The following is a 144,179-nucleotide window of genomic DNA, read 5'->3' on the forward strand; positions in this document are numbered from 1 at the left end:
AAATATTGATACCACTCATGCCTGTACATATTAAGCTACAGGCAACAGACAGTTAGCATAGCTTAGCATAAAGACAGGACACATGGGGAAACTGCTACTTAAAGGTCCCATGATAATTCCATTGTTGAGGTCTACTAGAATAGATTTACATTGGTTTCTCATACAGCATCTCTGTATAGTATGTGTATTCACTCTGTCCTAAACGGCTTGTTGGAGCTCCTGCCCCCCCCTCCCTATGAGCCCACTGTGCTCTGATTGGTCAGCTCGCCCACTCTGTTCTGATGAGTCCACCACCGTTACAGCATAACATCAGTGATTATGTGTTACAATGGCGTTTGTTAGCAACCAGAAAATGACACCAGTAATGACAAACAGATGAGAATGCTGCGTGGGGTCTGGGTGCCGTGTTGGCGGGACGTTGCGGGGCTCGCTGCTCCGCCCTTTGAGGATCGAGGAGCCGACAGTGTGAGCTGTATTACTGGTGTCGTTTCCTGGTTACTGCGTGGGGTCTGTGAGACAGCGAGACACCGCGGAACTCAGCCTGAGCACACACACACACTCACAGCCAGGTTGTTCGCCACACACTCACAGCCTGAGAAAAGATAAGGCTGAGTGAGTGTGTGTGTGTGAGGAGCTCCACAGATTGGTCCATTTGGTCGTCGTTACGTCACTGTGACCAGGAAGAAAAAAATTGAAAAAGAAAAATCTCCAACGAGGCGTTCTGGGTCAGCATAGACAGGTCTTTTCTGTGTTAGAGTTTTACTCGCTACAGGGTGTACTTTGAGGGTTTGTGACTTTGCAAACCGTTTACATGCATACAAAGCTACATAACACACAAGGGGACGGGTAATAACCGGAAAAGCATGTCATGGGACCTTTAAGCATTGCACCAGCTACACAATCTGCAGCTAACCAAATAGCTTGTTAGGGTCATGTGCTTGTTATGGGCACACAATTAGAAGCATTTCCAAGACAAATACTGCTAAGATATGAAAGGCTAGTAGATTTGAATCACTCATCAGCCAGAAAAAGCCATTATGTATTGAGTAGCAGCTAAAAATGTAACTTTCACTAGCAATTCTTTACTCTTGTATTAGAAGCTTTATCTGTATGTTGCAATGGTATAGTTTAGCTAATAGCTAACAGCTGCTAAATGACAGTAGCTTCATACCCAAGAACAACAATGCTAGCATACATCTTATCCAACTCCAGGCAAGACGACAAATAACCATCTCCAAAATGTTTAACCATTCTCTTAATGAAAAACTGTCTAATGTCCTAATATCCCGAAAGGAAAAAGAACCCATACGAAAGTATATTCGCCAAAATGTATTTTAATGTTGAGCTTAACATTTAGCGTCCTGCCTCTGGTGGAGGATGTAATGCTAAATTGTTTAATTATCATCGAGATGCAGGTTGCGAGATAACCTATTCAACATTCAACAGATCCCCAACATGGCAATGAGAGGATTTAATTAGATATCATGCATGAGTTCTCTTGCTAGCACATGTTAGCATCGAGTGCACCAGCAGCATCAAAGGTTCACTAAGTTTACTCTTTTCTTTTCTTTTCAATTTACACACGGCATCTATTGCACGTCTGTCCGTCCTTGGAGAGGGATCCCTCCTCTGTTACTCTCCCTGAGGTTTCTCCCATTTTTCCCCTTTAAACTGTGGGGTTTTTCCTTTTTTGGAAGTTTTTCCTTGTACGATGTGAGGGTCTAAGGACAGAGGGTGTCGTATTGTCATACTGATATTCTGTACAAACTGTGAAGTCCACTGAGACAAATGTAACATTTGTGATATTGGGCTATATAAATAAACATTGATAATAAACTCTGTTTTATCATCTGTGTGTTCTCAATCTGACTTAGTTGAGTTCACCTCAAGAAGTCAAAAGTCGTACTAACATTTTCTGTCGGACTTCTAAACAATCAACCGCAGCTTTTTGATCCATGCATGCTTCAGGATTCACAAAAATGCTGTGGGCATTCTTATGGTAATTCTCCAGGGTGACACCTCTTTTAAAAGTATGACTCTCAATTGTGGTTAGGGCCTAAACTTTTAAAGACCAAGCAAGATCATTAGGAATGAAAATGTTGTCTAGAAAGTCTTTTAAATTAATATTCCAGAAAAGACCAGCTGGAAATCAAAATCATACATAAGGTTTCACTGTATAAAACGAAAATAGTCCTGCGAACGCATAAATAAAAATCTCTTAAGCCCCTGTATGCTGTATATCCACCATCACTATTATCCATCTACATTGCGGTATCTAGGTTTATCCATTTTTCCCATTATGTTTTCCGAGGCTATACTCTTTCCCGAGGATTAAATAACATTGAGATTAAAAGTTCAAAGGTCGGGGTAATGCAAATCCATAGGCTTAGGCAATCCCAATACTCCAGTTAGATACTCTTAATTCCCGTAGGTCATGATGTCTATCCTGCTCTCATTGACCCACAGGAAGGTGGGGGGTCCTGGTTATGTGTTTACAATAGAACACTATGTCAAAATTGGGACACAATTAGCAGAGGATGCATCGACTTTGCGCGTTTAACTACATTCCGCTGTGGAGTGAACGATAAGGGGCTTGGTCGGTCTATTGTGGTCCTTCAGTGACTCCTATGTTGACTACAGATGAGTGCAGCGTGGAGGGAAGCCAGACACATGTTGACCACATTGCTGCTGCAGAATAACAGATAAATAACCGCAGATGTGTAGACAGAGGAGAAAGCAGAGAGAGAAAGCAGAGGAGAGATGAAGAAAGCGGAACATAAAAGAGAGGGGAGTTTTCAAAACGCTGTGGCTAAAAAGATGTTATCTAAAATATTGAATGAAGAAAGGGTTTCCGGGCGGATGCATTTAAAAAACGGACGAATACACTTGACAGTTTATGGAGGGCATGTGTGTCATGTAACAGAGGAAAGGCTACACCGTGGTTATACAGAAGTTTAGGCTTGCCTTTGTATCCCAATTTAGCATTAATTGTTTCCCATTCAAAATGTAAAATGATTGGATTCTCAAATTCTGAATGCAAGCTTTTCACCATGGGACTTACATTTTGGCTATTGAATGTATTCAATGTGATTCATTCCTTTAGTCATAGCGCTGGTGGCCCAGGCCTGGTGCCAGCACTCCGTGGTTACAGATCTGTTTACTTTTGTAAGCTGGCAGGAACATGAGATTTCCTCTGGGTGTACTGCGGCTGGTCGACCTGCAAACAGCATGGCCCTTCATGTCCCTCGATCGCTGCTCCCGTTACAAGCTGCCTCCCTCCTCAGATCATTTGTGCTGAGGGTAACCCCACACTCACAAACATGCACTGAGTCTTACAAGGGTTCAGTGAAGTCTTTAAAACCAGCCATCATGAACACAAACATATTGCAAACAAACCCTTGCACAAGCTTTAGCCACTCAACACGACTTAAAAAATGCCAGTGGATATTAGGATCCTTTGGATTATCTGGAGTTTGATTTATCCCATTCCTTGACCAGCCTGACACAGAGGAAGGCCTTGTTTGGAGATGATCAACAAGGCTAATCCCAAAATGGAGCCTCCCCTTATGAGAAGACAGAAAATCAAAAGCTGTAGAACACAAATACCACTTCAAAAATGTTTAATAAGGGAAATACAGGTGGTTTATTTGTAAGACTTACATTCATGCTAACGCTAGCACGCGCAGAAAGGCAATGGACCCTTTTATAATGCACATTTTCATTTCCGCATAGCCTAAACTAATCTTAGTGAAAACGGTGACATTCATTTACTGGCATTTTCTTTTGCCCAAATGTTGTTAAAATGTGCAATATGTGTATGGAAAACTAGCTAATGTCAACATGCTAGCAGGTATGTTTTACCGCGTTTAACATATATGTGTGTTAGAATGCTAACATGCTAGTTAGCCCTAAAACAAACTACAGCTGCGGTTAACAGCCTGTTTTATAAGTATCATATCATAAGACAAGTTACTCAATATATTAAACATTTTGAGTTGATGATGGCGATATTTTGACATGAATGTCTGTACCAAACTTAAAGGCAACATCATTTTAGACTGGAGCAAAGTAGATGACCAACACTGTCATCATTAGGTAACTAGCATGGCCTACAAATGTAAACTGTGTACGTTACTGTGTTACATTCTTGTGCAGGTACTGTTAATTCTAAAGGGACAATGCCTTCATTTTTGTGTGATGTCTAATCTTTTATTCCACAATACTTTTTATGCTCCTCACGTTTGCAGAGCGAGTACAGGCAAATTGTTTTATCAGGCAAGAACAATATTCAGCCCGATAATCCCAACACTGGACATCAATATCCTCAGAGAAGTCTGAATAACTGACATTCTTATGATGAGCCACACTCTGCGAACTTTTGCTTGTTTACTCATGTCCAGTGGGAGTCTTAATTTTCTCCCCGTCTCTCTCTCTGTTGATAATATAATGAAAAGAGTAGCCAACACAATACCTTTGGACATGAGAGGGGCCTGCAGATCCAGTAGTACTGGTGCGGCAGACAGCCAGCCATAACAACATCAAACACCCCCTAGCCTCCAGCGTTTACACAGAGCCAAGACCCGGACCAAAAATATGATTGTTCGTTCTTTTTAAGATAAGAATGCAGACAAGCTTGGAGGTTATTGCGAACAATATGCACAGGTATGAAGAGGTGGAAGAAGTGGATGGATAGTAGAAAACAAGGTGCCTTAGATCACAGTGTGTCTTGCATGAATGATGGATGCAAAAAATTGACAGCTTTGTCATTTAAATGCTTAATACAGGAGCATGTTTTAACACCAGAAAACATAATTATTTGACAGATTTTCCTTCTGTCTGCAGTTCATGTTTTTAAAAAAGCAGGGATGGGAGACTACTGGAAATTCGTGAAACTGACACAGAGCCCCCCCTGCTGGTTAACACAACTTACTACATAAACCTTAACACTAACACCAAAGCCACTGTTATTCTGCCCATACAGCTTCAATGTCAGAATAACATTCCTCTTTGTTTCAGATAATTTATTTTGTTACATTTTAAAAAGTTGCCTGCTTTTGTTCACAGTTGCATTTAAAGTTAAGCTCATAAATAGGCCATCAAATGTGTTATTAGGCTACAATTTACACTGCAAACAAGGAATTTTAAGAAAGTAAAAAAAACTTGTTTCTGGGAAACAATTCTTATTTTTTCGTCTAAAAAGTCAAATTATCTTGTTAAGAATGTTTTGCTTAAGAAAGTATTCTTACTTTGAGAAAATATATCTTACTTTTTCTTATTAAAAAATGCTACCTTATATTGAGCTAGAATTAACCTGTAACAAGTTACGGCATTGGTTTGCATAAATTCCCGGCATGGAACAGATTTATTTTTTCTTATTTTAAGAAATAAACCTTCAAACAACTTCTCAATTTAAGAATCTAATTCATTTATTCATTGTCGAGAGCTTTCTATTCACTTTTCACATTGCCATTGAGACAACTGTGGTGTGGTATACACAACACACACACACACACACCAAAAAAAAGACAAATGCAATTGTATAGAGGCGTGTGGCGCAGTGGTCTAGTGCGTTGATGTTCGGATCAGGGGAGCACAGGTTCAAACCCCACTGCAGTCAGCATGTCGTTGTGGCAAGACACTTCACCCCAAATAGCTCCTGTTGGGATTGCCCACAGTATTGAGTGTGTAAATCGCTTTGGATAAAAGCTTCTAACAAGTAATGTAATATATTATGCCAATTAAAGAATTTTATTCTTATTTTAAGCTTTATTTGCTGATTTTTAAACTTAATTTAAGATTTACATTCTAAGTTTAAGACAAAGTCACTAATATATTGTGTCAATTAAAGCCAATGATTCTTATTGTAAGCTTTCTTTGCTAATTATAAATCTTAATTTAAGAAATATATTCTTAGTCAACTCAACCAACACACACATTTTAAGTTATTCTTTCTTAAATAATTCAGGCTTGTAATAAGCAAAATGTGCTTACATTTTTCATTTTTGTCTAGTTTCAAGGCCCATTACGGTCTTTCAGTAGCTAGATTTTAATTCTAGTTTTAAGAATTCTAGCCAAGCAAATTTGGCTCACCCCATTGGCAGATGGAAAATCTGACTTGATTCAAGAATATTTGTGCTTGTTTTTGGAAGGGCTGTTTTTGCAGTGTAGTTCTTATATCTTTAGCATTTAATCTGATAATTTTTTTACAGTAAATTGATGAATCCAATCAAACGGATACAAAGTTTGTGACCAGAAGGGAGCTGACAGCCTCCTTGTGTAAATGTGTATAACTTGTGTAAATGTTTAAAGGTTGTTCCTGCAAAAGTGAGTCATCCTTTTAGTAAAACTTCCAAGAATAACAGGTACAAAAACATAAAATATTTAGTTCAATACAAAATTAAATGGTCATATATCACATTTTCCCACAGGCCTTTTTTAAATGTTTTGTCTGGCCTAAAGTCCAAAGCTCTAAAAATATTGAATTCACCATCATAGATGAAAAAGTCTATTAAATACTATCAAAAAGACACATTTTTAAAGCTGGAACCAGTGGGGATTTTTTTCCACTCAAAAACAACATTTATGGATTATCAAATGTATTGCCAATTACACTTTTTGCACCAATTCATCATCAGTTGATCTGTAGGGTTGAATAAGATGTCATCACCAATACATCTACATCAGGGGTGTAAAACTCAAATACACAGTGGGCCAAAATTAGAAAATCGGAACTAGTCGAGGGCCGGACTGGTTCAATGTTTATTGCAAAACTTATTGAAATGAACTTATTGCACATATTAAACCTGGAACTAACAAACCTTAAATTATTGCCTATAAAAACAACATTAAACATTAAATAATCAGTTGCATTCATTTCTTATGACTCTATCTGCAGCTTTTCCGGAGTCATTTCTTATGATTACATTTTTCCACAGGCCAACAACAGCTTCAAAAAAACAATTTCCCTTAAAGAAAAAAACAAACATGCCCTGTTGTCGCAAGAAAAAAAGTGCAGAAGGAAACATCCATTGAAACTCAGTTTGCTGCTCTGTGATGCTAGTTCAAGCCAGATACTTGGCATCTCATCTTGGGTGCAAGTTCATCAATGTTTGGGCTCAGGCTCTGAGCTGAGGAAATCCTCAGGATTGAGTGAAGGTGAGCACGCAATATACCGGCGGGCCAGATCTAATAGTAATGACAAATTATCCTGCGGGCCGAAATTAAATCCACCAAGGGCCTGATTTGGCCCCCGGGCCTTGAGTTTGACACATGTGATCTACATGAACACAAACTCTGGTCTCTTCCCAGAATCCATGTTTTACTTTTAGCTTCTCCATCTTTGCCTCAAAACCTTTATATATACAGTCTATGCTCAAAACCCTTTAACCTTCTGTTCAACCATATTGTACAGCACACTTTGAGTCACTATATCTCATTGAAAATGTGTTTGACTTAATTCCACCTGTGTCAGCAAGCTCCACCACTTGGTTGACGTACTGTATGTTATGCTAAAAAAAGTCCACTATATGTCACTGTGATTTTCAATAGCGCAGATAGCAAGTTAGCCTGTTCACAGGAAGTTAGCAACAACAAAATCACTCCTGACATGAGGCCTCTGTTTGGTGGGATTTTCAAAGGTAAACCATTTTTCGATATAATATAGTGTTTAAGGACTTGCTTATCATAATTGTGTAACTCGATACAAAAAAATTAAGATTAAAAAGGGTCTAATAATGATGAAATTAAACATTCTCTACCAAGCGGGCGATTTGTATATTATGTAATTATAATACTTCTGATTAGCTACATGCTTTACCGAACATTTAAAATCTAATTTAGTGCTAAAATTAGTGATGCTTAGATGATACATTTACAATTTTTATGAAATGAAAACACATTCACTGTTGATTTAATGTAATTCAATGATATACGTGATGAAATATATCAGTATGATATTTCACTATTTTGTATAAATACTGTATGGATGCTAAATAATGTTATGGTAGGAAGCAAGTCTGATTTTTTTTGAAGAAGCAAGTTTGATTTATAATTGCAATAGTCTGCACTTTAATTTTGTTTTTTTTCACATTTGTAAATGTATTTTGATGCATTGGCTATTGTAATTTTTCAATATTGACCGTATTTTTTAATTTTCAGGTTGTATACATATAGTCATGTTCATAAACTGAACACTGTCCTCCCCAGTCATGTATGCATAGACATATATTTTCTTTCAGTTTAATGCATACAAATCTATGCAGATTCTTAAATATTCCCCTTTTCTCTCATCTCAACCATTTCTTAGAGGCCTATAAAAAAACTGTGGGGTCCTTTGTAAAAAAAAAACATTGATTGGTATTATTGGCCCAAGGAAATACAAAATGTATAGAAAGATTTTTTTCATTGCTTTTTTCTTGGTGAGAACTTTAAAGGGTTAAATTAAGTGGACTTAAAAATGTTTTAACACAGAAGCGTAATGTTCTGCGTAAATGTGCGACTCTGAAAAGTTACTAACAAGTCAAAATAATCCTATAGTATGTGTATCACCATGGCTTTTTTAGTTATATGAATTATTTCCCTGTTACAAATAGTTTTATGTACAGACTAATGCATCAATGCATCTTTTGTGCTTACTTTGTCACCACCGTTTAGCCACCTTTTAGCGCTCTAGAATGTGTTCAATGATGCCAATACAGTTAGACGAGCAAACATAAGTGCCCAACGATGTCCATCTGCATCACTTGGCCTGCCACTTCTATATCAATCTCTTTGTTAAGCCTATGTGAAATGCTGTGTTGACTCAAACAATTAGTTCTTCCGGTGCGCCTTGAGATGAGTGTGTAATTGTATGAACCAAAGGAGGGTTTTCGCTTCACCAGATGAGGTGAAAGCATTGGGGATGTGGTGTGTGAAGTGCATCTATCTACGTAGTCCTATGCTCCGTTTGGCAACGTTTGTCCTATTTTCTGTCTTGGAGGAATTTCCCGTCTGAAACTGATGATGATCTTTGAGGTCGGAGGCAGTACAGTTTAGTTAAACGTTTCACATTTGTGAAAACTTTTATCTGTGTGTGAACTGAAGTTTACAAGGCCAACTTTAGCTTTATTAATTAGTTAGCATATTAGTTTAGATTTTAAGGGACCTGACAAACTACAGAGACAATTCTATCAGAAGATCTAAAATAGATCACCACCAAGCCACATCACAAGACATTATCTCAAGGCTCTAAACTGGTCACAGGTAAAACCCGGTGACCTAAAACAGCCGAAAGACATGGTTTACTCATTCCTTTTTCTAGAACTAATTTGTGTTTGTTGTTTTTCCTAAAAGTTGTGAAAAGAATATCTATTATCATCTACTGTCTATAACTCATTCAAATGTTACTTAGTGGACATGTTAAGGCTGACCGTAGGAAACATGGTTACATTACAGTTAGTGTGAATCTGATTTGTCAATCATCATCATCTATATGCATATAAACAGCATAGTTTTGCAGGTTTCTATGCTTCCAGGAGGCATTACGACATCGTGAACATCGCAAATGTAAAATTAAACGAACCACCATGCTATAGAGTGGCGAAGTCACGCCCATCTACTTCCGGTCCATGGGACCTTATTTCGGAAAAATTATGTATTGAAGTCAATGGAGAGAGAAAACGTATCTTTCAATCCCGTTTGAATTGTGCCATGAATTACACATATGATGTTTGTCAATCTTAAAAAATCATTTCCATGTCAAAAAAGTCACAGTTTGTCGTAAAAATGTTGAAATATAAGTCTATGAAAAATACGCAACTAGAAAGACTACAAATCCCAGATGTAAGTGATGTCACTCATAACTGATATCACAATTAGCTAAGAAAAGATAACTTTAACAAGATGCCTGTGTGCTTAGTACCAGGTTGTTATCATACCAGCAATGGGTCTTGCTCGTTCTTTCGCTTCCCGTCTGATGAAAGGACCAGGAGTGGCTGGATCAAGTTAGCTACCTAGCTAGTAGCAAGCACGTTAGTTAGCATTACAGCCGGCTTAGCCTTGTCATTTTTATTAGCCTTAACATGAAGTAACATTAAAGGTAGGGTAGGTAAGTTCGAGAAACCGGCTCGAGATACACTTTTTGTTATATTCCATGGAATGCTCTTAACATCCCGATAGCAATGAATATCTTAAGTGCTTTGACAACAAATCCATACAAAAATGTCATCTGTGGAAGCCGTAGTACTGTAAAAAGTACGACCAATCATTTTAGCCGGCACGGCTAAAATAACTGGATGGCCTACCTGCCTGTCAGCCTTCCATCTGTGCACAAACTTATCTCGTGCCCTCATTGGTCATGTGCGCGTTCGTGTGTGTTGGAGGAGGGGCTCTATAAGGAAGTGGCAGATTTTCTCCAGTTGTGTATTTTCAAATTCTAGTGATCTCGAGCCGGTTTCTCAAACTTACCTACCCTACCTTTAAGTAACCCAAAATGTTAAACAGTAAGAGTAGTAGTCATATTTCGTGAACCCTTTGAACAGTACTGTCACACCGGTGTGATCATTCTATAATACACCATTTAAGCCCGGGGGAGAAATGCTAATGCTAACGCTACATTAGCATCGGCGATCTTTTCTACTTCATGCTATCTGCACAAATGGTTGACTTAAACATTAAAAAGATCAGGCAGTTCAGAGAGAATCAAAGGAAGGCAGGCAGGCAGGCAGCTTTGCATGACATTCTTCTGGACGTGTTTCATTGTGGTGATAGTGAGGGTAGTCAATCCCTTTTTTGACAAGACAGTATAGTGACGGCCATCTTGGTGACGTGTGTTGTTGTGCAAGAGATGTAGTTCATTGAACGTTTCACACAAAAAAATGTGTTACTTCACAGTTTTACGACACTTTTTTTTTTCTTTACTTGCAAAATTATCTTTTAAATTGACAAACATCATATGTGTAATTCGTGGCACAATTCAAACGGGATCAAAAGATAATCTTCCACCGGAAGGGGAGGGACTTCTATAGAGTATAGAATACTCTATAGAGTGGCGAAGTCCCTCCCACTTACTTCCGGGGTATGGGACCTTATTTCGGAAAAATTATGCATTGAAGTCAATGGGGAGAGAAAACTTATCTTTCGATCCCGTTTGAATTGTGCCATGAATTACACATATGATGTTTGTCAAACTTAAAAAATCATTTCCATGTCAAAAAAGTCACAGTTTGTCGTAAAACTGTTGAAATATAAGACTATGAAAAATACGTAACTAGAAAGGCTACAAATCCCAGAGTCGCGTAAGTGATGTCACAATTGTTTACCTCCACCATTCAGATACCTAAGATCAGCGCAATATAGATATAATCTATCTATATGGCGCTGGCTAAGATAAGATAACTTTAACAAGATGCCTGTGTGCTTAGTACCAGGTTGTTATTATACCAGCAATGGGTCTTGCTCGTTCTTTTGCTTCCCGTCTGATGAAACGACCAGGAGTGGCTTGATCAAGTTAGCTACCTAGCTAGTAGCTAGCACGTTAGTTAGCATTACAGCCTTGTCATTTTTATTAGCCTTAACATGAAGTAACATTAAGTAACCCAAAATGTTAAACAGTAAGAGTAGTAGTCATATTTCGTGAACCCTTTGAATAGTACTGTCACCGGTGTGATCATTCTATAATACACCATTTAATTCCGGGGGAGAAATGCTAACGCTAACGTTAGCATCGGCGATCTTTTCTACTTCATGCTATCTGCACAAATGGTTGACATTAAACATTAAAACGACCAGGCAGTTCAGAGAGAATCAAAGGAAGGCAGGCAGGCAGCTTTGCATGACATTCTTCAGGACGTGTTTCATTGTGGTGATAGTCAATCGTTTGTTGACAAGACAGTAGTGACGGCCATCTTGGTGACGTGTGTGGTTGACCAGAGATGTAGTTCATTTAGCGTTTCACACAAACAAATGTGTTACTTCACAGTTTTACGGCACATTTTTTTTTTTTTTTACTTGCAAAATTATCTTTTAAATTGACAAACATCATATGTGTAATTCGTGGCACAATTCAAACGGGATCGAAAGATAATCTTTCTCTCTCCATTGACTTCAATGCATAACTTTTCCGAAATAAGGTCCCATGGGGCTCAACCGGAAGGGGAGGGACTTCGCCACTCTATAGAGTGGCGAAGTCAAAAAAAATAAATGTGTCGTAAAACTGTGAAGTAACACATTTGTTTGTGTGAAACGCTCAATGAACTACATCTCTGGTCAACAACACACGTCACCAAGATGGCACTACTGTCTTGTCACTACTGTCTTGTCAACAAAACGATTGACTATCCTCACTATCACCACAATGAAACACGTCCTGAAGAATGTCATGCAAAGCTGCCTGCCTGCCTTCCTTTGATTCTCTCTGAACTGCCTGGTCGTTTTAATGTTTAATGTCAACCATTTGTGCAGATAGCATGAAGTAGAGAAGATCGCTAGCGTTAGCGTTAGCATTTCTCCCCCGGGCTTAAATGGTGTATGATAGAATGATCACACCGGTGACAGTACTATTCAAAGGGTTCACGAAATATGACTACTACTCTTACTGTTTAACATTTTGGGTTACTTAATGTTACTTCATGTTAAGGCTAATAAAAATGACAAGGCTGTAATGCTAACTAACGTGCTAGCTACTAGCTAGGTAGCTAACTTGATCAAGCCACTCCTGGTCCTTTCATCAGACGGGAAGCAAAAGAACGAGCAAGACCCATTGCTGGTATAATAACAACCTGGTACTAAGCACACAGGCATCTTGTTAAAGTTATCTTATCTTAGCCAGCGCCATATAGATAGATTATATCTATATTGCGCTGATCTTAGGTATCTGAATGGTGGAGGAAAACAATTGTGACATCACTTACATGACTCTGGGATTTGTAGTCTTTCTAGTTACGTATTTTTCATAGTCTTATATTTCAACAGTTTTACGACAAACTGTGACTTTTTTGACATGGAAATGATTTTTTAAGATTGACAAACATCATATGTGTAATTCATGGCACAATTCAAACGGGATCGAAAGATAAGTTTTCTCTCCCCATTGACTTCAATGCATAATTTTTCCGAAATAAGGTCCCATTACCCGGAAGTAGGTGGGCGTGACTTCGCCACTCTATAAAGGTACATACAGGTAACTTTAAAGTCTCTACATAAAGTGAAAAACATCATCTTTCCATGCCCCAGCGAGGATCGAACTCGCGACCCATGGTTTATAAGACTAGTGCTCTAACCACTGAGCTATGGAGCCAAATCCACTGCATATGTGACTACACGTTGTTTTGAATCGCGTGTATGTTCCGTGTGAAAGACAATACGGAAGTTCCGCCACCAGTTAATCGGTAACGGCGACGAAGTTGCAAGACTCGAGGACACTTACGATTGTGTTTAGACAGTCAGCATAAGGTTACCAGAATGGCAGTTTTCTATGTGATTTTGAGCTGGACTGTTTTGTTTTTGCTGTTTCTGCTTTTCATAGCGTTCCTTGGTTTCTGCTTGTACATGCAATACATTCATATGGCATATGACTACATACCTGGGCCACCGAGAGACAAGTAAGTCAATTAGGTCGTTGTTTAAAGTTAGCTTATTTAACGTGTGTTCATTCCAACGCTAAATTAGGCTTTCACATGCCACTTTTTGCTTTCACATCACCCAGTTTTCTCCTCGGACATATTCCAACGTTTTTGAGGGCATTGGAAAATGGTGACGTTATACACGACACATTTCTGGAATGGTAAGCATAAGAGATTTTTCAGCCTAGAAAGTGTGTAATTGTGCAAACATTGTCAATTTATGTCGAAGGCACCACCAGTAGCCTACGTAAATAACGTTACGTGTAGGCTACACGTTGACCATTAGGCTGCAATGGGCTAGTGTGTTACTTCCTACTAAGTTAATGTTTGTTAACTACATTTTAGTGTGATTGCCATTAGTCTTTGTCTATACAGGTTCCACAAGTTTAAGTTGTCATTACTTCTGTTACTCCAGATTGATATCGTGACCGCCTTTGGGTGTAACCAGATGTATTGTTTGCAATCCAAACCCATAATTAAAATGTAATTTACAGGTCTGAGAATTACGGGCCTGTTTGCAGGATAAATTTCCTGCATCAGGTCATAGTCCTTGTAACCAGCCCAGAGGGAACCAAGGTAAACAACCAACAGATTTCAATGGTAATTGTGTCAGTTGCATAAGCATTGCACAAACACTGTGCAAAAGTTTAGCATCTATTGTCCTTATTGCCATTAACGGAGATGCATTATCCCTGGTAGTATAACACCTTGTCGTTCAATATACCCTCTTTTGATGGCTCTATTTCAGGAGATCCTGATGTCCCCAAAGTATCCGAAAGATTCTTTCTACAAGAAAATCGGCAATCTGTTTGGTATGAGGTAATATATTACACAGTCAGATTAGCGCTCCTGTTCATACATATCTTAGTGATATAAATACTGCAACAAGAACTTTGAAGTAATAATGATTACAAGTGTTATTTGTGATGTGTATTTCTGAACTTTTTGAAAGTCTTTCTTTTTAATGTTCTCTTTTCAAGGTTCCTAGGTAATGGCCTGGTAACAGCACAAGATCATGAACAGTGGTATAAACAGCGCCGGATCATGGACCCAGCGTTCAGCAGCTTGTAAGTTATTTAATAATCACAAACCGACACAATAAAAGTATTTGCTGCCTGAACCTTTATTTTACGTGCAGTGTTTGCAGTCATTTTAGATTCTGCCCAAAACTACCTTTATTTCCAGGTATCTGAGAGGTCTAATGGACACCTTCGATGAGAGGGCAGAGAAACTGATGACAAAACTGACAGATGTCGCTGATAACCAAGCGGAGGCCAGCATGCTCCAATTTATGAACTCTCTTACCCTTGATGTTATCGCTAAGGTATTATATCACGGTTTTACAGCCTAGACTTCTGATCCAACAAGTTGTTTTTGCATGTGACACAATTCACCAGGTTGTGAATCTGAAAGACTTCCTTGTTTTCTTTTTGACACTCAGATTGCCTTTGGTGTGGATCTAGACCAAATGAAGGATAATTCAGTGTTTACTAAAGCCATCGAGTTAACTCTGAAGGGGATGATCTACAGCATCAGAGACATCTTTTTTGAAGTATGACTTCACAGCAAGTTTGTATGGAGTTTATGTGGTTATGACAAAAACTGTGTGAGACTCACATTTGTTGCATTTTTAGTACTATCCCAAGAACCAACCGTTCATTAAAGAAGTGAAGGAAGCCTGCCGCCTGCTGCGCGCAACTGGAACTCAGTGGATAAATGAAAGAAAGACTGCCATGCTAAATGGCGAGGACGTCCCGAAGGACATCCTCACACAGATCATCAAAACAGCTGGCAAAGGTAATGTTCAATCATTTCAGATACACCACTCGCCCCAAAATCAATAATTCATATTAGAGTACTATTTGTTAGTTTTGATTGTTTTTGTGTGATTTACTAAGTGTGGGATATTTTCCATAGAGATGTCTGCCTTCTCTCAAATTATGATTAACATTTCTTTATAATTCTCAACAGCAAGGTCTTTTTCAAGAAATCATGACCCGCTTTCTAAAGATGATCCACAGACCTTGTTGTGAGCAGTAGCATGTACGAACTATTTTCTACCGAACTACACCTGCCATCTCTGCTCATTACATTACATTAACATTAGCTAGCACCTTGATGCTAACTGAGTTAGTGGTATCGGTTAATTATGAACCATCAACAAGAGACAACCCGTCCTTGGGTAGAATCACACTTGCTCCTGCAGGGTTTTAGGTGTAGCGTGGTAGAAAGAGAACAGTTCCTACATACAACTGCTCATATCAAGGTCTGTTGGATTTATCTTGATTAACAGGGTCATGGCTTCTTTATCAGTTATAGTTGATGGCTTCCACATTGGTTTACTTCTTCACATCTAATTTCTTATTTCCCAGAGGACAGCATGACTTCAGAAGATGAGGAGCTGATGTTGGACAATTTCGTGACATTTTTCATCGCTGGTGAGTCTGTGTTGTTTCTGCTTTGTCTAAAAAGCTCCAAAATAAGAAGAACACTTCACCCAACATTTTAATGTTACCTATTAGAGATTTGAGGTTCAATATTTTTATATTTTTGGTATAATGACATCGCTAAGGTCTCATGTATATGTATTATTATTATCACAACTAAGTTTGGCTACTAAATGTTACAATTTATTTTGGCGAAATGTTCTTTTAAGAGATAAGGATCACTTAATTGTGTGTCGTTTATCCAAAATTAGCAACATTTTAAAGGTAATGTTTTGACCTTTTAGGGCAAGAAACAACTGCCAATCAGCTGGCTTTTTGCATCCAGGAACTTACAAGACATCCTGACATACTGGAGAAGTAAGAACAAAACATAATAATAATAATAATAATAATACATGTTATTTATATAGTGCTTAAACATGCAGTGCAAAACAGTTTCATACTGCAGCTTGGAAATGATGGTTTCTTCAGTTGTGTTATTTTTTTCAGATTAAAGAACGAGGTTGATGACGTAATTGGGATGAAACAGATCATCATTTATGACGATCTGGGAAAACTGATCTACCTCTCACAGGTACACAAGTTAGGAAGTAATGTTAAAGCATGAAGCATGTTGAAAAAACATTTTGAAACTTACTCCTATTTTCATTTATTAATGAATTCAATCATTCTCTGACTCAAGTCATCTAAAACATACACCTTGAATCTACAGTAGACCAGTAACCAAATTATTAAGCAATTTCAGAATTCCTCAGCCATCAATTTAGCCCCTGAAAGCAACTACAAATATTTTGGGGAAGTTTATACCAGATCCAATATCCCAGCTAAGATTCCCTTTTTTGTGTTCAGGACGTTAGAGTCAGTTAGATGCGAGATGGAGTTAATAGACAATGTAAATAACTAATCTATAATCAAATATCCTTATTTAAATGCAGATAAATCTAATGAAATGAAACCAAGAAAAAGCTTAATACAAATTACAGATTGGTTCCAAGATCACATTTCGACCAATGCATTCTGCCTCTTGTGCTCTCCAACCGGAATGTTAACCTGAATGCAACCAAAGCCCCAAACCAAACATGATTGGTCAATACTATCAGGACTACAAATTGGCTACAGACAGCAAGTACATTAATGCTTCCGAATCGTTTCCCGTCGCCAATAATGCTGCATTAGTTTGCAATACTATACTTGAATAGATGAATCAATAACTTGCCTCTTCTCTGAAATTTGGCTTGAATCATTTATTCTTTATTGTTTTTAAGTAATTGACTCAGGATGTACACTTCACACTGTAACCTTCCCACCAGGTGCTAAAAGAGACTCTGAGGCTATACCCGACAGCTCCAGTCACTACTCGTGCAATACCGGAAGACACTGTCATCGACGGTATCAAGTTACCTAAAGGGGCCGTGTGTTGTGTGAGTACCTCTAAAGCAGGAAGTGTGTGTCAGAACAATGGCAACCATAACTTTAAAAAACAAACAGTACAAAATATCTTTGGAATACTTACAAACCATTATGACATGACATGCTATAAAAATCTTCAATCAATTATTCTGAAATTCAGTTCAACACGTATACGACCGGGAGAATGGAAAAATTCTTCAAGGACCCGCTGACATTTGATCCGGACAGATTTCACCCAGATGCTCCCAAGTAAGTATCATACAACTTTCATATAATGCTTTTTTCTACAAGAAAAAGGTGTGTACCTAATGTGTCTTGTCTATCTTGTTTACAAGGCCCTATTACTGCTACTTCCCCTTTGCCCTCGGCCCACGTGCATGCCTGGGACAGAACTTTGCTCAGGTGGGTTGTGACACAGTCATCGATATTTATAACAAATAAAACATAGGAACACCTTGAAATAACTCAATGCGTTGTTGGTGGTGGGGCGATTGCAGATGGAAGCGAAATTGGTAATGGCCAAGCTGATCCAGAGGTTTGACTTTACGCTTTCGCCGGGACAGAGCTTTGACATCTTGGACAATGGCACCCTCAGGCCAAAGAGTGGAGTGGTGTGCTCTATCAGACACAGGAAGCACAATAAATAGCTGGTCTTAATGTACTGTCACATAAGATGGTTATAATGTGGTGAAATTAGGATGCTAAGGCTAGTTTACTGCTTGCAGATTTGGACCCTTGCCTTAACCAAAGGACCCTTATGCTGCATAATTGTATTATTATTACTAATTATTTTAATGGGGCTGGTTTTAATGATATCATTTAATCATAGCAGTATATCTACAATAACAATCTATCTAAAAACAGTTATGGTAGTTACTGATATATTACAAACACTAATGAGGATATGGGAATGCACTTGAACTGCTTTTTTAGTCTTGTTGGAATCTATTGTTTATTTCTAACTCACTGCTCTTCCATACACACTGAGCTTGTTTTGTGCCTTGAACGCTAAAATGCAGAGTTGACCAACTTTACACAAATTAAAATAATTATTAAGAAATTATTTTTACTGATGCAAAAAAGGTTCAATCTTATTTTTGTGTTTGTTTTGCACTAATAAACCAATGGTTATTTGAATGTCTGGTAATATGATTTTATTTAATTCCCAGTTTTGTATGTAGTCAACCTGCTGTGGCATTACTGACAATGTACACAGGAGGGCGCTGTGACCTTGCAAATAAATGTCAAAAGCACCTGTTAAACTTAAATTCCCAGACAATTTACTATCAAAAGTTAACACAAGCTTTGCTTATCCCAACTTTACCAATCACTATAGCGGCGTTGGTATTCTTTTCACTTTATGAGTATTGCAGTGTGTGCACTTCTTCTTTCAAAATGTGCTCCTGGAGACACCTACCGTAATGGGAACTAGCAAAGACAATGTTTTGAGTCATTTACATTGTTTATATTTCTATATCTGTCTATTGACAGATTCTGTCACTGAAATAAGGTTGCGACTGGCAAGATGCAACCACAAAACTTTACAGATGTGTAACTGAGATCAAAATGAATGTCCAGTATGAAAATGGGCTTAGATATTGCAAAGGTGGCCAAGGGGCCCTTTGCCCCATCACTTTTTGCCCCTGGTACGATATGGTGTCACTTACCTTTTAAGGTGTTCAAAGATGGGTGTGGTCTGAGCAAGGGCGCTGGAAGCAGTGGGGCAGGAAATGGAGAAGGTGGCCATTGGTCCCCCCACTTTACGGCCCTGGCCCATGGATGCCCTGGCCCTATTTGATGTCGAGGTTAGTGTGATAGCATGGCAAGATGGTGTCTTTTTTTAGAGTACACATTTATTTTTGTATTACTAATAAATACACAAAATGCTTAAACATGTGTTTATTGACGTTTTTATAAATTAGTAATTTAATTTATGTCAGGGTAATATATACATATTATTACAATTAGTTCGAAGCCATGTTCTAGGGCTTTGTTGATGTATTTTTAATTAATTATTTAAAAAAAGAATGATGTGTTTTTGTCAGTCCAACTGGTGTCTGTTCCTTTAAGAGGGCTGAGCCTGAGCCCCGCGAGCCTCTCCGCACTGTTCATCTACCTGCTGCTGCATACTGCTCTGCTACGTCTTGATTGGCCGTCTTGGCCGAAATCCTCTTGAATGATTTCAAACCGAACCCGAGTGTTTGGACAAGAAGGAGGAGGTGGGGGTGGGCTGCTAATTCTGAGCAGGCTGAGTGGAAAGGCTTGAATCCTCCGTCCGCAAACGCACCACCTCAGCAAAGAAGCTTATCCGAGGAGCGTTGTTGACGGTGAACGCGTACAGGAGAGCACCAAGTGGACTTTACAATTGGCTCGTGTTTACGCGACATTTTTTACCTCAAATCTGCTTATTTGAATTGTTTCGCTTTCTGTTTACCATCGTTTGAATGGAGCGATGTCCAGAGGAGAGGGCGCACATTGCTATGGGAATGTTGATGGGAACCAGGACCTGATTGAAAGTACATGGTAATTAATCGATTTAAATCATGTGTTTCCGTTATTGACGGAATGTGAGTACGAGCATTTGTTTTGGAAATAGGCTGAAGAAAGGGTTTTCCTTTACGAGATTAGCGAGGGCATTCAGTTCATCTACGGGTTGCCATAGCATCACATTAATATTTCCTTTTATTTATCGGCCTGTTGAAGAGGAGGGCATAACGATGCTTTCATATTTTGGACAATGTATTTTAACACAATCCCGCAACTGAGGCTCTGTTGATTTAGTTTTGACAGCACATTTCCGTTTTTACACGATCTGAGACTCAGCCAGAGACAGCCATGGCTAAAAATCCGTCCGAGGGAGCGAAGGATGAGGTGAGCCAGATGACTGACGAGGAGGTGCTTCGGTTCAGCAAAGAGGAGCTGGTCCGGAGATTAAGGAAGGTTGACGGCGAGAAAATGAACCTGATGATCGATCATGGCAACATGATGAAAGACATCAACCGGAGGCTGCAGGTGCACCTGCACGAGATCCGGAGCCTGAAGGAGATCAACCAGAAGCTGCAGGACGACAACCATGAGCTCCGGGAGCTCTGCTGCTTCCTGGACGACGACCGACAGAAGGGCAAGAAACTGTCCCGGGAGTGGCAGCGATTCGGCCGCTTCACTGCCAGTAACATGTGGAAGGAGGTGGGCAACTACATGATGAAGCTGAAGGAGCTGGAAGCCAACCAGGACACCGTGTTGAGGGAGAACTCTGAGCTGAAGGAGATCATCCTCATGCTGGATGAGGAGAGGAACGGAGCGGGGTCCAGGAGCTCAATAGACAGTCAGTCCAGTTTGACCAACCTGAACGGGGGCACCGGCACCGTCAGGGATGTTGGAGATGGGAGTAGCACATCCAGCACAGGAAGTGCTGGGAGCCCAGATCACCACAATCACAACCACATACACAAGCCCGCCACAGAGAGCAGTAAGCTAGGCACCACCATAAGGAGGTCCATGGATGACCTGTCAGCACCGCACCACCACAGGAGCATCCCAAATGGACTTAATGGTGAGTACACACACTCCATCCACCTGTGGAAACACACCTGGCTGTCCTGGCAGACCTAACACAGTGATGCCCCAGAGTCCAATCAATCAGGCCTTACATTAAAACAACATATCACCAACAAAATGACCAAAAGTATATCAATTACTCACCCAATGTTACCTTGGGGAAAAGGGAAACATTAAGAAAACAAGTTTCAAAGACTTGTTTTCTAAAAACTGGAGAAAACACTTGAGGAATTTAGGTCAATGAGTGCTGCGTTAAACAACTGAAAACTATATCAACACATCCATTTAAAAACTCTTACACAACTTGTGCAGTATGATCCAAGTGTCATGTAACTATATGCTCTCTACTCTTCAAACAAGCATGCATTTTCACAAAAAACGTACCTTTTTTAAACACCCCCATAAACCGTCTGACACTTGTGTGAGTCTGAAGTAAAATAATTAGTGAAGTTTAATTGAAAATGCATATGTTTGTGAAGTAGTGAGCATATGACTGCATAAATGACACTTGGATTGTACTGCACAAGTTATGTAAGAGTTGTAAACAGATGTTTTGATATAGTTTTGCTGTTGTAAAACCATCATCCTTTTACCCCCAGTAATTAAAAAAGAAAAAAAGAATTAAACTTATTCTCTATAGAGATGTGCGAGTAAATCCAGTTTTTTCTTCCAGAATTCAAAGAAACACAGGGAGAGTAATTGATAAAGAAATGGTCATTTGTGGTTAAAGTATTCCTTTAAACATTGGTCAAATGTTAATTGTTTTTTCATCTATGTGGCCAAAACTGTTGGATGGATGACCAAAAGTTACCCCTGACATAAAACATAAAACTTTTGAAATTATACTTTATTTACTTTATTTACTTTACACTTCTATGTGGTTCTACTTTTAAAACACCACTGGCCCATCACATCTGTATTCATCTCCTCAGTTTCATTCCTCATATATAATACAGTCAGTGGTGATTGCACCATATGCTGATCAAAATTGCTGTGAGGGATTAGCATGTGGGGTCTTGGCTTAACCTCACAGTAAGGTCTTGATTGGGGTGATTATGACACACACACTATGCACACGCAGGATCCTTAAGTGGCCTTTTCAGTCCCATGCTACCCCATCATTTGAATCTGCACTGATTTGGGTCACTGCACTTGTGGTCCTTAAGGAACGGGACTTATCTTAATGGCTTTTAGAGAAGGGGACACAGGCATATTGATTTTTTTGCGGTCATTCGCTGATTATCATTGTTGCCTTTTTGCTTGTGGAAGAGCACTCATGTCTGCTTAGGGACGTTTGAAATGCATGGCACGGGACCAGAAAATCAATGTCCCTGTGTTAAGACCTAAATACACGGCTGAAAGCTTGAAGCTGGGATGAAAATGCCCTGATGGAACAGGAGGACACTAAGCTTCGTTTAGCTAGCACATGGGCTGATAACTCGCCACGATCTGTTTGGCAAGGGGAGTAAATTCTGTTTCATGGGAGGAAAAAAAATCCCCCAACCATTTGAAACTTTATTATTTATTCCCCTGATTTACAAGGACGGGGCAGCTCAAAGCAAGCAGCTTCAAATCAGATCGCATAGGTCACGTTGTCCATCGAACATTCTGGGACATTGTGGACTTTAAAAACCGTGAAGGTAACAAATACAAAATAATGGAAACAAGCACGAAAGAAAAAAACAGCCCTTTTTAATCCGTAAACACTCGCATGCCAACACACACATTTTTGGTGCGGTGTTTGGCTGTCATTATGTAACAGCAATATTGTGTCTGCAGAGGCCTAGCACCTCTCTAAGCCGCTGTTTCGCCCGATGTGTGTGACATTGTGTGCCCCTGAGGCTCTTTGTGCTCATCACTGACGATACAAATACCCACACACACAATGACACGCCGGCATGGGAAAAACCCGCCTCACTTGAGAGGAGGTTTATTATATTTCATTGTTTAAACCAACACATTGGTGATGACGTTGATGCTATCTTGTCTTTAACAGAGCTGAACATCACAAATCTTTCTTACATAATTGCAAACAAGTCCATGTGGGAAAATACAGGACTGCTGTTGACAGTGCCAAAGATATTAATCAATAAAAAACAACAACAGACCAATACTACATTGATTCTATTCTACTGTTAGATAACAGGGCCACCGTGGGTAATTTTACGATGTCTGTAATTCAATTTAGGTCCAACAAAATAGTGTAAAGTTGTCCTGAATACGATTTTTAAAATGATCGCTCTTCTGTAATGTTATCTGCAAATATTAAGAGGGTCATCAAAATGTTTTTTGTTTGGCTGAAGAAGCGAAGAATGGTTTTCCACTCAGTCATCCATTGAGTGCGTCATTATCTTTATGGGGACTGTCACCATGGCATCTTAAATTAAGATTTAGATCACTGTTTTATATGACTTTTGTATTGTTGAAATAAGTCAATAAAATCATGAACTGGAAATATTTCTAGGTCTGTTTTCGTTCGTAGGCTACTATTGCTCCTTTAACTTCTAGTGTGGCCTCAACATACAAATGGGTATTACATTTCATTCTATGTTGTCCCAAAAGTTCCAAATTAAACTTGTTGAAACCTGCAGAAACACTTCATAAGTTGACTATCCAGACTGTACCCTTTAAAAACCTGTTTGGATAGAAATGTAATTGCTCGCAGACGCAGTTTGACACTAGCTACTCCAGGCCTGTCTAGTAAGAGCATTCTTCACTGGCACAGATTGACTGGCTGCTTGAAATCTGAGCAGAGTGACCATGTTGTGAGGTCAGACGTGGCTGCGGTGTGAGGTCCGCAGAGTGGCTTTTATTTAATGCTGTCCAAATGCCAGCTCCCCCTGGGTATTTAGGAGACTAGCTCAAGGATTGCCACTCGAGTGCTAAATGAACAGCATCTGCCCGGTTGCAGACGTGCACAGACGGACAGGAAGAAGAAGAGGAGTAGGATGAATGTGTTTTCTGTCCCAGGAGTAAAAGAGACCAGTTGGTTGAGGCTTCTGTTTCATACATTTTTAGACACATTTTAAATGTTTCTGGCAAATGTAAATCTGAAAGTCTCTCTCTTTAGAGGCAAGAGGGGCAGTGGGAGAGGAGTGAATAAAAGGGGGCCCTCAATGGGTCTCGCTGGTGTTGGGGGAGTGTCTGAACAGCGGTTAGGGGTTGGCTAGGGAGATGCAAGGTGGAGTAGTGGGGGACTGTTGGAGGGCATATTGTGCTCAAAAGAAGTTTGGTTTTTCTGAGACATCCTGCTGTCTGCTTAATTGAATTTCTTGTGCGTTGACACGGCTGAACCCCCCCCCCCCTCCCCCCACTCCTCTTCCTTTGGGGATACAGGCTCTAAGTGTGCATGTTTACTCGGACATGGTGTGTGCTGTAATGCGTGAGAAGGCTTCTGTTCTGTAGAAATAAAACAATAAAGAACAGCAGGGGCTTCATTGAGCAGCACTGTGTTCATTACCTTTTTAAAAAGTGACTTCTATACAGTGGTGAAGGAATGAGTCCTTTAACACTGAAATGAGTTTGCATTTTTTCCCAATTCTTGAATTTCCCTGTCTGGAAGTCAAGGTTTTTTTTGAACATGTTTTTGGTTAGAGACCTGAAATGAGCTGTCGTTAATACAAGCTTAAGAGATTTTAATGTTTTGTTCTACGACATAAAATACATCACTAAATACCCAACTCATAATTGTTCGGAGCTTCTATGTGTCTTGAAAAGAAGCTGTTGATAACAAGTGATTAAATGAGACTACTAAATGTCTTCATGCGACCGTCATGTAGTCAATTGGATTTTACTTCTGGCAATTGCATTTCAGTTCAAAATTCATAAACACAGTGTTAATATGGCGATTATCCTGCTGAATAAAACATACAAAAAGTATCATAAACATGCGTTTGCCACAAATCCAATGGTAAAATCTCATTGCTTTTTGTTGCGTGACTGTTCCGACGCTAACTTCCTGGTCGGCTTACAAAATGTGTAAGCTGCACCACTTTATTTTCCTGAATTTGTAACGTCCACATTCATTTTGGTGGTCCCAGAACTCTGTCCCAGTCAAAGACCGCCTGAAATATGATGCTGTCACAGAGAACTTGCATTAGGCTCCCCTATAGTACCACACAGACTGAGTAAAGCTGTGTGAAATGAAGACAGAGTGGCCAAGCGAGACAGCTAAGGTCTCCTTTGACATTGTCCAGATGAACTGATAAAGAGCCTCTCTGCAATAACGCTTGTTGACCTTTAACAGACCCTCACACCATCTTCTGGCATCTGAGCCGCTAAATGGTTTTGAAGGAACAATGTTTGTAACTCATCAGATAAAGTGTCTCTAAACAAGCCAGAGAGCGAGGTTAGACGTGGACAGGGAAGGAGAAAGGATCAGGCTGATGTCAACAAATGTAGCTTGTTTTTACCACATTTGAAAGGACAGTGTAGCAGCTCATGTTGCACAGAGGGTAATACTTTTCATCAAGTGAGTTAGAAATGTTTCCGTGCCCATGATGTCATCAATATAATGAAAGACTTGGAATTTTAACCCATGACAGGTGACCTATTTGAGTCAGAAGTAGTGGAAACAAATGCCATCTGGCTCTAGTGACCGAATGTAAGTTACCATACACATGCACATTAATGCAATATAATAAAATGTGCAGTAAATAAAACATACATTTATTAACATGTTTTAGTAAGGCAACAATGGCTACAGGCTACTTCTGGCACATTTATGCAGCCGCTGTCGCTATTTCCTTCACTTTCTCACATACTGGTATGTGTGTTTGTTTATCCTCGTGTATGTGCCAGAGGCCAGCGAGATGTTAAATCACGCCTGACTTCTATGGACTGCTGGAGGCGGCACCCTAAATTAGTGGACCTTCATTACTAAAAAGTGTACAGTAGCCTCTCCTTCCCTATACCTAAACACATGGTCATACCAGTGTTTAAATGGCCACATTTTACGGTGAAATACATTTAATTCCAATAAAAGCACCAAAATCGGGACAAAAGGTTGAAGATAATCTGTATTTTAAGTTGAGCTCAACTTTGGTAAACTTTGACCCACAAAATCACACTTTAAAGTGGCTTGACAGTGCTACAACTGTAGGGAATGAGGCGTTGCAAAGTCCTATGTAGAAGAAGCGGTTGGCTTATTAGCATTGTTGCACCATCCACTTTTAATTAACCCTCCGCTGTTTGAGTATAAATTATTGAACAAAGTGGTGCACAGTGATAAAACGCCAAGGGGTGAGTAAACGGCACAGTACAGAGGAAAAGAAAAAAAGAAACTCAGGCAGCTATTGTGATTGGCTAATGCTAGTATGTCCCCGCTAGGATGTTAGCAATTAGCTTAGCAGCTACAGTAATTAGCCAGCTAGCCCAACAAATCTTCTAGTTCCAATATGTTGCGGAGTTACATTAATTTGATCTGTCCCAATTTCTTAGTAGTTTTCAGACTATACTATGAGCCTTTTAGTCCTTTTGGCTGCGGGTGGCTTACAGAAACCAGTTCGATAGGTTAGTGATTCACTGAGGATTAAGACTCATCGGAGCTTCAGCACAATGGATTGATTATATGTTGTACTCGCATCCCCAGAGACAGTTGCACTGACCTCCTACATGTGCTTTCATGTGTATTTCGCTGTTCCTAAGAAGCCATGTTTAGTCACTCTGTTGAGTCATCATGTAAACCAAATTAGGTTCAAATTTAGTTCTAATCAACTCACTGAGAAAGTAAAAAAAATGTGTGTATTGAACTGGGTTTTTTAGCAACTGGCATTTGTGTTGTTTTGTCTTAATATACGAGTGTGAACTTTTCCCCTTTCTGATTGAGAGGCTTTTCTCTCTCTGTCTCGCTCTCTCTTTTCAGTTTCCTTTCTTTTACCCTTGGGGAGTGACATGACCTAAAAGCTAACAAATAAACTGTATAAACCAGCCCTCCCTGTCAGCCACCATTGTGTCTGTGCGTTTTATCACAGTAACGCAAATTAGGCAGTGCCTTGATATTTACATTCATGTGTGACCGAAGCCTTTGGTCATTTTCCCTCTGAAGTGAACTATCAAAAAGTTTAAAAAGTAAACTATACCGTTTTGAATTAAAACATCAATTGGGATCACTTTTTAAGAGAAAGGATCAAAGCTAAAATCTTCATAGCTAGTTTTTTTCTTCAAAGCATCAGTCGGGCCTTCGGTATCTCTTGTGTTTTCCTTAAATAAACAATCACCAGCGAGTCAAAGAGAGCCCTGGCCTCTCTCTGTGTGAGCTCCTTTTTGGTTTCAAATGAAACCAGAGGCTCAACAACACAATGGTGTTTTTCTCTCAGCTGTGGTTTCAAGTCATTGTGTGGTGTGTCTGCGGGGCTATAAAAAGGGCGCCTAACAGGAATAGGAAGTTTCTGTCGCTGTTATCCTGTTGTCCACACTCGGATTCATGTTTCTGCGCTGCAAGAAGTTCTTTGTAACCTCACCCAAATGGTCACATTTGTACTTTTCTCATGTAGGGCAACAACTACAAGGTGCCCAATCAAGCTACTCTTGGTGACTAAACTCAAATTACAGGTCTAACATTATTATAATTATTAAAAGTGAAAGGATTGCATGTTGAAACATGCTTAGAAAGATAGTTTTTTAAGTGACTCAAAAGGACATGCTGACATCATGTGCTTTAGTGTATAATTTTGGAGTTTTCAATATACTACAGAGTGGTAACTATTTTTTTTTTTCACTAACTACGCTAAGTTTTGTAGATATTCAATTGAAGAATTCCTTCACAGTGACTGAGTTGTGTCAAGCATTTAGTGTGACAGTTTCCCCCAGAGCGCAGCACCCTGTCTGTCTGTGGGAGGCCTGGTGGTCTGATAACACAGATAATGGAGTAGAAACACACACGCATAGATACACACAGGAGAGGTCGAGAGAAAGAGCCACAGGGGGAACTCTCAGCTGTGCACTGTCAATGAAAAGCCAGCCTGTCAGGACGTCCCACATTCCTGGATAAACAAAAGAGGAAGTGGGTCTCTCTCCTCTTTGTGACACAGCGGGAATGGGACCGCACGGAAAGAGGAACAGGAAGATGGGAAAGCGTGTGTCTCTGGGTCGCTTTTGAACTCCCTGTGTTTTCTTACCAGACAGGCTTCCCTTTTCCTGCCTTTCCCTCCATCTGCATCCATCTATGTTCTATGAACCTGCTGTCTGATAGGCTGTCTGATTATTCCCATCACCGCTGTGCTCTGCAGACAGAATGAGGTTATAGAACTAGCACTAAAATAACTAATGCTGGTGCCTTTTTTCAACATTTGTTTGTTTGGTTGTTTACTCTTGTGTCGTATTTGTTATCTCACAAACCATTTTTAGCCACTTTCTCACCCCCCTGCCTTTTGCGTCTACACCGATCTAAATGATGTAGGTCCTTCTTTTCTGATCGTTTGGGCTTCGGGATGCTGGAGGGGCTGGGTTGCTCAGTCGCCTAGGCAACAGCAATGATCAGTGGGGCGAGTGGACAGCGCCTACGCCTCACAGTCACTGAAGCGGAGGGGAGGAAGGGGTAGGGGGATGGGGGATAGGTTTGGGCATAGTCGGCCTTCATGCTGGATGACCCGTGTTGAAATATGCCGTCAAGAGCTAGGTCATCTCTGTGTGAGTGTGTGTCGGTTTATCTCCCAGGAATTTACTCAACAGGGTGTGGTGCGAGTAACACTCAATTTCACTGACTAGTAAACTGGCTTTACTAACTTATTTGAACAATTCACTTGAGCATCAGTTATCATTAGAAGCAGATAATTGTACTTCTCTGCCTGAAACACTTTCTTTTTCGGGTGTAGTAATGTGACATTTCACATGATTTCCTTATGAGCTTCGCATTTGTTTGGCTTGTAGAGGGCATTTTATCAAAGGTACCCTTGATTGACCTTTTTAGCATATCCTTAACTGGCTTCATTTGATTTTAATGAGCGGTACTGCACCCCTGGCAGGACCCTTATTGATCTGTGTCATATGTCACATCTAAACAACTTATTAAGATGCAAACAATAGACACAGGAGAGTTACTTGGCTCAGGTGGCACAGTGACAAATACCCATCTGAGGTTGCACCATAAACTCACCATCAGCATTTCGATTCTGTTTATGCCACACACCCAGTGACCTTCGACAGTGGAACAGTCCCAGGTTGCCAAAAGTCAGCAACTCCGAGAGCGAACACCTCTTCATCAGCTTCTTTTCGAGGCCTGGGAGGAACAAGGTGTTCATCTGGATTTTCTGCCTGTCAGCTCTCTGCTTTAGGTTGCTGTGACATTGAGACTGGAGTCAGCAGATGGTTTCACCTTGCTTGTATTTAGATTGTGCTGTCTCTTCACTACGGCGTGTAGTTTAACAGTTATAGATTGTTTTCTGTGGTGCTTAAAATGTGGGCACAGGGCCACTTTTTAAGTGCTCCCACATGGAATGGCTCATAACTCTTTTTTTGGAATTCGTGCAAATGTTTTAGCCGACTGAAAATCTTTTGCGATAATGAAATATTGAAGCACTTGATTGGTTGCTTAGATGATAACTTCACAGCCAGGATTGGGACATAGTTGGAGCGCCTGCGAAAAATGTGAAAGTTGTAGCACACCCTCCAGATGGATTAGATAATGTGGAGTTTTGACGGTCGGCTGAAGCATCTGGAATGAATTGTACAGTCTCAACATTGTAGCTCCATCCCCAGGAAGGTTTTTGGGATGGTTTCAGGTAACCATTCTCTGCTATTCTGGAGGCTTATTTCCTCGTGCAGCAGGCCAGTTTTAAGTGCCAAGACTGGACTGTGTTACTTGAGAAAACATGTTTCTGTTTTGGTTTGGGATAGGCCTTGAGACAGACATTACTCTCGACTTGTTCTTGTTACTTAAAGCCTGGATGATGGTTCTGAAACATTAGGATGACAAGTGATCAATCAAAGGGGATTCAAATATATGGATTGTATGTGTGTGACTTAACTGATTTAGAAACACAAGTGTATGTATGTTATGTATGTTGAGTTTAAAGAATGTGAGGTGTTGCTACAGTATATAACGCCCAGCCTATTCCTTTCCAATAAAGGAATATCTTATCTTAATGCCCCATGTCTGTCAATGTGGCCTGTTGTTACATCACATTTCATTTCAATTTTATTCCAAAGCGACTAACGATAAGTGCAATGAACCATGACAAACTGGCAAGTACATTAGCTTCAAATAAGCCAAGCCTTTTTAAGTGCTACATTCAGAATTGCAAAGGTTTGTTTTTTTCATTTTATTGTCCAAGGTGTGGTTTTAACAGGTTTTCCGTCTACGGCAGATAATGTGTGGACTTTCTGCTGTCCTGGTACCAATCAATTTTTTTTAGCCATGCTAGCAAACAGTTTGAATTAAATGAATTTGTTATCCATATATTGTTACAAAGACTGGGAAAGTGGTTTCCTCTCTGTCTTTCTGAACTTTGAGAAGACTTGATAGGGGTGTACAAGGAATTATCTTTTAAGGGTGTGTTTCTATAGGCCTTGTGTCTTGTACAACCTAACGGTTGTATACTCTAATCTCTCCTACTATCTTCACAGGAAAGGAGATACAACAGAATCACAAGTATCCTCAAACAAGGAAGCGTCTGGACCTTCAGTACCAAACGAAAAAATTATAGTGCTTTTATTAATTATTAATGATTACAATCGGTCACATTAGGAAGGTCAGAGAACACATAATCAATATTCCCCCACATATTCATTATTGATTCAGGAGTCTGTTTTTTTAGCGTCCCAGTTGTGTTGCTCTTATAACAATGTCATGGGACGACATGATTGTTGTTGAATTCTATTGTAAACGTATTAAGACCACCACCACTTGCCTGGGCTTGGCCTCAGATTATAAGGGTAAGTCATTATTTATCTGCCAAGTGTAGGGCGTTCGATTCCGCCGATGCGACTGACACAATCATAAAGCGCTTAGGTGAAAGCTGATAATCGTAGGAAAACGCAAGCTCACAGAAAGGGAGTTTGTCTGACTAAATCAATGACTGCCAACCTTGATGGATGAAAGGGTGAGGTGCAAGTACAAATGCATTTTATCCTTTCATTATGTGCTAGATGTCATGGTATTTGAGGTATTAATGTTCATGGATGTGCCATCATGGATGCCACATGATTATCTAAAACATAAGATGTTCGTGGTTCTCCTTTCAATCCTCTTAAACTCCATCAGCGGTTTGATGTAGGGATTGATAGATGGAGAATGGAAGCAGTAATAGGGAGGCTTTGGTTTTAGATTGATCCGATGGACGATAGAAAGGAAAAGATGGTACCCACAGTTGGATTTTTATACTAGTTTTCTGTCAGGACGGCCATTATGGCTTTGTTGAGACTTGGAAGGTGTCAGTTGAAGCAAATGAAGCCAGTTATTGCTCTTTAGGGGCATCACGCAGCATATTTCAAACAATCTTCACTCACGCTGAGAGGAGATGGCACTTCTGACAGTCAATTATAGTCTGCCCGTTTCTCCACTCCAGCACTGTGGCCTCTTTACTTCTGATCTCCCACTGCTTTGCTCCACTGCTGCTGTTTTTTGGGAGAGCTCAGCATCAGCACATTTTGAATAAGGAGGCAGTGCAACAACATTTGGTAACTCTTTCTTTAAGTTGTCTCTTGAAGTCACTGTAGTACATCTTAGTCATAGTATGGCTGCTTTAAAACTGCCCATTGTTTTGACAGTCTGTTATTTAGATTTTTGACTAGTCAAAAAAAAATAACAATGGGCATTTATTTTATGTGACACATGGGCTATCGCACCAATGAGACATTATTTGAACTTACCAAAAACGTTGGTAAAAATGACCCCTTGGAACTATGGCATGACTCCCAAAAGAAAAGCTAAATATTAGCATATTCCATAATGAAATGTATATACAAACATGACAGCTTTTGTGTTGAGTCAATGAGGAAATAGTTAAATAAAATAAATAATGATTTTTGTAGGTCTATTACAGAGTGCAAATGTATCAATTATCCATTGTCCACCATCAAAATGGTGGTTTTATCTTGTAGTTTCAAATAAAATGGCACCACACACCTCTGCACTGAAGAGTTATATATGCGTCTGACACTTGCAATCGACAGAATTGCCGATGAGGATGTGACATTTTCAACGATGTTGGGTTGAGGTTAGGCCGATCAGTGAACTCATTGAACCCACTCATGCATAGCCTGACACACACACAAATTGTTCTCTGAAATCACAGCCATTTCTTTGATGACTCCACTGTGGATCTCTCCGTAGGTACATCTCTATTTTTGATCTCAATCTGGAAAATATTGATTGACTAACATGGCCTGCCAAGATGGCTTTCAGGAGATTTTTGTACAGTGTATTATCCCCCATATATCCTCTCTGTCTTGCTCGCCCTCCTCTCAGTCAACAAAAGATGTAAGGCGATTAAACCATTGATGTTGTATCGCTGCCGAGGCTTTCTGAAACGTGGCACAGGGTTTGGAGGGGAGGGCTTCGCCGTTAAAAGGATCTGAAGAGCGGGACCAGCGCTGTATCTCTGCCCACTACTCTTTTAAATACATGGCACGTAGCCCTGCGCCTGATATGTACTGTATTAACCGAGGCACTCTTCTAAACCCTTTAGAAGACATAACAGTGTTTGATGACATGAACACTTAATGAAAGTGCTCTTAATAGGATGCATCAGTTTGTCCTAACAGGAAGTAGAAGGATAAAGGATGGGAAGTTTCTCCTAGAGGTTTTTTTGGAGAACTTCTAAAATAAAGATGCAAGGTTGAAGATTCAGGAGCAACAGAGGACACTGCAGAGCAAGCAGCTTCTCCTTGTGCTTGTTGCTAGGATACTTTCCTTTTTTATTCAGTATTATGGGGTGTAGTGCACTCTACACAGTGGCTCCTCTTTTAGCTCTGCTGCTTTCTACTGTACTTCTCTCACCCTTGATGTATTTCCCCTGTCAAGTTCTTCTACACACGTTGAATCTTGTTGCATAGGAATGCATCTAGAGCCAGGAATTTCCTCGGTGGCTTTAAATATCTGTTCCCTCAGGAAGAACCGTGGACCTGTAGGGTCTTCTTGTAGTCGGCACATGAACAAAAACAATAGGCATTAAATGAAAAGTGGATGAAGCGGGAATCTGTCGTCATGTGCTTAATATTTCTCCAAACCCATGCTATGGTGCAGTATGTATGCATGGGACAAGATGAAAGTGAGTGGTTTCCATGCAGAAGTTAATAATTGACTGCTGAATGAGAGTAAAGTATCATAAAAGCCTGCCAAATATTACGAAAGCAGAAGCATGGAACTGATTCTTATTGTGTTGATGTTGTATTCACCACAGTGGTGGCAGCGCGGTTCACCAAACGGGTGGAAAGGCTGACGGAGGATGTTTTTGAGAAGCCCACATCAGTGGCAGGCTGCAGACGAGAACTAAGGAGAAGGGGAATATGAGAAATGACGAAAGTTAAGAAAAATGTGCAAGATGGAGTGATGGGATTAGGAGGACTGGATGGCGGTCGGGGGTTAGGGGAGGAAATGGAAGGATAAAGGAAACAAGAGAACATGGAGAAAAAGCAGAGATGGAGGAGAAAGAGAAGAATGAGGATCAGGGAGCAAGAGACTGGAGTAAATTAAAGTTGATTTGAAGAGGGAAATTGTCCATCACTGAAACCTCAGCTGTTGCCGTCGATAGGTTAGGGAGAAAAAGGAAAAACAACATAGAAACAGAATGAAAGGTCAGAGATAACACTGCACCTGCAGAGTGCTAAGAAATCCACACTTCAGAGCACTGTATGAGGTCTTACCACCGACTTTCTTTACAGAGAAATCTGTTTTATCTCTCCTCACACGGTTGCCATCGCTGTGCTTTACATTTTCTTTTTACTCGGGAAGAACAAAACAATTCTCACAAGGCTTTTGGCTAAACAAATAATTCATAGAAGAATTTATAAAAAATTAAGTTTTTTACACGAACAAATAATACATTTTTCATCGAATGCCACCAAACTGGAAGTTTACAAGGAATTTATATTGTTTTACATTTCTTTTGTGACATAGGATTGTACCTTAGATTGTTATACAAGTACATACACAAAGGCAAACATGCCTTACATTCCCTCTCCACATTCCAGTCTGCAAACCTAATCCAACAAGCGTAACACTTTACTAATCTCTGATGTAGCTCTGCTTTTATACACATGTATATTACCAACAATGGGTTTCATAATGATCCAAATTGGAGTGTTTCCAGTTGCTATCATCATGTTCCTCACTGGTGGTCCAAAGTTGACTTATTTACAGTTGTGCTATGACATACGGCTTTCAGTTCGAGATAACGTACAATTGTGAAATCTCCAAGGCTTAGGAGGGTAATAGCTCATGGGTGGGACCTTGCCTTGCCTTACATTTCTGCGGAATGTCAATAAGAAGAGTGCGCTGACAGGAACTTGGATGAAAGGTAAAGCGAGCGCAGCGAAGTGTCATTATGTTGTAATAAAAAGTTGGTTAAGTAGTTCATGCTAGCGTGCCCTGTTGCTGAACTGCCTCATGGGAGTCTACATGTGGAAAGAAAAATGTGAGAGAAGGCTCCAATTATAGTAAATACTCCACAGGTCAAGGAGGGAGAAGTTGGACACGGTTGTTGTTTTAGTGGAATGGAGCTGTATTGGAAAAAGTACAGTTTTTGTTAAATATTAAGCAAATACATATCAGTGAATAGCCTCGCACATTTTATTTTTACCCAGCAACTGTTTAATTAAAAAGTCAGGCATACATTTTTCTTTTGGTCACTGTGCTGACTTCACGCACCATGCAACAAAATCAATAATCCATCCATCGCTTCCTATACCCGCTTTTATCATGCACAGAGTGGCAGGAAGCTGGAACCTTTCCCAGAACATTGGGTGAAACGGCGGATGAATGTAGACCGTGCTTCACATGCCAAATCACGGAGACATTCACACCTATAGTTCACAGCCAACAGTTACCTTAATGCATTTGCAGTATTGGAGTTCAACACAATGAATCACGTAGAACTTTAAACCAAGAGATTTTTGTTGAGGACAAAGAACTACTGTAGCATATGTTCCCATTTGCTAATCTGGAGCTTTTAAGGTAAGATGATTAAAGGTTTGATAACCCTCCATTTGCAAAAAGGCATAAAATGGCTTAAGACTTGTCTAGTTAGCACTGACGTAGCCTGTATAAAACCTTCCTCGGCTGCAAATTCTGAATCACTTTTACAAAGCTATAAATATTAAACATTAAGTCTTGTTTAAAATCTCCTGAGGCAGAATATGAACAGCCTCGTCCTCCATTCTCACTTCGTCTCTCCATCCATGGCTCTTTCTGCCAACAGTTAGTGATTTACTGTCGACCTCCCTCCCTTTCACCATGGCTCTGTTAGAGAGATCCATTGAGTCAGAGGGACCACCTGATCACCACTGGCTCGCTCTGATCTGTGTCACTCAAAGCTAATGTGAGCTGACACAGCAGTTCCCAAAGGACAGCTGGCTCCGCAACAGACAATGGAGGCCAAGCACTGTCTGACCCGGCTAAAGTTAGGTCTGTTGTTGACTCATCTCTGGTGCCTTTTCACTGTGGCTGCAAAGGTTTCTAATGTAATGGAGGTGCTTTGACTTTCAGTAGACAAACAGCCTCAGAGCAAAACACTGGGTGTTAACTTGGCAAAACGTTTGTAAGATCACACATCATAAAATGTCTATGGCCCTGTTAAGACTTGACATCATGCTTAAAATACCCAAGCTGTGAGTAAATGCAGCTGGGCAAAGTTCCAGTTCTTACCTGGCGTACAAATATGTATTCAAAATGAGGTAAAAAAAAACCTGTCTGACAGTAATTTGTGAATTATGTCATGGTTTGCGTTAGTATCCAAAATATATGGTCTATTAAAGGAGATATTAAATGTTAAATGGTAGGATTGATACCCCTTTGATGTGTTGTAGCTAGTTAGCTTAGCTTAGATTTTTTTTTTATCTCTCCAGTTTTAAACAATATTTTTGGTTTACTGTCCTATAGTATACATTGAAATGATTTCAAACCTGTTTATCCCAATAATTATAAAGGAGTGCCTTGGAAATATGTGTTTGCATAAATTGTGATCAAAACGTTTGAGACCCACTGAGATAACTTAGACTAAAGTGAACTATCTAAACACTGAGAGAGTCCTTTACCTCACTGAGCCTCTCAGTCTGACAGGAGAGCTGTCCTCCGTCCTTGTTGTAGAAACATCTTCTTCTTATATCCGTTAGCGCAGCTAGCACCAGATGCTAATAATAACAGCGCCGGTACCGGTGCGCCCTCTCTCTCTCCCTCGCTCGCTCCCACGCTCACTCGCACAACATCCCCCACTTTCATACCTTACAGCGCCCATCGTACAGGGCAAATGGAAAGTGTAATCGGGGTGAAAAGGGTGTTACATTTACTTAATTATGAATGTTGTTACATCTAGGCCGAAAATTAGGATGAGCACCAACGGTCAAAAATGTTTTTTCCCCTCCCAGAGCTGCCAGCACAGAGCCCCCCCAGATCTGGCGCCCTAGGCGACCGCCTATGTCGCCTATGCCAAAAACCGGCCCTGGTTTGCTGTATTAGACTGAATGTTTTTAGACCTTTTGAAATGGTCCTTTCATGAAGATTCAGGAGCAGTTTTGAGGGGAGCTTTTATACTATTTACCCAGAAGCCTGACTATTTTATTCAACCATTTCCTTATGTTTTTTAACCATCTCCTTATTTTATTCAACCATCTTCAACATTTCAGTGGCTTTGGATTCCAGTGGCAGCATATCAGCATCAGCCACACCTATAATTTTCCTGTCACAAACATTTATATTTTATAGTTTGGGAACACATTTAGCAATTTTTGCATTTTATTTATGGGACCCACACTCCCAAAACATCTTCAAAGACTGCTGTTAGATTGATGAGGCTTGGCAGATTATGTATCAAACCAAACTGCCACTGTAACCAGCCTGCTGTGTAAATGATAGCCATGCATCATAAAATGAGTATGCATGACATGACGACGAGGCGATGGGGTGTCAGGGAGGTCTTGTATAATCCAATTACCGGTTGATGAGTTTCCATTAGGCTTTATGAGGTGTGTGTGTGTGTGTGTGTGTGTGTGTGTGTGTGTGTGTGTGTGTGTGTGTGTGTGTGTGTGTGTGTGTGTGTGTGTGTGTGTGTGTGTGTGTGTGTGTGTGTGTGTGTGTGTGTGGTGTGTGTGTGTGTGTGTGGTGTGTGTGTGTGTGTGTGTGTGCTGTGTGTGTGTGTGTGTGGTGTGTGTGTGTGTGTGTGTGTGTGTGTGTGGTGTGTGTGGTGTGTGTGTGTGTGTGTGTGTGTGTGTGTGTGTGTGTGTGTGTGTGTGTGTGTGTGTGAAATGGAGTCCTGCTGTACTATAGTCTTAATTTGATTGATTAAGGGTAGGTTAACCATCTGGCTATAAACCAGTAGTCTCTTAATAGAATTTGCCCCACCCACATGTATGTGTCTGCACGTGCATGCGTGCCCCCTGTACAAGCTACTGTACACTAATAAACCTAATGGCTATAAAGTCAGGGGTGGGCTTAGGCCTATTAAAAGGATGTAGTGCTTCAGTGCTGCAGTTATGGAATAGGGACCCTTAAAACATACAACAGCAGAGTGTATGATGACATTTAAAACCTCCCTTATGCAATGGGCTACTGGATATATATAATAACATAATCCATTCCATCAACGGATAAAATGTAATGCCCTAAATTGTAAACTGGTTTGAGCAGCAGCAGCAGCAGTTGTAAATGCCATTATTGCCCTAAGGATGGCAAAAGGGTTTATATTTGTAAGAACGCTGCTTTATGATCCCATTCATTAGCTGCAATTAAATATTTACTTGTCTGATAAATCACTATCACACAACAGGAGCTGAGTAAGGCTGGGTTGCTTTATTGATTATACACTTTGTAGAGCTCATTCTGCCAGCACACAGTGTGTTTGGGTTTTTTGGCATTTTCACATTTTCCTTTACCATTCAAACTTTCTTTATTCACCGCAACTCTGTCCAAAGCTGCCTTTCCCATTACTCAATACTTTTTCACATTTTAATAGTATCTCCACTATTGTCAGTAGTAGACATTGCTTTGTCTTAGTTACAACACAAAATGGTATAAATCTTGAATTATATCGTGAAATGTACCAACCGCCCAAAAACTGTCAATTGCCAATATAATTGCACAGGTTTGTGCGACCCTATACTCAGCCAATTGCCAAATCCAAATGTTCTCCCGTCGTCCAACCCTAATAAGTCTTTGGAGTAGTTTATTTGGTATTTAATAAAAATGCCCATTGCATCATCCCAGAGACCAAGGCATCTTCCTCAAATTACTTATTTTCTTTTAAAACCTTAAAAGAAGTCACATTGGAGATGTTTGATCGTACAACAGTTTGCTTTTTTAAGATGCAAATAACTTACAAAAACTAAATAAACTAATCCTTTAAGCACCAAGTCCAAGGTATGAACATGGAGCTGTAACAGTCAAACCATTTTTAAAGGGGCGCTGTGCTCCAGGTCAGTCAAAACTGGAAACAATCAGACAAGATCAAACACCTTGAGAAAAGCTTGGCAGCTCCGATCAAACCGAAGACGTGTTAAGGAAACATGCCTTAACACGTCTTCGTGCTCTGGGTGCAGCACGTTTCTCAACCCTGCATAGCGAAAAAATAAACAGAAGGGTAACCTAATGTCTGCTTGTCAAGGCTCATGAAGTTTTACCTCTTAAAAGGTCGCTGGCATTTACGCCCACTTGACTCTTCCTCTCTGTGATGTTTCACACCTCTGACTCCATCTTTCACATGTAATAACATACACCGATGTACGTTTTATTCTCCCTCTCTCTATGTCAAGCTGCAAGCTGCCATCAGCAGGGGAAAGGGAATCTGTGTATTCGCAGATGCTTAAAAAATGTAAATGTACAAGGACATTTTATGCTTTGGATGTGTGGGTTAGCAACATGTGCCCGTTTGGATATGTCTTAGATGGTTCTACTGCAAAAGAGGATAAGGAGGTTTGCAACTCAAAGACAAATACTTTGGTAACTGTTTGAGTAGATAAAACTCACGAGATACATTTGTTGACATGGATAATGAGTCCAGGCTATTCTTGTTTTCTTCTATAGTGGAAGCCCAGATGAAGCCCAAACTAACTATTCATAATGGGCTGTAATAGAATTCCCTTGATTTTGATGCCACTTTGTGTCCTGTCGTCCCAGTATCGACTGTATGTACGACTCGCTCTGATTCTCCTGTTTCCTTTCTAAAGGCCTCTTTGCCGACGACTGCTGAGTATAAGCAATGTCGCCCTCATTTAGTTTCACCACAAATCAAAATGCTGCTGTCGGGGCGAGTCAAAGGCTATGGAACTCCAGTCCAACATCAAGCCAATTTTAGCCGCAGTTTAGGATGAGAGAACTGTCTATGACTCCAGCTCTTATGTAAGATCTCTTTCTCTTTGTGGCAATCACTGTGCTAATAGCCTTTTTCAGAAATCAGTGCTCTGTTAATAGTCAGTATAGATGACACATGTGAATCTTCATTTCGTTTGAGGGCTTTGTCTTTTTGCTGTTTGAAAGCTCTACAGTGACACCTGCAAAAATGCAACTACTTATTTTGTTTAAATCCCATTTGAGTAGCCTTTTTATAGAGAATTTTAGAATTGCTTGCATGTTTCTACAGGCTTGTTTAGACAATTAGTCAACCAAAACACCAGCGCAAAATGGATTTTGTCAACACTTGGATTAAATAGAGCCACGAGTTGAATCTTGCCTGCCACTCCATTCCCTCTGATTTGCATTAGAATGGTTTCTGGGGCGGTTATTATTCATGTAAACGGTAATGAAACCACTGGATGATGTCACTGGAAAGAGAAGGTTATTTTTACTGGAGTGGAAGAAGCCCCCAGTTCGCAGAATGCATCAGAACCTGCATGGCAGATGGGATTTTCAGAGGCCGATAATAAAGGGGTTTCAGAGTTATACTTATTGAAGGAACATTCTCTGTATTTACCGTATAACTGCTAGCTGGTAGACTCTGCTTATGTAGGCACAACCTTTGCCAGCTCAGCAGTCAGTCAGACAGGCTTTTAAAAGGAAAGGGGAGGTATGCAGATGTATGCAAATGAGGTTGCCATGGGGTTTGTGGTGGTGAAACCGTGGTTACTGGTAGAGGAATGAGGTTAAAGAGGGCCATGGGCTTCGGGAGGACGTTCCCTACCCACAATGCCCTCTGGTGTTTGTTTACACACTGTGGTTGGTTCTGGGTTGTGCGAGGTAAAGCCAGCCATCTCTTAAGCTTTTTCTGCAAAGCTTTCATGGGCAATGTGGGGTATCATGTTGATGACATCCAGACATGTACAGGCAAAACACTGTTAGATGAAATTGCTGTTTTAGTTGACATTTTCCAATTTAGTTTGTAAACGCCATGATTTAACTATAATTTAACCAGCAAATAAATATTCATAATTCCTGCTATCAAGATACATGTAATCACTACAACAAATCATCGCATTTAAATAGCTGTATGATGCTGCCATTTAAACAAAATATGGATTGTGAGGTTTTCTGTACTTAACAAATAAGGGATAAGCCCCATAACAAAGTAATCCCAAAATGTTTTACCACCATGTTCTTCTACGCGTGCAAAACATCTTACCTGGTTGACTGAACAAAAGGAATGTATTGTCCCATCCCTAAATCAGTCACGAGGTATGACCCTTGACCTTCAGTGTCAAGGGCCGGGAGTGTCACTGAGGGTGTTTCTCAATCGCGAGTAAAGCTGCTTCAGAGCCACTATTTCAAGCATACTACGTCATCGAGTGCCGCCGAAGTACTGTTCCAATCTCCAGCATACTTGGAAATCTACCGAGCCCGGCGTACTTCGTAGCGAGACATTTCGAGGCTGCACATGTGTAGACTCCGCGGTCTTAAAATCCCCACAATGCTTTGCGCACGGACCAATTTCCCCAAATCTGTGGCGGAAGATGTAAGGCAGGGCCTCTCATATGACGCACACCTGTACACTTGCTAGCGTGTTCCACTCTTCGTTTTCCGAATGCCAGGAAGTATTCTTGCCTCGCTTCTGAAGCAAGATGCTCGGCAGACATGTGCTACCAAGCAAGCGTACTCGCGAGTGTGAGGTAGAGAAAAAAGCTTTTTAGGTTGTCTGGGAATAAGAAAATACTGATCAGAAGACATTGTTCACCCTAGAAAGTCTTACAAAACATCAGTACCAGTTGCCTTTATGGACTACAAGTTAGTATATTGAACGTTTTTACCCAGAAACTCAGTATTGTATAAAACATGTATGTTACCGTTGACTAATAACAGCCCATGGCCAATCCATCTCCAAATGCCACTAATCTTTTCCGCTTTGTTTCACATTGAATAGCCATCACACGCACACATGGACATAATAATTACGTTTGTGGACAAAATATAAGCTTTGATTTCATGGGATTAAACCTAACTGGCTGCCAGATTGCCTTTCTTCTGACCTAATCAAAAGATTAAGGGCATAGGGCACTAGCTTTACAAGTAGCCTGATTATAGAAACAAATAAACTGTGGCACAGATGTTGGATTGTTATGTTATGTTATGTTCAAGAAATGGTCCAATTCCAAGGGTAGTGGCATGGAAAATGTGTTGGTACGGACCGTCTTCCATGACGAACAAAACAAGGTGATGCACATGGTCAGTAAGGGCAGCTGGTTAAGTCAGCACTAATGTTGACTCACTGATGGAGGGTTTTAAATCCCACTACCACTCCCTGCTAATTGGTTTGGGATGGCTTTAAGACCCTCCACTCGAATGGGCAAACAGAGTGGAAGTGGGAGGGGATAGGGTACAGGGGCCGGATTGGAACTAGGTCAATGATTGTTATTTATGAATCACATCAACACATTAACACGTACAAGCGTAATCATAGCACATACAGTACGAGCATCACACGTACACTGACACATCTTCGGCAAGCCACACGCAGCTTCAGGCGCGTGAAGGCGTCCGCTGACCCTGCGAGGGTGATGGTGACAAGATAAGGAAAGAGGGGGAGGGGTGTATCACAGGATGTGTGACAGCAACGAAACACATGTCTATGTTATTGTCTGCTGGAATACCTATTAATAAACTAGTTCTCTCTCTTTCTTTCCCACTAAGCATCCTGGAACACCAATCAATAGCTAGACATAAGAGATTTACAGCGCTCTTCAATTTCCACTCAATAGACATTAACAACTGTCGGTACATTAAAGAGCCCCAGCTGACCTCTAAACAACTACAAATACACTGGGTATAATTGCTTACACCATCCTGTGGTTTTCTGTGTGTAATCACATTAAGTCAACAATGATTCTTCATCAACTTCCCTTTGTTTTATCTAGCTAGATAGATTTATGTTGGGACATACAAGAGGAAATTAGATTTTGCCCCGAGTCAGGGCGCAGGAACAAGTAAGAACGTGTTCTGTATGTGTTTACATTGAACTCTTCCGGAAAAATTAAGAATGTTTCCAAATTTCAGAATACAGTATAACTGGTGTAGGATCTTCATTATCTCTGGTTTATACCTAATACAAGGTCTTTTGCTGTCTGGTTTGGAAGCTGGGCCATAATTTAAAGTGTAATTCGACTAAACGACATTTCTCAGTGGATCAAGAATCTTTTGGTCTCCATACATCTTGAAACAACCTCAATGGAAATAGGTAAAGGTATGCCACAAATTCTGTTAATCTGATAAAAAATATACCTACCAGATTTATCCCAAATTTTCCGAGGCCACAAGTTGATGTATTCAGATTGCTGGATATTGTTTTTGTCAGACTAACGGTACAAAACCCAAAGCTACTACATTGACTGTTGTACAAATTGAAGAAAACCCCTCAAATCTATGCTATTTTCCCATATTTCTTTTTAACAATATCTGACTTTCCAAATTGTCGACAATGTATTTTCCGATGATTGACAACTAAATCCCTGTTTATTGAATTTAATTAGTTTATCAACGTATTGCTTCAGCTCTCCTTAGGATAAATCAAAGTCATAAAAGTAAAATGTTTTTGGCAAGGAAAAAATTAGTTACAGTTACAGTTGTTTTTTAAGTAAAGAAAGAAACAATGATAGTGAAGAGTAGGGATGGGTATCGAGAATCGGTACTAAGTCAGAACCGGTACCTGATTGGACGGTATTGGTATACCGTTAAGCCGCTGGACAAACGGTGCTGCTATCGGTATATGAATTACGCTTCTTCCTTAGTTTAAACAATTCTGGTTGGTTGGGAACCCTCATCCCGTGTGACGTATCCAGTTTAAGTACCACTCTGATTGGCCACTGTGAATGCCACTTGTCATCTCTCCTAACAGCGCTCTTATTATTGTGAGACTCCCGGGGGCAGACCATAGAGGCAGACGCAACATCTTGCTAGAAACAGCGTCTCAAGGCTTCTTAACATTTAACAACCTATTAATGATGCATACCCACTTAACGGGAAGAAACTCAGCTAACAGACGATATTAACCATTTTACCTACACGGAACAGAAGTCCAACACCAAGAGTCTAAATCAACACTTAGCAAAACGGGCTAACGGGGCTAATGGGGCTAATGGGGCTAACGGCTACTTTAGCACATAACTGGCAAAAGCGATCTTTTCTACGTCATTTTATCTGCACAACATATCACATGAAAGCTGAGATTCCACAGGTTCCATTAGTATAAGTCTCATCACTGTACGACCAAAACTCACTGAACTAGATGCCAGGAAAGAGCAAGAACAACTTCACAAAATAGCAAAGGTAAGACATAATTATCATTATGGCTACGTAAAGTGATCAAAAGTTGTGTTCAAGGGCATAAAAACGGTTAATCCAATGTCTCTGTGTAACTTTAAAATGATTACTGATAATCCATCATTACAATTATAAATAATAAACGCAATAAACGGATTATAATGGTTAGCCGACCGGAGCTTCCGGTTTAGGAGGTGCGCACGCAGTGTCTCGTTTTAACTGAATAATGGTCATGTTTACATGGATTTATGAACTGCCCCTAATTACCGCCCCCCTTCCAGAGACACACTGTCAAACATACTCATAGCTGCTTGGACATTGAAAAAGTTACATTAAATAATAAATAAAGATAAATTACAATAAAATGACTGTTTAATCTTCACATCTTGTAATCATGTCTATAATTTTGAGCACCACATTATTGAAAAGTATCGATAAGAGTATCGAAAAATACCGGTATCGATAAGCAGTATCGGTATCGATAAAATCCTAACAATACCCATCCCTAGTGAAGAGCAAACACTGAAGTATTACTCTTTAACAGTGAACACAAAGCTTGTTTATTCAGTATCCATATGTGGTCAAGGTCCAAGATTCCCTCGCATGCAATCAGCAGTCTTGTTTCCACTGCGAGATCAAACCACAAACAAAAGAATATTCATGGTACACAAAAAGTGTACTGAATATGTAAGTCTCTAAAATCTCCTCAAGGGAAAATCCTTCTAGCAGTTTTGTATTTGACACAGATGAGTCCTCATATGCTCTGTTGGTTCAAATCAGTGGGAAAAAGCATTCAGTGCTGAGTTAAATCCTGACTGAGCTGTCCCCACTTATTAGTAAGCCTTGCTTGGCCTAGCTGATGACTAGCAGCAAATGTTCAAAAATATTATTTCACCTGGTCAATGTTTTAAGAGTTGTTGATTCAAACAAGTTGTCATTTTGAAGCAAAATCCATTCGGTACGTTCATACTATTCACTCAAAATGGACAGTTTTCACACACGGGGACACACATAAACAGACTTAGAAACATTCACACGCACATGGAAAAACATGTATTTCCAGAGCACACACACATAACAGAGACTGTGTGGGGAGGTGAGCCGCTCTCTCTCCCTTAGAGCGGGTGCCATGTCTTGTCAGATGGGGTTAGCTCCACGCTAGCTGATGAGCCAGTCGAGCCTTTGAAGGCCTTCCAGGGGCCCGTGGTTTACGTGCTTGGGTTGCCAGGTTCTGCCATCCCCCTCATTAATGCAGCATGGGTGCCCACTTAACTTGTTCGTCTCTGGTCCTCTGGTCAGATTGCCCTGGCTATGACCGAGAGCTGGGCAGCCAAGCAGGGGAGGGAACACATACACGGACTCACGCTGGCAAAGCACACGCATGCATATACAGTTTGTATAAATACAAAAGGGAATGCAAGCATGTAGGTGCAATAGACCCATGCAGACATGCAATACATAACACATACCTACCTATGTGCACATATTGGCAAACATCAATCATCAGCTCTTGTGTGTTGATATGTGCAACAACAGAATATGACAGTTATACAAAGAGAGGCAAAAAAAACAAAATTAAGTCCCTTTTGATTCTGCGGCTCTTGTTCTTACTGTATATAGAAGGGGTGGGGCCCTTGACATGTCTGTACCCAGGGACCCATTGTCTCATAATGCGTCCATGCCCCAAACTGATATTAACCAACCATACCTTAGCAACTGTAATGCATTTAAGGCTTAAAGAGCCTTGGATTTTCCACATAGCAAAGTTTCCAGAGTTGGGCCTAGACGCAATTGTTAGCATGCTTCACTTATTAGCTTGACGCCAATAATGTAGCGTTACTTCCAAAGCTAACTAACTAAACTGTTTTGTTGGGTTGCAGGTTGCGTTATACAAAGCCCTGTTCAGGGACGACATGTTATCTGTGTGGGAGCTGGTCATGGATGCCACATTAGTTAAGGCAAATGTTAGCATGCACTCTCCTGCTTTTGTGTGGGAAGGTGACACTCCAGCAGCAAAGCTCTCTTTTTGAAAGGAGTCAGCCGGGAACATTAACAAGTCACATGGAGATTATACCGTTTTCCACCAACTCAAAAAATTAGCATTACTTAGCTATCTAGCTAGCTACAGCTGGTAAAATATATATAATATCATAAATGTCATTTTTGTGTGAAATCAAAGACCTTTTGTTTCTAGAAGTAACTATAAACTCTTGAACTATTCACAGTTGAGATATTCAGTTGAACATTTGAGTAATTTATCAGGAGCATTGTCTATCTTCTATGTACTAAACAATCGACCACCAGTCTGTCTATAGGCAGCGGTGCCAATTCCTCTTTGTTTCATTTTTACGCCACATCCCCTTCTCCCTCCCTTTTTTCTCCTTTCCCTCCTTTTTTTTATTTGTAAAGTAAGCCTTCAGTGAAAATCAAATATTTCAAGAGGTTGTCAAAGTTGCTGGTTAATGGAAATGTTTTCTTATGACTAATTGGACTTTCTGTAGCCGGTGGGGTCAGATTTCATGGAACTTTCTGTACTTTGACCTGGGTGTTGGTGCAGAGAAAGGAGAAAGGGAGAATGTTTGGACTGTTCCTGCTCTTTCTTCAACATCTTGAGGTAATTGACCCAACCTCCTGCCTTGAGCACACATAGCCTACTCACTCACATACACACATATACAGTATAATCACAGATGGGTTTAAAAATCCCCTTTCTCGCGCAAACCTTCTCGTTTGCTCTCCCTTCCTCCCACACACAAACACAGAGTCAGCTTAAGACACCCATGCAACCCACGTCAATTCCCTATCTTACCAATGCTACACATGAGCACTCATTCATTCACCACACATACATATACCGCTAAGAGAATATCCATGTCTCTGTGCTAAAACACTGCGATACAGCTGTGAATAGGAGATGAAAGCCAGAGCTGAGCCAGGAATAATAAAAGCAGACTGATTTCAATGCACTGCAGGCTTCTATGGGCCATGGGATCTGACTTGAGAACAGAAGGGAGGCATGGTCCTTTTTAACCATACAATTTTACCAAAGCTACTTTGATGTAGCAAAGACCTTGGAGTCAACAGTGCGGAGGCTGGTTTTGCTCTAATTATAACATTCCCGACAGAATCAGCCCAATACCCGGTGTACATTTGTACACGTGTGGTCTAATTTTAACACCAGCCATCCTAATTCATGCAGCGCCCATTTACCAGCATGCCTGGCGCAATGCTTTTATGCCTGCACTTCCCAATTTGCTTGTAAAAGAGTGGCCTGCATTGACCTCCAATAAACTTAGTCCCACCCGCTGCCCCGTACTGGGAGTTGAAACATATGGGTGTGACAGAGAGAAGTAACAAATGGGAAAATGGAAGGGCAAACTAGAAATCTAAGAAGAAAGCTTCATTTGAAAATACCCTAAAATGTTAAGTATATTATCCAAAATTGCACACTTAAAGGACAATACCACTTAACGGTTAATCCTGTTTTAGCATAACACATAAACCCTTTTTGCTGTATTCAAGAAATGTTTTTTCTTCTACCATTCCATGCAACCAATGGTTTCCATACATTTTTTATGATCTGGACTTTCCAAAATTATTTATAGCTTGAAGTATTTAGCCCATTTGTTCCTACTGAAGACCTAAATCGGGAAAAAAAACAAAACATGTCCTTAAACAGCGGGGCAGTGTAGTTTTCAGCCAAAGTTTCTCAAACAGAGGTTAGTGCGATGTCAAAAATGTAAAAGTGCATTTGTTGGGGACTATTTTTAGCTGCAGATTGGATGCACTGGGGCGAGTTAACAGCAGAAGCACAGTGTATGTAGGATCTACTTAACATAAACTACAGTGCCCATGTTCAATGTCACGAAGAAGCATGTTACTCAGTGGAGCAGTGGAGCTCATTTATGTATTTTTTTATAGATTTTGAAAAAGGTCTATAGCACAGAGGAATATGAAGCTTTGGCTACACAGTTCATTGTTTGTTTTGGTGTTATTATAAGATCTGTAAGATATTATAAGTTGAACATTTAAAAAAAATAAAATACAAGATTGATCTTTTAAGTCTATTGGCAGACTCTTGGTGGAGTCGTGTAATCCATCAGAACATGAAGTCCTTATGGATTATTTCATTGCAAAGTTCAACCACATTACTAAGAAACAACAATGTGACAGAAATGAATGCATACTTGATGTTCACTGTTTTGATAATACAGCTTAAGCAACTTTCAAGAGCCCATTGCAGTTAAACTAAATTGGAAATTAAGAAAAATCAATTGTTGCCTGGATTTGTGGAAAAGAAAGAAATCCCCCAAAATCTAGAACTGTACAGCATGCATGTAGTTAAGGAGCTTATACTTGAAAACATACTGCTTTGGTGCTTAAATGATGTAGATTTTGGAAAACTATCACAACTCAAGGACCAACCACTGGCTTTTCTGGTCTTTCAACCAAAGCAGATCACAGATTACATTTCCTATACATGACAACTGCTGATGAATATACAGTAAAATGCTCTGGAAAAAGCTAGTCGACCCCACAGAATTGGGTCTACTACTACTTTTTTTTCTGAGGTCAAGAATATACTTTAATGCTAACGATGCAAATCTTTAAAGAAACTACGTTTGCAAAGACTTCTTAGACATTCTTTGTTAAAGCAGTACTCTTTTTGCATTTTGGATTAAGAACTGTGCTCTATTCCAAGCACAGTTTGCCTAACATGCACATCGTGTAATGCCGAGTAACCGTGGCATGATGCAGAGTCAAAATGAGTTGTAATGGACAGATGGGGATGAGATGTTTGTGGCACAGTGGGACACAAAGAGGAACCAGTTGGGGTCATGACCTTTAGAGGACTGCACCAAGTTTTTGGTAAACTTAGCTAATCCGGTAAAAGTAATGAGAACCAGCCCCCCTTTAGAAATAAAAGCTAGGTTAACAAAACATCTGTAGACTTCCATAGAGCAGTTCATAAATACAATGGGCAGGGAAGGTAACAAAAAATGTAATAAAACAGAACGAGAGGGAAAATAGGGAGTGGAGCAGAGTTGATGAAGGAGTGGCTGCTGGAAGTGGGTCACAGCGCCACTGACGTGATACAAAGTGACGTGCTGAGCGGGGGGGACGCACTCGCGCCAATGTCTGCGTCACCTTTTGTCCTGCACACACGCATAACGCTACATCGGCTCAATTCATTTGGTAAACAACACTTGTGCGGAGGTCAAAAATAAAAATGCTTAGTAGTGCTCTGTAAGGACACGTTTCCCCTTCTCTCTCTGCATTGTTTACTGCTTGCACTTTTACTTTCCTGCTTCCCCGTGCCTCGCACTCACTTTATCAGCCTTAAAGATCGCATTCAGGTTATGCATAAATAATAGCGGCCTCTCCCCGGGTGCTTGTTGTGTACAAAACAGTGGCTGCAGAGCTCAGTTTTGCTGGGTCATTATTTTGCTATGCGATCCTTGTATGATCTGTAGCTTTTTTTCCTCCAGCCTCACGGAGGAGCAGTGTGGAGAAGCTGTAGGGATGGAAGGGATAAAAAGGGTGGAGGAGTTGCAAGGGGGGAGCTGAGGGAACAGTTTAATTGCCTGACCCCTCTCCTGCCAGGATAGCTGTCTGGAGCCGGGTGTTAAAGAGACGGTGACGTCTGGATTCTCCCTCCCGGCTCTGTGCATGCAAACAGTGTGTGTGTGTGTGTGTGTGTGTGTGTGTGTGTGTGTGGTGGCCTGGCATTGTGTGTGTGTTGTCCCGCGGATGTTCCCACGGCAGATCTTTAGGCATGACCTCTTAATCATGTCATGTGTGATGTTGAAGGGATGCGCTCTGAGATTTAACGTTACCACCCTATAATGTATCAAAGCCTTATAGAAGAAGGGAGAGATGGTGTATCGGTATGTGAGGACTCTTCTCCTCACAGTGGGATTTCTCTCTCGCCTCAGCTATACGTCAATATTTATTTTTGATCCCTTATCTTGATTTTTTTTTGTTTAATTCATCCTAAAAAGATCAAATATAAGCCAGACAGACTCGGGCGACTTTTGAGTTTATTGGATTACCAACGACGAGATCTCAATCTCTGAATAATCTAAATATACACACCACGGAGAAACAAAGAGATGAAAATGTATTTTCTATTCCTCCCCCCTCTCTCTCTGAGGCTTCTTCCTTTGTTGTTTGAGTGTGCTGGTGGTGAGTGAAGGCCGAGGAACCTTCATCCTAATCGGCTTGAGATCTGGCTGCAGGTCAGGCCAGCAGATGAATCCAGATTAGGGGGGGTCACAAGGCAGGAAGAGAGGATTAACACTACCAGCTCTGGCCGCTGCAGCCTGCTCCATTAGCTGACAGCACTGTCTGCCCTGCCTATAGAATCAAAGGGGCTGGACTTAGATAGGCTTGCTGGGGCTGCTCTCATTCAATCCAGTTTACAACCAGGTTTTAGGGAACCGATCCATTTTGTTCATGTGAAAATATGTTGTGCCCTTACAACTGCAAAGGTTAGTCGACTGAACAAGTTGCCAACAATTTTGATAGATGATTAAATGTTATTAAGTCAAGTATGTTCTTTTTGAATGCCAACATGGCAGAAAATTCCCTTTTCTGGCTCTCCTGGAGATTTCATGCTTTTTCTTTTTTTTATTATTAGAGTTTAGTAAATATCTTAAGGTCTCGACTAACAAAACAAGAAATCTAAAGACATCACATCAATGTTTTCAAAATGTTTTATGACATTTGTTAATATTTGAAGTCATCGTTAGTAACAGCCTGCCTTAGCCATCAAATTGCTTAATATCTGTAACCTACTCTAAAAGAGATACTGGTTTTCCATTAGTGCATCCCATGCGTTTAAAACTCGTTTAAAAATACATAATAGCAATTACAAGAAAACCAATTGAGCATATACTGTATATGGTTAATTCATCATCTTTATTTTTGTGCAAAAGCCTAACTATACTGTATATAGTTTCTCTAATCAATTACTCCTATTGTGGAAACTGGGTATCTAGCTTCACATCATTTAGGAATTCAGGGTCTTGCAGGAAGCTGACAATAACCTGCTATACTTAGTGTGGTTCAACATACCCCAAGTTCACCTATGTGTGAAACAAGGGTAAAGCTAATATCTGTGACTGTAAATCTTCAGAATCTAGACTGCACTGTCTGTATTTAACTATGTGTCTGCAGATTAGCGCCCCCTGGTTGCAAAGTGCAGATAAACCAGGTTACATTAATTACACAGACTAATCAGGGTGAGTTATATACAAACAAACTAAAGACAGAGTTGGTCACCAGTGCAACAAGCTGTGATTTAATGCATGTGTGTGCAGTATCCTAAAATGATGGCTTCTTATCTGGGACTTAACTCAACACAGCATATTCATCATCAACCTCCCCATTGTCTTTTTTCTATCTCCGCTGCCTGTCTCTCTGTACTTCCACTTAGCAAACTAAATAATGTGCGCAGTCCCGACGAGTTGCCTAGGTGCTCTACCTCGGCTTTGATCCTACTGTAAATTAAACATGCCTTTTTAGATAACAGGCTCTGTGCCACCTGCTGAGTCAAACTGCACCTCCGCACTTCATATACTTCCTGTCCCTGGTTTGAACTCGGCGCCGTTGATTCATGTTAACGCAGAGATAACAGCTGAGGGAATCTCTGCAGAGCAATTAGGGCCGCAGTTGCATTGGTTTTCAGGTCTATACAGTGCAGAGACAGTTTTGGAACAAATCTCAAATGTGGCATCGATGTGTGTTTCGCAATGAATGAGTGGAACAAGAGAATGTGTGCCAAGCTGGGAAATGGCCCCACTCCAGTAGGGGTCAAAAGCTAGGTCAAGCACTGCTAATCTGGGTGGGAACACTCAGTGCTTGACCCCTGACACCAATTTACGACCAGTTTTTATAGCACATGAGGGCCTTGTACAAGCTGCTATTATGATTGACAGATTAAAACTAGTTGAAGTTACCACTTTTTTAAAAGCGAAACCGTTCAAACGTATGGCTTAATGATTATTGTGCAGCATTTCTGTGTTTGGTACATTGTGTTGTTGACGTTGGTTGCTCAAAACATGCAACAACAACGATGTAAGACTTTTCTCTGGGAAAACATTTATCGGCATTTCTGACATTTAAGGCCAAAATAATGAATTATAGGAAATGACCAATTGAGTGATAATGAAAGTAGTTGGCTTCCCACCAGGATTATTATTCTGATAAGTGTTACCTTTATTTGCCATACTATGTTAGCTTATGACGTGCAAAAAACGATTGACTTTCATCATTAGCTAAAGCTGCGCTGCTAAACGTCAGAATGCTAGCACATGTTGCATGCTAATGCTAGCATTTTATCTCAAGGCACTGAATACCATCAGTGTACCAGACTAAATACAATTTGTCTGGTTATTTGTTTTGTCGTCACGTTTTTAAGTTAAAATGGTCTACTCTAATAGTCCCCCCTATTCACCTCTTATGATACTTAGACTAGACACGTTGTCAAGTATTCTAATTCATAACCAACAGTTTGCACAACAAACTGCATAATAAGACATGCGTGTTGTTTTTTTCGGTTGCAAAATCATTATTTCAGTTACTGAAGTTTCAAATAAAAAGATCACTGTTGAATAACAAGACAAGATATTGCACATATTTCAATGTAATACTTTAAACCCTCATGTTTTATTGGGTCTCTCAAAGTGCACAGCAGCTCTATGTGGTCCTTTTGCTCCAGTGGTCGTGTCGGCCAGTTTTTCTTTTGAGGTCTTTGAAATGCTAATCGCTTATCCTCCCCTCTTTTTTTTCTTCTCCTTCTGTGCTTTAGATTCCTCCACCAACTACATCAGGCAGCTGGAGTCTAAAGTGCGGATCCTGGAGGACGATAACACTAAGCTTCTCTCACAGGTAAAGAACAAATATAAAATGCTATGGCATATCAGCCCACACCATTACTTGTTGATCTTCTAACCCTCACTGAACACCACTTGTTCAACTCTCCGACTCAACCCAAAACATGTGATAGGCAGCTGTGATAAGATAGAGTGGTTGCATGATACCTCCTTGAAGTCTCCTCCTCACAACAGCCTGCCTGTTAGTCGTAGAATATGTTTACCATGTTTAATTCATGGGGAGTCGGTCGCTAGCAGTGATGTTAGCCCCGGAGGCGAACTGTGGGAGCGCAGCAGAGATGAGAGGAGGGGGAAAAGGAGTGGAAAGAAGCATTGAGTGACAGCGACAGAGTAAAGCATCTCTCCCAAAGTTGACCTTGCTCTGACTTCTCCCAAATGTGAAACATGGAGGGCTGAGTGAGTGGAGGTGGGAGTGTTCACAGACGGTGAAAGGTATAACTGAGTCATATTAAATGGTCATATTTGGGGGGGTACATTTGTCAAACATGGCTCATTAATTGGTAAAACATCTATTAATAAAAATGTTCATTGGTTATCTTTCTGTTCATTTGATTGCAAGCTGGAATTTCAAAGTTTGAATCAAAGCCTTTATTTAAAAAAGAAAAGAAGAAGTGATTTCTCTCACCCCAATTATCTCCCAGTAGATTTTGATGTAGGCAGAGAGTGTAGGCTGGAGTCACGGATACCAAATGATCCCTTATAATTAGCCCTTAAGTGCTACAATTTGTGCTACACATTGTCCCACAGCATTATACAGTATAATTTGACCCTGCTTCTTAAAGTCGACTAATGGTCCTTGTTCAAAGTTGAACTGATGAACGGTTTATTTTGTGTCTAGAACTTAATATAGATTAGAATGTAATAGAATCTAATTTTAATCAAATTCAGTTGTTACAAGTACATTATGAGAATGTGGAGTCACCATGACACGACTGAACTTTACCATTAGTCAGAATACTCCATACTTCCATAAAGTCTTGTAAGTTCTTTTTTTTACAGTATTCTTGGAGCTTCAGAATAATATTCTTACCTTCAATAACAGCTCCCGAAATACAGTTATCAAATAATGAACATATTATACACTGTTATGTTTTTTTCTCCCTATAGGCCTATAGCCGGTATAGTTTATCACAGATACAGACAAAAAAGGTAACATTTTGAAATGTTTTTTGGCTCCTTTGCTGGTTGAGCCTTTTCAGTCTTTTATCTGTTTGGTGGAGGGACTTTCACAGCTTTGAGCTTGCTGCTTTGTCATTTACAGAGGGTGGACCCAAAAAAAAGTAACACCTGTACAATGTAATGCATTAAGCAGCCAAAACATTGAGTTTCTGTTGACACTGTCACACGAATGATGAATCAACTCTATGGTATAATTTGGAGGAGGGTATTGATACCATTCTTATGTCTGTACTGAGTGTGAGTACGTTGCTAAAGCCAGTCAGCTTAGCTTAGTTTAGCTTAGCTTAAAGACTGGAAACGGGGAAAACAGCTAGATTTGTTATGCCCAAAAGTGACAAAAATCGCTTACCAACACCTCTAAAGATCAGCAATCAACACTTTATATATTGTTTTTATATATATATATATAACAATATATTGTAAGGACAAAAACCAAAGTGTAAAACTAATGTTTTTTTTCTTACCGGTTATCACTGTATACTAGCTAACGTGTATCCTGCACACAAGTAAAACAAGTTTTAGCAATTTTGTGTAAGATTTAAGAAAAGAGAAATAACATTAGTTAATCAGTTTATGAGATTTAGAATTGCCAATAGACTGAGTGTTGTACCATCGTCTTTATGCTATTCTACCTATGCTAAGCTACATGGCTGCTGCGGTACCTACATATTTATTTTTGAAATTAGAGGGGTGGAATTTTTTTTCTCATCCAATTTCAATCAAGTGACTTGGTGTTAGACATAAGATTACATCATATTTTGTCCGATAAAATATAATCCAATACAACAAAGTGAAGCCCTAAACAAACCATGGAACTGATTTGCCCTTGTGATACAAAGTCAGCGTTTAAGGCCTAGAAAAACCTTTTTGCATTACCTTGTCCAGGTGTTACTTCTGTGTCCAATCCCTGCTATGCTAACGAATGAGCACAGGAGGCCCTGCTTGAATGTGTTCTATCTTTCAGGGTGCGTACGGGTGCTGGAAATCCTTGAAAATGCTTGAAATTGTACGAGGTGTTTTCAAGGTTTGAAAAGTGCTTGAATTTTGGGAATGATGCTTGAATTTGGGATAAAGTGCTTGAAATTGTAAATGCTTTACTTCGCTTTTTAGATTAAAAGAAAATAAAGAAGTCGGAGCGCGCTTAATTGCTTCGCTTTTACATAAAACAGCTCCGCTCCGGCCTTCCCGCGCAATGCGCGTGACCGGCAAGTGTTTTTGTTACGTGTGTGACCTGGGCATTCTGATGAGTGATAGATGACAGTTTGCCAGGAGGTTGCCGTTTCAACGAGCGTTGGCTAGCAGAAGACAAATACAAGCCATGGCTAAGACGAGGGTCAAGCGAAGCCCAAGAGTAGCCTCCTGCAAAGTGTGCAACAATAACGATGCGAGAGTCTGCGCTGACGAGCCACACACCACACGAAAGGTACGCCAGAGTAGAGCATTTTAGATTAGGCTATCGTTGCATGTAAAATACATGACACTTTTCTCTGTGCGTGGCAAAACAAGCTCGCCAAAATGGCTTCACTAGTCTGGCAGTATTTTAAGTGTCCGAAAATGACAATAAAATAGCGGTATGCAACGTGTGTGTGAAGCAGAAATCCTGCAGCTCCACCCGCTGTGACGGACCGGTGAGCGGAGCAGAACACACATTAAGAGTTAGACCTAACACACTTAGCTATTTTATCTACCTCTGGAACAAGCTAAACTAGTTATAAATATATTTATTCTTCACTGTCGGGTCGCTCATTACTGGATCAGTGAGCTGCAGGAGATACTGACGGGCTGTCAGGAGAGAGAGAGAGGGGGAGAGAGGAAAAGAGAGCGATATCGGTATCGGCCGATACTGATTCCGGCGATCGGCTCCAAAATTGGCGATCGGAGCATCCCTAATAATTGTATATGATATGTTTTATAATGATTGATCATGAAAGTGTTATCAAAGCTGGTAAAGTTGCAGCTAGTTTGAATGACTTTGTATACTACAGAGTAGCTTGTGAATTTACTCCAGGTGGAACTAAAGTCTGATTTAACAATTGATTATATTTCACATCATTCATCCACATCTGTAAAGTAACTAAAGGTATTCAATACATGTAGTGGAGTCAAAGTACACCATTTACCTCTGACTTGTGTTTACTGCCAACCTAAAAGTACCTCAAAAATAGTAATCAATACTATATTGAAAAGTTATTTGGCTGATTGTTTTATATTGGCTCAGCCAGGTTATATGGGATGCCCAGTCTACGTACAGATGGGTCACTCATTTTGAAATATTAAACTTAGTTTTCTTTTCTAACATTTTTAATTTTTCATCCTCATGTAGAATGCTATTATGAAACACACATTTGGTTGTTTATAGCATAAAGAACATCTGATTTAATGTGAGGTAGGGAAATAATCATTTGAGTATAAGTATGTGTATATAAATATGTAATTTACAACAGCTGTAAGATGCTTGAAAAGCTTGAAAATGCACCTTGAAAATGCTTGAAAAGTGCTTGAATTTGACTTTGGAAAAGGTGTAAGAACCCTGATCTTTGCAAGAAAGTGGTTTCCTGTCCTTGGAGCTGTTTTGCACAATGTTAGATACGAGGTACCTGAGGTGAATGGATGCTACAATGTGTCTTGGTGCATAAATGACACACTCTTGTACTCACAGCTTGTCGGGACGTCTGGTGGGCTGAATAATTTAAGACACGGGGGGCCAACTCAGGTAGATCCAGGTATCCATAATGCATGGCTGACAACTGGTGTGTGAGTGCAACTGTATAATGATGAAATGTCTGCAGGTTAACACAATACCTTGATGGGGGCTTGATTAATAAACCGTGGCTTCTAATAAACAGTAACACTGGTAATGAAAACACAAGTGTACTCCAGTGGGTAATGGAGGCAACAGAGCATCCTGAGTAATTTGGCTCTTATGCTTTAATCTACTTAATAATGTGTGTGTGAATGCTAGCAGGTGGAATACAAGGAATTAGTCGCCTCAGTGGATATATTGCCTAACTTCCTGTGTTATGAAACTGGCCGAGTGAAACTTGCTCAGCCTGAAGGAAACAATAGCCTCTTATCGCTGGAATGTTGACCCTCCAAACCAGCTTGACTGAAGGATTTGACTCTAGTAAAAAGAGAGGGGAGGGAGTTAACCTGTTAAGCCCCAAAGCCCCCGTCGGCGGGTCTTTTTTTTTTTCTGAAATAATAATTAATTTTTTTAATTTATTTATTTTTTCTTTGGATGGAATGAATACCTATGGTGATAATTCAATGTAATACATCATTTTTATAGTCTGGTACCTGAAAAAGGTTAAATGGCACTGATGGAACCAGATGTACCCAAATGTGCCGAAAGCTTATTCCGCCTGGAACTTGTTTTTGCTAAACCTCTCTTAAAAAGGTCAAATTTAATTTGTTTTGCCTCAATCTTGATACAGGGTACTTATTATATGTTATAGTTTGGATTCCTAAAGCTTTTAGTCTACCATCCCATCATTCAAGGGTGGTTTTCACTATAAGTAATGGGTTTTCTTTAGGCGGAGGTAAGAATTTACCTTTTTTTACTATGTTCCATCTGAATTTACTCTGACTGAGAAAAATCTATATTGATTCTGACACTACTACATCCAACTCACAGATGTAACCTTGCTTTGATAAAAGAAATTATTCATATAACCCTTTTAGAAGTGAAGTTGTAGTCATTTGTTTTGGGCATGTCATTTTCGAGCCTGAAACCTGAAAAACAGGCTCGGGGCTTAACAGGTCAACATGTCTCACGGTGAAAATTACCAAGTGCTTGCATAGCACAGGTGAAAACAATGTGAGAAAAACAGGTGTGTTCGACGGTCATACTCAAACATGATCAGGCGCATTCAAGTACGCTATTTGTTCTTTTCTCCCCTTCGGATTTCCCATGTCTTTCATCCGTTACTTATCTGCATTAGCTCACTGAAGGGTGAGGCACTCTGTGGCTCTCCCTACATGCTCACTTCCCCCTTATCATTAACATGTAAATGCCCGGTGTGATTCTTACAATTGAATGATTCAGATGACACTGCATCCTTTGAATGAAGGCTGATTGAACTCACTTTGTGAGCGTGTGCTGCAGTCAGGTCCGATTTGAATGAAGACGGAAGGGAAAGTAAGATGGATTGGAACGGGGTATACTTTGCTACAACATTGAGCTTTCCCTTCTCACAAGTCACCCAATGTGGTTCACAATCTTGCACTTTAATTTTTGATACCTCAACTCCACTAAAGATACTTTTATTTTGCCCATTTAAATAAGCATAACATTGGTGATGGCTTGTGCCACCCACCCAACGCGTCTATAACCTTGTGACATTACAGAGACTCTATCTATATTTTATACTCTCCATTATTTATAGTGTTCTTCACTACAGTGTCATGTATGCTTTAGGGCAGGGGTTCCCAACCTTTATTGTGCCAAGGACCGGCAGATACATTAAAAAAAAATCGCGGACCGGTTGTCAATTTTAACTGATTTTAATATTTACTCACCACCAGCAGGTAGCAACAGAGGCTAATTGTATGTAACAGCCTGAACAAATACTAGAACAATATGCATCCAAAACATATTAACAAAGTTTAAAAAAGAACCGGTGTTGTTTTTTGGTTTTTCGGAAAACCAAAAAACCGACGTTATTCAGTTTTTAAACCAAAACGGGAAAACAGATAAATCAACGTTTTGGTTTTGTTTGTATGATTTACGGATAATCCAGTGAATGCTGGGAAAACGAGGAGCAGGCGCATTATGAAGGAGATGTCCGGTCGCCTGTGTGTGTGTGTGTGTGTGTGTGTGTGTGTGTGTGTGTGTGTGTGTGTGTGTGTGTGTGTGTGTGTGTGTGTGTGTGTGTGTGTGTGTGTGTGTTGTGTGTGTGTGTGTGTGTGTGTGTGTGTGTGTGTGTGTGTGTGTGTGTGTGTGTGTGTGTGTGTGTGTGTGTGTGTGTGTGTGTGTGTGTGTGTGTGTGTGTGTGTGTGTGTGTGTGTGTGTGTGTGTGTGTGTGTGTGTGTGTGTGTGTGTGTGTGTGTGTGTGTGTGTGTGTGTGTGTGTGTGTGTGTGTGTGTGTGTGTGTGTGTGTGTGTGTGTGTGTGTGTGTGTGTGTGTGTGTGTGTGTGTGTGTGTGTGTGTGTGTGTGTGTGTGTGTGTGTGTGTGTGTGTGTGTGTGTGTGTGTGTGTGTGTGTGTGTGTGTGTGTGTGTGTGTGTGTGTGTGTCCCTGGCATTTGTTTTCAGAAGATATTATGATAGTGTCGTTCGTTCCGGTGCACTCCCGACAGCATAGCACTACATCGAGATTAAGATTAAACTAATTTATTTTGGGAACAGCCGCATATGCCGGTGTCGGACAGACACAAACACACCGAACACACAGAGCTGAGCTGAGCAGAGCACATACACACACACATCATGCGCCTTGGTGACTGACTGGACATATCCTTCATAAAACTAATAAAAGGGGGAGTAATCGGGCAGTTCGATGTGTGTAGATGTGTGTGTGGTTAACACGTAGCAGCCTGCAGTCACTCTTAAACTGTTCTGATTAAGTTAAACACAGCGAAGGCGGTGCGTAAAAAGGCACAGCTCTTTACCGAGTATACGTCCCGCTGCCTCCTGATGCTTCAGCCATTTCATGAAGTGAAGGAGGGTTTCCTTCTATAAAACAGCTGCGGGCAGCAGATACCGTATTACCGTGAGAGTCCCGGACATTAATTCATAGATCAAGGCAGACTGGTTTACTCTCCTGTTTTGCCAATCCGGTGCTTAAAACAAATAGCTCTACACTCCTGGCCGACATGTCCTTAAAATGAAGTCCGAGTTTGAAATATATCTCAAATAATGTATGCACCACCATTTCCCCACATAAACATAACAGTCTGCAATCAAACGGTTGTCTCCTGTGCGCTCCTCTTCCTACTTGGCGCACCGGTAACATGCTCGTGCGCACAAGAGGCTGAGACCTTAGGCTGAGCCGCCGAATCCCTCGGAACATCATAAAAGCCATTTTCAACGGTTTTCTGGTGAAAGATTAACTAGCTACTGGATGAAATAATATGACTGGTGGCATAGGTGCGAAAATTAAACACTTTTTGAAAAAGATATTATGATAAAATATTTTTATATATTTATAATTCTGCAAATATTACGATAAACTCACAGCTATTTCGCGGCCCGGCAGTAACACCTCCGCGGCCCGGTACCGGTCCGCGGACCGGGGGTTGGGAACCCCTGCTTTAGGGCATGGCTTACCTGTAATTGAAAGGTCTCTTAAAGGCAACCAGGAAAGAGGCAAAGCAAACGCTAACCCTTGCTGACTCCCACCCCTCGTCCAAATATGGTCACTTCTGGATCCAAAAAAACAAGATGGCGACGGATGAAATGACAAGATAGAGGCTTTAAAACATCATGATAGCAAAGTCTTTTATACAATCCATGGGCCACTTGCATTATGTTTCGGTAAAAGCTAAAGCCTTAGCCTCAGGTAAAAGTTAGAACCCTAACCCCACCAATTTAAGACACACATAAACAAAGAAACACATTTCAGTTGCATGCTGTGTAGATCTAGCTAGTCCTAGTAAGATGAAAAAAAATGTAAGGTCAAGATCACAGGCCACTCTGATTAATCGGATTCTGTATTCCGATAAATTATGGAGTGCTGCCATCCTCTCTACCCTTTTGTCAAGGCGGCATCACCCCTGCCCCTCATAACTCAGGGAGGAAACGATGCGTGGCGTCCACAGCTTCTCCCTGTCACTTCCAAGAACATTGTGATGGATGTATAAACTGAGGAGCAAGCCAAGAAGACTGCAGAGGGCCAACGGTCCCCAGCTGTCTGGCAAACAAATAGCTTTGTCGGTCTCAGCGGTCAAGGTCAACTCAGGAAAGGTCGTAAAGACGGAAACTGTAATGTTTTTCAGATGCTGGAAACCGTGTCGGAGGAATATTTCCGACCGTACTAAGACTCCTTACTGCGTTGACATATGTTTTCATTTCATGGATTGTGTGTTTATGTCACGCCTCCAGATGTGACATTTAGGGCCTCAGCTTGCTGATGGACACAAAGCCTGGAGAAATGATAAAAGGATGTTCGTAAAGGTACAGAATTGAGGGCATGAATATGGAAACCCGGAGGATAGATCAAGAATTGCCATGGGAAGGATTGTGAAAGGTTAGAGAAACACTAGCGGGATTCAGCGAGGAGGGGGAATATCAAAGAGAGAGAAGACGAGGGGAATGCTGATTGTATCTTTGTGTGTGTGCAAACCGTGTGTGTGACTCTGTACCTGTGTGTTTGTGATAGAGAAAGAGATAACACAGAGGCAGACAACACTAGTGTGTGGCATGAAAAATGTCATGAGGAACAGTGGTGGTGCCATGTTCCTGCATCTGTAGGCAGGATACCACCTTCAGGAACCAATGGTCTTTGGCTGCTAATGGAAAAAAACAGAGGAACTGTGTCCCTGCATAATGTCTCTCGATGACGGCACAACGTTATGTAGCCCAGCACAAGGAATGGCCATTTTTGGAGCAAGCCTCAACAATTTCAAAATCAGCTTTGCAAAGGAAGTACGTGGATACAGCGTCACATCGACAATGAGTGCCGGTGTCAGTGTAGGAGGGGTAGGAGGTGGAAGAACCTATGGATCCTTAATAAATCATCGCCAAGGCTCTCAATATAGTAGAGCCTGAGCCACATGTATAAATATATATATATATATATATATTGTGATGTTGAGGGTTATCAAAGATACATTGGCTGTATATGTTTTAGGGCTGGATATTGGCACGGATTGCATTGAAAGTACACCAACTGTCCAGATTGATTCGTATCTGTTTAGTAAAAAACAAATGGCAATGTATTGCATCAAGAATTTGTCCTCAGCAATTATTCTCCATCACAAGTGAGCTACAGTGTTTTCTGCCATTGTTGAATTGAAAAAGTAGTGCATTCAAGGACTTTCTGTAGCAAAACCGCAAAAATGTGGCTTATCTATGCATTTTTGGGCTTACGTGAGCAAAACCGGTTGAGCCGGAATAATAACAGACCTGCAACACTTGCAATGGACTGTCAATGCCAGATGCTTGAACTAAGTACAGGGCACCCACATCGCTTAGAGCACACTAATTAATCTGCACTGTATGTGTTGACAGGACATCAGCGTTGATATGTTAAAGACAGCTGGCTAGCTAGCGTTAGCTACCGGGCAGGGACTGACTAAATAAAATAGAATCTGCAATCGGTCCATGGCTTGAAATCTCGTAGATGGAGTCTCTCGTCAACTAACAAAAACCAAGGGCAGTGACAAGGTTATTTTTTAAATGAGATGCTCAATACATAACTCGATCATATCCGTCAATCTGGATCGATATATATATATATATATTGATGCAATGATCGATGATTCCAATAATATCGATGTAAATGGGAAAACATGGGTGCTTACCAGCTGTTTAAAAGTATAACAATCTTTTTTTTAAAGAAGAGTTAGTTCGTTTTTTTGTTAAATGTCTGGAAGAGCCCAATAATATTATTTTCAAATCATGTCATGCTTCTTTGAGAGTTGATATTAATGTAAAGAATTGTGTTAAAAAACGCTTATGATAGTTTGTTTCAAATCAATCACAGGCCCCTGAAACAAATTGAGTCTTAATTACATTTTGGAAGATTGTGATTTCGGGAAATATAGTATATCTTTGTCCAAAGTAGATACTATATGCATTGTATTGCTGATGTTATCCCATTTGGATTTTATTTTCGGTTTTGGATTACATTTTTTGCTGTGAAGCTAAATAATTTTGAGATGACATGGCACTGAACCTTTATATCTCTGTTTTTGTTGTGTGTTTGTTTTTTGCTCAGCAGTGCAACCCAGGTGACCTTCGTGCCCTGAGGAAGGGAATGACCCTCTACCACTCAGAGTCCCAGCTATCCTCACTGCCTCAACGCCAGGATGCCATGCACATGGTCAGTACCCAGAAGGCCAACTCGCACACACACACTCACACACACATACTCGCAAATATACGCGAGTATTCACATTGACTCACATAGAGAGACACCAATTCATAACATTTAAACAGTCATAGCCAAAGCCCAACATTGCTCATACAAAACTTTGTTAAGTACAAAGATGGGGTTTAATGCATACACACACACACACACACACACCTAATTGTAGGGTGCCTCCACAGTGGAATAAAGTAAAGTCAGCTCTAATCCACTTTACTTTTAACTCCAATTATACCTCCGCAGGCGACCTCACGCTCTCTTACACATGACAGGAAGTGAAGCGCACACATACACAGGAAGAAAAAGAGTGGAGTGTAAGGAGGTAGGGAGTGAGGGGGAGGTTACAGAGAAGAAGGAGGGAGACTAAGACAGCGAGATAATAACAGAAAATAAAGAGGAGTCAGCCTTCTCTTGTCTTCCTCTCATATCCTGTCCCCTTCCTCCTCCCCCGGGGTCTGTTTGAACTGAATCCCACTATGAAAGTAATAATCCTCCACAATCCAGTGCCACCCCTGACCCAGCCAGTGTCTGGGGAGGAGAGGCTGGGTAATTGTTTTCTGACTGCTTAGGGGAGGTCAGAGCCAGGCTACGCCACTAACCAGAGGACTAAATCTTTGCGTGTAAAAATCAATATTGTGTTTTAATCACAGGCCCAGTGTGAGGTCACAGGCTGAGTGCGTTGGCACCTTTTTAAGCTTGTGGATCAAAACTGCCTCTTCACGGAGGTTCACTAATGTCCATGAAACCGTGACCCTGCGAGAGGTCTCTCCCTGCAGGGCGATGGATTTAAACTGCACATTATCTTGATGGTTGTCTCCCCGCATTTTCACAGTGTGGAAGACATACAAGGTCATGATATTGACTCGAGGTGTGAATTTTTGGTCCTTGCTGACATGACATTGAATGCCGCTCTGGAACCAGTTTTTCTTGCTGTTGAAACAAGCTGAACTAGCTCGACAGAGCTGACGTCAGCTGCTAACACATGTCCAGTTTAGAATTGGAGGTCAAATATAAATATAGGAAACTTGAAATTCAGTTTAATGGTATAAACTAGCGAGATTTAAAACTATATTTCACAAAATAGATTATATACCTCCAAGTACGGAACATAATGCTATCTTCAAACTAAATGACAAAAGGTCTGTGATTTGGCTATTTTTCCCGCTAACTTTAGGCCGCCTGAGTTTTCTAACTCTTGGAAAAGCATTTGTCTCCGTATTCATAAACAAATTCAAATGTCATATTTACATCGACAAAATCTTAACAGCAAGTATTTTAGATGAGAATATTGATACATATAATAAATAAAGGTAAATATAAACCTTCAGCCAGCGGTTAGCTTAACTTAGCTTAGCTAGCTGCAAATGTGTCAAAATTGATCTGAAAGCTCCTTTATATCTTACTTACTGCTACTACTACATATGTAAGTACAAAGCCAAAGTACACAAGATTACAAATAGGTTTTTTTGGGGGGGGGGGGGGGGGGGGGGGGGGGATAAATGCAGGACTATTTATTAGCGTTGCCACGAGGTTGCTGGCACAGCAAGCACAGAATAAGATACTGTTGTTGCTAATGAGACAACTTACACTTGCGATTCGTGCGGTTCTTGTCCCCTCCTCATGATGTCTTTCTTGTCGTGACATTTCCGCAGAGACACACTAATGTTGAGTTGTATGGTAATCGATAGCCTGCTCTCTAATGCAGCCCCAATTTCATCTTTGTGTGAGAGAAGGCCCTTGTTGGGAGATGGAGATGGAGAGGGAGAGAAATAGGAGATGAGAGTTGTGGGAGACTGAAACGGCAGAACTTCAGTGAGCTGGACTCGTCGTTGTGTGTACCCTTCCTAATCTATCAGCTCATACTTTCGATGTAGTCCTTTGTCTCACTCAGGTCAGTGATTGTGCGTGACGGTGTCAGATAGAAAGAAAAGAAGAGGAGAAAAGATGGATAGAGAAAGGAAGCGGGCAGCATGCGTGATTCTCACAAACACTCAGCAGTCGGCTCTGATTCTCAATTCTCCAACCACAAACCATCGATTCTGACAGCGTTTGTTTTCCCTGCTCATCATGCAAGGCCTAAATCAGGCCTGTTTATGCAACCGAGCCATCCCCGACTGTACATCCATATGAACAGTAAACATGGCCCGGAGCTGGCTGTGTCTCCGCGCTGTCCAAATCTGTTTCCCTGCTGAGCTCCAGCACGAAATAAACAACAAAAAAACCTGGCTCCGATTGCCGCCAGGAAGTGTTTACACATTTCAAATAATAGCCACAGTAGAGAGCATCAAAAGAAGGCGACAGTGATGATTTACATATTTTTTTTGCTTGACTTCAAAGTCCAGTGGAAAATGAGCAGTATGGAAAATTAAGCTGTCACTTTGTTGCTGTGACCTTTAACAAGAAGTAACTCATTTCATTCAGAGGGAGATGTTTGTTTTAAATGTACTCATAAATGTGGACTTAACCTTGATTACACATTGACAGTTTAATTGTGAGGATGGGCACATACTGTATAACTCCATATTTCTCAAGGAACTTGCCAGTGGTTTTTTCATGTTTTATCCTGCAGACCGTTTTTCCATCTAAGATTTTTGGTTAATGTTCACCTGTCAGTCAGCCACTTCTTTTGAAACTCAAGAATACAAAAAACAAGTTAATGTTTACGTTTTTTTCTTCTGCATAATGATGCACTTGCAATTGGGATCAAACCATGAGATATTTATGTAACACCAGTAGTGAAAAACATACTATAATACTTGTATTACAGTACTGTTTATAAAAGCAGTTATACCACACTGTAAAACTATTTTTTTTCAAATGAAAGTCCTGCATTCAAAATCTGACAGCAAATGCACTTTTAACAGTATAAATGATGCAGCAGCCCTACATATCCCCTGTCAATGTTAAATTGGATAAATGAAAATATGTTAAAAATGTCCTATTATTACTGATGGATGTTGTAGCTTGTAAAATATTAACAATTTAATATACAGTAATGCAGTTTAATATATAATTGCATCATATTGAAAAATGTAATATTTATGAAGTGATTTAATCATATCTGAAAACCAGAGCCCAGTCTGCTCTGATTGGCTAGCTTGCCGGCTCTGTTGTGATTGGTCAACCTCTGAGAGATGTCCCGCCCCTTAGCCAATCACTTGCAATGTGTTGGAGTACCAGCCAATAGAAGTGCGAGTGTTGCATAGTGATGTCACTATATTGCTGAAGTAAACAAAGGAGTCCAATGGAGGCGTTTCAGCCAGGGGGGGGGGGGAAGAGTGTGGGAGAGAAACTCCCTCTGTAGGAAAACTTTGGGATTTTAGCCTTTGCAGACCATTTACATGCACACAAATCTATATAACACACTACAGGAAATAGATAATAGGGCCTCTTTAATATATCAAAGAGAAATGTAATTAGACATAGGTTGCACGTATTTTGAAAACTCTTTCTGTGGTGCAGAAGCTTTTGAGCCTGCTGCAGAACGGCAACATTTTTAATACAAAGAACAACAAATTCATATTAACCTTTTTATTTTGTCCATGATTTTGAAATCAAAGCTCATGAATGCAATACCTTATGGCAGGCGACTCTCATCTCCATATTATTAGGGCATGTTTGACTTTTCTTTTTGACCTAAAAACAAAAGAGCAGCACCACAGCTTTTTTCCTCACAGTTCAAGCATATTGATTCCCCAGCTGAAGAAAAAATGTCATCAAACAGTTGCTCTCATAACCTGTGAGAGCAACAAAACAACTTCTCTTTTGTGATTGTTGTGATAGGAATAGACTGTTGGGAAGTTTCCACCAAACATCCCTTTTGGCCTCAGTGGGATTATTATTTTATCTCTGTGCCTTTCGGTTGTGTGGGCTCATTCTGGCACCTAAAAAGGGGACAGCGGGTGCGGAGGGATCTGACAAACGCATCAGCAGCGAGCAGAGAACTGAACCCTGGCTAACAGAGCCACAGAGCTGTGTCTAATGCAGGGCCCCGATGCCAGGTTACAGTGAATAGTGCCATTGTGTGTCCCGGAGATCTCTGTGTCCCTCTAACAGAGAGCCACTGTCTGGAACTAACCGGGGGGTTGGGATGAGTGGAGCGGCCCCCGGGTCCTCTTGCCTGGCTGGCTGCTCCCATCACAGCGGGTTAACATCACACTGTGCAGGTAGCAGACCTGGCTGCGAGTCGATGCGTAGTGAAAGGGAAGATAAACACAAGGGGAGGGCAGGTGATATGAACTGGGATGAAAGGGATGGCATTTCCACTGCTACATTACAAGAAATCCCTCGTGGTAAATCAGAACCAAACACCCACTGAGAAGGAGAGAGGGGTTTATTTTCTGTTTTTGAGCTTCACAAATAAAGTGGTGCTCAATTTTGGGACTATACAGGAGTTGGACCTGTCCACCAGAAGTTCTTGCTTAAAGGTCCCATGTCATGCTTTTCTGGTTATTACCCGTCCCCTTGTGTGTTATGAAGGCTTGTATGCATGTAAACGGTCTGCAAAGTCACAAACCCTCAAAGTACACCCTGTAGCGAGTAAAACTCTTAACACAGAAAAGACCTGTCTATGCTGCCCCAGAACGCCTCGTTGGAGATTTTTCTTTTTCCATTTTTTTCTTCCTGGGTATGGTGAAACTGTGGCGCGCTTACACTGTAGGTGCGCCGCGTTTGGGGGTGCGGGTGCTAGTGGAGCCTCGCAGATGGGGGTGCTGCAGCCCCCTCAGTAACAATATAAATCTATTCTAGTATACCTCAACAATGGAATTATGATCAGTAGAAATGGCCATGACATGGGACCTTTAAATCTTTGTCACCTCTTATTGCTGTGCACTGAAAGAAATGAAAAACAACCCTAATTTTCCTCCTCCCTCTTCTCCCCCCCAGGGTACCGGGCGTCTCCCCACCAGTGAGTCCTCTCCCGCCACAGGTTACCTGTCCTGCGCCCAGAAGCCTGAAGCAGTGGTCCATGCCATGAAGGTACATACATAACATTTTAGGGTGATTGTTGCTAGGATTTTTCACCATCACCATCCCACTAGTCGAAAGCCCTGTTCCATGTTGATTTCAGCCCCACTTATTGCTGTGTACTATCATTTTGTTTATTGGAAAATGAACACTTTTACATCCCATGCTACATTGACTAAAATGTAGCTTTTTTGCTTATCTCCTTAGTGAAAGAAGACATGTTTACTTTCACACAACTCATTCAGTATCAGCTTTGTCTCAATTATCTAAACTGACCTAATTCTATAATTTTAGGTCACACGGGGTTAGTGAGCAATTGACGTACAAGTTATAATTTCAGGGGTTAAGTGTCATAGTATTATTGAAAAAAACGAATGTTACACATAAACAGCATCCAAGGAATACAAGTCCGGGAATCTCGGAATTCTGATGTTTTGATTGTCACATGACTAATCTGTCATTTCTCCCCCAGGTGCTGGAGGTCCACGAGAACTTGGACAAGCAGGTCCCCGAGGACTACGAGGACGACCTCAGTGAGAAAGAGAAGGCCATTGTGCGAGAGATGTGCAACGTAAGTGCAACACTTCACAATGTTCCAGTTCTTTCTGCGCCTCTGTCCCTCAGTCACACAGTTCTCCTAGTGCTGGGTGCAAATCAGGTCAGGTTTTGAGCTGCTTTCACTAATGAGGGAGCCTCGTGTGGACTCATTTGGTTTGGAATGACATGCAGCAGTGTCCCGGGCACTCTTGCTTTTCTTTCCTTCTATCTATCTCTCCATCTCCCCCCCCCCCCCCCCCCCCCCCCCCCCCCCTCTCCATCACCCCTGCTCCGAAGCCAACTCTTAACTGGAAGCCGTGAGTAAAGGCACGTCGTTGAGCTGTCAGAGCAATTAAACTGGAGCGGCGGGGGGAAAAAAGAACTCCCCCCTCCATTCTTCCTCTCTTCCCCCCCTTCATCTCCCTCCATCTTTCTCTATGGGTGCTGAAAGGCCCGACCCGGGATAAAAAAGGTCCGCTGATTAGAGAGAAAAAAGGCTATCTGGACCCTGCAGAGGTATGTGACAGGCCAGGAATCTGGGGAGCATTACAATAGTACCTCTGTAATATCACTAGGGTCCCCCGGGGGGCCCCCACTCACTGGCAGAGAAATCTCACAGAGATAGAGGACAGAGATACTGAAATATGTGTGTGTGTGCAGCTCAAAGTCAAACTGCGAGCATTTGAAGAGTTCACTCTAGAGAAAGACAGTCCTTTCCTAGCCTTACTCTTTCAGTGTGTTTCTCCCACTCTTCCTCTCTCAACGTCTCCCTCCTCTTCGTGTTGCAGGTGGTGTGGAGAAAGCTGGGTGATGCAGCAGGATCAAAGCTGTCCATCAGACAGCACCTCTCTGGGAACCAGTTCAAAGGGCCGCTGTAGCATGGCAACAGAAAGAGAATGAGAGAGAGATTTACAGTACTCACCTGAAAACACCTGCGCCTACACAACCCATCATGCCATGCTCCCCTACTGCCTACAGAACCCAGCATTCCTCCGACAGACGCTCTCTATTGACTGGCTCAGATAGCTACCTGTTAGCTTGTTATCCACATGCACAACTGTCTTTATCTCAGAGCTTATGAAGCGTCTGCAGCTAGTTTCACCGATTCTCTTCGTTGATTTGAAGGCCACACAACGATCTCTCTCTGTAAAAGCCATCAACACAATTTGTTCGTTCTTCAGAGCATAGCTGTGCTACATTAAGCTAACGATAAGACATGGTTTCAAGCACAGACAAAAAAGTGTCTAGCCATGGATGTGAAGGCAACACGATTGCGGTATCTTCAGATACATTTTGATAGTACCTCCTTTAGAGACCCCCTAGCTCCTGTCACATGTATTGCCCCCCCCCCCCTAGTGGTCAATGAGTATAACTAGCATTAGCATTCTAAAGTGTTAACTAATGTGAAACCCACTGTGACCTAGCACCTTGTGCTCATAAGACAAGTCTATGGATAATAACGTCTAGAGATCACTGTTAACTTGTGTATTATATGTATAAAACCATAGCACTACTTTCATTGTTATTGTTGATTTTACTTTTATCTTTTTTTGTATTCTAGCGTGGCCATGTGATCAATAATTTTAGTTGGAAAAGCATACACAACCAGACCTTTTAAACAGGGTTTTCTTTTGGTAAAAAAAAAAAATACTCCTCTTTTAACTCCTTCTTTTAGTTCTTCTCCAGATGTATTGCTGTAATTCCGTCTCTCTGTATTGGAAATGTATCAAGGCCATTCTGAATCAGACCATCCCCTCGGGCTACTTTTCTTACTTTGTAAAAATGAACTAAAACTGTATGCTGTTTGCATGCTCGACAATCATTTTCTCAGGTTGGGAGGGCTACAGCTTTACCTTTGCCCATCTGTGACTGTGTGTGTGTGACTGTGTGTGTGTGACTGTGTGTGTGTGTGTGTGTGTGTGTGTGTGTGTGTGTGTGTGTGTGTGTGTGTGTGTGTGTGTGTGTGTGTGTGTGTGTGTGTGTGTGTGTTTGTGTTGGCGTGCATGTGTGTGTGAAAGGAGACTGAATGCTTCTCTTGCAGCTGTAGCATCTGCCTGTGAATCCTCTTCTTCTCTATTGAACCCTGGTTACAACTCGGTTGAAGACTGCTGAAGGCATTTGCTGAATCCATAGCCTTGTCCCATTATTAAGAAATGTCAAGGCCAAATATTAAACCCTAAGTTTAGTTTGGACGGCATTATTGGAATGCTCCTAATTACTTGTTTATCATTTTATATCTCAGTAGATGAAAGAAAACGTTTTCTTAAGCTCAGTCCTTTTCTGTGGATTCAGCAGGTGTGTTTATGCGGCGCATGTTTCTTAAAATCTTTTTTTATTAGAATATGAGATAAGTCTTCCCTTAGATGTCTCCTGAAAAAAAACTAACATTTAAAAACAAGTATTTCTTGATGTCATAATGAACAAACGCTGTTTATCAAAGTATTTATTGCAAGGTGTCAGATAGAGATGGGAGAGCAATCAATAACTGAACAGTCATATTTTAAATGTATCATATTTACTCAAAGTTATTTGATAGATACGTTTAGTGACTGCCAGGTCGGGCTCTCCCATCTCTAGTGTTATTTGTTCCAAATTAGAACATTTTGAGGCTGTCCGCCATGCTCCTCTCAAGCAACGGGGTCTAAAATAAATCAAAGTATGGTTTTTTAAAAGTGTCCTTTTTTCTAGGAGCTGATTTAAAGCCATGATGCAATTTTGAATACTTTATTAATGGCATTTGACTTGAAATGTGCCACATTTTGTCCTGCATGGTATTTTGATTTGGAACCCAACTGTATTTTTTTAAACATCTATAGTGTTTCTTTTTTCTGCCTATATGCTAAAACCAGAGTACAGAATCCTAGAATCTACAGAGTAAATGTTGATTCCTGTAGTAACTAGCATGGCTGTAACTTCTTTTCATGAATTTCACTGATGAGATGAATATTTGGCAGGTGAAAGGAAGACATGAAATAGGCCACTTTTAATTTTTTTTGGGAGAAAATAAACGAAGTTGGTTAAAGAAACTGAAGTGCTGTCTTTCTTTGATGAAGCGTGTGTTGTTAGACTGCCCTCTGCTGGTTCAGTACTGTAAGTGAAACTGCTGCACCATACGTTACTCGCCTTTTCTGAAATGTTCGACAAACTTGACATGTTTACTCTTGAACTTTTTGACATGTCAATTGTTCTGATAATTTCGACATACTATATAATATGCCTCGTTTTTTATATAGCCTACAATGTCGTTTTTTAAAATCATATTTTGTTTACCATGCTACAGTATGTCGTTATTTGGCATATTTTCGACATACTATACCATGTCTTTTTTTCTGATCTTTTCGACGTATGCTAGGTGTTTTTTTTCTCATATGCATTACATACCATACTTTGTCGTGTTTTCTCATATTTCGACATACTATACTATGTTTTTTCAGATATTTTCAGTAAAAGTTGAGTTAGCTAATACTTAAAACTAGCTAAAATGTAGCTTAAAGTAATAGATATTTGGCTGCATATTCGTTTTATGAAAAATATTCTAAACTATCTACTCTACAATTAGCTTTCATATCTTCAGCTACTTTCAGTTTATAGACTACATATAACAGTGGTGCAGATTAAGGGTATTTGAGCTCAACTGACAATGTAGCAAACTACAATACATGCAGTACATAATAAATCCAGTTACAATTGAATGATCCATACCTTTTGAACTAATACAGATTGAAAACACACTACTCAGGTCTAAGTAGGAAAGCAGGTCTTTATTTTCGTTTGTGTCTAACAAAACAAAGCTGCGTGCAGGATACAGAAAAGAGAAGCCTGACTAAGGCACATATGGATTGCAACTCTAAAAGAAAATGTATATGTACAAATATAACTTTAACTGTCCAGTGTTAGACATGATTAGTTAGATGACTGTTTCAGATTCATAAAAAAATAGACAGGAAATTAGTTGCAGTGGCATAAATTGACATGAAAGTGTTTTCACAGAAATGTAGTATAACAATAGAGCGTTTGAATATTGATGAACGTGTCAGTGTAAGTCCTCTTTTTATTTACCTACTGCATGTACAGCCTTCTCAAGTTTTTTCTCAGCAAAACAGTAGGAATGTTGAGTTAAAAAAAAAAAGCGATTGCTGCAAAATAGACACTTTTATGACTGGAAATTTGGAAAACCAAAATCAGGGTGATACAATATAGATGCAAATATAAGACCTTTGATCTACTCAAAAAGTAAAAACTGTACATTTCATCACTCCACCATTAATGAATGAGCATGTCTGACAAAACTAAACTCAGGGTGCTAATATTTCTTGGTAATATTCCAGTACAATAACATGTGTGAACAGTTTTCGTTACAAGCTCCTGGAACTAGGCCTCACTTTTCCTTTCGAGTGTATTTGTTGTTAAGCCTTCATTAAGAACAACAAAAGTCGTACAGAAAGCGGTCAGGCTCTCCCTCTCTGTGTCCCTGCTGCGTAACACATGTTCCCGTTGTTAAAATCTCCAGCTGTGGCTCTGCACAGATTCAGTTCATGGACCGTTGTTTCACTCTCATCTCATCCACCCACCGTGATGAGGGGGCATGGGCACCTGAGACTGTCCTGGGGGTGGAGGGTAGCCACCAGGAGGGAGACCTATAACCTGAGGGGGAACGTGGCCTGGAGGCATGCGTGGAGGCGGGTAGCTGTTGTAGCCTGGCGGCGGGTAAGCCGGCGCCAAGTTGGGCGGCGGATAGTTGGAGGGAGGAAGGCCTGGAGGTGGTGCGGCAGGATAGACGTGATACGGCGGTATGGGGGGAGCATAGTTGGGAGGCATCTGGGGGTAGGAGGGGCCTTCCGTCTTCATCATGGACTGCAGGCTCTGGTAGCCTTCTCCGGACATGTAGGAGCTGGTGGTGGACATGATGTAGTTGGAGGGCGGAGGTGGAGGAGGGCGGTGGGGTAGTGGAGGGGGCTTGTGCGGAGGTGGAGCGTGCGGGAGAGGAGGAGCGACTTCGTTTATTGGTTCTGCTTCCGTGGGAGGGGCTGGAAGCGGGGCTTTGCGATCTAAGTGAGTGGACAAGGAGAAAACAACTTAAAAGTTTGGCATCTTTTCCGTAAAAAAAACACTGCTACTCATTCCAAAATGTTCCAAAATAACCTTTCCTTTCCCAGACTGCCAGACAGGAGGTCTCATTACTGGGCTCAAGCACTAATCAGATTGGTCTGGGATTGGGCTGAGGAGTATGCGTGTGTTGGGAAACAGAGTGGCTGGTTATGTAAGCAGACTGAGAGGACTCAAATCTTTAAAAAGGGGTTGCTTTCGAAGCTGGGGGCCCAGGCAGGGGGTCCCGGCTGCTCATTAAGGCTCTATGATGGGACACGCAAACAGACAGCGGGGTGTTGGGAAGAGGCCAGCGCGTACACTATGGTGCTGAGCCTATATTTGCAGACTTCTGTGCTTACATTGGCTATTTTGAGGGCATAAGTGCGCCTAAAATGCAAGGTATAGCAAAATGCAGAAAACTGAGGGTGGAACGCTGGACAACCTTATATGATTTCAGACAGCGCTGTGTTCGAAGGGAAGTATCCCAAATGAGACACAGGATAACCAACCCAAAACACTCCAAATTCCTCCCAAACTAGACCTACAATAGGAAGATAAGCAGTACTTTACCTGGAGGAGGCTGCGATGTAGGCAGAGGGGGCATGGGGCTCTCCAGTCGAGGAATCTTTGATCCAACTTGTTCTGTGAATTAAAAGATACCCGTTAAAAATATGTTAAATTTTTGTGATTTCATAGGAAACAGGCTTCACTATTAATAAATCCTTAAAAAAAATACTAATCCTGGCATCTGGAATCAACAGGATGTATCTGTTATGTTGCCATTTGTTTATCTTAATTGAAGTCAGGTGAATTAGCAAACCTAGATTGAAGGATTTTAGTGGATAAACACATGAGAAGGATTCAGCCTGGCTGAGGTTTAACAAGTCTTACCGGGAGGCTTTGGTTCATCTTTTGGAGAGGTCTGAAAAAACAAAAACATTAAAAACATGAATGCAAATACTCAGTAACCACTTGGGAATGTACCATTTGTTTTTTAACATTAAGCTATTAGATATTTTATGATGCCAGCAAGCACATTCTTTTTAACTGTATGCAGTGATTCTTCAAAAGACATTCAGTGATAAAATTAGTATTTTTTCATAACCCGAAACCCTCTTTAAAATGGTCACACATGCTCATGCACAAAGCACACGCAGTGACATGTGTTCTCTGCTTTTTACCCATCCTAGTACCAGGAGCAGTGGGCAGCTATTCTACAGCGCCCGGGGAGCAATGGGGAGTGGTGGGGGGGAGTATCTAAAGTCTGTACGGGGGACTTGAACCAGCAACCCTAGGGCTCCCGTTGAATTAATAAAAAACTGTCTTTCAAAATGGCAATTATTATTTTTCTACGTCTTGATGGAGTGCCAAGTGAATGTCAATAAATGATATGATAATTTATTTTGGAATGACTTGAAGTATTTAACTATAAAATTGTAAGAGATGTAAGAGAATTGCAGCATTGTAATATCCTTACTATTAGGTACAGCCCTAGGTTACATTTTGAGGTAGGTTTTGTTGAATGTAAATGTTTGAATAAAGTTTAACAAGAGCAAATAAACATATACAAAAATCTAAATCAGGGGACTTTCCATTGGCCTTTGTCTTGAGAAATGCAATTGGAGCGTATACTCACATGTGAGCGTTTAAGCTGGCGTGCGGGGCTGCCTCCCGGAGGAGAAGTCTTCTTTGGTGGTGGGGGGGGAGGGACGGGGGCTGGTGGCAGTCCCTGTGGGATTGGGGGGATCTGGGGAGCGGCTGCCCTCTCCTTCTCCTGGATCGGCTGAGGGATGGGCTTGTTTCCCTGGGAGTACAGATCCAGGATCTGGTGGCAAATGTCTGGGAAGACAAGGACGTTTTTTGGTTGAGACAATTCTGCAAAAGGATGAAGCTGAATATCGCAGGAGATGCAGGAAGTGTCATGATGAATACCTTCAAGCAGCTCCACAGGGACGTCCTGCACAAACATTTCCCACCATCGCCGTGACGACTGCTTGGCGGTCCACTCCTGGATGTCGAACTTACAGAGGCGGCCCGCCAGGTACATGACAGCCACCGCGATGATCTCTGGTTCCCACTGCAGGGACAGCATGGTGCACAGGCTGCCAGGGACACAAGGGATACTGTTCAGTCTTCTCTCCTCACAATAAAAGACATCACCCTGTTTTCTCATTCTATATTCATTGTGTCTTTAAAACAGATAACAGGGCCTTAAATGACCAATCGTTTAAAAAAGGTCAGATAGGCCGACCCTTGATACTGCTGCTGTATGGTAATTTATAGTAAGTGTAAGACGAGAATCTTCCAGTTATATCAAACTGTATCTAAAGAATAAATAGTAACCCAAATCGAACATGAAATGCAAGTTGCAAAGCTGGTCAGTCTAACAGAGCAGTGATGTCAAGACATTTCTCTAGGAAGAAGACACTATTGGCGCGTTTCCACTACAGCGCGGAGCCCCGTTTAAGACAGCTGTGACGTCAGCGGCCCGTCTTTGGTTGCGTTTCCACTTGGCCTAGTACCGGCTAGCGGGTCCTAATTCACAGTTTTTCTGGCCCCATAAAATCGTGGTTCTAGGACCAGGAACAAACAGGCTGAGTCGGGCTGAGTATGCTAAACTAGAGAGAGAATCGCTGGCAAGGGGGCTACAACTACAACAAGATGGACATATTTGACCGTGATTTAATTGTAATACACGTTTCAAAATGATGCCGAAGTAACAACATACTGATACCGGTTAGTAAAAACCATGAATGAATGCTTTGACAAGTCTGCAGACAGACGGCAGGCGAAAAACCTTTTAAAATGCGTGTTTTCTAAATGGAGATCGGCTAAGCTAACGCAGTATATGCTCCGACCGTCCACACTCACATTAACGGCCTATACAGACATAAATAAAGCAGCGACTGTATTCACCATGACACAGACAGTCTGTGGTTTGTACTTGTTTAACTTTTGTCTAGTTTCTGAACAGATATGAGGAGCTGTGAGCTTGAGTGCTAACAGCTAACGGCTGTGTTGTTTTTCTGGGGTTCTCATTGAAGATGACGTCACGGCTCCGCCTACACTGCGTTACTATAGATACTACCCCAGTTCCTAAACTGTAATGGAAATGCGCCATAAAGTGAGCCAGTCCTAACGAGGCCTAGCCATACCGAGCGAGGCCGTGTAGTGGAAATGCGCCATAAGTGGACACAGGGCCTAATACAAAGAGAGGTTCCATGCCAACGGCTCACCTGTCGTTGACAAAGGTCCATGCCATTTGAAGCACCTTGCACACCTTATTTTTGTCACCTTTAACAAGAAGAAAGATAAATATCAGTTTTCCAAATTTCTAAATATAATAATGTATTACTCTCCGTGGATCATTCTTTTTCTATGTCACCTTTGAGTTGCTTGACGTAGCGCAGCAGGAACATGTAAGGGTGCTCCACCTGCAGGTCAAATTTGATCGTCTGGAGCAGAATTCTCTCCAGCACCATCACCTCTTCCTGTTGAAACAAACACAAAATACTTTAAATATCCTGAATGGCAAAAACACAACAGGCTCAAGCAGGGGGGGCTAATGGCTAACTCACTCAATAGCCTTTCACCTAGACTCATGTTTTTCCAACTCTGACCCACGGGCATGACTGTAGTTTTTTTAGGACAATGTAGTCTACTCCTTTTTTTCAAATCAAATTTGACTTAAGTGTATTAAAACGAAAGCATACTACCAGCTGTTGGCTGCCCTTGAGTGCACATGCATGGACATACATTAAAAAAATATACAAGAAATACTGCAAATATTCGTACTGTAGAACATAATGAAAAATACATTTAGAGAAAAAATGTGTCATTCCAATATGGAAGGTACAATAGGTCCTAATCAAATGAAATCTTATATAAATTCCAAGTTTGTATTGTTTTAACTATGCTTCTATGATTGAGGAATTATTGGGTTGAGAAGGTTCAAAAGGTTCTTTACTTAACATTTAATATTAGTGTAACCTTCTTTAGCTTTCCAAGATGGAGACCTGCCTACATTACAGTGTATCCCTTTGCACTCATTACATTAAAAAGGTCCCATGTAAGCAGTCAGTCAACAGGCAAGTTATATTAAACAACACCTTCGGGTCGTCTCCAAACTGAGCAAACTGCACATCGTTCAGCAAGCTGCGGGCAGTTTTAATGATGTCTTTACACTTCTTGGGGGTTTCCTCCACTTTCCCCGCCAGGAAAAGGCAGCATGCACCGGTGACCTGTTGGGACACAAATCACAACATGAATCCACCGTACTTGGTCCATTTTTAAAGAGGAAAATCTAACAAATACAATTTTTTGAACTTGCATATCTAGGGAACTGCTTGAAGGAGTGAAACATGTAGAAGCGGTGGAAATATATGATGCCAGTTGCCAGTGTGTCATAATGTCTGAAGATGAAAGTCAAGGATATCACGAAAACCACTCATAGTTATTTGTAAGTTAAAATCTTCCACAGCTATGTAAAATCAATTCAGACAAATTATAGATCACTTTGAAAGTGACATTATGATCATTAGATATCATAACCCATTGTTTTGATTACAAAATGTTAATGCAAATCAAGTTGAAGTGGAGAGGAAAAGCAGAAATCACCACATCTTAACAGGATAGTGTCTTTAGTTCTATCATTTCTTCAAGGTTTTTCCACATTCAAATAAATCAAATCAAGGATACAGGCCAAGTCTGGTCCCCACGTCAAAAATGAAGCGGGCTCCTTCCCTCCGATACCGGGCCTCTGTCCCCGGGTCCAGGCCTTCAGACTGGGAGGGGGTGTGGACTAAATCCTTCTTGTCCCAGTACCAGCATGGCTTGATGTGGTCCAGAATTATTTGGCCTGAAAAGTTCTCCTTGAATTCCTTCATGAGCTGAGGAGAGGCAACGGAGGATGGACCCGCTGCACCTGACTGAATGCATAAAACACTGCAGTTATAAAACACCATTTACAGGAAATAGCTCAATCATACTAGCAATGCTGGTGTATTTGGTAAACTGTCAGACAGACTAAAGTAATAACGATAACAATAAACACTACCACTGAAATAGCATGATCATTTCTGTATCTCTATTATATTTTTTTGGCCTTGTACTTCTATCTGAAATACATAGATACGAGTGTTGTGTTAAGAACAAACTGTAAACACCGTGAAACTTAATACAAGCTGAGATTTTAAGATGTATACTCAGTGGTGAAGACCCACATGTTATACTTAAGTAAAAGTATTAATACCAGAGTAGAAATACTCTATTAGAGGTAAAAGTATTAGCATCCACTATTGTAGCAAAAGTAAAATAACTTATGCAGAATTACATTAATAATGTAAAAATGTATGTAATATTGCCCCTATTGTAAAGGTGCATCTAACTTTAAAGAGTTTTATTCTGCCAGTTTTCTTCAATCATTATTGTACAACATAATCTATTGTTAGTTGTTTCATTTTTATTTTTTATTTAAAAGGGGACCTATTATGCAAAATCCACTTTTTCATGTATTTTCTACATCAACATGTGTCCCCTCTGTGAAAGGGATTCTGAAAGTTTCAGGAAAAAAGATTCGCTCACTTTTTGTCCTGATCCATTTATATAAAAACCTGTCTGAAAATTAGCTGATCAGATTTTGGCCACTTTATGATGTCATAACGATTTTTTGGCTTGTGTAACCATTAGCCAATAACCAACCAAGGTAACCCCCCAACCACCTTATCACCTGAATCTCCTCCTAGAGCACCGGTTATTTTTAACCAAATATATGACAGAGAATCAGCACTTTTGAAACAGGGCTGAAACAGAGGGGATTATGGGATGCTGCAATGATCTGTTTGGTATTTGGACCAAACACTTCAGAGACATGTTTTGTATATATCTGAGACCTGTAATATATTGATGAAAAACTGTATAATAGGGGACCTTTAAATGGATTTCTTTTTATGTTTTTGTTTATTTATTTGTTAATGTAATTGTTTATTAATCATATGAACATGCAAAGTAACTAGTAACTTAATATGTCAGATAAATGTAGTGGAGTATAAGTATAGAATACAATAGTAAAGTACAAGTACCTTAAAGTTGTACGTACAGTACTTGAGTAAATGTACTTAGTTACTTTCCACCACTGGGTATACTTTAACTAATTGTAAATAGCTTAAAACATTTCTGCATAGTCAGTCAAAACTACGCAAATAAGGAATGGGTTACATTTGCTGACCTGTATTTTCCTCATGTCCAGTTTCTGTAGATGCTAATTAAATAGCTGCTTACAGTTTAACAATCCTAAAGTTGGAAAAGCAAAAGAACACGTTTAACATTATGGTTGGCATTGCTCCTCTCATTAATTAATTATGTGACATGATTAACACACTCATATGGGTTCAAAATAACGAAGAATAACCTGAATTAGCATAACAAAAATGCTAACAGCTCACTAGCATTTAATCATGTTAACCAAGCTATGGCTAATGGGAACTAAAAGTTGGCTGCGTGGAGCTACCATCACCAAATAACCAATAATGTGTTGTTATCGGTATATTATGTATGGGCTAAACTCTAGGCCAGTAACGTCAGCTAAAGACACGGACAAGGTTAATTATTAAATTGTAAAATAAAGACAGTTGAGAATTAGCATTATGCCAGACAGGTGATACTCTTCGCTAGCATCATCGGCTAGCAAACTTGTTTTACTCGCGGTCTTAACACCGCCGAGGCGAGGAGGACTGTGCTCCATCGAAACTAGCCAGAACGTTTCTTACCTTTAACATGTAGCCTTTGGAATAAATCACCCAAATCAGATAACTGTGTGAATAAATAGTAGTTATTCAAAAGAGTATGGCTAACAAGTGATCCACAACAGCCCCCATTGTAACAAGGGCACCGCCATTATGGAGGACGTCAGAGATACAATGTTGGATGACGTCATGACGCAGGATATCTGACACACGTGTATTGTGGCTGTATTTTGGATTTTACTTTTCTTTCCTGAATCTTATGTTCAACGCTTTGTAAACAATTTTTTTCTGTTAGAAAAAAATAATACAACAATACATAGGCTACTCGGAAGTATACAAGTTTTCTTGTTAACATGATGAAAATATGTTACCCCCAAACTATCCACTAGAGGGAGACAATTGATCACTTTTGGACTTGGGCAGCCAGGACTATAAATTTTTCACATGCAAATAATGATTTGAAAAGCTGACTTAATTGAACAATTATTACAATGTCTTAAAATGCCTGACAAGTACTCAAATCACAAACTCAAACAACATGGATTCAATATGTTTGAAAAGTTAAAGGTAATATATTGGATGTGCACCTTTTTTTTTTAAAGACTATCTGGGTATACATTCATAAATGTGCCACTAAATATTGTTTTAAAAATTGAAAATGCTATAATAATTGTTATAACACCCATATGTACTGTAGTACTGACAAACGGATGGTAAAAGGATGGTAAAATAAGTAACAGGTAGTGGGATTAAAGAAGAATATTTTACAAAAGGAGCAGCACTAAAAATATATCAACATCAAACATAAAATGCCTATTTGTTTTATATAAGGAAAGTATATTACTGCACTATAATTATTTATTTCATTATGTACTATGCCTTTCAATCTTATGTTATGTTATTATGTTAGGCTTTGTAAGGTAGGCTATCTGTTAAAAGTTTCTGGGGCAGCAGTTTGCTATGCTCTTTAAATACATAATTAGTAGCCCCCTTTTTTACAACTTTTTTAAAAATCTTCATGAATGAAATAAATCTGACTTTTTAATCATTTCCGAAGTCCATGGTGCCATGTGCTGGAGTAAATGAGACTTAAGACATACCATAAATGTTTTTTGTATAATATCTTAAAAACACATTTTCATTTTTGTCATTCTAGAAATCTAGAGTTTGACTGAGAGTTTAAAGTTAAAGAAACACAAGAAATATTCCTTAATTACATATGATATGTTACAGCTAATTGTGACGATGAATTAAACTCTTTGTTGAATAAAAGAGCAATAATTACATCCCTTTATCAATATGTCAAGCTAAAACTATTGTAATCCTTTAAATATGGGATATGGCTATAAAATGCATACAACCAATGGTGAGTCATATTCTACAGAGAAACTCGCAGTGCAGTGCAATGATTTTGTAAAAAAAATGATTTAATGATTGCAATTAATGATGTTTTTCACACACTTCACTCTTTTAGACCTGGTACAAGATCTCATGTAACCATCACGGCCTTTGTTTTTTTTCAAATGTTCCAGCGAAAGAGTACAAGTAACATCTTGTGCCCTCTCCATTCCCCTCCCAGTCTCTCTTCTGAGGACAGCCAGCATTGAATCATTTACTCGGTCCAAATTAAAATTTGGAATCTACATGCATTATATATTCAACCGTGCTCGGACAAATCCTCTTAACTGTGGGAGAAATTGTCAGCATGTGTCCTGTAGAAAAGTAAGAGCCTTGTCTGGTTGTATTGCCCGTAGCAAGGGAGCATCTCAATCTGTCACTCAAGGTCCACACACACGCACACCAACCACAGTAAATCAGCCTATGAATAATATATAATTGTACTTTCTTTATTAATATTAAACATTGCATAATGAAGCACCGACTATAAGCAAATCCCAGAGCAATATTCATATTACCATGAGCTGTCCTGGAGTGGACCTTTCATTGTTTATGTGGTGAAACACATCAAAAAGGGCTGCCACTTAACCTCAACATTTAATCCTCTCTTTGTTCTTAAAACTGCATTATGCTGAGTGTAGTTCTTTCCCCTTTCATATATGTTGTCCTATTTTAAGACATTAATGCAATTTAAGTATTCTTTAGAGAGTAAACAGATGGGAGAGGCATGAAAAATGGAAGATAAAAGGATGTGACGAAGGTTGTGACCCAGAAGTTGCATTCACTGTCCACTGATGTGCAAGAGCTCCCCGTCAACTTTGTCCCTGGGCGCATTTTTAACATAAATTATAAGTGGAATCTTAAAACCCGGGTCATTTTGGGGAAAAATACCTAAAACGCTGACACAATGTCCCTTGTTCCTTTGGACAAAACTTCCATCTCAGCCTGGTCTCTCGTGTATGTATTGCCCTGAGGTGTGTTCAGGTATCTCCCAGCACTGGCACTTTACCACACACGAGATGCATGTCTCCTTAGAGGCAACACTTTGGACTTAAAACCTTTCCTGTGTCCACAAGTCGGTGTATTTGTGGTTTACTGGTCATGTGCAACCCAGTTGAAACTGCCTTTGCCCGCAGCCGGCAGATACAAGCTATAATGGATACATTGATGTATTATTGAGAAACCCATGGGGTGAGGATCAAGGAGCTGCTTGAAGCCAGTAGGGATAGCAAAGAGAGTGCGTGAACTCAGGGAAAATGTTTTCTTTCAGCATCCCGATGTGTCCACGGCTCACTGTTGCTCTCTTGGCCCCCAATGCCAAAAACTGAGACATTTCATGTAACATCACATGCGGAATTTATGGGCTCCATTCAAAGCAATATGCTCGACAACATGCTCGGGCCTCTCTGTGAAAGATAGCTGTTTGTGCAGTAGTGTTTCCATGTGGAGTCTGCTGAGGTTATGTCGACTTGAGCCAGAGCTGAGATGACATTTCATTTATATAAATAATTACTGTCCTGAAAGTCCCCTAGGCCTGCCCTGAAGCAATCAAACTTCTAATGCTCTTAAAATTGCCCACCATGTTTTATTAATGGCCGACTATAAAATGCATCGCTATAGCAGCACACTTTCCCCGGCTGATCCACGAGGAAAGAGTGTCAACTTTAAATGGCCGTATTAGGCTTCCATATTTTTATTCAACAATGTATTTCAAGTAAATTATACCACGGAGAAGGTTTGAATTATACGGTAAGGTGGGGAGAAAAAAAGAAACTTGACTGTGTTCTTATAGTCTGTACAAAGCACTTATCTGTGCATACACTGATCTAAATGAATACAGTGAATTATGTGCAGGATGATTGCCCATTAGTGCCATTAATTGCCTCGGAGTGAACCTGATCTGCTCTTCAAGGACTCTCTTATTCTGAATTGTATAAATGGTGAATTAAGGGGGGCGCCATTCTAAAAATAAGAATAAAGTAGAGTAAGGCAGTGTTAAGGTTTCACCCTCACCCCCACCCCCACCCCAACCCCTCCTACATAGGTTTAAATGAGTCCTGACTGTGCCAACAGAGGGTACTGTTGCCTCATAACATGTTTAAATTATCTTCACAACAAAGATGCATTCCTTCTCTGATTCAATGTTAGACAATCAGTGTTTTATATTATATTCATCAGCATTTAGAAGCGTATTAGATAAAGTAGAATACTACAATAAGATAAATTTTTTTAATATCTCAATTAAAGGTGACCTTTAACCCAATATCTTTTAATCTGATAGGTGTGGGTGAACTTGATATTCCAGCGATTTAAAAACAGTTTGCTTCTGGTATGCATGATATGAATGGATAATTTGTTCAAACAATTAGGTTTCTGAATTCTGATTAAAAAACACAAGAAAGAAAATGGAAACATGAAAGGATTTGATGCTCTTTTGGGGGTAAATTATATTAAAGGTCATAAAGAGAAGGTAATATAAGTGATTTGGTGGTCACTTCATTGATTCTAAAGGCAGACATTGTGACACTGCCTTTGAAATAAGTAATAATGACTTTGTTTGGAGCTCATCAGCTCGAAGGAGCCACGGCTAGCTGCCCCAACCAGACAGTGTCCGCGCGTTTTGCTCTCCACTGTTTACATGCAAACGTCACGGACGCACTTGGACTTGTATCCCATCCCACCCCAGTGAAGGCAACCTCAGCCACACACACCCACCCTCACACACACACAAACAAAAGCACAGGGCTTGCATATAGTCTGCGCACACACGGATCCTCCCAAACACAGCCGCCGCTTTCATCGTGTGAGTCAACGCGAAGTAGCCTCACACTGTAAGGAAACTGGGAAACATTGGACCTCTTGCTTGTCGGACGACGACGAGGAGGAGGAGGAGGAGGAGGTGTCTTGTCTGCCCGCGTGCACTCTCTCTTTGCTTCACACTCTCTCTCTCAATCAACGAGGCTCCTGCCAGCAGAGCCAAGAGTTGCCGTTCCGCGCGCCGATGCCAAAACGCACAGGAGGAGTCAGTGCCAAAGGGTCATTTTAGCGCACCACTGCTGAAATGGAAGGACTGTAGGGAATCCTAGAATAAACAGCAGCCATTTGACCCCAGATGATATAATCATATCATTAAAAACTCAAGAAAAAAGCGGAGAAGGGGGAAAGGAGCCAAATAAGAACCCATCACCCAGTGGAGTGCTTCGTACTTCATCTGTCACCACGCTCGCTGCAGAAGTGTCCAGGATTTGTATCTGCAAAAGGTCATTGCAAAAACATACCTGAAACACATTGGCCGCTATAGTAGCCAACTGCTTCCATTACAAACTTCTACTTCTTTGGCTTCCTTAAATCCAGGTGTTGCTTCCTCCCGAAGACGCTGCAGGACATTTTTTTTCTTTTTGGACAAACTCGTCTTCCATCCTTATTGCGCTCCTGTCCTCGCCTCCTCGAGCGCACGTTAAAGTTGCAGCAGAAGAAGAAGAAGAAGAGTGGAGGGATTAGGAGAGGGGGAAAGTTGTTCACCTGCAAGCCAGAGGGAACCGACACCACGGTCCAAGCCGAATCCAAGTGCCGTTCACCGGGCGATGCCAGAGTAAATGCCGGGGCAATGTCCCGCCGCAAGCAGGTGAACCCGCAGCACTTATCGTTGACGCACAGGGAGACAGTACGAGGTGAGTTCAATTCCTGCAAGACATCTCACTTCATACATGATTAAGTGTACAATGTATTGTTTATTACTAGTATTAATTCAGATTTCGAGGTCTAAATGAAAGTTTTTATTTTGCTATTGAAGAGTTGTTTTAATCTTTGAAAATGCGCCGAAGAAGAGAGAAGATTGCCGATAATAACTGAAATTAGTCAAAAATACATTCACCAAGTTAAAACACGTGTACACACATTAATAACACTGTTGTTTTATTTACTTATTAGATAGAAATAAAGTCATTTTATATCTTGATAATAATGGTTTTACAACTTTAAAATGTATTAGGATAATTCTGGTGTATTTCATATGCCGTTTGCAGCTTTATATGACTTTATACGAGAGATGATCTCATGACATCTACATTGGGGCTGTCTGGCTAAGTGTGTGTGAGTGTGTATGTTTGTTTGTTCACGCACGTGTGACCGTGTAAGGCATTTCATCACAAAACAATTTTGATTATGTTTTTCCAACATGTGGCTGAATGTTTATGCCTACTTTCTCTAAATATTCACTCATTTTCAAACAGTTATTTTATCACGTTTCACATTTGTTGTGTGATTCTGCACCACGTTACTTCTTAATTCCTTTAAATTCGACTTGAAATGCGTTTAATTTTAAATTAAATCTCCTCTTTTCGACATTTTATCAGTTTTGTATATGTTTGGCTTGACACAAAGGCCTTTCTGCACTTTAAGGTAACCTTCGAGGAGCATTACAGAACTCAAATCGAGCACGGAAATCAATTAATTTAGCTCTCACATCAGAAAACTAAAATCAACACGCCATAAACGGACAATCTAAACTTGTATTATTACGATATTTCAAAAACAAAGGGGTCATTTAACTTAGTTTGAAGCTTTCCAAAGCTGCGACCAAAAAAAGGAACATGATTTAATTGCGCAGATTTAATCTGAAGAAGGTTTTTTTAATGTCTTTGTGGAGCATATGATAAAAAAGTCCTATAATCCAATTTCAAATCAATTATATCAATCTAACCTTCATCTCCCAGCGCTGTGTTTTGCCTAAATCCAATTTCATAGAGGCCTAATCTGGGTAATTCATTGCAGAAATTCATGATGTAATCTCTGGCCAATCTGTTTTGTGTTGGAAAGACGCATTCCGTCCCTCCCGACACATTTAGCATTTAAACTAATCATTCACCCCACTCACTTTATCTCCCTCATGTCACTGACCTATCTCTCATTTCGTCCCTCAATTGAAATGATTACAGTTATTTTAAAGAGCAATCTGAAATCTAAATGTTTGCTTTAACCAGTGTTGTTGTTTTCTAAATGAGAAAGTGAGGTGCATCCCTCAGCAGATTTCTAACACATATTGCTCCAGCAGTTTATTCTCTGTCACAGTCACTGCCTGTCAGTTAATTAAGGAAATATTACCCCTCAATACATCTTTACAAATGTGTAAAATTCAAACAGTTTCACCTCGGGCATGTGTGTGTCTGTTCAACATTTACCTGCATGAATCATGACCAATAATTGCAACGTTTTTTACACATTAAAATATGCCAAATGGTACATATTTGGACTAACTTAAATATTTGCCTTCCCTCTTTCCAGCCATGGGTCACTTTGTTTGACATCTTCCTTTCATTTCTTTTTTTTCTTCTTTTTTTTTACACATTAGCACCTGCTGTACAGTCAGCAAATTCTTCCCTGGTGCTGAATGCAGATTCTTGCATAATTAGCCTGATAATTAGTTGTCACAGATTCGCTTTAAATTTCCTAATTTCTTTGTCCGAGCCGTTCAGATGTCCCCGGGGTGCATCGGATCTTGCCTGAAGCTTTTAATGACTACTTTTCACAGGACATTTTAATCACCGCTCACCTGTCAGCGGAGCCTTACGAGTGTCAAACAACAACTTCAATTGAGATATTCTGCAAACGCTGACAAATGTTTGATGTTCAGCTTGATCATGTGAGGAGTAGTGTAAATGCTAAAAGTGGTTATTAGAGTGCAGATGCTGGGCCTTGAATCTGGTCCTACCTGTTCTCTGACATGGAACACTCTGTCTCCTGTCGATGGCCTTAATGACCTAAGAGGCTAAACAGTTCAAAATTAAGGAAGAAATCTCAACATGCAGGTATATTTTTGTTCGTTTACTTTCTGATGTTATCAAGGAAAACGGAATTTTTAATATGGCAAAACATATATTTTTCTTTCCATCCAATGTTGTGAGAACAATGCTCGCCTGTGCGGCTGTGTGCACTGATGCTCCTGTATTTGCATGAAACGCCTAAGCCATGTTTACCATTCGCCTTACCATTTCCTACTAATGATGCTGTGATGGACGGAAAGCATATGATGGACCTATCATTCAATGGCCTTGGGCTGTGTGTCGCTGTGGGTTGTTTCCTTAAGCTGGGTGGGGTCTGGAGAGGACCTGGATCACACCTCAGCATGGAGGATCTGAGCAGTGCTGGGAAAAAAACCACACATTTGATTAAGTCAACACCTTATAGAGAGCTTCGGGTACATATGTACAGTTTTATTGTCAGTTTCGTGAATTTAATGCTTAATTTCAAAGGTTTTAGTGTCAGCTGTCAAGACCAGTTACGAGGTATCTCTTTACACAAGTAATAATATGAAGATTCTTCTGGGTGTCAGCGTACATATCAACCACATGTCAGATCAGTTGGTTATCCACTGTAACTAAACACAGCCTTGTGCCCTGCAGACATGTCGCTCATAGGTCATACTCTGCTTGGAAGTGCAGAGAACCTGAATATCAGCATATTTCTGGACAGGCTTTTATTGGAAGACTGCGTTCAGGGGATTTCTACTTGTCAAAAAGGGACACTGAATGCACACAATGTACTCACTGCATATTACGAACTGTGAAACTGCCCTCAAAATGCGTGACCGCTGCATATGTTCACAAACAAACCAATCACATGTATAAGATATTCGGTCCAAGTTAAATTTGACCTTCGGTTTACAGCACATCCTTTGTTTTATTAAGGCTAATGCAGGCTAACACCCCCTCTAGGCTTTTTTTAGGCTCATTGATTCAGCTTGGAGTCACATCCATGACAAAGAAACCTATCATAGGATTATCATTATGAATTACTCACACATTAACGTCTGGTGTTTAGCACCACAGGCCTCTCCTTGTTCTAGAGATTGGTCTTTTTTTTCTAATATCGGAATTATTAGAGGACTGTTTTCTTGACCTAGCCCTGGAAACGTCTTGTGATAACTGTTTACTCTCAGGATTGGCATGCTACTTGTGAAACAGTTAATGTTTTCGCTTTTATTCGCACCATATGGCTGTCAAATTGCTGAGGGGGGAGAAAACCCAGCGTATACGCAATGCAACGCCACACTAAATATTCACACACATTGTGGTAACCGGATGATAATCTCACAGGGGATGATTGGTGAGCGACGTGTGATTTACTGCGAGCAGTTTGTTCTTAGATTCTCTTTCAATCGAACACATTAAATCAATTTTGCAACGCCATAAAGCTCCTTCTTTTTTACTCTTATTATTATATCTCTTAAAGAATTGTTTGGCTAATTTGATTTATACCCCTAAATGCCATGCCCCAAAGCTTGCAAGCGATTTAGTAACAAGTCACAGTCAGCTGCAGAGCCGTATTTTTGCTCACTTTCAGGCTTATAATTTAAGATTTATGATAAGAAATGAGACTGCAGCAGATTAAATGGTGATAAGATAATGAAACACACAGGCCTGGCCTTACACAACACACACTGTTGCAGCTTTTGTTGGCAAACGCAACGAGAAAAAATAAAAAAGGGCTAGGCTAAGCGAGGCCGCTTGTTGTTTGAATTTTTGATTGCAACCATCTGCAACGTTGCTGGTGTCATTTATTTTCAATGACAGCGTGAATCTTATCCCACTTTCCCCTGTGGGGTTTACACGTGTGTGTGTGTGTGTGTGTGTGTGTGTGTGTGTGTGTGTGTGTGTGTGTGTGTGTGTGTGTGTGTGTGTGTGTGTGTGTGTGTGTGTGTGTTTAGCTCAGCAAATGGAAGGGGGAAAACAAAGAAATGGAGACAGGTCTGAACCCATACAGTATGGTCGACTGTCATACGAGTGCCCCTGGCCTTATACTCTGCCTTTTACCAGCAGAACACAGTGTGCAGCTGGTATTAAAAAAAATTCTATAAGTTCAGGAGTCGAGCGGAAAAACAGTTTCACGCTTTCTGTTTTTAACGCCGCTCGGAAGAATCTCATCAAATTCACATCGTTAATTAAAAACAAATGTTTCACATCCAGCAAAATTACAATTCGACAGTTTCCTATTCGACTTTTAAGGCAGAGTGAAACATGTCAAACCATGTTGGACATGTAGATTTCCTATCACCTTCAGCTCAAGCTGCGATCACAACAACAGAAACACATTTACAAGAGCATATAAGGACAAGCACAATAATTATCGATTAGAAGGATTTATATGGGCAATTAATGTCAGAGGAACTTTATATATATGATGCACCTTGGCAAGCTTTACCTACTTAGCTGGTTTAAACCTGGCCAATAGTGTGAAAAACACTCAAGAGGGCGTCACATATTATTTACAGGTTTTCGCACTAAAATTACAACTCCACAGATAAAGAAAAAGCTGCAAATGAAACAATTCCTCGCCTGTGGCAACACCATTTGATCATTAAGTGCTTATTGTGCGTTTTGAATATATTTTTCGACCTTTCGCACAACTGGAAATATTGGTGAAAGAGGCCCATTGTCTTCAGCTGTGTCTCCCATCTGGTACACATTGTGCAGCGGCAGTGTGCAGCAGCAGTGACTGACTGACTCTCTCCTCATCAAACTGATAGGGGGTGCTCTAAGGCTGCCTGACTTAACTCACACTTGATAAGACAGAGTAGCAGGAGGAATACTCCGTGTGTGTGTGTGTGTGCGTGTGTGTGTGTGTGTGTGTGTGTGTGTGTGTGTGTGTGTGTGTGTATGTGTGTGTGTGTGTGGGACAGACAGAGACCAAGAGAGAGAAATAAAGTGTGTGTGCTATCATGTCAGACAGCAGGGTTTCATTGCTATCATCACGCCTTCTCAGCGATGGCATGTTTGACATGTGTGTGCTATGCTCCCTTACCTATCGAGCGTGTTCCTCTCACATAGCAGTTTATACAGAGAGAATTAGACACTGTCTGTCACGATGATAGGCTACATTTAGTTGTATTCTTTCCATTTCAGTGTGTCCACCAAGGTTGATTTATTTTGCAAGCATTCCAGGTTCAGTTCCTTCTTGCACCTGGCTTTTTCTTTTTCTCACACAGGTGAGCCTCGGGATACACGAGTGAGCGGGTTTCGGGGAGAGGTGTGGTTTTAATAAGAAGTCCGATTGATATTCCGATGGCATGGTGACAATGCCAACGCCTATTAATTTACGGCCTTCTGCCCCCAGGCCGTGTTACTCAATCATATGTGAACAAACAGGCCTCACTCTATTTGTCTCTTACATAAAGTCCTAAAGCAGGTGTCTGTCAACTCTTTCCCCCCCCCACATTTCCAACACATCGAGGCTCTTATGCCACCTGTCTTGCTTTCAACGGCAGAAGTGAGAGCGAGCGCCATGTTGTTAGCTCCTGCACAGTGCTACTTATATGCATCGCACATATGCGCACATGCACGCACGCGCTTGTGTGAACACTCTGGAACATTGCTTCATGTGAATCGTGGTCGCAAGCTGTGAACTGTAGGTAAATATGTGTTTGTGTTCCTTCTTTGCCGCCAAAGATTAGGAGATGGAAATTATTTGGCAGGCGTCCAGGAACCCATCTCCATTTAGAGAAAAGATATTTGGCATCGGATCATCACTCCAGGGCAAAGCGAGTGGACTGGAACGCATGTGTGGGTGTGTGTGGGTGCAGAGGGGGGTGGACTTATTTGAAATAATAAAAAGAAAACTGGGTAAAACTGGGTAATATTCAGCTGGAACTCTTCCCTGAGTTTTACGGTTATGACGGGGAATTTAGAGGAGAAACGCCTCCCTGGCAGTTTGAGATGGGTGATAAGAGAGTTTAGGATTTCTGCTCTGATAACTACACACACACCAGCACACACCCTCTTTGTCTAATCTTTGCAATTATTAGGGTGTCATGTTTGGAGAAGAAGAGAGGCGAAAAAGGGGAGGGGGGGGTGCGGGGGATGCGGGGTAATAAAAGTGGAGGAGCTGCAGAGACAGGCAGGCGCTGCTCTGCTCCCTACTCCCAGGCATCAACACCTCTCCCTGGGTACCCGCTCACTCAGACGCCCCTAGAGTATCTGGAGCTTCAGATTTCCTCAGGGTTTTTTTTTTTTTAAAGAAGAGGACACATTTTCTGGTACATCAGGGTAGTATTTAAAAAAGGGAAAAAATGGAGGTTGTCCATGAGGGATTTACGTTAAGCTGAGGGACTGAGTCTCCACCATAGGGGAGGTGGCGGGGAAGAATGTGTAATGGTTATTAATGACCGTGTCAGATCTGTGAAGAATGAGATTTACTCTCTTAACAGGACCTCGGGTTTGGCTGTATAGATTTTCTGTCTGTGGAGAATAGTGTGTTCATACTCACCTGTGATCTCCTCCAACATTTAGACATCTTTTCTCTGTCTCATTCCAAGATAACACACACACACTGAAACACATCCACTCGCCGGTGGTGGCTGTGGCCTCTGCTACGCTACACTTTGTTTTACTGCACAAATCCCACGTGGTGAAAGCAGCCATCTAGCTATGACAGCTTAGTGTAGCGAAGGCCCTTACCGGAAACCCAGCATGCACCGAGATGAATAGCTTCCTGGCCACAAACACACACACATACATAAAGAAGCACACGCACACATTTTGAGAGTATGTGCTGCTGGGTCCCGCCCACGCAGATCTCTCCTGGATAAGCTGTGCAGGTGTTTGTCTCAGCGGAGTAGCTTTACAGAGTGCATGAAAGTGACACAATTGTGAATGCAATGATCTCGTGTAGTGTGGGGGGCTGGCTTTTATCAGGTAAAACTAAACTTGCCTGTGTCTTTTTTGTCTTTCTTTTATACATTTTTTTTTTATACATCTTCTTCTTTCTTTTTTCCCAGCAGTAGAGGCCAATCATGACTCAGGGGCGGGATCTCCTTCTCCGCAGCCGTCCACCCCCAGCCCTCGGAGGGTGGGCCCCGGGGAGCATGACATGCTGACCTGCGGCCAGTGCCAGACCAACTTCCCATTGGGCGATATCCTGGTTTTCATCGAGCACAAGCGCCGCCTGTGCCGAGGGCTCCGAGGGGGACCGGGGTCCTTCTCCAAGCCTGGGGAGACTGGCAGGGACAGGGGCATCTCCATCTCTCCCAGGTCGCTGGAGCTGAGTGGAAGGGCCATTCCGGTGGAAGTGGGCATCCAGGTGACCCCCTGCAGGGATGAAGATCTGGAGAGGAGGCTGACAGCGGCCAGGGGGATCTGCCCCAGCCACAGAAGAGGTACAGAGACGTTAACACAAGTTCAATTACATGTTTAAATAGAACTCTTTTGTCAGTATATATGCACGTCTTAAACACACATGTATAAGAACACCTACACACACATATCTCTCACCTGCTCAAGACAGATAGCTCCCTTTAAAGAATCCTGGCTGCTTGTTATTTTGACAGTGGCCTTCAGGAGGGATTAATGTAGCCTGGGATGATTTCATTAGAGTGAGTGAGAGCCGCACTGTATGTCTATTCTAAGTAAAACATCACACACACACACACACACACACACACACACACACACACACACACACACACACACACACACATGCAAAATCACAGAGCCCAAACAAACACACACCGGCAGGCCTGAAGGACTTCTTCAGCTGAAACCAATTGTGAAAGGCGAGGCAGAAGGTGATAGAGGAGCCGCCCCCAGTGTGTGTGTGTGAGTGTGTGTGTGCGTGCGTGCGTGCGTGCGTGCGTGTGTGTGTGTGCGTGCGTGCATGTCCGGGCGTTTGTAAAGAAATCCTGCAGCATATGAAGGAAAGAAAAGAGGTTAAGAAAGCTGATTAAAATTCATCTGTGTGCGTGGTGAGGAGAAGGGGATTAATAAAGCAGCAAGGCCGTTCTTCTGGCTGTGAGGGGGGGTGGAGGGGGGTTATTGGGGGGGGATGAGGCCTGTGGACTTCCAGCGCTGCAGGGAAACCAGTTCAAAGTTATCAGAGGAGACAGTCGCCACCATCACACCCAAAGCTGGGAAGGCTGTCCAGGATTACACAGACTCCAGGAGACTAAGAGAGGCAGGGTGTTGTAGAAGTTTCCAGGCAGAATTACATGTAGAAAGATTATACAGTTAAACTGGTCACCAATGTGTATTCAATTGGAGACTTAAAGTGTAGTGTATGTGCATTTTATCAAACCATATGGAATGTAGTTATAATAAATATATATCAAATTATTAAATAAAGTGTCAAATTAACAGCAACACAAGAGAGTAGCTATATGCATGGCTTATAATCGTGTGTTTTCTTTCCGAATATAGCAGTCTTGACACTTAAATATCTAATATTTGCTTGGCGACACTACCGGTAAACATTTTTACTGGATATCACTTCAAAACTTTCCCAGTAGGTTACTTACATTAAGACAATAATGTTTTGTATTACATGATTTTTGAAAATATCCTTTTTAATATTCAAATGAAGCATTATCTAATGCTAACTTTTAAAATAGAAGAAATCTACAGATGCAGATTGACAAAGTGTAGTAAAATACACACTTACATTTGTATTTTTCCAGTTTTTTTCCCAACTAGTCTGAAAGAAGACATCTAAAAGATGCAAAATAGCCCGCCTTTTTTGCCTGTAGGGCTTTAAACCAGTCTGTTAAATATTGTAAAAAAAAGTCATATTTGGACACAGAAAATGATAGACTTACACAGTTGGTTAATTTTAGCTCAAAGCATGTTGTAGACATCTTGTGTCATCACTCGAGAAATCAGCACATATGCACAGTTCAACTATGTGGCCAGCAGATGTGTGTGGTCACCAGCTTTTGCAGTGGGAAAAATGTATTGAGAGAGATCACACCGCACAATATTTTGAAAACAAAAAATATGATAATTTTTCAACGTATTCCTTTAAATCAGAAATAAAACGTTGAAATTGAATGAGCGACAAACCGCCTAAAAGCCCCGTATTACAAAAGCTATTGCAATGAAGAGGACTGAATGCATTTTATATGGCAGTTTGTCTGTCAGGTGGTCAGAGGCAAAACATTTAGTCAGCCTGTGAGTCAGCCTGTTGGAGCGCCGTCAGTGACAGACAGACAGTCTTATCACTAAGAGAACAGGACATGAAAGCACTCCAAGCCCCAAATGACAGAGAGGAGGAGAGCTTTGTTCAACACATTATATTGCCACTCAAGGCAGTCTCAAGTTTCAACCAAATTAGATTACATTATTAGGTCTAATTAAGTCCAACGTGTTAGCGGCACACACACTCACACACACACACACACAAGGAAATATCATAACATTTGCTTGCAAGCCTTGCTGCCGGATCACCCACAAATATTTGCAGCACAGGTGATGGAATAACACACACCTGCACACACATACAGTAACTACAGAAATGTTCTCATAATGTACTATTGCGTGCACAACATACTTGAGCTGTATGAAAAACCCTTTAACCCTTTCCTCTCCTGGATTTTTTTTTTCTTCACCTGGTTGTGTTTTATAACATCCTGTCTGGCCTCTTTGTCTGTCAGCCTGCTTGCTTAAACTGCAAACATGCTGCAAGGCTAGCAGATTCAACCCCAAAACGTGCAAACACACACACACAAACACACACATCTACACGGTGTAGATGAAAAATGGCCCTTCCGTGCCCTATTTTTTTTTTTCCTTGAGTTTCTCTTGCTGATGCATGCACTCTGTGTGTATATGTGTGGGCTTTGTCAGAGTATGCTAATATATGTGCATGCGCCTTGTATGAATTTGTGCATGTGTGTGAGCGCAACGTCTGTTGAAGAATGATGCTTGTCACCAGGCAAGCGAGAGGTTGTCGCTAGGGGAGCGTTACCAATGCTAAGGCGACCCTGGCCCTGCTTTGAACCCCCTCCCAGGGTGGCTGCCGGGGCCCCCTCGGAGCACTTTAAGACATCCAGAACATACGGGCAAAGTCACATCATGACAAGCTGTGTCTGTCTCTTTCTTTCAAACATTATGTATAGAGATCATACGGTTAATATTTCATCTGAATGCCTGAACGACATTGACATCTCAAACATCTTTGCTGGCCACTCCTGATGTCCCCGCTGTCCATTTCTTTGGGGGGATGATTCGATACTGATACTGAACCAAACTAATGATCAAAGAATTTAAATAAGTTTCCCGCCGCTTTCAAACGGTCACACTATCACAAACTATTGTTGTTGCAGGTGCGAAAGTGTGTTAAAGTGCATGGGAGCATTGTTATAAACGTTTTTGTTTTAACACCTGGAATGACTCACGGTGGTTTGGTGATGAGAACAAGTAGTGGAAATAGCAATCCTTACCATGCCCAGAGAGGTCAAATCTTTCTCTGTCTCACAAATAACTCATCCCAGCTTTCACACCTCACTACTGGTGTGCTGTCTCTCCCCTCTTCTTTCCCCCCTCCATCTTTTTTTTCTCTCCTCTCTTTTTTGCCCCACCACCCAATGCTCCTTTAATCACCTGGCTTGCTCTCATTTCCATATTAAATAGGCTTTAATCATGAAAAGCAATCAGGCTTTTGCATATTCATACCTTCCCCTGTACGCCGGCTTCCCTGTCTCGCTCCAGTGCCAAGCAGCCAGTAATCAGTAGGCAGGCGGCGTAATGCCATAGCCCCGGCCCATCGCATGAAAACACACACACTGTGTGAGTTCGAAATAACTTCACATGCTACTTACGCATTATCTCTACTCCGAGAGAGAGGGAGGGAGAGATAGAGCAAGAGGGAGAGGGGTAGGAGATAAAAAAAGAAAGATGGCGAGACTGATCCCTGATTTGAGCTGCGAATATTTGTACAGAGGCTCAAGGAAAAGTCGATTTGCATAATGACTTTGTAGTTTTGCATTAATCACATTTGCATATGAAAATGCGTTAATTACTCCTGATGATTTTTTCAAAAAACTTGCTTCATTTGATGTCCAAGCTCTAGGGTTGTGATTAGGGGTTACATGGTGGCAGTTGTGTAAGTGGTGTGTGTGTGTGTGTGTGTGTGTGTGTGTGTGTGTGTGTGTGTGTGTGTGTTTGTCTGTGTGTGTGTGTGCGTGTGTGTGTGTGTGTGTGTGTGTGTGTGTGTTGTGTGTGTGTGTGTGTGTGTGTGTGTGTTTGCATTTTTGGTGCAGTCTCAGTGTGTTTATGTGTTCTTACATGAGTGTTTTGAATGCTTGCCAGATAATTTATCGTGTCTGCTTTTAGGCATGTGTGTCTTTTTTAATTTTCTCATTTGTGTGTGTGTGTGGGTGTGTGTGTGTGTGTGTGTGTGTGTGTGTGTGTGTGTGTGTGTGGAAAATATTTCCTAATTCCTCTGTGGGAAAAAAGGAGTGCACTCTTTCCACGACTTGAATACACACATAACCAAGAACACACTCATTCATGATAGAGTATCTCCTTCATATGTGTCACTTCTTGATGCTGCAATAGTTGAAAAGAAATGTAGAAAATTATGTTAGAGGTAATTAAAAAAGGAATATAATTTATAACTTTATAATACTTTTGCCTAGAAATATAATATATTTTAATGCTTTTTCCTATTGCAATGCAAAACCGAAGCAAGGCTGAATTCTTTTTTATTTTTAAAACATTGTATGCAGTTCTTAAAATGCTTTGCTAAATTATATATATCAGAGATACATCTAAGAACAATCAATCAAAATGTATGCATGTTCATTTTGTGTGATTATGAAGATATTAGCAATTGCTTTAGCAGAATGTTGCATTTCACTGCACGGCCACTTTGGCGAGCTAGTTGAATGAATCTTAAAGATGCACAATTCACTGCATTAAAATTACCTTATTTGTGTCCATTTCATTTCTGCATAGAAATTTGTTTAATAATCATGCAATTAAATATTTCCTTAGATTAACACAATAACTTTTTAATTTTTTTAATTGAAGGTCAAATAATTCTTAAATTAAATTTGCAGTCATTTATTCATTGCTTGGAAGTCTATGAGCTACTATGAGCATTTTGGTTTGCGTACACATCTGTAGGTGTGTGTATGTGTATGTGTGTGTGAGTGTCTGTATGTGTGTGTGTACAATTACAGTATACGTGTCCCTGCCTGTGTATGGGCCCCTAGAGTTGTTGGCCCATAATAATGCGCCTCAGACAGGACCACCCCAGGGGCCGTCTGACTCTGCTTGTGTCTGTCTGTCTGCTGTATCCAGCAGGGTCAACTGGGTCTATAAGAGCTGCTAAAATGGCACAGCTGCACACCTGACACACACACACACACACACACACACACACACACACACACACACACACACACACACACACACACACACACACACACACACACACACACACAATACATATACATTTATGCAGTAAAACGGAAACTCAACGTGCATGCACACAGATAAGAGATGCACGCACACAAAACATGTGTGCATGCCGGAACGCACACAATAGCTCCCATCGCACATTAAGGCCTGCATCTCCCACCAAACACACTCATGCACACACACACACTCACACACTGCTTAAAGGCTCCCACATGAAGGCATCAAACGCTCCACAGCCAGCTTTATGGCACTCATATGGCAGCAGATTTGATATTTTCCTACCACAGCGGGGGAATAAAACTCGCCACTAATTTGGACTGCGAGCGCCACCGCTAACTTTCAGCATGTGCCGACTGACTGTGTCTTCCAGATGTGTGGACTCTTTGCTCCTTAACAGCCTTACTTAAGAGGCATTAGAAACCTCACACCCCGTCCCCGCTACGCATGGAGAGTGATGACGGCGCTTCGGTATTCAACACAAACACGCTGCCTTTTTTGTCGAGCTTTGACTGAAGTGCTGATGTGAACTTCATGGTCTCGCCGCCGTGGACCATAAGTTGCCTTGTGTCAGTGGGAAATCTGTGAATGTGTTTATGTTCTCTGCATAAATAGCTATAATCAAGGCAATTTGGCTGCTGCACTGTAGTTATTCGAGCTCGCATCCCCTCTCTGCTTGTGATATTTGATAACAGGTGTGCTGTCATCAGTGCTGAGTAATGTTGTACATTCTATAAAGAACCCGCTGTAATTGCAGCATGCGTGTGGATGTACACTTTCAAACGCAAGACCCCAAACGAGAAACCTGCTCTGCAACATGTACACCTTTTTCCCGCTCTGGAAACACTCCTTCAGATAAAATCCTCATGGGTCTGTGTGTGTTCAGCTATTATGCAGTCTGCCAGACATTAGTGCATAATACGCCCCTTTCAGGAGGTAAACGGGGGAGATTTTCTGACCGGGGCATTCACTCACATTTTTCTATTGAAAAGTAGTTTGTGTTTGCCTTTGGGAGGGAAAAAGGGCTACCATTAGTGTTTGTGAAAAGGAAAAGAAATGGCGCTTGTTAGCAAGTCAGACATGGGTAATCCTACTTTGCTACACTGTTGTTGTGCCTTTCCTCTTATCTTATTAGCGTCCCACTCTGATTGGGTGGGACTGTGGGAGAAGAAAATGAGGAGACAGCGTTTATGGCCGTATTTTCCTTTTACAGGCTGCTTCACCGCAAGAGATATTGAAAGCCTTTCATGGTACACTTACGACTGCCCTTATTTCATCCACTTATTTGTCTCCAGCAATTACTCCGTGAGGGAAAACTAGACACAGGCAAACACATAATGAACGTAAGATGCCTTCATGTCAGTTTGTCACTTAGATTTAAAGCAGGGGTATGCCAGGAACAATATTTAGTGTGCAAACAATACATTGTATAATGATACAACAATGTTACATGATCATTTTTCTGTCATACACCTTTTTCTTGTAAGCAGTTATGCTTATGAATGAAGAGTAAAAAATGGCAATGTAATATTAAAGGGTCCTTTAAAAAAATAAAGTAAGATTGTGTTCTTATACCTCTGAGATGTCTACCTCTATAGCACCATATTGAAAAAGGCAATTCAAAATGTAAAAGCCACATCTCTTCCCTGAAACAGTGTCACTGTGAATTATTCTCACAGGCACTACTTTTTTTCGGTGGAAAAAGTAGTTCCATTTCCATTGCAAACTGTTAACAGAGGATAATCCGGAGTGAGGGGGACATTTTATTTGGAAAGACATATGATGTTGAATATTTCAAACATATTTTTTCAATGCTGTGAGCACCACAGATATATATGAATGGGGTGGAGGCAGAAATATTTCACAAATACCTCCAAACCTGAGGTAATAAAACCTTAAGTGTTTGGGTGGTTAGATTTTTTAGGTTAAAAGACTCTTTGGCACCTAAAATGTGATTTTTTAAAAACTTTCATTATAGCTCATAAAACCTATACTGTCATCTTTGAGAAAAAAGGAAGAAACATCTGCTCTGGTCCGCTTTTTTTGGATGAAAGAGGGCTTGCACTGTCATGTCCATAGATGGCTTTTCAGACAGGGGAGTTAACTACTCAAGGTTAAGGGGCTACACTCTCTGTATTCTGCCATAATTCATATTTTCCAGAAAGCTCTCATGTCTGTGTCTGTTTCTCCCAGAGCAGAACAGAGCGAGCCAAAATGAAATAAAGCCTAAGATGTTATCAGGGTGATTGGTGCCAGCGGAGCTTGTCTGGGCCTGTGGTCTGGCGGGGCAGCGCTGGCCCGTACGTATACCCGAGCTTGTGTGTGTGTGAGAGAGGGCGTGAGTGTGTTTGTGTGTGTGTGTGTGTCCTAAAGGCACTGGATAGATGAAAGCTTTCTTTAACCATAAGCTATGCAGGAGCCGTGCCAGGAGCAGGAAATGTATCGGCGTGATAACAGCCAGAAAGACAGAGAGAAAACCAGAAGGAAAGAAATGGCAGAAAGAGAGAGAGTGTCAGTCCCACAGACACATGTCACTTCATAAATATGTGTTAGGTGTGTGTGTGTTGAGAGATGAATCTATAGTATGTCTGCATTTGTGTGTGTGTGTGTGTGTGTGTGTGTGTGTGTGTGTGTGTGTGTGTGTGTGTGTGTGTGTGTGTGTGTGTGTGTGTGTGTGTGTGTGTGTAGCATTGAAGGTTAGAGACAAGTCAAGAGACGGTTTGACACACCTAAGTATGTTTCAGGACACATGAGAGAGAACAGAACTCACCTGGGGACATGACCGTTGCAATGCTAATAATGCTGTGCCGCCTGCCTTCACTGGATCACAAAAGGGGCTTACAGATAAGAGGAGGAGAGCAAGGAAAAAAAGGACAGAAGAAAAACCAAAGCAAGTCTTGTGTTGCGCATAAAAGCTAAAATGTATTTTCTTGTAAATAATTTAGCTTATTGTAGAACATGGCTTGTTTTTTGGGAAGACAAAGTTAATTAATTTTAATCTACATTTAAATTTTCAAAAGTGATATATTTTTTATAAATAAAAAATCACTTCTAAACATTTTTGTATATATGGGTTTATGGACTGCCTACCAACCCATAGACTGGGAAATAAGCCTACTATTTATTTTTGCCACTATTTACAAGCCACTCAGATTTGTCATCCCTTCCTATGTCACATGTAGGCTCATTGCAGTATATTATATTATAACACAGTATAGTATTTTGAAAACTGCAGCATGCAAACACGTTCTACTAGTAACCAAAACCACAAGTATGAACTTTTAAAATAATCCTAATATGTCGTCTTTAATAGTCTGAGGGTATCACATATAGCATTGCTAAATTGACACAGAACTTGAGCCATATCTTACTTGCATAGTAAATTATTAAAAGTTTGTCTTTTGGGGAAATAGGCTTATACTGTACATCTACTTACTAAAAGTTAAATGTGAAGATCGACACCATTGTCATGTCTGTACGGTAAATATGAAAGTATATGCAGCAGTTAGCTAGCTTAGCTTAGCCTAGCACAAAGAGTAGAATGGGGGGTAAACAGCTAGCCCGACTGTTACAAGGTGACAAAATCCACCTACAAGCATCTCTAAATCTCAGTAATTAACATGTAGTATCTTGTATATTCAATCCACACAAAAAGTGAATTGCAAAACAACAGAGCAAGGCTCCAGGAAGTCACTGCTGCTCATTTGCAAGAAAAAACCTCCTCTAAAACCACAACATAGTTTTTACACTTCGGCTAACCCAACCAGCTCCCGGGTGTAGCCTCATATTTAACGGACAAATATGATAAAGAAAGGGTTTTTAACAATATGTGAGACATTTGCTCAGAGCGTTCCAAGCACACCCACATCCTGCTTTTGAAAATGGGCTACAAAACCCTTATTTTCAAAGATCGAGTGTAGCAAATAAAGATAGCTAAATATCAGTGTTCCATTTAGATTTTTTACGCTCTCCCCTTTTGTTACTTCGGTTTAGTAACATTAATTAGATAGCTTGCAAATTGGTGTCAAATGACGCAGCACAGTGTGCCCTCTCCTTTGCTTTTTGTTCTTGCACTGTATCCTCTCACAGGCCTTAAGTACCCCTGACTACATATTAAACAGTGGAGTAACAGTGAACTAGATCATGAATGTTTCAGGCTCTCTTTCCCAATCACTGGAATGCACTGTACGCCATGTCTCAAGCATGCGAGGGGCAAGTTTTATAGCGGGCTGATTGGGTTGGAGAGGCCTGTGTGCTTCATTCAGGGCCACGGTGGTATTTTCCTGTGGGCTGCTAGTTAAGTGGGACTGGCTGCTTGGCTCCAGTGGGCAAAAGCCAGCTGGGGACCATTACTACTGCTGAAAGAATAAAGCACCCTGTACCAGAATGGTAGTCTGAGATACACACAGTGAGCATGGGCATATACATGTAAACACATGCATACGGCAAAGATCTGTACTTAATGAGTATTTTCATCATTAAGGAATTCCCAAAACATTTTTCCTGATGCATAGTTTAATCTAAAAGTTCAAAAATATGTCTTTTAGGTCTTACTTTGGTAAAAATCAAAGATTAAAACGATGATACAATTAGAAGAATCAGGAACTATATCCATATTAAAATGACTTTTAATGATTAATGACTTTTAATGAAAAATGACTTTTAATCCTATGTCAAAAATACTGAAGGTATACTTAGTGTGAGTGTGACAAATCATAGTAGAAGAGAGCCATGGAGAATTTTGCATAAGGACACTCACAGGTGGAAATGAACACTGCATCTCCATTGCGTTTGTTTCATTTAATTTAGTTTGGTTCAGTCCATTGACCATTGGAGGCAAAAACATTCAAAAGCCGAACACAATACATTTCACGCCCTGTTTGTATAAAATGATTGATCCGATGAAAAATGTAATAAACCCACAAAGCAGAATTCGCAAGTCACTCACATGTCAAAGTCAATTTCCTATTCACTGCCACTGAGTAGGAAATTGACTTTCTGGACAAAGTCAGAGCTCCCGAGGGTATGACTGGAGCTCATTTGGATGTAAAACCTCAAACAAACATTGTGTGAGTCCACAAAGTCGCTCTCCGTTTCATTGTCGAAGCAGCGTGACTTTTTCCTAGTCTTTTGATGCCATCACCTATCCAAATATTTTGCTGTTTTTGTAGCATCAGTGGGGACCTCCTCTCCTTTATTTATTCTATACATTTTTGGTTGAATTTCCTTTAATTAAGCATGCTTGCACCACTACACTCAGTGATGACGCCATTTTTTCCTTTTTCTGTCTGTTCTCCTTACTGCTGTGTCATGCTAAGAGATAGAATGAGAGATGGTTGTAATTCTATTGAAAATGGAAATGCAGGTGATAAAGAAAAAGAAAGTGCAATCCGTCTTCTGTTTCCATTCCTTTTTCCCTCTTCTCCTTTTTCTCCCTCCGCCCTCCCTTTTTTAACCCTCCTTCATCCTCTCCTCCATCTTGCTCCTCTCTCTTACATCTCCTTCGCAACCACAAGCACGACTGAGTGTCATCCATTTGTCAGCGTCACATGACAGACAGCAGACCCCACAAGTGTGCGCACATACCCCAAAAAAGCACAGACGCTGGGACTAGTTAGGAGCTGAAGCCGATGAGTCAGGCTTACAGAAATGCCACAGGAGGCTTAGCTAATGCACTTTATAGAGCTCCCTTTTTCTTTTCATTCTTTTTTGTCTGTATCGCTCCCTCCCTCTGTCCTAGAAGCCGAGCAAAAAGTCATAGCTCTTCGCTGACAGAGAGGTCTTTCCAGTTATTTTTCACAGCGTGTCCCCTGCGCCCTCGCTGCAACGTGCTCCCTCCGCCGTGCTACATGAGAGCCTCCTCCACTCATGCATTGTGGTGCAGCTGGATACTCGCTGTGTGTGCCTGTGATCAAGTTGTCGGAGATACCTGATCCCTTTTATTGTTCGTTTGACCCGCATCCCAGGAGGCATGAGGGTCAGGGTGGAGTACCCAGATCCCTTTTGTACAGATGCTAGTACGTGAGAGGAAAGGAAGACAAGGAAGGCCAAGAGATTTAGGAAGTGAAAGGGATTTTTACGCACTTTCCAGCAAACGCATTACGGAGCACTGTTTCTTTAAAAAGCTCTTCAGCTGGTCATATTGGCTACACAGAAAGACACACACACAGACAGACAGACAGACAGACAGACAGACACACAGACACACACACAGACAGACAGACAGACAGACAGACAGACAAACACACACAGAAAGACACACAGACAGACACACAGACAGACAGACAGACAGACAGACAGACAGACAGACAAACACACACACACAGAAAGACACACAGACACACAGACAGACAAACACACACAGAAAGACACACAGACAGACAGACAGACAGACAGACAGACAGACAGACAGACAGACAGACACACACACAGACAGACAGACAGACAGACAGACACACACAGAAAGACAGACAGACAGACAGACAGACAGACAGACAGACACACACACACACACACACACACACACACACACACACACACACACACAGACAGACAGACAGACAAACACACACACACACACACACACAGACAGACAGACAGACAGACGCACGCACGCACGCACGCACACACACACACACACACACACACACACACACACACACACACACACACACACACACACACACACCACACACACACACACACACACACACACACACACACACACACACACACACACACACACACAGATGTATATGGTTAGCAGGCCGAAGCTGGTTTGAGTTAGCATGGAGCCAGTCACACTGTGTGAGAGCCTTACCCCCTGCCTGCTACTGCCACCCTCCACAGCCTCTTTCCTTCTCTCTGTCTCTCCGTCTCTCTCTGTTTTGAAACTGCATGTGTGACAGTCGCCGTGGCCGCAGTGCCCCCTGAAACACACACACACATGCAGAGACACGCAAGGTTGATCTGCATGGCCTCGCTTCTCCTGATTAGCCCCTTCCATGACAAATAAGCCATCAGAGCATAGGAAGGAGGAGGAGGAGCAGGAGGGACGGATGGGAGATGTGAGGAGGAGAGGAGCAGAGGTGTAAAGGGCGGGGGGGACGAGGTGAGGGGGCTGGGACCCCTGGGGACCCCTAGATCACAGCCATGCTAATGAGGAGCTGCTTTGCCAGCAGCGGAGGTGTCAGCTAACCCCTGACAGGTGCACACACACGCGTGCTCCCAGGGCTCGGGCTTTGCGCGTGCACTTGTGTACGCTGCGAGGGGTGTGAGGGGAGGGGCTGCAGGTTTGTGTCCCAGTGGCCTAGCCTGCGGGCGGCTTTGTTCTGTATGCAAATGTGTCGCGGTGGTGTTCTGTCGCCCTTGATGGAATGTAGGAGCAGTACGGCGAACCTGAACCCCAGGAATGCTGCAGTGCACACACATGACATACTGTAACACATCCTCACTCACTTCCTTGTTAACGACCTGCACTGTCTTCTGTTTCTGCAGTAAGGCCACATTACTCACACTCCAAACTTTGCCCCCTGGATGTTTTTCACCCCGCCTCCCGCAGAACTGTCCATGCCAAAAGAATGCAGTACAGCAGGGAAGTTGGTGGGCTAGCGTTCAAATGCTACTTATTTTCAATTATGATTCTTTTTTTCACCGAGCTTTCTGAGAGTTAATTTGGCATCAGCGAGCTTTCATTACCAGCCACTCACTGCTCCTAGTTTGCCCATGTTGTCGAAAAGCTGAGCCTTTTGAATTTTTGTTATTCTTCTGCGGTTTTATTATAAGTCCCTCTGGATTATAGCATCTGATAAAGGCCCCAAAATGTAAAGTGCAATGTAAATGGAGGGAGCTTGTGCTTTAGGGAAATATAAATCAAACTCAGGCTGCAGGGAAGGCATATGTGAGTTCTTAAATTAAACACAAATCCACATGTCTGCACCATACGCCTGGTGTCTGCTTCAACCGCGCCAAGCTCACACCGACTTTTCTACACTGGCCATATGCAAACAGTCAATATCGTGGCTCCCCTTCATTCACTGGCATTTTGTTTGTACTTTTGAAGGCAAAATAATGGCTATAAAAGGCAATCTGGAAAGAATAAAATCTGATGTAAAGCTCAGATCTAAGTCCCTGAAGACTGGGTTAATTGGCTCGGTGGTTTAGTAAAAAAAAAAAAAAAAACCAGGAGAGAAGGGGAACATTATTACTGGCCCACCTCAGCTCCACGCATGTGCCAATGTTTTAATAACTTCCTCCAGGCCTCCTGGCCCTTAGCCCTTGTTTTGTTGCACAGGACAAAGAGCTGCCCTCCTTAAACTGGTCTCTATTGTGTTCGTCTGTTTTCATGGGAAAACCGGTCCTGGTGGACACCTGGGCAGAAATATTAAAGATTCAGACTATTTCAAGGGAATGTCATCACGCTGAAACATTTACAAGCACTTGTACTGCCAGCAAAATGACCCACACCGGCAGAAATTCAGTTCCTAATGCAGCACCGTATTACAGAATCCTGCTGTGACTCCATTTCATTTAACCTTTCATCTCAGCCCCATTCACAGAACAGTGCGAGTGTGTGTCAGTGCGTGTGTCTGTGTGCATATGGCGTGCCAGAGTAAATTGGCCGATTAGGTCCAGCATCAGTGACTGCGTGGAGTGGAGAATGTAACTCTTCTAACTGGTAGTTGACCTTGGCGGTCAGCAGTGGAGGGGTCCCTGCCTGCGTGTCAGGCAGACGACTGTAATTACCACAAAGTGAAGCATGACACGGCCCACCGTGATTCTTTAATGAAGGCTTTTATTGGCTTGAGCACTGAGCGGCGACAACATTCACACTCTCACAGCATGTGTGCAAGTGTGTGTGAGGAGAGGAATCGAGTGAGGATGTGTGCCACTTAATGTCTATCGATAAAATATGTATCTATCTCGTGATACATCAGTGTATAAAGTCCTCCATTCAAAATGTAGCTTTACTAAAGGTTTTAAAGTACCAGGCTCAAAATAAACGTAAAAGAAAAAGTACCCGTTGCAATTTTCTAGATAGTTTATATTAAATTGCAATAAATAACTATATGCAATAAGTGTGTGTTTCTTTTTTTACTATATAGAATACTGGGTAGCCTGAGAATTTGACCAAGACATCAATTCATTTCATCTTAACCTGATATTAAATTACGCATTATTTTTATTTTTATTTGGAATTGGTAATCAAAATATGAACCTTCAAATCTAACAGATTATAGTGGAGTAAATGATTTGCCTATGAATTGTAGAAGGTAACACATGGTTAGACTCGTGTTTATAAGTATCTGGAAACTTAAAGGGGACCTATCATGCAAAATGCACTTTTGTACGTCTTTTATACATGAATATGTGTCCCCGGTGTTCCAGGGAACTCACCAAGTGTCAGAAAACACAACCCTCTCTATTTTCCTCCATACCCAAATCTCTAAAAAAGGGGCTGCAACGGATCTGATAAAAACTGATCTAGATTTGAACACTGTCCTGACGTCAGGACAGTGGCGCTACGGCTATTGGGCCAACTCCACCAATCAGGAGGAGACAGCCACGGCCATTGCCGTTCCAAAGCGCTGGAGACGCTGTAGTACATATGCCAGGCCTGTAGGTGGTGCTGTTCTCACAGAATCAGCCCTTGCAAAAACAGGGGTAAAAAAGTGCAAATTGAGCAAAATGAGGCATGGCTAAAATGCATGATCTGTTTGGTATTTTGAAAAAAAAAAAGTATAAATATGCCTTATATAGGTATGGCCCTACACTATATTATTAAAATATAGCATGATAGGTCCACTTTAAGTATTTACATGAGTAAATGTACTTAGTTAATGTACATCTACCTATGTATAGCTTTAATTATTTGATATGCTGTTGAAGAGTCTTTTCTTACACGTTCTCTGTGTTACTCCCCTCCCCCCGCTTGCTTGCTTGTTTGGGAAGTTGATGAAATTTGTCTTTGGCCGTCATTAGACAGCAGCCATCAGCTGCCACTCTATTAGCCGCCACGCTTCCTTTAACAACATATGGCACGGCTGTGTAAGATATGACAAGATGCAAATGTGTTGCTGTAGTGGTGGAGGGGGTGGGGGTGGGGAACAAGGTTGGGAGGGGGGCTGGCATATGATTGGGTAGCTTGTATTGATGAGACCATGTGGGACTGCACACCCAAATACAGCTATAAGAAGAAGAACACATTTGATAAATTGAGAGATCTTCAATCCCTTTCCCAATCTCACGTCTTCATTTCATATTGATCCACGCCTGTTGATGAGATTACACTGTTTCCAAGTCTATGGACCCCTCTTGGTCTCTTGGGGCATGTAAATACCCTCTATGTGTGTGTTAGTGTATGTGTGCCCAAGCACGTCTGGCCCTTAAAGTCCCTCCACCTCTCTTCTTACCCCCTCTCCTCCTCCTCCTCCTCCTCCTCCTCCTCTCCCCTTCCCTCTTTTGCTCTCTTCTCCTCGTCCAAGCTGTTAAACTGTCCAGCTCTCTGCTGCCAAGCGGCCGTGTGAAGCCTCGCCAAACTAAACACGGGCAGGTAGCCCGCCACTCGCCCCACACACACATGCACACACATAAAACATACATCCACATACATGTCCACACAAATACACAAGCTCTCACACACGCGTTTGTAGCAGGAGTCAGGTCATGTGGCATCCCACACAAACAGTGCGAGTGATGGCTACATCAGAGCCTCGCTAATAGCAGAGAAAAACAGACAGAATCAGTAAATGAGCCCCTCATTAACTTTTTCTGACCCCGTATCCCCTGGGGAAAGCCAAACCAATCACACCGCCAAATCAGCTTCCTGTGCTAGACACTGATCCAACATCAGCTTTCGCTCATCTGTTCCTGCACGGTACCACTGCTGCGAGAGAGGTTGGACACAGAGGAGGAAAGTGGGAAGAGAAAATTGCCACGCATGTCTGCATGTGTGTTTTACATTCCATGACAATGGGTGGCTGTGAGGCAGCCATCTTCCTGTAAGGGCTTTTTTCTTGATCACATAAGACTCTGGGCAGAAGTTACTCTCCTTCTTTGTTTTCCCCCCTCCGGGCTCCAGGCTTTGGGACCACCGTACCGACTCGACTCCGCTTGCGGTAGTCGTTGATGATAAAGTAGATGCAGATGCCTTTCAAGCAAACATAGGACTGTGTTCAAGGCTAGCCTGTGTTGAATTAGATGAATCCCAACCGAGGCTCTTTTTATGACTCATAAGCGGGCTGACAGGGCCGTGCCATAGTGACTGATAGATTCATTTGGCATTATTAAGTCATGCCATTTAAGGGGGCAATTTGTCAATGAGCGACATGGAGCTTTGGTGTGTGTGTATGTGTGTGTGTGTGTGTGTGTGTGTGTGTGTGTGTGTGTGTGTGTGTGTGTGTGTGTGTGTGTGTGTGTGTGTTTACAGTCACACCAAATCACTTTACTGTAGCTGATATTACACCAGTGACGCAGAGCTTTACTTCATGTGGATGCTTTGTTCAGACCGGAGGGGTCTTTACTGTTTACACATCGTCTCCATCACCTCTCCTGTCTCTTCTTTTGTGTCTCTCTGCTACATCTCAACCCCCCCACTTTCCAATATTTCCTTTTTTCCCCATTGGTGTGCTTTTTTCCATTGCCTCCCGTCTCTCCATATGGAAATGACAGAGTAGACGAGATGGATCTGTATATTAAAGCCTAGCTGACATTAACATTAGCATAATGTGTTGTGGCCTTAGGGCAATACCTGCCATCTGCATTAGCCTGTAGACACACACACACAAACGCACCCACACACTCAAAATGTCATACACTTACAGACAAAGCCCATGGAAGACCCTCATACAAAGACACAAACAGAGGATTAAAGGGGAAACCTAAACCTTACATTAAGAATATCAACGTGTTACTTCAAGGACCTAGGAAAGTTTAACCAATATTTGAGTTTTCTTTTTTATACCCCTTATTCTATGCTCAGTTGTGTAGCAAAAAATGTACTGATACACGCATATCAGGTATAAAATACATCTTTCACAGTTTATTGTACACAGAGCAATTACCTTATTCTTGATGACAACACACATTTTGAGCACTTTAGTTTTTGGATTTCGGTGAGATTGACATGTATGAATCTTTAAAATAGGCCTAGCACCTCTTAATACAGCAATCTATTGTCCTTTTTGTCCCTCACATGTTCACACAGGTTGATAAGGAACATGCAAGTAATATGTTGGTTTGAATGAACGGATAAAATGGTGTTTTTTTTACAGCATATCTTCTTTTTTTTACAATACTGATGGGGATTGTGTTTCTTTTGATCTACAGATAAAAATGAGCCATCCAGCTACATCTGCACTACCTGTAAGCAGACATTCAACAGCGCCTGGTTCCTGCTCCAGCATGCCCAGCACACTCATGGCATCCGCATCTACCTGGACCACCACCCAGTCAACTGCTCCCTTACTCCGCGCATGGTTCTGCCTCCCCCCTTCACTGAAGCCCTGCCTCGCTCCCCTCTCCCCAATTTCCTTGGCGATGTCAACAACCCATTCCACCTTCTCCGCATGGCCGCGCCCCTACTCAGGGAACACCCCCCTCCCCCGGGATACATGGAGACCCGACTGCCTGCAACACCGCCCTTTGTCAGCCCTAACCCGCCCCCTAGACTCCCTTTAGATCGGCTGGGAGAAGAGATGGGGCTGCTGTCCCAGCACCCCAGTGCCTTTGAGAGGGTGATGCGGATGACCCCCATGGATCCCCCTTCCATGGACTTCTCCCGACGTCTGAGAGAACTGGCGGGCAACACGACCAATAATGGGGGGCCCACTCCTCCTCTATCGCCCAACCGTGTGCCACCCATGCACCGCTTGCTGAGTCCCACGCTTTTCCAGCCTGGTGCCAAGCCCCCGGCGTTTCTCACCTATCCCCCTCCGCCCACTTCTCAGGGGGGACATGGTTCTTCCAGCCCTCCCGAAAGCCAGGGTCAGAACCAGAGCCAGGCGAAATCAAAATCCTGTGAGTTCTGTGGCAAGGTCTTTAAGTTCCAGAGCAACCTGATCGTCCACAGACGCAGTCACACAGGCGAGAGGCCATACAAGTGCCATCTATGTGACCACGCCTGTTCCCAGGCCAGCAAGCTTAAGAGGCACATGAAGACACATATGCACAACAAGTCTGGGTCCATGAGTGGTTCCCCAGAACAGGGAAATAGGGAGGATCGAGGAGAAGGTGAGGAAAAGAGCAGGGAGGGCAATTCAAGAGGGATGGGCATGGACAATGAGGAGGAGGAGGAAGAAGAGGAGGAAGAAGAAGAGGAAGAAGAGGAAGAGGAGGAAGAACTGAGGAATGGCAGTCGGCCAGATTCCAACTTAAGTGACGACTCCCAGGAGTTCGGCCCGAAAAGGCCGAATGGCCCCAGACATTGTCCTGGGGAAAAACAATTGAGTGATGTCAGGGATAGAGTAAGTGACAGTGGTGGGGTGGGCATCATGCACCCGTACAACCATCTGGACAATCACCTTAGACTTAACCTTAGCAAGAGAAGCATGGAGAGACAGCCCAATGGAGTCGCTGGAGAGAGGGGTGAAGAGAGAGAGAATGAGAAGCAGCAGGACAGACAGCGAGACGAGCAGATGGAACAGAGGCCTGTGATGAACGGCAGAATCAGTGTATCCGAAGTAGACTCCTTCCCCGGGTTGTTCCAGCGTCGGCCCACCCCAATCACCAGCCCGAATCCCTCCAACAACAAGAGGATCAAGATAGAGAAAGAACAGCTGGAGCTTCCCCCAACCTTACCCCTCATCTCCCCTGAGAATGTCTACTCTCAGCTTCTGGCTGGCTACGCTGCTTCGCGCCACTTCATCAGAGAACCCTTCATGGGATTCACAGATTCCCGTCAGTCGCCGTTCGGCACCTCCTCCGAGCACTCCTCCTCAGAGACGGGGAGCCTCCGTTACTCCACCCCGCCCGGAGAGCTGATGGAAGCAGGAAGTGCCTCGGGCCGCAGTGGCAGCAGCACTCCTCACCTCCTGCGGGGACCCGGACCCGGCAGGCCCCCCAGCTCTAAGGATAGGAGGAATGACACCTGCGAGTACTGTGGCAAGGTGTTCAAGAACTGCAGCAACCTGACGGTGCACAGACGCAGCCACACGGGGGAACGGCCCTACAAATGCGACCTGTGCAGCTACGCCTGCGCCCAGAGCTCCAAGCTGACACGCCACATGAAGACCCACGGGCAATTTGGAAAGGATGTGTACCGCTGCGACATCTGCCACATGCCCTTCAGCGTCTACAGCACGCTGGAGAAACACATGAAGAAATGGCATGGCGAACATTTGATGGCCAGTGAGGTCAAACTGGAGGAGGCGGACAGAGTTTAAGCCAGCAACCATTAGTTATACAGCCAACAATGTACACAAGCAAACACTCTCACACACAAACACGAAAGCAGACACATGCACACACGAGATCCCTATAACCACTTCTTCAGTTATGGGGCTTGGCTGGATAATCTCTCTCTCTTAAAAAAAAATGAGACTGATTGATGTTCATCTTTTTTTCTTGTCACAGAAACTGCCACCTGAGAATATAAACAAAGGGAAACTTTAATGAGAACTTGTCTGGAATGCACAACTTGGTGTTTCTTGGCAAACTGTCTGAGGATTTGATCAGTTAGCAATCCATGGAGCCTTTCTACTGTGCAATAATTTCTGTATTTATTGGATTTTTGTAATGATATTTGGCATGTGCAGGTACATCTTTGTGGGATTTCATATGGAGTTAGTTTTGAAATGTGCTAAAATGTTTTTTTTTCTAAAATGCAATGGGAAGAAGTCATCCTTAATACAAATGTTCTCTTTTTTTTCTCCTTTAAGGAAGCTTATTATCATGTGCGAGATAAATTGTGCAAAGCAGTTAGCTTTTTAAAGTTAAAATAATTGTTTTCTATATTAACTGCAGCAGCGACTACAATCCACTCCCTCATGCAGGCCTAAAGCACTGAATGTCAGCCTGACAATAAAACATCATGCTGGATTTAAAAAATCCATCATAATCTTAAAGACCTGATTAATTTATTCAGGGAATTTGTCCTTTTAAATATTGGCGTGTGAATAATTCCTTAATGCAGTTACTGTATTGCTGTCCTGCTTTGGACAGGACATAAATAAAGGTTGCACTTAATAGGAGGTACCTTTGAATTGATGCTTATTACATTCCCAATGTAGAATTAAAAATACCATATTTAATATGTTGAATAAGTTAAGACTACTTGTGATTAATGTGAGAAGGAGAACAGTCCTGTTTATGGTTTGTAAATATATTCATTTTTTTTATATGTCAAAGTAGCCCCGACTGTACGTGAAAGATGGCCTAAAAACGAAACAATCAGAAGACCAGCTGCTTGCATCACCCACCGTATATGCTAAGTGTAACTACCATTCATTTTTGCTTTATCAGACCCACTTAATTATCTCACCCACTCCCACCCCCCCCCACCCCATGTGTGCTAACTCAAAGGCAATTTGTTAAGCTAAAGCAACTTCAACAATTGTAACACGTTCTAAATCACTCTGCATCTCCTTCTCGTGTCCGCGGTGGCGTCTCCCTCCGACCCGGGTCGACTCCCCGTGTCCCCTTAGGATCTGCAAAACAGTTCCAAATGAAATTCATATCAATATGTGTTAGCGTGTGTGTTCTTCTCTCCGCAGTGTGCTCTAAGCCTCGCTCTCCGACGGCGTCTTTTCACAGTTCACTAGCTCAGATTCATGCATTAGAGCGGCTTTTAAAAGGAAGCCTGTTCATTCGCCTCACAAAGTGATACGGGTTTAACTCCCAGTAACAGATTCTGAGACAGTGTGCATGTTCGTGACTTTTGGGGATTACGGTTTTTTATTTTCTGCATCGTTCATCCTGAAATGAATCTGGTAAAGAGAGAGGGGAAAAAAATAGGCTATATGAGTTATGATAATTTCGAGCACAGCTGCAATGGGGGCAGGCCAGGCGACCTTGAGTAGGGGCTATTCTTATAGTAAAATGAAAGATTGGAACGGAGAAATGAAGAGAAAGAAATAGAGGGAGAGAGAGCAAGACCTTGGCCAGGGAGAAGAGTCATTCAAATGAAATTGGAAGCATATGAAAAGTGTGTTTTTTTCCGTACCCAAATGCACATCTACTGGCCACATCTTATAACGGACCGTCAGTGTGAGACAGAGCGCGCGTGAGAGGGAGGGAGACGGGAAACCACATGAAAGGAGATTGAGACTACATCTTTCATTTTAGTGCTGCAAATCATCACAATCATCTTCACTTGAAAGTTCGACGTGCTATTGTCAGGTTTTATGTGCGCCATTTTGTTTTGGTAAAAAAAAAGGGTGCAAATTCCTCTTTTTTGCTGATTTTTAGAAAGGAAATGATGCGAAGACCACAGATCTGTTAGTCCAAAATGAGGCATACAACAATGAAATCTATCACATGCACAGATGAATAGTGAAACCCTAACAGAGATCCAAATCACACGTGGACGTTCAGTCTTACAATATGTTTACAGTGTTGAAGTATGCCATTAATTAAATACTCTGTGTAAGTGTTTAAAAATGATGATAAAGTATTGTTTTTTGCCAATGTTCTTTCAAATGTTTTTGAATGCCATAGCAGTTTTGTATGATTATCCTGGTGGAGGGATTTTATCTTCATGAATATGTTTCTGTATGATTACTTGTTCACTGTATGGGAAGACAATTTTTTGGAAATGTATTATTGCAGAATCATGCCAGATTATCTTTTTTTTTTCTAACAAACGTGGTGCCATTATTGACTTTCGGTCTCTTTTTTTATATTTAATTTTGAGTGAATTTCCTGTTGTTGATTTGGTGAAGCTATCCTCCATGGATGTAAAACAAAATGATATTAAAACAAAAAAAGATTTATAAGAATAAGATGATCCTAAAGGAAGACATTTCGGCAGGGGAATGCAATGCATTATGTGGAAATCCTTTTCCAAATCAATTTTGATGAGACATTCATGAACATTATGTTTTGTTTTGTTTTTTTCTCAAGGTTGGTTGAAGGTCATGTGACGGCACTTACAACTGTAATTTTCATATTTCACTTTTCACACCTTTCACTTACACTCTTTGTACAAAAAATAGTTTCCTTGTTCTTTTCTTTTTGAGGGGGGGTGGGGGGGGGGGGGGGGGGAGTGCATCATTGTGAAAAAAAGTGATTTCAGAACAGTACACATCTGCTGTTTTGAACATATATGTATTTTTGTAATGTGTTGAAAAATCAATACAAGAAAGCCAACACTTCAATAAATGTTGCAATTGCTCTATGATTGAAGCACCTTTTTATTCTGATTATTTCATCTTCTTTTTTTCTAACACACACTGGCACAGCTCCATAGTTTTAGTGTACAGCTACACAACTATTTTTTTTACAATACCAGCATTACTGCCTATTCCTCAGGACATGCCTCATCTGTTAACACCAACACAAATGTGTTATCTACTCCTGTCGGAGGGCGAAAACAAAATAACATTGTTGGAAAAATACCACACATGTGAATCATGCATTTTTACGCTATATCAACAAGGTTACATACTAACCATCAGAAATGGCTGCTATTAATTATGACTCCTACTCTGATGTTGTCTTTACGGTGTGGAACCGTGTTTCACTGCCAGCCAAACAGCTGCTAGCCCATACTGGATTAATACTTAGAAAGATGTGCTAATTATTAAAAAAAAAACGATTCTAATATGGTTTCCACAACATTTATTTTGTTCATTGTGGAAACTACAGATTCAGAGATTATGAACAAATATATTTCTTTATCAATGAATAGAGTATATGAAGCAGGAGGGAACCGAATTTGTCTTGTTTAGTCATATTTGACCATATTTGAAATCCTTTATGTTGACTCATTCACAACAATAGAAGACAAGGGTTTATTCTACATCATTGCTTTTTCTGAATGAGTTAAAACAATACCCTACATGATAACTTGACATGATTGCATTCACAACAATGCGTACTTGTTTCTCATGAGTTATTGCTCCACAAAGTCAGAATTCATATATATATTTTAGGGTTAGGAAACCAACCAGTTTTGGAAATACTTGAATAAACTAATTAAACCTTAATGTTGTTTTTATCAGCAGCTACAAAATTCAACCGAATGTCATCGAAATGAAACCAGTGTAATAAAAAACTCTAATAAAATCTGCATTCAGTGTTTTTGGCTAGGCCATCCCTGGAAAATTAAAGCAATACAACAACAGAAAATTGCCACATTTCGTACTAAGGAATTTAAATTTTAGAAACCGCTGACTTTATCTGTAAAAATGCATTAGTCATTAAAGGGAATGCAAACTGTGGTAGAAGTTAGAGTGTGATATATAAAGGTCTCAGAGTTTGAATGGTTGAAATACCTACCATGTTGTCAGTTAGGAATCTTGTCGTTAATGGGCAAGACAAGACACATATAGATTGTAGAGTCTTGATCATTACCTAATTAAAACATATTTTACATTGTGCCACTTACCACTGCATTGATTAAAAAACCATGTTCCAAAATGTTTTTTCAGAAATGACACCCTTGTTCTTAGAAAACAATAGAAATGAGAGTGTGACTCACAGCTTTTTTTTTACTGAAGGTAGCTGTTTACAGCCTCATGCTTCATAAATGAGTCCTGGCATGAGTGTGGGGACCCATCAGGTATTTCTTGATATCAGGCCAACAGCAGTCAAGCCTGTCCTCGCTTGAGCCTTCAGGCCATTGGATAGCATAACAGTGTGTTTGTGAGAGTGTGTGTGTGTGTGTGTGCTAGCTCACAGAGAAAGTAGAAGAAGAGACACAATAGAGTGGAGATAGAGGAGAGATAAAGGAAAGGAGACTTGTGCAGGGCGGGTTTGTGTGAGAAAGTCAAATCGGGAGGAATTCGAGATGTTTGCCAGACCTTGCCACACACAACAGGCCACAAACTGCGTCAGTGTCACAACATTATGTATAGTTCAATGTAAAACTGTAATTTCAACGTCAAAATAGTCCGAAAATAATCAGCTGCAAATTGCCTTACCCTGATGATGTTTGGAAGTTTTGCTGTTTGCAGGAGGGATCTGATTGTGACTTTTCCTAACAGTGTGTGTGTGTGTTTTTGCCTGAAGGCTGACATCTGGGTGCCATGTTGAGGATTTTGGGCTTATGGTCAGCAGAAATGTGCATGTTGAGAACATGTGACATTCCCACAGTTCTTAACCTAGCCATGGCGCAACTATTGACGTAACAATTGCAATAGCGTGACAATCTGAAAACGGTTTGTGGTGGCAGATGTTTTAAATTATTGAAGAAATTGATTAAAGGTCATAAAGTCAAATGATCTTCTCTTTCTTTTTGCATTCATCTATTTAAACGCATAGAGGATGCATTGTGTATGGCATTGCTCATATTTTTCTTATCAAAGTGACATTCAGTTATGTAATGGTATTGCACAATTGTAACTCATATCACAACCTCAAGCATCTTATTATAAAGCTTATTTTGGCCCATACTGAAGTGTCTATTTTTTTAAAGGGCTACTCTCCATATAATCAGGTGGCCACACATTCCGGCCACTTCTCTGCCACCAGCCCATCTTGCGCAGTTCACATGTGACATGAGGTTAAAAAAGCTCTCTTTTGAGCTTGTTTAGGAGAAGGCCCCCCCTTGCTGTGTGCCCAGCGCCGTGGGAGAAAAGTGGCCTTAAGCTCCAGTGGTGAGGAGGTGCCGTATCCTCTTCACCATGAAGCGCTGGGCAGAGGCCCTGTAGTCACAGACAGAGAGTCGCGGAGCGGGCGATGGGAAATCATGGCTTGGAGTAAAACCACGTCCTCGGGGAACAGGGTGTCAGCAGGGATTGCGGTCCACGTCCTCGACCACACGGAACCACAAGTCCACCGCAGAGACCCGACTTTCAACTGGATCACAGGGCTCAGGCCCCACTGGCCCCTCTGTAGATATACACTCACTAATCTACCGGCCCTGACCAGTACCCAGTCAAATAGCGCTGCCCGCACAGCAAGAAGACTGGGCTTCGCCCTGCGACACAGCGACCAGAGTAAATCCAGCCCAGCTGGCTGCTCTCGGGAAAAGAGGGTAAAAAAGGAGGTAATGGATGGCGGGAAAGCAGGGAGAGCAATTTGGAAGGGTGGTCAGATGACAGAGAGCAGTGTGGTCGAGCGTGGTCACTCAACAGCTGTGGCTCGGGAAGATTCTCTCTTCTGGGGGAATCTGACCCAAAGCAACAAAGGCTTTGTGGTAATGTTGAGCGTGTAACTAAAGGACAGGAAATGCAGACTCTTTTAAGAGGGAGGAAAAACACTGAAGCCACTCGGTGGGAGGTTTTGGTCGTTTATGTCGTAACCATGTCGTCAAGCATCAAAACGGGACTCATCTCTAAACAGAAATGACAACTTATGGTTCCTGTAATTACTTCCCCCTATATTCAGAAATTCTCACGGAAAACTAGAATCCATTGTTTGACCTTAAACTTTCCTTAAAAGTATTTTGCATTGCCAATGATGGGACGGATAAGTGAACGGACATGAAAACTGATGTGATCCACTTAAACTGATTTGACTACAACCAACCCTGTTTTTACCACAAAGGAATTGTCCACATGTAGATGGGTATTTTTGTAAAAGTAACTCTTTCTATGGTTTTTGGTCTCTTGCCCACAACCAAACGCCGTTTAAGGTCACTGAAAACGAAGCTTTTGAGAACTGGTGTAGATGGAGAGATTTTTTTACTTGTAACCCAAGAGTTTCGGCCTTTTCAGGTTTGGCGCGTCATGTCGCACAACAGTGGCTTCAATACATCCATGAACATCATAATTGATCAAATAAACTTGCTAACACATAAATGTAAAGTTACTTTGTCACTATAATGAGGGACAGAGGCGTCAGAAAGTGCTACAGAGATTACTGCTTCATTATCCAACATTCCCACAACCCAGACCGCGCCACTACCAACTTTGCCAACCCTTACCCTAACCTGCCCACATGGCATTGAAAGCGATTTAATTGCATTCAATTGAAATCAATGTAGCTTTTGATATGGACATTCTTTTGAGAACAAAGGGAGTATCAAGCCTTGTTTACATAGATTCCTACTTTTGGACTAGGCCTAAAACAACTCATTGGGTAATGATCGTCAAAGCCTTCCTTAACTTTCGGCTGTCACCTTCCCCATGGAGACACAGTCAAGCAAAACGTTTATTTATCTTTGCCTTTCAGCCACACCCTTGCTGTCTGTGCATTTAAGTCTGCTGCTTTCTTTTCATCTCATAACCTCACTTGTGTCTTTTTTCCTTTCTTAGTTCTTTTGTTCTCCGTTTCCTCTCCCGCCGAGCCTACTTCTACTTGATTGATTCATTCCAGATAAACTTTCTCTCTTCATAGCTCCCTCCCCCTTATTTCAAGAGATTGTCTCTCTTTTCCTCACCTCTGTCCCACTGTCAGCGTAATTCCATTGGTGTCAGACCTCCCATATGGGCCCAGACACAGGTAGATAGCTGCCGCGGTGGGGAAGCTTCTCTGCTGTCGGCTTCCTGACGCCCGACCTGCCCCCCCCCGCACACCTTGCCTCAGGGGGGTCAGTGTCATTGTTGGCATTGGGGCACATGCTCGTCGTGGTGCAATATTAAATCTTCTCATTTGATTTGGACTGTAATTATGTCGTAAAAACAAACTGGCTGTGAAACCGTGGCCCGCCAGTGTGATCTACTTTCATCAAGTGCAGACTGGCTTAATTATAGAGTGCGCTATACACCCATCTTTCACTGGGCAGCTTTTCCTGCTGCTTCTTTAAGCCATCACATTCTTTTATTGTGCGTTAATCACAAGGCAATTGGGCCGTGTGCAAAGGCTGGGGGTAGATTTTAACACTGGTTTGTACACATCCTGCACATTGTAGGGGGGAAGACAAAAGACAGGAGTTAAGCAGTTGTACATGGTAATGGAATCTGATGCCTCCTCTATTTCTGCGATGTACTTAATGATATGGTTTTCACCACAAAGGTATTCAAATGTGAGGAATCTCTGCGGAGAATAAAGGATTCACTGTTCTTTGTGCACTTCAAATTGAGTGTGTGAGGTGAGACGGATAAATGAGGAAATTTGACAATAAATGACCAAAGCTCATCAAAGGAAATCACGCTGATGTGAACGTCTGTAAATAAAACGTAGATATTTCCCCCTTGGGATTTTATTTCTGTTTCATTATCTTAAGAGGGAGCCATAAAGCACATGAAGGAATAACACTCAAGTATGAAGATCTATGAATTTTATAAGCAAATTATTTCCTCATATAGACGTTGCTTTTTATCTGCTTTTTACAGCCAGACATCTGAAATACATGTTTGTTTAGGCCTGTATGTGCCACATGGTTAAGTCGAACCAGATTCCACCTTCACATAAACTCGCACAGGAGGACGCCAGATGCCAACATGCGACATATGGCAATATGTATATTCATTTTTATTTTGCCATGCTTCATGCAATATGTGTTGGAGCGCTGCTTCAAATCACTCTAATGATTAAATGATTTGCACTGTGTATTACATGTCTCAAACTGATTTTCCATTTATATGTTTCCAGTTAAACCGTGTATGGTTATAATGATGTCCGTTACCAGGAAGGCCTTATGGTTGATCATTAATATAATAATTCCCTCTAATAATTCTCCAAAAACAGAACTCTAAAAGCCGTTGTTTTCACAGATTAAAAGCCAAGTGATAATTATAACCTTGATGTCAATGCTCATTGGCGACCAACACGAGAACACAGCAAGGTTTTATGTTGGAGATGAGTGTGTGAGGCAGGGATAAAGGAAGGAGCTGTCTGGGGGCTGACCCCTTTATTTCTTAATAGTTGAGCAGAAAAAGAGGGGAGACTATGAAAGCTGAAGGGTCACCGGGGGAGAACTCCCTCGTTTTTGTCCCGCTCCCCCGGCCTTTTATGATGGGTTCATCTGTGTTGTGACAGGTGTGTGAAGTAGGCACCTTAACTAGAGGTAATTGCCATTTCTCTCCTGTGGGTCATTGTTTGTCCCTATGCCTGAAAAGACCATTAAGAAGAGAGGATTTCAGCGCCAGAGTTACAGATGAAGACTTTGTAATTCTCTTGTTCTCCCGGGGATAAATTGAATAATTATAAAATATTCTGAGTGGATCCATTAACGGCGTGTACATAAACACACCCTGCTGATGCTGCTGTTCTTCGGCTGGAACACATGGCTGTGGCTTCACTGCAGAAACCATTATGGTGCCACGGAGGAGAGTCATAAAGGTGATTAACAGTTGCTTCTAATTAAAGATCAATGGAGAGTCTTTCTGAGGTGATTTGTTATGTGAATTAGGATGCCCACTGTCCATTAATGACATCAGGCAATGTCACTGTAACAGATTGGCTATTGATTCACCCTTGTTTGAAACACAGCTTGAACCAAACCATAGATCATGACTGCCCAACACATTGGGATTTGTTTATGAATGCCCCTTGATTCAGTGTGGCAAAAAGTCTGACGACCACCACATGTTCGGAAAGGCATGGCTTTTATTAAACGTATGCATTGCATCAGAAGATGGATGTGTGGCGTATGTCTATTTAATGCTGGATGTGAGGTAGTACGATTTGTAACCTGAAGTGCATACTCCCACATCCTGATTCAGTAATCAGACTTCATTAGAGATCAGCAATGCATCACATGGGGTAAAAGGTGTAGAGCTGATTTCATATGACCATTATTCTAAACACCTACTCGGAGTAATTCTATGCACTTTACACTTCAAGGCTCTGAACTACTTACAGACCGTTCTCACAGTGCATATATTGATTTGTCAATTCAGGAAAAGCACTGCTATACTTGATGATATTAATGTGGTTCCATTGTGTGGCAGAATGTTAAATATCAGAGCTGAGTATTCTATGAAATGCAGGCGTTGGAGTTCCCTGGAGAACATTTCCGTCTGAATAGGCACTAAAATAACCTTGTTTTGGTAACGTTTTATTGCATCATAAGATACACTTGATCAACATTTGCTTAACATTTGAGAACTAAAAAGTCTGTTCTTGAAATGAGGCATGAACAATCCAGTGTGCAACATCGAGGGAGTCTAAAAGCAGAGGCCGGATGACCCTGACGTTTTTCCAAGACAACCATTACATTTGTCTAAAGTTTACCTTTAGTGCATGCAGAAAGGAATTGCCTTTGCTGCTACCAGCAACTAGAGAGTAGTTAAACCAAGTTGGACCAATACACAGTTTGTCTTGTCAAAGTATTGCCTCTGTTGTCCTTTTAGGTGCCTCTTGGCAGGACTTTACATTAAAAACCAGGGCAAAAATGACAAGTAACAGTTCCTTGCTCGCATGCACCTATTGGGCCCTCATTGATGGTCCCAACCTCCTGATTGCTGTGTCAGCATGGTCCTTATGTGGGGAGAGTCTTTACGTCGCAGATTGGTACTGCAGTGCATTAGATTACACCGTTTTGTACAACAAGTCCTCCAACTCATACGACCAAATAGGTCGATTGTTCAGCAGCTTATTACGACCTATAGTCACGTTTTAAAGTGTAGCACCTCTAGTGGTCGTGTAAGAAACAACAATTTGCGGCAATTGCAAACGCTCCGGAGGGTCGTTATTCACAAATAACCCTCTCTGGAAAATCCTAAATTGTAGAATAGTTTGGCCATTCAAATGCTTTTTGATTAGATTTCTAGCGAGAAGTGTATATTGTACTTTTAGAATCCACGTCCAGTGGATGTGTAGGATCTATAGTTTGATAGATATTACGAAGATGATTTGAGGTCTCGCCAGGAGAACGTGTATGTCTTTCCCCCCAAGTAAAGTTAGCGTCAACCCTCTCGGGGTGAAAACAGTATTTCCGGTCTCGAAGTTTTCATAATAAAACCGTATTCCCCTCACTGTCAAATGATTTAATAGTGATATCTGCCGTACTCATCCACTAAAACACATCAGTTTATCCTTGTTAATTACACAACATTAATTAGTTTAAATGATGTACACTGCTTTTGTGTTTTTAACCTTCGATTCGGAGAAACAAATAGTTTTTTGGGAGTTTAGGATGGCGCTGGAGCTGACAAATATTATAAGCACATCTGTGCAAACTTAAAACTCCAGTTCTTTGTCAAAAAATCATCTAAAAGAAGAAAACTTTGACCCAACCCATGACATGAAGAACATATCCTGAAGAAACTGACAAACCGCACCTCTATACGAGACATCTGAATGTGTTTGATGGAGGCACATCCCTTCATTAACATCTTACTCCTCCATACCCAGCTTGAGACTGTGCCAAATGTGCCGTGGTTCTGCATTGTGACAATTTCCGGCACTTCAGATGTGTATTTCCTGGCTTTCTAATCAGAATGCTATTTTGTATCTCAAAAGGGGCTCCATTCAGCCCAACATTAACAGCCCTCGTCTGAGATAATGTGGAGGCTTCGGGCCATAGGCCACCAGCTGCATCCACTTGTCAGTCTTTGGTACAGATGCCCTGTCTGTCTGCTGTGGCGAATGAAACTCGTGGACTAAATTGGCACTTATTGTGCAGAATGTTTTTATGTACGCATTTTAATGTGCCTCATCCAATTCCTTAACATGGCTTAATTATATCTGCTGACAGCCATCTCAAATTTAAAAATGATTTAAATGCAGTGCTCCTGTCCTTCTTTTAATTCATATCTTTGAGTGGCCGGCGGAGACCAAATGGAAAGGCTATGTATCTACTCTCAAGCAATTTATCTCAAATCTGCTGGATTCTCTGTGCATCATAGTACTTTCTCATTCAAATCAAATGAAGAGAACTCAATTATGGCAGATCAATAATTCAGCGTTCTCAATTATGCTTTAATTGTAAGAAGCAATATCATCCAATCTTATTGTGTGGCTAGGTGTTGTTGCCTCGGCAGAGCTTTAGCTGATTGTTTATATGAGATTAGAGCCGTGTATCACGGGAAAGATCAGGCAATGTCACAGAGCCTCGGATAGCCAGCAAGCGCCACACATAAACACACTCGCGCACTCTCCTGAATACACACACACTCTTAATGACACAAACACGTAACATAAAGCCAAATGCTGCCACTAAAATTTGCATGGTGCTCAGTAATGCATTAGTGAACATCACTTGGCAATCTGTTCATACGGGCTTAATTGGATTTTAATACCGCCTCTGATCTTGTTTTCTAATTAACGGCGGTGGCTGGCAACCAAGCAGAACCATGCACCCAGCAACACCTTTGATCCCGGCCATATGGAGTTCCTCCAAGCACGCCGGGGATGTAAAAATCCCTTACCTAGACGTGGGCGAACAACAGGCCCCCGAATCAAAATGGATGGGGTGAGGAAAATGAAGGAGGGTGGAGAATGGAGGAGTGTGGCAAGGGGTGTTGAAGGAGGAAGGGGGGGGGGGGGGGGGGCGGCACAAGGTGGCGGTGGGGGTGGGCAGTGGCATGTGTCACCCACACATCCCAGCGGCATTGTTATTGATTAATTTCTCTCACGATCAGTTGTGATCACAGATACATAAAACATGAGAGAGGGGACCGAATGCCTGTACACCTTATCATCCTCGCTGCCATTCGACACCCCTTCCTTGCAACGTGAAAATGTCAATAGCTTTTCTAATCTGTTTACTTCTCCCCTTGTGGCCACTGCTTTATGCTTTTGATGAAGGGCTGCCAAAAACATGTCCTTTTTTTACCCTTGCTTTTCCTGTTTTGGCAGACAGAGTGTGGGTATTAAACTTTACATCTGCATAGTCACCCTGGCTCTCTTGCTTTCATTGTAGTTGTTTAAAAGGATCACTTAAAGACCCCGCGCAGTTTTAAAATGTTGATTATTTAATAGATATTAAGACAGCTTTGGGGCTCGTTTATTTAACCAGTTTTGGAAAGCTAGATATGTGGCATCAGCATGTTAACCAAAGGGACCCTGCATCCTTAGTGCTACCAGAAACATCTAAATAATGAATGCTCATGGTGCAATCGATGTTAGAAAACGCATTTATTTGTTTTTAAATATAATATACTTTGAAATATATTTTAAGCTGTATCCTCCCTCCTATACTGTACATTAGAAAAAACGTTTATCCTACCAAAGATATTTCCTATACACCTACCTGCTATCTCAATTCCGTTTCAAGGTAAACATATTAGCTCCTGGACCTTTTTTCCCAATTGGAAATGCTGATAGAGTTGTAAACTTAAATAAAATTGAGCAACGGAACTCCTTATGTTGAGGCAACACGCTTGGTAGAACATCATGGTTTTGCATAAACAAATTGTGTTTGTAACGTTATTAAAGGAATTGACGTAAATTAAAAAATATATACACTGCGTTATTTGATTAAAACATTATTTTGTATATTTAATCATAATAAAGCTTTATTTATACAGCACTTTTCATCCAGCACGTGCAGCTCAAAGTGCTTTACAAAATGGCACACATCACAAGTTAAAAATAAACCACAAGAAATTCCCCTCAGATCAGATGTTAAGACCTTTTCAGATACATACAGCATAGCAACACAATATAAAATGTTAACAGGTTAAGAGACACAAGGAGGTAAATAGGTATGATAATAAAAATAATATACAATAAAAAAAACAAGGATTCCTCTCGGAAAAATAAGACACAAGTCTAAGTGAATCGATTGCAACAATATAAAACCACTTAATAAAATAAAGTAAATATATGTACAACAAAAATACAAATATAATGATATAATTTCAAAAATAACATTATCCAGGACAATTTATGTATCCCTTTAAATATGTGTTGTTGTATCGCAACATATTTATTTATAGCTCGAATTAGTCATGCAGGAATGTGTTAAAATGTATACATATTAGTCTTTTCAATACGGCATTATGCCATTGAAGGTATATTCTACGTTTAACAATATGCCATTGTCATGAAACATATGGCCATTATTGGAGGTATGGGATGGAAACATCTGAACATCAGACATACAGCATATGTCAAATGCTTTGGCTTTTGAATAGACTTGTGAAGATGTCTGATCACGCTCACTAAAAACATATTTAATTGGGATATTTCTCATGGCCATCCCTGGGTAACAGTGTTGAAATCCTTACTTTATTTGAACGATTCATCTTTCAATATCCAGAACAGGTTACATTGTGATATTCAGGAGTGTAGCAGTTCATTTATAGAGATGAAATGGTCGGTTGATATATGGCGTAAACAAAAGTTACACACTTATTGTCTCATAAAGAACAACTGCGGTGTAGAACTTTATGTGAAGTATAATTTAAACAAAAGACAAAGACCCCTATGTGGGCAGTTTAGCTCAGGAACACTACCATTAGCTCAAGAGAGCGGCAGGTTTAATGCCACTCCAGAGGAGGACACATTTTGTTTGTTGCATGAGATGAGGCACACTTATGTTTTACTATCCTGTCTATGAGGACATAAGAGATGCACTTTTTAGTAAAATGACCTCCATTTATTTTTTTCGACTTGGTACTGTGAACAAAATTATCTTTTCGAATTGAAATAGTTCTGTAGCTGTTTTTATGTGTTTAGCTGATAATATTTACTTTAGACCAAGCATTAAAGTAACTTGAAGGTGATGACATTTTGAAGTGAATTGGTTTTCTTGATGTCTTGTACACTAAAAACCTAACCTTAATCCTAACCCTAGTTTAGTTTAGATTAGTACAAATACTGCTAGTCTGGTTCTGTCCATAAGCAAGTAAAATCCGGCACCTTTAAAAGTCCCCGATTATCACCTTACATCTTTCTTTTTTAATCCACACAAAAACCAAAGTGTAAAAACAACAGTTTGTGGTTTTACAAGGGGTTTTGTACACAACTATTCTTTTGGCTGGGAGCATTTGCTTCCTGGAGTCTCCGCAGGTTGCCTTGCAATCTCATTTTGATACCGCGGCTCCTGCAGAGTAAACAAATGAGATATGACGTGTTAATTAGTGAGCTTAAGAAGTGCTGGTAGGCACATTTTGTAATGGTTAGAGCTAGGCTAGCTGATTCCCTCGTTACAGTCTTAATGCTAAGCTAAAATAAGCTAACCAGCAACTGGTGTGGCTTCATATTTATCAAAAAGACATCAGAGAACGCTATCAATCTTCTTATCTAACTCTCGGAAATAAAGCAAAAAGTCAATTACTCAAGACCCCAGCCCTTTTCTGACATACACTGCAACCCTGAAATTATCAAGACATTACTCAAGTCTGTGTAATGTTATGATGAGCCCATTTGCGATAAAGACACTCATTCTCTATTATAATTCAAGGCGAGTATGGACTTTTCTTTGCATTGCGGCTGGCCCTAAACTGGAAAAAAAATAAACATCAAAGGGTGACAAAAAAACAAACAAAAATGTAGAGACAACAAGATTCTGTAATTTATGTCAAAGACTAACGCAGAAATTGTCAGTTATTTATGACCGGATTACAAACCGGCTTTGTGACTGCTGTATAATGTCCGCATGTCCTGCCTCTAACCAGGAGACACCTCTTAAAAATGTTTCTAGTAAGTGACACTATGCTTCTGACACGTACAGTTTCCTGTTGTGTGCTAAACGTGTGAAAGGGAAAACATCCAAATGGTGTACAGACCTGATTAACAAGACTGAGTTTGTATAGTAAGCATCACCAGTGTCTTTGTTTCTGTGCATCCATTTTTGTACAGTATGTACAGTATGTACCCGAGGCCATGGAAAGTCCTGAGCATCATTCTACATTATGTGAAAACAGTGTACAGCATATCTGTGAGGATTATCCGTCAAGTCAAGACAGCTGGATTTGCTGTGTATTCTTGAAGACATGTCAAAAGTCATCCTGCACAATTTGACAGTTTTTCTGACTGGTGGGGGAGATCACCAGTATTTAACCTCTATGGGTGGTTAGAGCCTTGACTTGAATGTGATGATAATACACAAGACAATATGGCAGTCAACCATGCATGGTGATTTTGTTTAGTTCAGCAAGCTGCCATTTTGCTGAGAGAAAGCAGCTCATTAACTATGCACATCAATTAAAAAAAACCTGAGCAAATGTGACACATTTCATATCTACAACAGTTTGATTGACAACCAGAAGGATGGTGTTAATAAAGGGTGACACATTTTCCGAATACAAACGGATACAGTGTTTTGGGTAAGTTTACAGTGACACGCAGTGAGTGTAGCAATATCATTAGACTGGGGAATGTGATTCTTAAAGTAATGTATTTTAAAGTGTTGATCATGGCAGCAGCAGCTCTGATTAAAGAGTGTTTAACTCCACACAGACATTCTCCTGCTTATGTTTGGCAAATCAATCCAGCTTTTATTCTTACTTTTGCAGAGAGGCACTCTGACATCATATGGCCTTCTACAACAAAAGCAGAGAAAAAGGAAGGCCTTAAAGTCCCCGTGAGTGATTGCACCTGAATAATGATGCCTTTTTACGTGCTGGTTGTTTGTCCTTCACAGGGCAATTATTTGAACAATGTGTATAGACACTTTTGAAGAGGATTGTGACACATTGTGCCCTGGCTAATGACTAGAAATGCATCAAGACTAAAGTGGGGTTTCTGATGAAGATGGTTGACGAGGCCTGAAGGCCTTTTCTTCATTTTATAAGGAACTCTTTCTTTTTATAAAAAGAGAAATCCTTGCCCTCCTTAAATTATCAAAATGTCCTTCGACCAAAGTTTCTCTTTTTTTTGTTCAATCAAAGACACTTTCAAGCATATTGAACGCTATGTTTAAGTGGTGTACTTGATTTTGGAGTCTTTTCTCTTACAACTTAATGGATGGCGGGAATGTCCTTTACTGATGTTTGAAACAATCACATGCTAATGAGTAACTCACTTTCTGCCATGCTACTGCCTCTGGTGTGCTTGTGATGTCTATTAAAAGGTCAATAGGAAAATTAACCAGTTGAGCCCCGAGCCTGTTTTTCAGGCCTCAGGCTCGAAAATGTCATTCCCAGAACAATTGACTATATCTTCACTTCTAAAAGGGGTAAATTAATCATCTTTTTTCTCAAAGCAATGATAAACCTGTGAGTTGGATGTAGAAAAGTCAGAATCAATATAGATTTTTTTTATTTTAAAAGTAAATTCAGATTGAACATAGTAAAAGAATGTAAATTATTGTGTCCGTCCAAAACAAAACCATTACTTATAGTGAAAACCACCCTTGAATGATGGGATAGTAGACTAAAAGCTTTAGGAATCCAAACTATAACATATAATAAGTACCCTGTATCAAGATTGATGCAAAACAAGTGACATTTGACCTTTTTAGAGAGATTTAGCAAAAAAGAAACACTTCTGGGGTCATTTGGGTGGATTTTCCATATCTCTGGCCCCCCGGTCGATTTTGATGATTGACACCTCTTTTTAACCTTTAGAGCCAATATAATCGAGGGGAAGTTCCTAAAATCCATCTAAACATTACCCATTGGTGAATGAGTGATGCGTAGCCAGAATGCCCAAAACCGGAAGCTGTCATACACTCTCGTAGCAGCTAATATGAAATCTCCGTTATTGACATAAAAATGTAATGATGGATTATCAGTAATCCAGTGTTTCCCCTACCATTGTCTTGGGGGGGTGCTGCGCCACCCCAACGGAACCCCGCGCCCCCCCTGAAATTCAAGGTGTTTTTATATATATATATATATATAGCGCCAAATCGAAACTGAAATAATCTATCTACGGTCACTTTTCACATTGAACATGTGCTCTATAAACTAAACGCTTATGTTATTTATCCAATGTATGTGCATGTTTCAGTGTCCACTGCATTGCTTTGCACATTCACATTCTGTCCTCCGCTCTGTTTCCGAAGGGCGGGGCTCCGCTCCCCACACACACATACGAATGCACACACTCACAATCAGAGACAAGACCGGAGGAAAGGAGAACAACAAAGTGTAAAAAAATAAAACAAATCTGCATTATAGCCCCGAGCTCTGCTGTTGGTCATGTAAATCCTGGGCGTAATTTCCACATGTCCCCCCCACTGTTCAAAATCCCGTTTGTGTCCCCCCCACTTTCAAATTCATTTATTATTATTTTACGTCAAGCCGTCATCATCACGGAGGAGCACACAGCCTCTGTGTGTGTGTGGCACGAGCACATGTTGTGTGAACAAGCGATTGTTGTTATTAGCATCTGGTGCTAGCTCAGAGCTAACGGATATTAGAAGCTGTTTCTACAACAAGCTGGAGGGAGAGTCCTCTCCTGTCAGACTGAGAGGCTGATAACTACAGCTCAGGTGAGGTAAGGGACTCTCTGAGTGATTGGATAGTTAACTTTACTCAAAGTTATCTCAAATGGGTCTCAAATTGTTTGATCATCTATGTAAACAAATATTTCCAATGCACACCTTTATCTATTTAATATAGTTGTAAAAAATAAAGTAATAAAGCATTGCAATGTGTACTATAGGACAGTAAAACAAATACAGTTTAAAAGGGGAGTGATTAGTAAAATACGCATAAATAAAAAGAAGGAATGCTAACTAGGTAAGAGAGAGGAGTTTATAACATAAACAAGTTTAAATTATTTGTTATTGGTTGTGATCATATTCTAAAGATGTTTGGATTATTGAAATATATACAGTTCTGTTTCATGAGTGTTGAGAGCTGTACCCATAAATCTCTTCATCTTGTGCTCGAAGTGCACCAGATTGATGAATTTAACTTCAACATTTAAAAAAAAATCTTCCCGGGGGAGCATGCACCCGTACCCCCCTAGAGTATGTGAGGTCTCACAAATAAAGCAGGTTCACATGGATAGGATACTAGATAAGTTTGCCAGGCATTATACACTACACATTTTCTTGGATTGCACCATAGTCCTAACAAATATTTTGTTAGAAAGGCAGGAAAAGGGATTCAAATCGAGAACTATTTCCATTGTGGAGGGCCCACAGACCCCCTGTTTTGTGTCCCCCCCACTTCTCAAACCAAAGTAACTTCCCCCCCCTGCACGGACCGCCCTCATCGGACCGCCCTCATCGGAACGCCCTCTTCCCGCCCTGGCAGCACCCCCCCAAAGCAGTAAACCTAGGGGAAACACTGACACAGACACATTGGATTAACCTATGGATTAACCTTCAGCAGCGTTTTTATCATTGAACACAGCTTTTGATCAGAAAACAACAGAGGTAAGACGTTTTAGCCGTTTTGGCTCCGTAAAGCTAATTTATTTGTTGTTGTTTGTTTTCGTTTCGCCGCGAGTTCTGATTGCTCAGTGATGATACTTATATGTCTGGAATCTGTGGAATCTCAGCCTGCTAATCGATATCTTGTTCGTGCAGATCCGATAAGTAATAAGGGTATTATACCGTGAGTTCTGTGTGTTAGCATTTTTTCGCTCAGGGCTAATTCAGAGACTTTGTTATTACCCTTTTGTTTCGTTTAGCTAAATATGGTTAATATTGTCTGAAAGCTGAGTTTCTTCCCGTTAAGTGAGTATGACACTGCCCCCCGGTACCGGGGGCATGGGGCTTAACTGGTTAATTGAAAACACTTTGAAAAGATTCAAAATCAGCTTAGTTTTTAGGCAATGCTACATTCTCCAAGTGAGCACAATTTTGGCATAAACTATAGTCACCCTATATTCATATTTCACGTGGATCTGGGAGTGAGAATGAGTCCTATTCAGGGGCGTTTCCTGGACCTGGAAACATTCGGGGATAAGCCCACAGTGGCGGTGCCAGAGATTTTCTTTTGGGGGTGCTGTGGGGTAGCTTGACGTTTCATAGAGAGGGTGTTCAAACATGTAGGGTTTCCCATTAAGGTACCGGGCGCTACAGTTGAATTCTCTACTGCAACACTCCCCACACGCACATACACAGTATACCCACGACTGTTACAATGAAGGCTCGATAATCAGCTCAGGGCATATAGGTGTAAGCAGGTGTAAAGTGCTATTTTTTATAAGTGGGGGGCAGACCTAACATCCTCTACGGGGGTCCTCACCTCCTCTAGGGGGGTCCGGGAAGATCTTTTTTTAAATATTGAAGTTAAAAGCATCAATCTGGTGCACTTACAGAGCAAAATTAAGAGATCTATGGATACATCTCTCAACATCCATATGAAACAGACCTGTAAACAGATTTTTTTTTTCTTTATGGATATTTTACAAATCACTCCCCTTTTAAACTGTATTCTTGTTTTACTGTCATATAGTATTTCATAACTGTTTTTCATTTGTTCTCTCTGGCTGTCCATCTCATAATGTTTGCAAATACGTTCAAACATGCTGTCAACACTTAAAGCAGTGGCAACTATGCCACCATTTCAGCTGACTTTTTCTCAGAAATACTGTCACATAACATCCATATATTTCAGTGCTAGGTTGATGCTTAGCTAAGCTAACTATGAAACACTTTAACTGACAGGACTCAGGATCAGCTGTGTACTGTAAGGTAGCTTCTAGCTTCATGTCGAACAGTAACGCAGCGTCCACACGGCGGCGTGCGTTGAAGCTTGCCGGTGGGTGTGTCTGAAACTCGACCAACAACCAATCACATGAATCTCCCGCCCCGGACACACAAGCACGCGGTTTGATTGGCTAGAGCTTGTACTGGCATATGATTTGATTGGCTGACGCTTCCGTCAAAGCTTCAAAAGTTGAACATTGCTCTACTTTTAAAGCGAGCGACGGAATCACAATGCAGTTCGGCAAAGCTTGACGTCACCCCATTCAAAGTGAATGGGCAGAAGCGTTGAAGCTTCAACACACGTGTGGACGGGCCGTCAGTCAACATTTTCCAGAGAGCTTACTTTGAAATCACCAGGTAACGCTAAAAAACATAACATTTAGATTGTATGACAAAGTGTTTATTTAATATCTCTGGCTAGCTATAGCTACTTGCTAACGGTTTAGCTTAGCCCCGCGATTCAAAGTAACATCAACGTAGCTGTAATTTATGCTTTGCTTACATGTTCGCATAACTTGGAAGTTTACTGACATTTATATACCTTGTTCACCTGGCTCAAGTGGTGGCTCTGGGGTTGTTGTGTGAGCCACCACTTGAGAATTGTCGTCTTTTTTAAGAAAAAATGTTCTTATGTCCATCTTCAAAAACTCTGAGGCCTGATGTTTATTTCCATTCAACTCTCTGGTTGGTCTGGTGTCTTGCCTCTGTTGCATTCACCGAACACGGGAAATTACAATCCTGCCGTCCTCTCTAGTGTCATGATGAGGTTCAGGTAAAGCACGGTTAATGTTTTATATTATTGAGGGAGAATAGTCCGGGGCTACAGAAAAAACTTTCGGCCCCGAATGCCCAGGCCAGGCGACGCCACTGGTCCTATCTATTCAATTCAATTCTATGTGCTAGGTTTATACATGGCATTTTAGTTCCTGTTTAAGTGTTGACCAATTTGTTGCTTTATAAAAAAGGTTAACGCTTGTATTTTTTGTGCATTTTGAAGATTCGTTATTTTAGTAATAAATAAAGATTAATTCATGCTTATGTGTTTCATTGTTACACTTATAAAAGCAATGTCCCAGTCACTTAAAATGAAGCACTGATATCGTATCGGTTGATCCTTAATTCTTACCGACAGATCTAGTCAATCATACAATAAAATATTTAGAATTCTTTGCTGTCATAAAATATAGTTGCTTTTACTCATCATTGCGTGACTGTCTGAAAAATGACACCTGTCTCTGTATGTCTTACAGTGTTTTACAGTATGTCAGTCCATTTGCATGTAAGCTGGCCTGTGCAACGAAAGCCGCTCCACCAGTTTGTCTGACAGTGACACGCAGGCCTGTTATTCAAACTGTTAGCACAGACAAAAGGTCACGGTACATAACAACTGACATTATTATTACAGCAACTTAAGAAAAATAAATAAATTGTAAGTCTTTAATTTGCAAAGGACGCTCAACCACGAGCACACCATTTATTAAAAACACCAAATGATGTTACTTTAAAGGCAACAATAAATGTCGACCAAAGCCTTGATAAGCTCAGCTGTTTTGAAAAGGAGCATAACCACTTAGTTGCGTAACAGTCCAAGGATCTTTAATTAAAGTTTGGAAAGGGATTGACAGTGAGGTTTGGATTGAGCACAGTTGTCAACTTAAGGCGGATCAAGGTTTCAGCCATCAAATGCGTTGGGGTTGCACTTTACAATAAATAGAATAAAAGTTGCAACTCTAAGCTGACTTGGCCCCTTAAATCAAGATTTGACCATAACAAGATAATTGTGGGATACTGAGATGAAACAAGAGCAGATTTAATTTGATCCTAGGCTTAATCGCGAAGACAGAGACATAGTAAAAGAGAGATGAAAACTCCCACATGGGATCCTCTTTGAATTTCTTCTAAAGGTAGATGTACTCTCTGTGTACAGTATGTGCACGTAAAGCAAATGTGTGCTTAGCCGAGAGTCGAGGTCTAATTATGGGTTCTACAAAATTGACAGGAAAAAAAACCGTCTTGTGTCTCTTCTCACACACTTACACATGTATGCATCATACACATTGCAACGTCCAAAGCGGTGTACACGCCCAGTGTACTTAGCCCAGGGTGATCTGGCACGGATACAGAAACCAAAAGACAAGTCATATCAGCAATGCAAACCATCCCTCGGGTCAAAAGTGATCAAGTGAAATACCACAGCGAGTTATAGTCTGAGGAGCAGTTGGGTTCAAGCGCAGGAATGAGCCATCTTGCTCAATCAGCGTTGTGAAACAGACGGTGTAAACATTCAAATCCAAGTTTGATTTATAAACTGTGAGTCAAGCTAAAACGAAATGTTGTGTGTCACTCATATAAAAAGACTCACACAGCCAAGAGACAAGAATTTGAAAACAAGTCACTGATTGCAAAGAAAGTAAAAACTCATATGTCTTATGGGAGCAACACATGTCAGAGCAAAAAGGACAGGAATACAGGTCGTCTTCCATTGAAGAGGAGGGAATTTCAAAAGAATATGGTCAAGTCAGAAGCCTTTTGTCACATGGCAATTCACCTCTTTTCTGCCTGCCGTCAAAGAAGAGATTAAGTTGTCAAAATGTGGGTCCTGGTCCAGACTGGTCTTTTGAGTGGATATTCACTAGTCTGATCTCCACCACTGCTAATAGACAGAGCTCAAAGGAGAGCAGTGAGAACAGAGGAGGGAGAGGGGTAAGAAGGCTTTAGGATCACTTTACCTGGATTCGGCAGTGTGGCGCTGGTGGATTAGTGCCCCGGGCCTCATGGCACGCTAGTCTTCAAACACCCCCATAACACTGCTCTACAGGTACAAACACACATGCACATACACGCTCATTTACAGCACAGTGGCCAGTCAACACACAAACACATCAATCCCAAAGTATTTCCCATTCTGGTTTAATAGCCAGCAGGGGGTGACTCCTCTTGTTGCAGAAACTAGTCAGATTGTGTAGCAGTCTATGAAAATATGACTTATTGATCACCTCATTTGTATGCGTACATGTTTTAAATCTTTAGTTTGTAAGTATCTTTCAAAAGAGCATGATGTTTTTTCTTTTAATTATGGGCCAATTTAGAGTAAAATAGACGATAATGTAGGGTATGCTATAGGGCGTGGTTCCTTAGTGATTGAAAAGTCTGGTTTTGGTGTTGTCCGTGTTTTCATCTTACAACGTCAACCCTTCTCAGATGTAACATTTTGGTCACCTAAAAATGTCTTAATCACCCTTTTTTGTCACTTCAACATGATGATAAACCCAGTGGCAGTCCGGAAAACGAATGGATGACGTCACAAATTGACCACGTATGGTTCTTATTTTCAGGTCAAGGATTCAAAAACACTCATGCTTTACATACATTCTTATGTTCTTGCAAACACACCCACATCTGGATAATATACACACCCCAATTGCCCAGTGATCTCTACAGTCTCACAACATCTCGGCAGCAGCTTCCCAGATGGAATAGCACAAGATAAAACAACCACTCTTAGTTCCGGTGGCTTAGAAAACGTATGCACTGATTTCTGGCTTCAGTACAGTTGGGATGCCTCACACAAACTTTCTTCGACATCCTAGAAGCTTTTAGAAGTCTGTTCCTGGTCTGATACCACTCTGTAAGGTCACTCACTCATCCAGAACTGCAAAACCATAACCCATAAAGGAGGAAATACAGGTTGTTCTTGGCAGGGAGGAGAGAAGCCCTCTACAGCTCCATCCCTCTCTGCCGCCTCTGCCTGCTCTCCCCCCAGTCACTACCTGATGACTTCTCCATCCGTTTTAATTGGTAATTATTTTGCGGGGTTTAATGCCTTTATTCAGACTGTCAGTGTGGAGTCAGGAGAGGAGGATTAGGTGCCCCAGGGGGACGAGACACTGGCACGGCCAGGACAGCTCATTTTTACACGGGCAGGGGAGGAGGACAGCTCATCTTTGATCCGGTTGGGGCTTCGCAGGCCAGAGGGGTGACAGCTGCACTTTCTTTAGCCCACATTTGAATTTGAATTCTATCTTAGGATGCAGTGCGCCGCGGACTTGGCAGGGCAGTGGGGTAATCTGCTCGGCACAAACGCCCGGGCCTTTTCTTCCTGTGTGCCCTCGCAGAGATTGGAGTAATTAAAGTTAAATGGAATGCATTAAAAACTCACTTGTGCCGAGGCTGTGGCGGCCGTGCCAACAGTGAATGGGCTGGGGCTGTCCTTTTACGCTACTCTAATCCTGCGGAATATATGTGTGCCCCGTGACTTTGATGCTGCGCTACCAAAGCATCGGAAACGGCTACCAGTGGAGCTACAACTGACTGCTGGCTTTCACCTCAGAAGAACATCTTGGAGAGCAGATTCAGCTGGATTCTGACATTGGCAGGAGGTGGGATGGAAGGCTATTAGCACTTTCCAGACTCACATGTCACTCTCAAATTGCTAGGCTGTGTTGTACGGTCTATTTAACTTCCACACACTTTCCCCCTGACCTGTAGTAATATTAGTCCTGCCTAGCTGTCTATATCACATTAAGAACTCTTACTTCCAATTGTTCTACAAAAACATTGGCCTCTAAATAAAAAACAGCTTTCCATGCCAACTTTTGTCTCTTTGCAGAAGATATGGGCGCTCCCAGTTCTTAAGCCAACTTGATGTGGACAGTAATTGCAGAAAACCTGCTCCTATAGCCATAGGCTGGCAACCAAACCGGCTCTTCAAAGTGTATGTCAAGAGACTCGAGGCATCAGACACGAAGGTAATTGTCGCCGTCTTTCATTTTAGAGGAATGTGGACAGAGACAAAGAGGGGCAGGCTTCAAAACTATCATCATAATCTCTCTCTGGCTTTGTGTGTGATCCTCAAGCCCTTCTAATGAGGGGAAATAGGATGGGGAGGAACGTCGGGCTGTGGGAGGACAGTAAAAAGTGTTTCGTGGAACAGAAAATACTGAAGAGCAAAAACAGTAAAAAGAGTCTAAGATGCAAATCAAGATAGAGAGAAAGAATGTGCATGCTCACTGATGTTATCTGTTAGGTTTACTGTCACGAAAGCTTAATAGCAAACGCACAGATCAATAAATCTGTCAGTCAGTAACCGGTCTCTCAGAAAGCACACCTCCCAAACAACTCAGAAAAACGTGAAAAGAATGGATGGAGCCAGCAAACAGTCATTACAAACACGTTTCCCAGGTTTCACAGAAAAGCATGCACACATTTGTCCGATAGCGCCACATGATATACCACATATTTCCTTTTAGGCCCATCAGAGGCCATGTGTATTAATATGGTGACAACCTGGTTTGACACCACTATTTGACATTTACCAGAAAATATTTTGTCTAAAACACCCCAAACAAGGCATGCCAAATGTTTCAGTGAGCCAGAATTCTGTGCAGCATTCTTGGAAAGGCAAAAAGTCTGAATGACAATGACCTCTGCACAGTTCTGAAGCTTTCCTTCCCTGTTTGAATGCCCTTTACCTTGCAGCAACTTCCCATTATGCCCTGCTTGGTTACATCAGACATCTTCCTGCTCCCTAACTGCTATTCTTCTCTGTGTTGGCTGGGAAAAAAGTTCAAATCCAAAGCATAATGGTTAAGGAATCTTCACTGTCAGTATGATGCAGTTAGTATTGGGAAGGTTACTTTTGAAATATAAACAGATTACCCGTTATCGCGTTGAAATCGTAAATGAGTGTAATATTTAAACTACTTTATTAGATATGCATATGCCTACATTTAACAACTTTTTGATTACTTGATAATAAAATACCTGTCAACAATGGGGAGACAGACGGGGTACACCTAAAAAATAGCCTTCTTCCAGCAACAGACACATGCCCAAGCCAAACTGCTTACCCTCTCAATGGCTGTATTATCGATATGTACACCCATCCACCTGGACATTACACCTGCAGGTCACGATTCAAGTATATCTTAAATGCATACATCCTCTCTTTAAGTGCATAATCCGGGGAAAGTGCCATGATTACAATCATACCACTATTGTCTGTAATAAACAGGCAAGCTGGAGCTTCTGTGGAGGAGGGATTCAAGTGCTTGTTCACTTAAAAGTGAAAAGAAAGCCTGAATAACTAATTATAAAGAATCTGAATACCAATATAAGACCTTGGTTTATACTTTTGTGGACTTGATTAGTGGTGATTTGTCTATTCGCTGACAGACGCCTGATGTTGGCGAGATAAGGGAGAAGAAAAAAGCCAAAGCTTTTGGCTGGGAAGCCCTATTATTCATGGGCAGCAGTTGAGTGTGTGTTTCCATTAGATGTGTGAAGGCCTCTAAGGTCTAAGAATGCACTTTAATAGATACCTGTCAAATGTAATTAACTATGTTTTTCCTATATCATACGCTTTCCCATCGCCTCCAGCCAGAGGCTCCACAGTGTTTGTGTGTGTGTATACGGGTACACATGCATATGTGTGTGAGAGAGACAAGAGTCTGTCTCAGCGCCTTTTGCCACCCAGCGATTGGAGACAGTTTTAATTGCAGCATGACAACCACAAGAAAGGACCAGAAGCCCCATAAAAGCCAAAGCAAGCTGGCAGCCGTCCCACAGTGGAAAGCTAGCCATGCCATAATTACAGGTAAAAAGACCTCTAGCACTGTAGCTCAGCACCGTGTTTATTTGACACCAATCATGCAACTATGCAGGTATCCCAACAATAACGTGCTCTGTCCCGACAGGACTGAGGAGCTTCTGAGAAAACACTTGGACATCACCGGTAATCAAGGAATGTCTTCTTGCGGCTCCGAGACCAAACCCGTGTCAGAACATGAAAGCGAGTGCTGAGACCTTGATTTTAAAGAGCTCAGATGAATTCGCCAGTGCAAGTTACATTGTTCCCAGTCAGAGAGGAGCCTCACATGGCATCAATAATTCATTTTACAAGACTCACTTCTGCCTCCAGTGAGCAGGTCTATTTAAACGTTTTGATATCCACATTCAAGGGCGCAACGGGCCGTCAGTAACACCTCCCCGCTGTAAAGGGAACACTTTCCTGTGTCAGCTATAGCAGATGATCACCTGGGCTCGTTCTAGCAGTAGGTTGAAGATTTGTATTCACTATTTTCTTTGTAGTTGTAGAGTATTTGCTTTTGTATGAGCAGAGGGGTGTTTAATGGCTCTATGCTTGATAGCACACACATTTAGCCTGGCCTTTGGGAGGAGCAGGGGTGTCTCTCAAAGTGACAACAGGGGAAGAAAAAGGTCTCCTAGGCGACAAACTAAATAAGAAATATGTTGGAGTGAACTAGGGACTCGAGTCAAGTGAACACTCAAGGAGATTTTGAATAATATGCTCAACCCATTCAAATCATGTCCCAATTTTAAGCAATCGCATTGGTAATCATACCAATACACTAGCAGTGTAAATCAAAAACATTTTAGTGACAGGCCTCGGTCTCTATTTGGAAATCCAGACCCTAGCACATAAATCTCACCTCTGTAAGTGCTTTACGAGAGTGCAATGTGTGTTTTATGTGTTCTTTACGAGTGAGGAAAGGCCACATCTTGAATGACACTCACTGGCAGAGCCATCGGGGGGGGGGAAAAAACACAAAACATAAAACATATGCTCACTCTCCACTAAGAAGGTGTCTGAGGGAAAATACACGGCTACATGTTTTCTCTCACCTCTTTATTTTTTTGAGTAATTCATTCTCTGACTCTGTTATTTACTTGTATCCTGGTTGTGGTGATTTACTTGTTAGGTAATGACTGTCAAGGCAATTGGCTGCTAAAGTGGTGAACCGGGGCTCAAGTGAAGGGCAGTGTTTATCACAGTATTGACTTTCTGACGAGGGTGCCACTGCCTATTTTGTCACTAAGCCTGGGCCACAGGGATAGCTGGCCAAGGGGGATTCGCATGACCAAAGAGCTCATACAACACTGCTGTTTTAATTTGGTTGGTTGGCATATTTTTTGGCTTAATTAGGAGAGACTAGTGATTGCGCCTGTCTTTATGATAAACTGACATGGGTCATCCAATCTGGCAAAAAGGTTAATACTTTATAATTTTACTGCAAATGTTACATTGGGGCAGTGTTGGTCAAACCAAAATTGTGTAAAGAAATGCCAAAGATTTGTTTCATTAGAGGTCATTGTGAGCTTCGAGAAAGATATTTGATTGCAAAAGAGAATCAGTCGACTGAGTGACACGTTGGGTGATTTTTCTTTACACTTCTAATTCATCCAAAAATGTAAATGTCTAATTAATGTATTGCACATTTTACCATGGCATATAGTAAATGTCACTTTTGACAAGTTGATTTCAAAGTGTTGATTTGTGTTCCCTGGGGACTCTTGGAACTTGCAACATATGGTGTCCATCTGTCTATACATTTTCCAAAGATGTCATTGATCTACTGTCAAATTCAAAAGATATCCTTTTGCTACCAAGCCTTTTGTTACTTCATGGTAATGATTCTATGCAGTATAAGTCATTGCTACAGAATGTATACCCTAGCTTGTCAGCAGTGAAGATATTAATTGTTTAACAATGGAAACACACATACGTTTCATGGTGGAATGGATTAACAGTGCATGCAGGATGTGGTGGTTATTACCACAGCATTGTAGCGTTTTACTGCCAGAATTTACAAAGTCAAGGCTTTTAGAATAGAAACAGGAAAAATCTGCACTAGTGATCCAACTGCTTACCAGATGAACTCCAGTGATTGTATTTAAACTGAGGATAAAACAACCTCTGCTGGTTCTCCTTACTTTTGTCATATGCTTCACATTCTCCAGTGTTGTATGACAGTGGCGTACAGAGTCAATAGCGAAACGGACTGACTGGCCACCAGCTCATTTGTCGGTGTCACTTAGCGCTGATGAACTCTAGCCGGAGCTTCAAAAGGGAGGCGGAGAAAATCAGGAGACCACACACCACCATGAGAGGGAGGGTGGTCTCTGATCTGTCATCAGAGAAGATGAACTAGGGGGATTTCATACCTGCAGTCATTATGTCATCTCAGTCAAGTAAACGTGGAGTGATATATGACTGTACTGCAGATTTCAGAGGTACTTTTATGAATTTGGATGACCAATTCCAGGTATTATAGTTTTTATAGCGGTGACATTGATAACTAAACCTTAACTCTAATTGTATTTCATTCATTATTCTGCATTTCCCACATGTAATGATATCTAATAGAGACTACATTCAATTTTCAAACTGGTAACTCTTCTTTTATGTTGTGTTCCCCAAGTATAATGGATAATGTTTGGTAAATAACTGGTAAACACTGACCTGGTAAGAGAAATATATGAAGTCAGCTGCTTATTTGGGGAAAAAGGTTTATTCCTATTCTTGCCAAAAGTTAGATAATTGATACCAAGGTCAATCTACTCATTTAACACTCACTACTTTATGGGAAACCTTAAGCTTGGTTAGCAAGGTGCATCATAAATCCAGGTAAACTGTTTATTGGGTTGCTAATCTTGGCTTTCAAAAACAGGGTTGTTTGCAATGTACAATAGAACAAATTAACAGTCAATTCCAACAGTCAACAATCTAAGCCTCCATGGTGAGCACAATCAATGAATCAATAAATCAATAAATGTATTTGCCACATAAAATCGTACAAGAAAAACCTCCAGTGAAAGGCAATCCTGTCTGCTCCTTCAATTACAGTGTCCATGTCATAGTAAACGCCTCCTTATATTCTTATTGCCATTAGATCAGTTTTAGAAAAAGGATTACTTGGTTTAATGGCACTGTCTGGTTTTCCAGGATTTAGCCAAGTGGGCAAGGAGGGCATTATTCCCATTTCTCCAACGGCAGCATACTGGCCAGCAGGATGCCTGTTGAACAATTTATCGCACAGCAAGACATTATTTGTAGAGGTAGAGTTCCATGACTTGAATTGGTTTAAGGGACAACAGCTGACAGCTCGCGGCTAGCCGCCTTTGATGGCACCTCTCCTGTCACTCAAAGTCGCTGCGCCTTTAATCTTACAGTACATAACGTTAATATAATTGAAATGGATGAGCTATGTAATAATTAACCCCTCACAGTCGCCATGAACAGGGAACTTAGCGACAGAGACCAAAACATGTTTTTTTACCTGGCTGTAAACATTACTGCAGTAAAGTTGGGTATTTCAACTCAGGGATCTTTTAGGATTGACTTACTTGCAGCACAAAGTACTAAACATACAATGACATGCTGTTTTAGAGAGCCACGTAGGTACAGTATGTGTGTGTGTACATACAAAGACACACACACACATGTTCTGCAATGAGTTACTTAAATGCTCCTACTTTACGTGTGCTACAAGACATCCTACCATGCATATCTTTCCTTCTCTTTCATTGCAAATGCACATAGTAACACACACACTTTGGCTCTCTCTCATGACTATACATTTGCATATCTAGAAAGTATTTCCTGGTAAGTAGAGCAATGGCAGCTCTCAGGAGAGACACAGACACAGATAGAAATTTGTATTAAAAAGAAGAAACATCTAAGCAAAAAAGAACAAAACCACAGTACACCATTACTTTAATGATCCATCATGTTCAAAGGAAACGTATTCACAATCTTCCCGCAATAAACAAGGGAATGAAACACTGGAGTAAAGTGCTTTTCATTTTGTGCTTGCATGCAGCAGATGTTTGCTCTTCACTCCTCCTTTTCTGTAGTTTTTAACCACACTTTCCCAAACAGGTCATGTAGCTACTGCACGTTATCACATTAAATAGCTGTTAAGGTGATGATGTTGAGGATCACAGAATAACAAAATGGGTTTAAGGTCAGATTCCCCTTTGTATCTCCTCTGTAGGAATGTGGTTGTGTCCTCCCCAGTGACATTTCTCTTCACCCTTCACAGGCCAGTACATCGTGGGTTCAGAGTTCAAAGGCTATGAGTCCCAGGGGGTGTCAACCTCATTAGCCCGGAGCGCATCAACCCAACCCAGAGGGCTCTCTCAGTGTTTATGTAACCTCTGACCTCTGGCTACTGGGGAGTCTCCCTCTTTCTGTCGTCAAGCCATCCCTCAGTCCCCACCCCCCCCCCCTCTATTCAGGGCTTTCAAGGTTCAAGTTCACTATCAGCGCAGCCCAGACATGTTGAGGCCGTCCACTGCTGTGTCTGAAGCAAAACAATGTGTGAGTCTTCCTTTTCTGTCAAGGTCCTGTCATGGTATTAAAGTATTTAAAGTATTTTCAGATAATATTTGTTTTGTTCAGTATTGTATTTGTTACTGAATTGTTGTTCCTGAAAAGAACAACCTACTTTATTGCTTTCGCTTTTTTTCGGAAAATGTTGGCAATGTTGTCTATTGTTTTGTAATCTCTGTTGTTTGAACTCTTTAGTCTAAAAATACAGAACACTTTATTAAAAAAGATAAAACAGGGGCCAAATGCAATTGGCAATCACCATCAATCTACAAAGATCAAAGTGAATGTTTGTTCTTGGTTCAGAGCCAACCCAAGGTACACGTGTTAGTTTTTGTTGGAGCTTTCACTCATGGCACATGGTCTTCAAACTTCTTAAAGGACCTCCTGTCCACTTTAAGGAATTGTTCTCAACGTGTGCTTAAAAGCTAAGATTCACTTGTCATTTTTGTGGTTGTAGGTCAAGATTGAACCCTACAACACTACACTAAAAACACACTTCTTCTCTCTGGCCTTCTAGTTAGAGCGGAGCACGACTCCTGACTTTTCCCTGTGTTTTAAAAAAATATATATCTGTTGTAATTTATTGTCTTTTATTGTGATTGTAGTAATGTGTTTTTATTACGTACAGCACTTTGGCTCGACCAAAAATCGCTTTTAAATGTGCTTTATAAATAAAACTTGATTTGATTTG

General features: G+C 41.2%; 4 protein-coding genes and 1 non-coding gene across 12 annotated transcripts; 3 read left to right on the forward strand and 2 right to left on the reverse strand.

Annotated features, from left to right (window-relative positions):
- Positions 1-13,197: 13,197 nt before the first annotated feature.
- Positions 13,198-18,592, forward strand: LOC117498568 (cholesterol 24-hydroxylase-like). The gene is made up of 15 exons (XM_034150751.1): positions 13,198-13,577; positions 13,682-13,759; positions 14,093-14,174; positions 14,347-14,417; positions 14,579-14,665; positions 14,784-14,922; positions 15,040-15,150; positions 15,233-15,395; positions 15,971-16,036; positions 16,330-16,402; positions 16,535-16,619; positions 17,356-17,466; positions 17,616-17,704; positions 17,791-17,857; positions 17,953-18,592. Exons 1-15 carry the CDS (start codon positions 13,438-13,440, stop codon positions 18,100-18,102), a joined length of 1,512 nt encoding a protein of 503 aa, XP_034006642.1. The 5' UTR covers positions 13,198-13,437; the 3' UTR covers positions 18,103-18,592.
- trnai-uau lies at positions 13,201-13,273 on the reverse strand. The gene has a single exon. It is a non-coding gene; the product is annotated as a tRNA-Ile (tRNA).
- A 968-nt stretch (positions 18,593-19,560) lies between the features above and the next one.
- On the forward strand, positions 19,561-69,965 carry ccdc85cb (coiled-coil domain containing 85C, b). Of its 4 annotated transcripts, none has more exons than XM_034150534.1 (7): positions 19,561-21,008; positions 52,657-52,736; positions 53,849-53,890; positions 62,798-62,902; positions 67,835-67,927; positions 68,388-68,486; positions 69,241-69,965. In XM_034150534.1, exons 1-7 carry the CDS (start codon positions 20,291-20,293, stop codon positions 69,328-69,330), a joined length of 1,227 nt encoding a protein of 408 aa, XP_034006425.1. In that variant the 5' UTR covers positions 19,561-20,290; the 3' UTR covers positions 69,331-69,965. The 4 variants fall into 4 exon arrangements, with proteins under 4 accessions (XP_034006425.1, XP_034006426.1, XP_034006427.1 ...); XM_034150535.1 differs by having other exon boundaries at positions 62,801-62,902; XM_034150536.1 differs by lacking the exon at positions 53,849-53,890.
- Positions 69,966-72,192: 2,227 nt separating this feature from the next.
- ccnk (cyclin K) lies at positions 72,193-80,464 on the reverse strand. 2 transcript variants are annotated; one of them, XM_034150669.1, is made up of 12 exons: positions 80,308-80,464; positions 79,767-79,831; positions 78,239-78,468; positions 77,871-77,952; positions 77,650-77,781; positions 76,926-77,031; positions 76,777-76,834; positions 75,473-75,642; positions 75,177-75,379; positions 74,432-74,462; positions 74,111-74,182; positions 72,193-73,500 (listed from the first exon to the last, which is right to left on the reverse strand). In XM_034150669.1, exons 2-12 carry the CDS (start codon positions 79,779-79,781, stop codon positions 73,007-73,009), a joined length of 1,593 nt encoding a protein of 530 aa, XP_034006560.1. In that variant the 5' UTR covers positions 79,782-79,831; positions 80,308-80,464; the 3' UTR covers positions 72,193-73,006. The 2 variants fall into 2 exon arrangements, with proteins under 2 accessions (XP_034006560.1, XP_034006561.1); XM_034150670.1 differs by lacking the exon at positions 79,767-79,831 and having other exon boundaries at positions 80,308-80,439.
- Positions 80,465-84,459: 3,995 nt separating this feature from the next.
- On the forward strand, positions 84,460-115,205 carry bcl11bb (BAF chromatin remodeling complex subunit BCL11B b). 4 transcript variants are annotated; one of them, XM_034150447.1, is made up of 4 exons: positions 84,460-84,941; positions 85,036-85,352; positions 92,453-92,830; positions 110,193-115,205. In XM_034150447.1, exons 2-4 carry the CDS (start codon positions 85,289-85,291, stop codon positions 112,244-112,246), a joined length of 2,496 nt encoding a protein of 831 aa, XP_034006338.1. In that variant the 5' UTR covers positions 84,460-84,941; positions 85,036-85,288; the 3' UTR covers positions 112,247-115,205. The 4 variants fall into 4 exon arrangements, with proteins under 4 accessions (XP_034006338.1, XP_034006337.1, XP_034006339.1 ...); XM_034150446.1 differs by having other exon boundaries at positions 84,460-85,352; XM_034150448.1 differs by having other exon boundaries at positions 84,460-85,352; positions 92,456-92,830.
- The last annotated feature ends 28,974 nt before the right edge of the window (positions 115,206-144,179 follow it).

This window comes from Trematomus bernacchii, unplaced genomic scaffold, assembly GCF_902827165.1.
Source record: "Trematomus bernacchii unplaced genomic scaffold, fTreBer1.1, whole genome shotgun sequence".
Classification (NCBI taxonomy): Eukaryota; Metazoa; Chordata; class Actinopteri; order Perciformes; family Nototheniidae; genus Trematomus; species Trematomus bernacchii.

Bases quoted from the DNA above. Each gene is read 5' to 3' on its own strand.
- LOC117498568 (XM_034150751.1), top strand. From the start codon at position 13,438: ATGGCAGTTTTCTATGTGATTTTGAGCTGGACTGTTTTGTTTTTGCTG. The intron at 13,578-13,681 runs GTAAGTCAATTA...CACATCACCCAG, and splicing joins CCTGGGCCACCGAGAGACAA to TTTTCTCCTCGGACATATTC. The intron at 16,403-16,534 runs GTAAGAACAAAA...TATTTTTTTCAG, and splicing joins CATCCTGACATACTGGAGAA to ATTAAAGAACGAGGTTGATG.
- ccdc85cb (XM_034150534.1), top strand. From the start codon at position 20,291: ATGGCTAAAAATCCGTCCGAGGGAGCGAAGGATGAGGTGAGCCAGATG. The intron at 52,737-53,848 runs GTAAAGAACAAA...TTCTCCCTATAG, and splicing joins ACACTAAGCTTCTCTCACAG to GCCTATAGCCGGTATAGTTT. The intron at 68,487-69,240 runs GTAAGTGCAACA...TTCGTGTTGCAG, and splicing joins TTGTGCGAGAGATGTGCAAC to GTGGTGTGGAGAAAGCTGGG.
- ccnk (XM_034150669.1), bottom strand. The intron at 75,380-75,472 runs GTATTCATCATG...TTGTCTTCCCAG, and splicing joins CCCTGTGGAGCTGCTTGAAG to ACATTTGCCACCAGATCCTG. The intron at 74,463-75,176 runs GTGAGTATACGC...TTGTTTTTTCAG, and splicing joins GCCAGCTTAAACGCTCACAT to ACCTCTCCAAAAGATGAACC.
- bcl11bb (XM_034150446.1), top strand. From the start codon at position 85,289: ATGTCCCGCCGCAAGCAGGTGAACCCGCAGCACTTATCGTTGACGCAC. The intron at 85,353-92,452 runs GTGAGTTCAATT...CTTTTTTCCCAG, and splicing joins GCACAGGGAGACAGTACGAG to CAGTAGAGGCCAATCATGAC. The intron at 92,831-110,192 runs GTACAGAGACGT...TTTGATCTACAG, and splicing joins CTGCCCCAGCCACAGAAGAG to ATAAAAATGAGCCATCCAGC.